General features: G+C 46.0%; 1 pseudogene; it reads right to left on the reverse strand.

The window, feature by feature from the left end:
* Positions 1–15,817: 15,817 nt before the first annotated feature.
* LOC147701872 (uncharacterized) lies at positions 15,818–73,906 on the reverse strand (annotated as a pseudogene).
* Positions 73,907–144,179: the final 70,273 nt, after the last annotated feature.

Genomic DNA, 144,179 nt, shown 5'->3' on the forward strand with positions numbered 1-144,179 from the left:
CCGCTAAATATACCATTGCCGCCAAGGGGACTATCCATATGGGGTTCATGGATCTCTCAGCGGCCTTTGATCATGTCAACAGACAGAAGTTATGGGCCCTGATGACCTCCTTGGGAGTGGATCAAGGGTTAGTGGACACATTGAAGGCATTACACTGGGAGACCACAGCTTCAGTTTGCTATAACAAAGAAGTGGAGTTCTGGACTTTTTGGTTCCGTCCAGAGGTGTCAGGGTACAACACCCAAAGACCCCGGAGTTCCACCTGCCTTGGTGCACAAATGAACAGAAACACGGGCTTCTCGATGGTGGCGTCAAAGACCAAAGGTTTATTACTGCAGGGACACAGAAGTCACAGAATCTACACACGGGCAGAGACTAGGAGCCTGTTCGATTTGTACAAAGTGGGTTGCTCCTTATATACGGTTTTTTATGCTAGGGGCAAATTCTTTACATGTAATACATTCCCAAAACCTTTGTGTCTAAAACAATAAATATTTGTGTCTAAAACAATAAATATTTGGTGTTACACAGGAACCGTCGATAATATCTGAGGCCAAACATTGCGAAGAGAGGGGTTCCCACTAGTTTGTCACAATTCCCTGTCAATATTGCATTCAGGACCCGGACCGCCTCATCGTAAAGTTCGTTACCTCCCCCTAATAAAGATTCAGAAAGAAAGAAACAGAGCCAGGTGTGGAAGATAGAAAAGTGGGATAAGGGATGTTTGTGGGTTGTAAATGGGCAAGGCTACCGGCTTCGGCCGCCTAATCATGATCAGGTACAATGGACACGAAGACCAGTTTGGCAGGGCTGGCCTCGGGCAGAGGAGGCAGCCTTTGTCGAGTCATGCAGCTACAGCGTGATCTGGTTTAAGGTGCACGTGTCATGTAAGAGGTGAATCTCCGGCTAAGGCTACGTGTCCTTAATCAAAGTGGAGTGAATGAAGTGATCCGAGGCTATTGCATATGTGAGGGCAAGGAAACACAAAATGGCGGCCATGATCTAAGATGGATGCCATGGGTAGATCAGAAATATGTCAATGGAAGGAGTGCTCTTGCTCGTAGCGTAGCGAAAACACTAGGATATACTAAATGGATCATTTGCGGTTCACTGATACCAATATTAGGTATTTCCGACAAACTTGAAAACACGGGTTCAAGTCGTCACAGAACCGTCACGGAACCTCAGACCCTCCTTTTGCCCTTACATAGGCAATTACTCAGTCTATGTCAGAATCTAGCTCTATGCTCATCAGGTCAGTGACATGTTGTTGTATCATCATCCTTTCTCGTGTCTTTTCTCCAAACGCAGGTGGTTTTCTGAGACAAGTCGCAGCACAAAGACTACACAGAGCAGGACCACACTGGATAATCAGACAACATGAGAATAGGAATACTAGGATGACACCAATGACCATTAGAACCTTCCATCCCCACGCTGAGATCAGAGTCCAAAACCACTCCATGAAGGACCAGTTTCCCTTGTCTACATGTATGGAGTCTGAAATCTTGTGCAACTTAGAGATCGCCTCATAGACTGTTGGAGCATTATTAGGAATAAAGACACAGCAGCTCGATTGGATCATTCTGCATACCCCACCTCGATCTGCAAGTATAACGTCTAGAACCATACGGTTCTGCAACGTCATGAGCCTATCCGCCTGAAGCTCAGCTGTCAGATTGCTAAGGGCACCAGCAGTTTCAGTAATAGTAGATTCAACTACCCGTGTTAGCTGACGTATGTTTCTACTATTGGCCATAGGTCCCCAGAACGGAAGGAAGCCTTTGAAGAAGTCTCCGGCTTCCTGACCAGCGGTATCTTCCTTGCTGAAGACACCTCTCGCTACTCTTGTTCTGTGGTAATCGGATGAAGCAGTGTATGTCGGAGGCAATAATCGAGCAATATAACATGATCCTGAGAAGTCGGCAGGCAACCATGTATAAGCTCTGTCTCGACAAATGAAATAGGTACCCCTAGCAGTAAGAAAGGCAGGGGAAGAGTTAGCCGGAAACACATAAGTCTCTACGCACTCACTCCTCCCTAGCTGAGCTCTCGGATTTCTCCCATTACCTTGCAAACAGACCTGACCTCGGTGGGGTACGACCCAGATTGGAGTTGAGCTTTTACTCTTGCTTTCTCCTAAACTAAGGCGATACTCTGAAGTATTCCAACTTAAATATACTCGCAATTCGTCTCTAGGGTATGATGGAGTATTATTGACGTCTTTGACCATGTCAATAATTCCCTGGACTAAAGCTTTGTTAGCAGAGTTATATTTAGTTGAACGTGGTGGACGTGGAGGATAGGTTTCAAGGGCATAAGCAAAGATGGTTTGGAAGGCCTGAAATGATCCATTATAGCTATAAGGCAAAACCAGATATGGAATACCTTTATCCATAGTGTGAGGTATCAAGCCACATACCCAGCAGTCTGTAGTGTTAACTACCAGTTGGTGTTGGTGCAAGAGCTGTACAAAAGTGTTGTTGGTGAATTCTGAGCGTCTGGCTTGCTCATGTTCCGGAAACGGGTGAAAAGAGTGTATAGAGGAAACAGTAGAAATAGCAGGATCAAGAGGAGGTACTGTAGAAACTGGCACAAAAATCAAATTTATGCTAAAGACGATTCCACCCACCAATGTTGCTAAAACAATCAAAAATGTAACGGCACATTGCATCAAGAAACATTTGCTGTGAAGAATTCTATTAAGTCTGTTTCTGCGAACGTAAATCACATTCTTTCGTTGCAGCGCAGGAAGCTCCATCTTCTACAATCCGCTCGCGACCACTGATGATGTGTACGTAGATGAAAATGCCTCTATCAGCCCTGGGAGTTCCCAGAACCAACAGAAAGATCGACCTTGTGTCAGACCCCTGCAAATTCAAACTAGGCACACAGCCACGACCCTACGGCTACCCAGACGGCAAGGCAATTTTTAAAAACAATAAACAATAGCAAACTTCCTGGCTGAAGGCAAAAGTTCAATATATCAAAAATCACAATATGCAGTTGCCTGCTTTATTTGTCCTTTTTATGGCTTCTAAGGTTGTATCTCTTCTTCGCTGGTACTGTCTGATCGGAGAATAGTGTATTACTAGCAGCTGTTGCAGAGTTTAAGTTCGCAGATAGCAAAGTTTCTTCTGATGCCGGAGTCAAATGTTCAGTGTTCAAAGGAGTCTTTTCAGGAGGAGAGTCAGGTTTCAAAGTGTCAGTAATCAAATCGGCATCGCTGAAAGGGATAAATTTCGGAGTGATTTCAGATTCGGAGGCACCAATTCCCTTCTTCACCCAGTCGTCGTAGGGCAGCGGCAAAGGAACACGCTTTACGTGAGAGGCGTGAATCCAATGCTTACGGCCAGCGACACGTACGGCTGTCCTCGTTGCCAGTAGGACCTGGAAGGGGCCGATGTAGCGAGGTTGAAGATTCTTTGTCCTCGCAAAATTTCTGACCACCACGTGGTCGCCGGGTTTCAGCTGATGCCCTGGACTCTCCGGAGGTTTTGGCAAAGCATCGAAGACCTGTTGATGAATAAGACTTAATTTAGCAGTCAAGTCGTAAAGGTAGTCTATCAACATAGGATATTCAATGGAGCACAATTGTTTAGGTCTTGGCACACCCCAAATATTTGCCGGGCGGCCAAACACAATCTCATATGGAGAAAGCCCTATTCTAGAATGCACTGTTGCTCTCGTTGATAACAAGGCCAAAGGAAGTGCGTCTGGCCAGGCTAAACCTGTGGATGCTTGTATTTTGGCTATCTTAAGCTTCAGAGTGCCATTATAACCCTCGACTAAACCAGCAGACTGGGGATGGTTTGCACTGTGGAATTTTTGTTTCACTCCTAGACCGGCACACACACTCCGCATAACTTTCCCTATAAACTCACTTCCGTTATCTGACCATACAATCCGTGGCATTCCAAACCTAGGGAAAAATTCCTTGAGAAGAATTTTGGCAGTTGATAGGGCAGTGTTGTCTTTTAGTGGGTATGCTTCTATCCACCTGGAAAAAGCACAAACTACCACCAGGACGTACTTTAAATTGTTACAGCGTTCCATGTGAATGAAGTCTAACTGAATCACTTCAAAGGGACAGGAAGGAGGAGCGAAATGACCAGCTGGAGTTGGAGTTCCCTTGCCAGGATTATGCATCAAGCACACCATGCAATTTTTCACCACTCTCTCTGCACACTTACTGATTCCCTCATTCTTCCAGACCGGAGCTAACATCTTACAGATCCCTTTAGAACTTATATGCGCAACTCCATGTGCCATCGTCACTACTGCAAGCACATATGCATCAGGCAACATCCAACGCTGCTGTTCTGTCAAATCAATCCAACATCCATTCGAGTCCAATTTGCCCGTACTTTCTCTCCATACACGTTTCTCTTCCTCAGTCGCTTCTTTCTGAATCTCTTTCACACTTTCCATAGTGTCCTCACACATTCCAGACTCAGCAATCCATCTTGGAGACGTAGCAACATACATTCTACTCATCGTGTCTCTAGCTGTCTGCTTAGCAGTTTCATCAGCAAAGGCATTCCCACGACCAACATCATCCGTGATTGCTTTATGAGCACTGCACTTCACAATCGCAACTTCAGTCGGCAAGGTTAGAGATTCCAACAAGTCGTTAACTAGCTGACCATGTTGGATCTTAGTCCCATGGGACGTAATGAAACCTCTTTCTCTCCACAACCGGCCAAAACTATGGGCCACGCCAAATGCGTACTGACTATCTGTAAACACATTCACTCTCTTTCCCTTAGCTAAAACACACGCTCTCGTAAGAGCGATTAATTCTGCAGCTTGGGCAGAATTCTGACTCACTCTTGCAGTCTCCACAATCGTCTTCAAAGTCGTTACCGCATAAGCAGCAGTCACATCACCATTCTCCAATTTAAAACATGACCCGTCCACATACAGCGTACCATCTGGGTTGGATAGAGGAGTATCTTTTAAATCGATACGTCCTTTTGTCTCTTCCTCCGTTTTGAAATAACAGTCATGTGGCTCAGAATCACTCGACTCCTGATCAGTCGGCAACAATGTTGCTGGATTCAATACATTGCATCTTTTGATCTGAATATGACTCGCTAATAATGTCAGCTCGTAACCAGATAATCTCGCACTAGTAAGATGTTGTGTCTTCGTTCGGTTCATGAGTGTATCCACTGCATGAGGAACCATGACCACTAGCATATTGTTCATCACCAAACCAGCAGATTGTCGAATGGAAGCTGCAGCTGCCGCTGTAGCCCTCAAACAACTAGGTAACGCTCTGGCTACCGGATCTAATGTTGATGAAAAATACGCACAAGGGCGTTGTTTATCACCAAATTTCTGTGTCAGAACACTCAACGCGCAACCTTCTCTTTCGTGAACGTAGAGCGTGAATGGCTTGCTGTAATCAGGTGTACCCAATACAGGAGCTGAACACAATGCTTTTCGCAATTCAGTAAAACTCTCTTGACATTCATCAGACCATGGCACCGGACTCGGAACATTTTTCCCAGTCAAAGCTACCAACGGTTTTGCTAAAAGAGAAAAATTTGGGATCCACTGCCTACAGTAAGAGGTAATACCTAGGAAGGCACGTACCTCTCTCTGTGTGCGTGGAACACTCATCTGCGTAATTGCTTTTATTCTTTCTGGGGTCAACTTCCTTCCCTCCTTTGACAAGAGATGACCTAGGTAGGTCACTTCTTGGCAGCAGTATTGCATTTTTGAAGGTGATACCTTATGATTCAAATTGGACAAATGATGCAATAACGAAATCGTAGCTGCTTTGCAAATTTCCTTGTCATCGGCAGCCACTAGAAGATCGTCTACATACTGCACTAGAGCCGAACATGGAGGAAGGACAAAAGAATCTAGCTGACTTTTTAAAGCTTGACTATAAATGGATGGACTTTCACAATAGCCTTGTGGAGCGCGTTTAAATCTGAAACTGCGACCTCCTAGACAGAAGCCGAAAATATCCCTACTTTCTTCGGCTATCGGAATGCTAAAGAAAGCATTCTTTAGGTCTATAACTGAGAACCATGTAGCTGTAGCAGGTATCAATGTTAACAAGGCAGTAATATCTGGTACTACAGGAAACTGCGGAATTACAATCTTATTAACTTCTCTAAGGTCTATGACAAACCTATAAACTGGAGGTTTTGTAGGGTCAGTTCGCTTCAGAATCGGTAATACAGGACTGTTACAGACATTTCCTCTAGTTTCTTCAACTACATCTTTCTTAATCAAGTCTTGCACAATCAATAAAAGTGCACGCTCACCTTCGGTCGATATTTTATACTGGGGAATTCTTGGAAATTTCACATTTGCTTTCAAAGTTACTACATACGGTGGGATTTCTAGGAGACCTACATCATTAGGACCAGTCGCCCAAAGAGAATCAGGGAGTGAACGTAGCTCCGGCGGGAGTGCGTCCATTGACAAGTACATTGGAGAAGTGATATTTTTACCCAGTGTAAGCTGTACCCCTTCCGGAGAACAGTACAATGTCGCATATAGTCGTTTTAACAAATCTAAACCAAGCAGATTTTCATTACAACCTGTCGTTAAAATCAGGGGTGCTTTCAATTGGCACGGTCCAACAGAAATAGACAAAGGACCAGATATCGGGTTGTACACAGGGGCGCCTGAAAAACCTACGGAAACATTTGTTGAGCCAGACAAAGGTGCGCCAGGGAGTTTCGCATGCATGATAGAACTTTTTGCGGCACCAGTATCCAACAGAAACGGTTCGACTACACCTGATGTTGCTACTGCGACATAAGGCCCACTCTGATCCACTGGAACTGATACTACTCCCTCTCTCTGTCCATGGCTGTCCTAGTACCCATTTTGTTGAAAACCCTCATCTACTTCACAATAATCTTCAACAAGATATTGCTGAGATCTATTTTGTTGAACAGATTGTCCATTTCGTTGATCAAAGTGATTGGAGGGACGATCATTCGTTTGTGGAGGCATAGCACCTCGTCCTCGTCCTCTAGAATTCTGCACAAAACCACCACGACCTCTTTGAGCTGCTGCTGCATTATTTTGCGCTAAGATCGGACATTCATTTTTATAGTGACCCTCTTTCTTGCAGTACGCGCATTGATTCCATTGATATTGAGGTCTTGATGTACTATAATCTGCCCTTTGGTATGAGTTTTGCTGCGTATTAGTTTGGTTCGTGCGAGGCGGATACGCCTGCTGCAAAAGAACTTTAGTTTTTAAATCTTTCGTTTTCTTTTCTGATTTTTCCTTCTCCTCTTTATCTCTATTTTCGTAGTACTGCGCAGTCGCAAGTATTTGCGCTGTCGTAGATACAGCCCACGCACTTTCTGAGTCTTTTAATTTATTGCATAATTCAGGTAACAAATTATGCACAAATTTATCGACAAACAATCTTTGTCCTCCTTCTGTACTCATGTCCTGACCACTATGATCCACAAAAGTTTCTTCGAACCTCGTGAAGAAGTCCGAGACACTTTCGTCTTTCTTTTGCTTACATGCTGACAACTTGTCCCAATTAACACGCAATGCTGGCATCAGAGTCTTCATTAGATCAATTATTCTACCTGGCAGATTAGCGATCAAAGGTTCAGGTTTCGCACCACCTATTTGTTGATTATCTGCTGCAGTGATAGCTGCCCAATCACCACCTAAAGCAACTTGATGATCTTCTCTACGAATTTTAGCCCACACTGGTTGCGGAACTACATTACCAAACAACATATCAATGTCGGCTAAGTTCATTATACAAGCCTCAACTGTCTGTGTTAATTCCTTGTAATATCCGGCTGGATTCTTACGCGGATCTGGCAAGGCCTGTTTTACTGCTAATACTTCTGCTCGCTTCCATGGAATGTGTATCCACACTCGTTGGAACTGCGCTGGAGCACCTGCAATACCAGCATTATCATCACGTGCCACTGCTTCGCGCCAGATTGGAGGAACTTCCCTCATAGGATATTGGCGACTTAGCTTCATTTTACCTTTCTCTAAATCTCTTGGTGAACGAAGAGATGGATCATTCCTAAAACTTAAAATGAGTTCCATCGCTTGTTTTATTTTCTCACCCACTATCATTCCAGCAGCAAACTCCTTTTGAACCCTAATTAAATCTTCCAAATCTGATTCGACATCGTCTTCTTCTATCTCTTCACGTAACAACGAGCACATCTCATCAAAGACGTATCGCTGCGTTGGTTCTCCCCACTGCATAAATGTGTCTAGCACATCTCTCGTACTATATCTTCTACCCTTCGAAATCCATCTGAGAGCCGTGGAGTCTAAAACTCCCCGTTCCTCAGTACTCGGAAGCTGACTCCGTCTCTGTACAGAGTCAGGAGTAGGAGTCTTAATCAAAGTTTTATATATAGGAGACAACATATTAGTAACCGAATCAGTGATTCTTCGACGAACAGAAAGTGGAGTTAGTACACTCGCAGACATAGAGAATGCAGTGGAGGTAGGAATAGATGAGGAAGCAGTAGGAGTATCGAGGAAAATAGTTTCTGGAGCAGTAGGTACAGAGGCAGGTATAGTGGCTGGCAGTGTAGGAAGAGGAGGAGCTGTAGGAACATTCACATTCATCACAGGAAGTACAGGAACTTGATTCTGAGGGATAGGAGCAGGAGCACCAGGTTGTCCAGCAACCGGCAATTGAACATTCGGGACGAGTGGAGTCGTAGCACCTTGTGCATACGGTGGAGGTGATCGTAACAGATAAGATAGCAGAGGATCGTTTTCGGAGTCCTCCAGTATCTTAGCCATTTTCGATGGCAAGGCAGGATAGCACTTGTCAATCGCTAAGTTATGCTCTCTAATGGCTACATCTATGACCTTCTCACACTCGTTAGCTTGCAACTGTTTAGTCGCTTGCTCTAGAGTTAACTCTTCTTGTTCTTTCTGCTCTTTCTTCAACCTTCTCATTTCTCTCTGTTTGGATTCTTTCCGCCAATAACGGAAGGAATCAAACATTGCCGGCCGGGCTTTCTTCTTGAACAATTTCGCTTCCAAATTGTCGAGAATCTCTTGCTCAAAACTACCATGCAGTGGCCAACTAAGGACACCATCCTTCTTACAATAGCGAACCCATATCTCATTATAAGTTATAGGACCCACGCCATACTTACAATATAAATCATATAGGGGAGTCCCAATCGGAGGAACCAGACAAGAGTCCTCCAATCGTGAGTCACTGTTGCAACTAAAACAAGACAACATTTTCCGACTTACCATTTTCAGTCCGGAACACAAAAACAAACAAAACACGGAACAAATATGTGCACTCGAACCAAGAACTTAGGCCTACCAAAACGAACTGATGTATCGATACCCAAAACTGAACCAAATAGATTATCGTAACTAGAACAACCAGTGATAATCTGACAAAACCAAACCAAACCAAGAACCGATCAAGGATTTTTAACAATCCTCACAAAAAGTAACCAGCTAGCTATCACTAAATACTTAACTGAGTCACTGAAGACGTCACCAAGGAGAAACCCGTCACGTTTCGCCGTACTAAGGACTGCACCACTTCGGGTCCAAGACAGGGCGACGGTCAAGGCAACGGCCCACTGCAGCCGTCCTGAACGGGAAACCCTCGTGGAAGAGAACTTCGGGCCACTTTTGCGATATGCCGGGATCGATGAAGTGGGGCGCCTCCCTCAGGAATCTTCACACGAAGCTTCTCGAACTCTTCAGGCTTTTGGACCGGTACCGAATGACGTCGTCCCACGTTGGGCGCCAATTGGAGTTCTGGACTTTTTGGTTCCGTCCAGAGGTGTCAGGGTACAACACCCAAAGACCCCGGAGTTCCACCTGCCTTGGTGCACAAATGAACAGAAACACGGGCTTCTCGATGGTGGCGTCAAAGACCAAAGGTTTATTACTGCAGGGACACAGAAGTCACAGAATCTACACACGGGCAGAGACTAGGAGCCTGTTCGATTTGTACAAAGTGGGTTGCTCCTTATATACGGTTTTTTATGCTAGGGGCAAATTCTTTACATGTAATACATTCCCAAAACCTTTGTGTCTAAAACAATAAATATTTGTGTCTAAAACAATAAATATTTGGTGTTACACAGGAACCGTCGATAATATCTGAGGCCAAACATTGCGAAGAGAGGGGTTCCCACTAGTTTGTCACAATTCCCTGTCAATATTGCATTCAGGACCCGGACCGCCTCATCGTAAAGTTCGTTACCTCCCCCTAATAAAGATTCAGAAAGAAAGAAACAGAGCCAGGTGTGGAAGATAGAAAAGTGGGATAAGGGATGTTTGTGGGTTGTAAATGGGCAAGGCTACCGGCTTCGGCCGCCTAATCATGATCAGGTACAATGGACACGAAGACCAGTTTGGCAGGGCTGGCCTCGGGCAGAGGAGGCAGCCTTTGTCGAGTCATGCAGCTACAGCGTGATCTGGTTTAAGGTGCACGTGTCATGTAAGAGGTGAATCTCCGGCTAAGGCTACGTGTCCTTAATCAAAGTGGAGTGAATGAAGTGATCCGAGGCTATTGCATATGTGAGGGCAAGGAAACACAAAATGGCGGCCATGATCTAAGATGGATGCCATGGGTAGATCAGAAATATGTCAATGGAAGGAGTGCTCTTGCTCGTAGCGTAGCGAAAACACTAGGATATACTAAATGGATCATTTGCGGTTCACTGATACCAATATTAGGTATTTCCGACAAACTTGAAAACACGGGTTCAAGTCGTCACAGAACCGTCACGGAACCTCAGAAGGAATGAAGACAGAGCGATTTCCTTGTACAAGCGGTGTCCGGCAGGGCTGTATATTAGCTCCTTTTTTATTTTCATTGTATATTAATAATTTGGACCGAGAACTTATGAAGTTGGGAGTGGACTCCCCCCAAATTGGCCAGCGTCCGGTACCCGTCCGCTTGTATGCGGACGACGCAGTGTTGCTAGCCCGCACCCCACTGGGTTTACAAAAGTTAATTGATGGTTTCGTCAACTTTATGAATTCATTGGACCTCTCAGCAAACCTGGATAAGTCCTTTGTTATGTCTACAGGTACAAACCCCAAAAAGGACTTTTTACACAGTATAGGTCCACATAGACTAGGAAGAGTTAAGTCCTTCTCTTATCTAGGCGTACTTTTCGATGAGAAACTGGAATTCAGAAACTTGGCTGAAAAACATGCAATCAAACTGGTGGCCTCAACGGGTGCCATAATGGCATATGGGAGGAGGCTAGGCAGATGGTCACCGGAACAGATACTGAATCTATATAGAGCGGTTTCTTGCTCCAAGGTGTCATACGGGGCAGAAGTTTGGGGCTGCAAAATTAATCAGGTGCACCAGATACAAGCTGAGGAAAACACATTTTTTAAAAGACTATTAAAGGTTCCTCAGAGCACCCCCTCATATATAACACACATGGAATTGGGCGAGCCATATATAGAGGATAGAATTATGGTTCGACCCATCTTGGCCTGGATTAAGATTTGGACTAACCCAGAGGCTGGCCTCAGCAGACAGATCATTAAATATTGCTTGAGCCAGGACAGAGGGGGACAGATCCCGTGGCTCAAATATGTAAAAGACACTATGGAAGGAATTGGTTGCAATAATTTGTTCTTTGAGCCGGAGTCCATGACCAACCTGAATAAAACCCTGGCCAAAAAACTTTTTACTGCCTGGGCAACCGCCAGAAGGGCCCATGCTGAAACCGGGAAAATATCCGTTGTGGCACATGGTTCACTAAAAACAACGCCTGGAATGGAACCATACCTAGCGGTGATGCACAACGCGCAGGAAAGATTTTATATGACTAGGTTCCGACTTAATCTCCTTCACCATTTACTGGCTGTTCCCGCAGGATTCACACGCTCTGTAGAGTTGAAGGGTACCTGCGGCTGCGACACTAGGTCTCCGCAGGATACCCTTCACTTTGTTTTATTATGTCCTTTTTATTCAGAGCCTAGAAGGAAGTTTTTAGTAAGGATCTTGAAAAACAAAAGACTGAGACATGCTAAAGCAGCCTTCCTTTTTTTGCAAAAAGCCTCAGACCCATCTGTTATGTATAATAAGTTTTATTAAGGTGGCCATGAGATTAAGGAACTCCAGGGAAACATCGGCCCACATCATTTTATAGACTGAATCAATGTCTGCATAAGATGCCCAATGATCTATTTCTCGTTTTGCCCCTTTTTAGACCTATTTTTATTGCTCTTAATATGCCATTTTTAAAATGCTTTTTAAACATTGTATGTATGTATTTTCATGGTCTTTAATGGTATCTTTTTAAGTACCGAATAAAGATATTTGAATTTGAATTTGAATTTGTATCAGTATCTTGATATCTATCAGGTTTTCTCAAATTATCCCTATTCCAGAGGTTATACCTCTTTTCAGAGGGCTCATTTTGAGGAGACCTACCTCTGGAATGAGAACACTTCTCTTTAGAAGTTTGTTTAGTGTTTTCCCATTTCATTTTGGAGGTAGTATGAGTGTTTTTAGAAAATACCTTTGCAGGACTTTCAGACAGTTGGGGTTTCACTGTATAATTCTATTACATTGTGTAAATTACTAAGTAATTCATCGTCTGACATTGTTTCAATGTCAGGGTCAGGTATATAGCCAGCATTGGCCAACCATGTTGCTCCTGGTCTACCTAGTGGACCGAGCCTGGTAATGTGATTTAAATGTTTTAGGGCACCTTTAAACCAGAGCACATGCTCCTGGTATGTTAAAGAAATTTCAATATCCTCGAAAGAAATATATTCCTCTGGTGGTTCATCTTCTTTGTAGAAGTGAAACGTCTGTGTTACTGGTTTTGCTTCAGAGAAGATTATGCATGAGTAGAATACCTCTGTCTGGTGATATTCATGTGCCTCTATCACAAAAACTATCCTACCACCTCTCGATGTTAGGCCATTTCCTATAAGTTTTATAGTGATGGCTTTTCTTAGATTTAGGGGAATGGATGTAACATCCTCATCGGTTTCTTGGAAACCTGGATAGTTTAAAGCTTGTATGGCGTCATAGCCTGTAGCTCCACCGGCCTCGGGGTTGTTGCCGTTATTCGACATTGTTTAATGAAAGTTTGCAGAGCAAGTTTCAAGGAAACAAAGATAAGGTACACAATATTTTGGAACACTGTATCCTTCAAAGTTGAACAAACCAAAAAAGCTGATACATAGGATTTTTCGTCCTACTCGGCTATGGCGGATATTATCCCTTTACCCACTCCAGACATCTATTGGAGTATTTACGGAAAAAGGGGTCTCTGAGAAAAGCACGACTGAGTTACTTTAGTATCTAGCATTAAATATGTGCCTAACCAAACTTTGGGCGCCATGTAGTGTAGTTCCTATAGTCCCAATAGGCTCTGCGCATTGGAATAATATAGCCTATAGATATGACATAGGACTGAGGTCAGTTTGTCTCTATCGAATATACTAAACTTAATTGTGAGTGCCAGGTAGCTCAGAGGTCACTAGAAACTTTCTCGAATACACAAGAAGGGATTCATTTCTGACAACCGCATAAACATGACAACTTTGTTTCCCTAGGACTGGAACAAATACCTTCAGAGTCTTGGAAACAATAGATAACTATTTTAATCAGTCAATCGTGCATGCTTCGTTTCAACAGAGTTGCAGAGAAATAGTGAGACGGGCGTTTTCAATAATAGGTTTATTGAACAGTCTTCTTTCTCATGCAAGAGAGGTGAACTGCTACAATCGTTAGACAGAATGCAAAGTATAATGCGTACAGTGAGAATAGTATTATAAAATAATACTGTAATAGCATTGTTTAGTGTTAAGACATATAAAATACATACATAAATAACACAGGCTAAAATACTCAACTTGTGCTTCTAAAATACGCCTACCCCAATGTACCTAACCTATGTCTAGTACGAGGGAAGAAGTAAGTGCTGTTTAGCATAGGTTTTAGTTCTGCCAAGAATTTCCAAAGGTTTCTCTAGGTTCTAATCAGCTCTATACCTTAGAACGAACGAAGTTGGTATCTCTGTCTCTGACTCGATTCCCAACACCCCGCAAGGGGAGTCAGAAACACTGGAACTGGATTCTCAGCAGAGCAGGACAGCTTCTTGTCAGCGCGTCAGCTGGAGAGTTGGCTTCCTTCGGCAATTGCTGTAGCGAGCTGCGTCGGGCAAGTAGGTAGTCAAACTGCACTGAACCACACCGTGCTTTGGCATAGCAAGTGAAGGTATATTTATACCTTAAAGGTGTTTAGGAATGCCAGCTTTGACGTAAAGTCAGGCACATGAACGTCATGGATGAACCCCTAAGGAATAGTTGTTCATGCATAATAATGAATTTCTTGGAGAAATCAATATCCAGGCTAGGGGAAGTCCCTTCTGCTTAAGAGTCTGGTTTTCCAAGAAATCGTTGTGATGTTTGATGAACGGATGGAAGTAGCCATGCCTGTATTTGGGCAGCATGTTCTATGCCTAAATAAGGGCTTGATTTCTATGCCTCTATAAGGGCAATGTGAATTGTACCTATATAAGGGCATGAATCGGGAAAATTCATTCGGAATCTAAAACGCCATCCAACAGGTAAGTTGGTGGTGGTTACCTCTACCCTGTACCATCGAGAATTTCTTGTCCCCAAAGGTGTGGAGGCTCCAAATTCTATGAGAGCAATTTAGGCTTGCTGGTTGGAAGTTTCTAACCCATCTTTGTACAAAAGTTGCAGACAGTCGTTTATATTCCAATACCTAAGACCAGTTCTGGGTAGTTTCTGCACTTAAGCTAATACCACTCATGCAGACTGGTCTGGCCATAGTCTATGTTGTAAAGTGCTAGCAGAAATGTGCGGTGGAACTGGGATTCTCCTGTCTGCAGAAACAAGGGCACAAGATGTAGGCTGCCCCACTTAACTACCTGTTAACCCGTGGGGTAACACTTATACTGGGAAAGGCAGCAGGGAACTCCATAAGCTTCAAATGTGCCCTCTCTATTCTCTCCTCCACATCTGAAATACTGATTCACTAAAAAAGGATCCCTTTAATGTCCCTGAGGAGTCCTGTAATTGAATTCGCTGTCTGGGGCTTCCCCCAAACCTAACTCCAAACCTCCTTCATAGGTACCACCGAGATGTTAGAAACACAAAATGTATTCCATTGTCGCTACAGCCATGTGTTCCATATGCACTCCACACATATAATGTATGCCCAGCAATAATAAATATACATATGCATCATATACATACCAAATGAAAGGGAGAAGGATCTAGCTGCATGGAACTGGTAGTCCAATTAAAAAAAATATTGGAATGCCTCTTCCTGAGGTGACCTGACGATAGTCAGACTCGGGTGTGGGGTGTACATTGTGCACCTTTCCACACCACAGAACCCTGCTGTGAGTCACAATCTATTTCACAGAAAAATCTATCAGAGATCATGCATGAATTCCATGTGTGCGAAGGCAGTGGTAAAAAAAAACGACAGCATTTGTGGGGATAAAATTTAGGCTGGGCCTAAATTCACTTCCCACATGGATGGGTGAAGGGTCTGGTTGCAGGGAACTTACAGACCAATTTACAAATGCAAGGGAAGTTGGTAAGCATCTCTTTCTGGCAGGGACAGATGAAAAAAGCCAGTAATTCCACTTCCTATTGCTGCTGCTACTGTCTGTGCTCTACAGCCCAGTAGGCTCAAGTAATTATGCTTCATAAGGAGAGTACACATTATGGACTCATCCAGACTACAGAATTCTGCTCTGAGGTGCAATCTATCAATCAGACAGTCCCCATCAGATCTGAATGCCCGGAGGCTTGCTACAGCATTGGAGCAGTCCTGCGATCAATTAGGGAAACCCGTCAGGAAACTGCATCTGATTTCAATGCTGTAACCAGCCTTGTGCTCCACAGTGAAGATCTGTGATCTGTCAAACGCAGGATGTGATATAGGTGTGGCAAGTTCCCTTTTAGATTTCCCAAGGAAATGGTGACTCTTCCCAGTAGAAATGGTAGCACCCTAAAAAGAATAATATATGTGAAAGGTATCAGAGATCTCCTTTAGTGAGGCACAGCTAGGTGAAAAAAAATAAAGAAAAACTCCCTTTGGCAATCTGTGTAGACCGTGAGTGATTATGAGATTGCATGAGCGTAAATCGACAAGGCACCAAACTTCCCTATATCAAAAGGTAGAAAAGTAAAAAGCAACATAAGTCCAGAGTCAGATGATCAACAAGAAATATCATCAAACAAATGCTTAAAATAAAATTGGAAAAAGCTACACTAGGCAATATAAAAGGGAACATTTACATGGAAGGATACATACCTGCTGAGAGAATTCAGGAACAAAAATGTAAAGCAAGAGGGTGTTGGGTATGATGGAAAATCAAGGAACAGTAGGCGTTGATATGCTTCCAGCCATTCCAAGTGCTACTCTTTGTATGGGGCAAACAGGACCTGGCCCCAGAGGAAGAGGCTCTGCCACATTTAGATTGGGAAATTCATATGACTCCATATGGAGAGTCCACCATCTTAGGTTGGACTTTTTATATATTCATGCTTTGCCTTCCAACAGAAACTCAAAGTGTCCATGATCCCACAAAGAAGCTGCTCAAGCTAGACATTCCACATGCCAGGCAATAAACTGGAGGTATGGCACAGTTGCATGTGCTCTGAGCCACTTGCTGCTGGTGAGTAACCCCTCCGAGGTCGTGTGGGAGTGGAGGTGCCAGAGCAACTCCTACAAACATAAGCAGGTCTTAAGAAATAATACAGATATTACTAGACCTGCAGGTCTAGTAACTTGAATAATCTATTCGACCCAGCTGTAATGTACTTGACTCATAAACTGATCTCATGATATCATTCTAGGCAAATACTTTACTTTGGAGAGACACCCTTTTCTTCATTATTACATATGAGCGCACCCTCCAATATGTGAGTTCAACATTATTGCGGTACAAAAAAACTATTTGGATTGGATTAATAGACTAAACGTTTGCTCCATGCATAGTAAGAATGTAGCATATATATATATATATATATATATATATATATATATATATATATATATGAAGAAAGCAGACTCCCAACTGCTGTGATCGCAGTATTGGCGAGCGCGGACCTCAGGAAATCTCCTCAATCCTCGGTCAAGCAAATAGATGAGCCAGACACCAACGCCGTAAGTTGAAGCAGTGCATTTAATAAGCAGTGAAATGTGCAGAGCAAGTGCCCTCCATGACGCGTTTCGCCCCGCGAACGGGGCTTGGTCACATGACGCGCCAGGAGTGGGCGGTGGATTAAATACAATTTAAAAGCCCAAACACCTAAAGAAACAGGTTGTAAGGGTAAAATAACGACATTAATTGGCAATGTAATATGCGAGATGTTCTATACATACACGAACAACTTCCACAAATCAATGGAACGTTCGCAACAAAATCAGAGCATAGTGCTCATAGGCGACTGCAAATCATATAACATGATTACTTTAAGGAGAAGTTGCAAATTATCCACAAAGGAAATCAAATCATTAAATCACTGTACAAATACAAAAGAAGTGAGATAATTTTCCTTAAAGATATATAAATTCATCATATTCTTCGCCATCATCAACAGTTCATCTCACGTTGCCAATATATACAAGTCAAAATGAATTTAGACCAAAAGAAATTCTTCAAGATGTTATATACAAGGGGACACATAGGGCGGCAAAGACTTCCATTCATGGAAGTTTGACACAAAACACACTTCAGAATTCTTGACTATACTAAGCCCAGCTGTTATTTCATTTTAAGAATATCTGAAAAAACTAAAAAGAACTGCAAATAACACTCCCTCTTCCAAGATAACCAAAATTACACATTTCATAAAATGAATCAAAGAAAACATACTGAAAATTATAGGTAATGGTGCAATTCATCAAAAGCATTCAGACCATTGGGGGACCTGGTATCAAGCAGGGCAATGAAATAGGCCTCTCTTTGTCGGAGAAGTCTCTCTCGATCACCCCCCCTAACTGGATTAGCCACAGAACACAACAAGGTGTAAGTCAGATCTTTCAATTTCTTGTCATGAACAGATTTAAAATGGCGAGCCACCGGGTAATTCATGTCCGAATTCACTATTGCCCGGATGTGTTGTAAGATGCGTTGATTTGCTTGCAACTTTGTGCTCCCTATGTATGATAATGCACATGTGCAGGTTAGTTTGTATACAACGAAATCACTGCGACATGTCAAGTGTTCCCTGATTGGTATAGGTCGATTACTGAATGCAGATGTATATTCAGTGCTGTTGACTGCAAATGTGCAGGCACGACATGAAGTGCATCTGAAGAAACCAGGTTTATGAAACCTATATATATATATATAGAGTACACGGAACCCCTGACTTGGCTCTTAGCTCACCAATAGCTTTGCCATCAGGGCAGGAGCAGGAAAGTTTCTTAGTTCATCTTTAAAAACTCCCTTTACTAAGTATGTTACTAAAGCATGAGGTGGTAGTGCACTGTCATTAACACACAGCAGATTTTCCATTGAATTGGGAAAACATTTTCCTGCTAACATGTAGTTTTACTTATGTATTGCTTTGCCCACTTTTGCTAATCTGAACTTACGCACACCACTTACTCACACAGAAACTCCAGCACTCCTCTGGAGGTAAAAAATGTGCTTTATTAATATCGTAGGCAAAGGCAAAAAGTCCCTGAAGCTAGTAAATTCTTAAGCACCGAGCGAAAGGCAATAAAAAGTGAATACACCACACTATATATATATATATCTGAAACTGTGAATACAGGTATATAAACAGTTAATGTACAAAGCACCTCACCAGATGCAACTTCAACATTCCTGGCCAAGCACTGAAAACACCAAGTCGGGAACCCTGCAGAGACCGGGGCACAGGAAGTAATCTCTCCGGGCACCAAAGTGGTCCCATGAGTGCGTCCACTCCAAGACTCAGTTCCTGAGCTCCACCCCACAGACACCGCTTTTTATAGTTTAAATCAACATTTCGTGAAGCCTCTAGCAGGCGCTCTTGCCCATCTATTCACTGGTGCTGGCCCCATCTCTACATCAGATTCACCCACACAGACCTGGCCAGATTCTGTTTGGGTGTGCCGAGGCAAAAGACATTCCTTTCCCTGTCTCTGGCCTTGGAGAGCTTTGCATGGTGCATCCTCCCTCTGTCCTAGAGATAAACATAGAATGCACGAAACAAGCTGAAGGCACAACATCACCTCACGAGATGCCTCGCACCAGCTTGTACTGGTTTACATGAAAAACATGTTTATGTTACTGCTGGACGCCCACTTCCTCCCGCAGCGCGCCCGGAGGCGCTACAAAAACTGGGCACTTCCTCGGCGGAGCGGGGACCAAACTCTGCAGCACGCAGCCAAACCAACCAAGCCTAACTCACCGGCGGGACGCCACCTCACTCCTGGGGCCCTGACGTTGTGGTCTCGCCGCCCTCCCACACCGCGGCGGCTGGAGACTACAGCTCCCAGAGGGCTGAGCGAAAAGGGACGCCCACTTCCTCTCGCAGCGCGCCCGGAGGCGCTACAAAAACTGGGCACTTCCTCGGCGGAGCGGGGACCAAACTCTGCAGCACGCAGCCAAACCAACCAAGCCTAACTCACCGGCGGGACGCCACCTCGCTCCTGGGGCCCTGACGCTGTGGTCTTGCCGCCCTCCCACACCGCGGCGGCTGGAGACTACAGCTCCCAGAGGGCTGAGCGAAAAGGGATGCCCACTTCCTCCCGCAGCGCGCCCGGAGGCGCTACAAAAACTGGGCACTTCCTCGGCGGAGCGGGGACCAAACTCTGCAGCACGCAGCCAAACCAACCAAGCCTAACTCACCGGCGGGACACCACCTCGCTCCTGGGGCCCTGACGCTGTGGTCTCGCCGCCCTCCCACACCGCGGCGGCTGGAGACTACAGCTCCCAGAGGGCTGAGCGAAAAGGGACGCCCACTTCCTCCCGCAGCGCGCCCGGAGGCGCTAAAAAAACTGGGCACTTCCTCGGCGGAGCGGGGACCAAACTCTGCAGCACGCAGCCAAACCAACCAAGCCTAACTCACCGGCGGGACGCCACCTCGCTCCTGGGGCCCTGACGCTGTGGTCTCGCCGCCCTCCCACACCGCGGCAGCTGGAGACTACAGCTCCCAGAGGGCTGAGGGAAAAGGGACGCCCACTTCCTCCCGCAGCGCGCCCGGAGGCGCTACAAAAACTGGGCACTTCCTCGGCGGAGCGGGGACCAAACTCTGCAGCACGCAGCCAAACCAACCAAGCCTAACTCACCGGCGGGACGCCACCTCGCTCCTGGGGCCCTGACGCTGTGGTCTCGCCGCCCTCCCACACCGCGGCGGCTGGAGACTACAGCTCCCAGAGGGCTGAGCGAAAAGGGACGCCCACTTCCTCCTGCAGCGCGCCCGTAGGCGCTACAAAAACTGGGCACTTCCTCGGCGGAGCGGGGACCAAACTCTGCAGCACGCAGCCAAACCAACCAAGCCTAACTCACCGGCGGGTCGCCACCTCGCTCCTGGGGCCCTGACGCTGTGGTCTCGCCGCCCTCCCACACCGCGGCGGCTGGAGACTACAGCTCCCAGAGGGCTGAGCGAAAAGGGACGCCCACTTCCTCCCGCAGCGCGCCCGGAGGCGCTACAAAAACTGGGCACTTCCTCTGCATCGCGGACGCGCGCGGACGGCGCCGGGCGGAGCCCGGGCAGAGGGCGGGCCGTCTGTGGCCGTCCGGGGACGACGAGGGACGGGACGGGCCATCCCCCTTGGCCCTTACGCTTCTGATACTACATCCAGGTACTGCACTGTGGGAATAGGGAATCTGCATAGGGTAGTGAAGCCCTTGAAAGCCACTCGCTAAATCCCTACGGCAGCACGCTAGAGGATTGGCAGAAACCTACGCCGCATATTGTTGTGGCGAAAAGGAAGGAGACCTCAAGGGAACGATGTCCACCCACCCCAACACACGCTCGACTGGGATCAAGCCAAATAAGAGAACAACCTCTAAGCTAACACGGGGGGAAATAAAGGAGGCTGCCCATGCAAAGGGGAACAAACCCACAGCAATTGACCTAATGCTAAAGAAAGTCACAGGGGAAATTGAACGAATGGAACGGAGTTTATCCTCCTCGCCCAATCTCAATGCCATCACTCAAACACCCTCTAGAGACGTACTACTCATCGATAGCTTAAACACCCAGGGCAGTGTATCACAAACAAACAATGATACAGTGGATGTCCCTTGTGCACAAACCTCAGGGCCAGAATCCCCTGAACTTAATGACACGCCCCATCGGAAATCAAGGAAGCGAGTGGGGAGGAATAAGGGTCAGCAGAGGCAGAGGAAAGCACCCCCAAGAGCTAACTCCCCAATAAGCCTTCAAGAATATAATTCACTAGAAAATAACTCCCGAGTAGACACCATTACCCCAGGGTGGATCGAGACAGTGGTTATAGATAATAAAAAACAGATAGAATTCTTCATTGCGGCACAACTAAAACCCATAATAAGCAAGGTGGATAAAATAATGTGTGAGCTCTCCAAACAATCCAAGACTCTAGATCACGCACTTGTAAAAACTTCCGCTGACCCACCCCAACTGATGGAGGAAGCCATAAATGATAAGGCAAACACAAAGAGGGCCCAAAATAACAACTGTGTTAGCCATGCCCAACAGGCTATAGTTCAGATTCATGAGGCCCCCAACTCTGTCCAAAACCCTAAAGGGGGTTCAAACGATAACTCTAGAGGGAGTCAACAACAAGGTGCGAATAACACTCAGAGGGAGAAACCTCACATACAACCACTAATGCAATGGAGACAAGACGATCGTCCGCAGAGAGAAGGGAATTATAATCATTGTTATACAGAGCCTGATCCCTTTCTTAACACCAATACTCAGGCACCACACATAGATTTACCCCCCGAGGCGAGTCCCTTTGTAATAATCTTTGCAGGGGTCCCAGAAAATAGGCCCAATGAGAGAGAAACACACCTACAACTGCTCTCTAAAATTTCCAAATGGTTGAACATCCACAGACCCTTAAATACTGGGGAAAGAGGAGAGATAGTAAGCGTAAGAAGGGTAAACTGGGTTGGGGGGAGAAAGAAAGATATCAGAGGAGACTGTATAGTCGCAAACTTCACGGACACTAGTCTGGTAGAGTACATCCTGAAGAATCCCAACAGGAACCAAACCAGCACGATTTGTGCTCTCCCACTTGGGTATTTCTACCCAAGGACACGCAACAACAATCGTGTGGAGGATGAGGGAGGATGGATGCTGGGTAGACCACAGCGCCCATATAGATCCAGACTAGCAAGCCACCTCGAACAGCCCTACTCCCAGCGTGATTTCCCTCAATGGAGAAACAGATATGCCCCATTTCAATCACTAGAGGACATAGATTGACTTATATCCACTCAAAAGAACATTATAGGAAGTCCGGCCACTAGTAGTTATCTTGGCCCACAAATAGGGAATACATGGGGGAGCGAGGAGAGTATACTAACTAGGGGACTAGACTCACCCCGGCCCCAGAGGGATAAGGAAAAAACAACCACATTAGATTTACCACTAGATGGGGAGGAGAGAGCAATTGAAACCCACACGGTAAGCGGCAAAGAAAAGCGGGAGGGCCTGACCATCCTATCTTGGAATGTCGCAGGGCTGGAAGCCAAATTAAAAAACAAGGAATGGCTAGAATTTATAAAATGTTTTCATTTGATAGCGCTCCAGGAAACATGGGCAGGGGACTCGGGCCCATGCCAACTGGAGGGGTACAAATGTTTCTTTAAACCCGCACAGGGCACAAACTCGGGAAGAGCAAAGGGAGGCTTAGCACTATATGCAGACTTAGACCTGAAAGGATCCTGGTCATATACTGACTGCCCATCAGATAACATACACGCAGCTAGACTTTCACATCAGTGGGAGAGCCTACTGTTTGTGAATTTCTACAATTCCGGGCCGGTGGAGGGAAATTTCCCAATTTTAGCGCAGCTGGAGAGCTGTCTAAATGAGGAATTAGATCAAAGGACGTCGGGGTCAGAACCAACTGTCCTGTTGATGGGGGATTTTAATTGCCATCTATGCCCCAAATTACTTCCCTTAACTCCCGACTGGTCAGCTTGTCCTTTACAAAAGGGCCCCCACTTTTCACATACCAAAGAGGGTACAATACTGATGAAGTTATTAGACAACTTTGCCCTCACTAAGGTCATGGACCTATCCGCTCACAAGGCAGGCGAATCCCCAATACCAACATTTAAGGGTAAAGGCGGGGGTTCTATAATAGATTACGTCATGATATCCGCCTGGGCTAGGGAAAGGATCCTAAACACCAGGACAGAGTGGAGTCCCTTTAGTGACCATAATCCCATTATAATAGAAATTAAAGGGAACGATTTCATTAAAAAAGTACCAGGGGTGATCCAACAAGCAGAAATTCAACCAACAGACCAGGGGAGACGCCTAAGGTGGTCAGTGATTAAACCCCAAGAATTTTACGTTAAATTAGTTGATGAAGGGAAAGATCACATAGAGACCTGTCTAGATCATACATTAGAGGGCAGAGGAGTAGTAGAGGCGTTTGAATCCTTAACTAAAATTGTAGAGAAACTCCTGACAACCAAGAAGCCCGCAAACCTGCAACCCACGCCCAGATGGTTTGATGCTAACTGCTCTAAAGCGCTAAGAGACTTAAAACAGAGCTTGAAAAAGACACCAAGGGATAAAAATGAAATCATTCGCTGTAGACAGAACTATAAAACCCAGGTTAAGATCAGAAAAAGCACCCTCCAAAAAGAAGTCTGGGCAGACTTAAGGGAGGCCGGCGAAAACAAGGACTACACCCAGTTTTGGAAAATTATAAACAAACCACGTTTTCACGACTCAAGCTCCCCAGTCATCAGCTCAAATATTCTGCCGGAACAATGGATTGCCCATTTTAAATCCCTGTACAACCAGCAGGATGTAGACATTGGTGATGGAATATGGAGGGGGCCAAGGGCGGAAAAATTCGAATTATCCTTGGATGAAGTTCTCAAGGCAATCCTAGGGTTAACACGAAACAAAGCCCCGGGCCCGGATGGAACCCCCCCGGATCTATTTCTTAGCAATACGGATCTTTGGGCCCCAATGTTAACAAGAGTATTGAATGCAGCCATCAAAACGGGCCTGCCGAGATCATGGTCCACTGCGGTGATTGTCCCGATCTACAAGAAAGGCTGTAGGGACAGCCCGCAGTGTTATAGACCAATCTCGCTCATCGACGTCTCTGCCAAGGTACTGGGGAGGGCACTCCTCAACCGCCTACTGGATTGGACTGACACCCATAACATCTTGGTGGACACCCAGTATGGGTTCAGAACAGGTAGATCAACCACCGACCAGTGCCTCAACCTGTACCTTCTCACTGCTAAGTACACCAAGGCGTCTGAAGGTACCATGTATATGGGGTTCATGGACTTAGCAGCGGCGTTTGACAATGTTAACAGAGCCAAGCTATGGTCGATCATGTTCAATCTGGGAATTGATCCGGATCTTATCAACATCCTGAGGGAACTTTACTGGAACACCACTGCCAAGCTCCGCTATAGTGCGGGGGGGGTGAGTACAGATCCCTTCCTGTGCTCGGGCGGGGTGAGGCAGGGGTGTATCCTGGCACCTTTTCTGTTTTCCCTCTATATAAACGGCCTGGAGAGCGACCTGACAGCATTGGGAACTGATCGTCCAAAGGTGGGTTCGCGTCACCTGCCAGTACTTTTGTACGCCGACGACGCGGTCCTCCTAGCCTGGACGGCGGTTGGCCTGCAGCTCCTAATTAAGGGTATCGCAGATTTTATGAGGAAACTGGACCTCTCTGTAAACATGACAAAATCATTCATCATGATAGTGGGGAAGAAACCACAGAAGAAATTCGTATTTAAACTGGGGGATCATGTCTTGGACAGTGTCAAAACATTTCCATATTTGGGTCTTTTATTCGATGAGAAGCTAAAGTTCGCCCCGCTGATAGAGGAGAGGGCAAGGAGACTTGTCTCAGCCAATGGAGCTATATTAAACTTTGCTCGTCGAATGGGACGGTGGTCCCCAGAGCAGGTGTTGACTTTGTATAGATCAGTCAGCATCTCAAAGACCACTTACGGATCAGAAGTCTGGGGTTTCAGAGATGCACAACTAATCCAAAGGGAGGAAGAGAAATTTCTAAAAAAAATGTTAAAACTTCCGCCGAGTTCCTCCGCTGCAGTAACACACAAAGAGCTGGGAATAACATATATAGCGGACTTGATTAGACTGAGACCTATACTGGCCTGGATTAAAATTTGGTTAAACCCCAACGCGGAATTATCCAGACAGATTATCCAGGATTGTCTGACGAAAGAAAAATGCCTCCAAATCCCCTGGCTGAAATATATTAAAGATACCCTGGGGGAAATAGATGCACAAAGATTATTCCTGGACCCATCCTTGGTGGACATATACTCCAGTCACTCGGTACAAGGGCAATTGTTGGATAAATTCAGTGGCAGGAGGAGGGAGCTTGACTCTACTAAATCTTCGGTTGTTGCTCATTCGCTAGTATCGAATCAAGCTGGCATGGAACCTTATTTATTTTTATTGCATAGCCAGCATGAGAGGTTTTTAATGACTCGTTTTAGGCTCAATTTGTTGCACCATATTTTAGCCTATCCATCAGGGTTCCCTCAAACAATTGAGCAGAAGGGTGCCTGCGGCTGCGACAATAGGTCTCCGCAGGACACCCTTCATTTTGTATTACTGTGTTCTTTTTATAAAACACCGCGTCAAAGATTTTTAGTAGGGGTTTTAAAAGATTCAAATATCATTCACGCCAAATCTGCCTTACTGTTTTTGCAAAGAGCCACTGAAATGCGAACTTTATGTGCCATTATAAGTTTTCTCAAAATATCTTTTAAACTGAGAAATACTAGGGGCTGTTGAAATTGGTGGGTTAGGGAGGTATCTATCCATTATGTTATTTAGGGCTTTTTGTACCCCATCTGCACTTTGGTCCCATTACTTACAAAAAACTCTTTTTTTAAATGTGATGTCCTTTTTCTTTTCTTTTTAAATAATCATATGTTGTTCAGAATGTTTGTAATCGAGATTATGTATTATTATTATTATGTATTTTCATGATGGTTTTTAACCTTCGAAATAAATAAACAAACTGAAACTGAAAACTACTGCTGAAGTGTAACTACAGGATAAGGCAGCACAAAATGGAAGTGCAATGCAACAAAATGGAAGATCATAGCATTGCATGGAATCGAGGTCAACATGTAATTTAGCACATGTAAAATGGCAAATGCAGTACAACTTATAAAACTATATAGCGTATAAACAATCTGTGGGAATTGGGTTTCAGCAAACATTGCACACCACCAAGTAGTGTTCTGATTAGTTTTCATCCTATTAAAATATTTTTTCATCACACAGAATAACGAAACAAGGGCTTTCATAACCACTGAAATTTAATTTGAAATGTTTGAACAGTTCACTCTTTAGCTATTTAAATATGTTAGAATAAAACATGACTTCCTGCAGCCGTTCTTTTCACACTTTTTGTGAAGTATGTACAAAACGCTTGAACTTTACAATGAGAGAAAGAAAAGTAATTGTAGATGTAAACTGACTTTTGTCCTCGGTCTCTGAACAAAGAATAAATGTGATAGATAAAGATAAAAACAAGATTTTAAGGCGTCTTTAATGCTTCTTCACTTTGTGAGTGAAAATAACACCTGCTGTTTGTCAGATCTCCAGAAGGGGTGAATAGGTCCTAAATATAGCTCGCCCTAATAAAATCTGACTCGCCATACAACTGGGCAAGTAGTCTTCTTGCTGCCACCCATGCTTTGTGCTTTTGTATTGCAACAGTCCTTTACTCTGGCTATGTAACTGGACTTCTGAAGTTTCAGGGTCTTCGTCTGAACATTTGCTGTCCTGAAACACTACTTTGTCCTTCTGCTTGAGTTTTACAACTTTCTGTTTGTTCTTCATCAGTTACAGAATAAAAGTCATCTCTTTCTGGATACACACTGCGAATCTGACTTTGATTTTGATCTCATTTATCAGACTGCAGAACCTGGTCATCGGCCTCATCCACCATTTCAGAAACTCTTACTCGTGAATCCACTGAGGCACTCCGACACACTTGATAGTACTGTTGATGGTCAGGATTACATGATATGAACCACACCAGTGTTTGTCCAGGCAGTTTTTTTGGACATGTTTGCAAATGCACATCAAATCATCCACTTTGAAATCATGGCAGAATGTATCTTTGTAATGGAAAGGGGCGACCACTCGGTCCCCCCGAACGTATGGTGGGGTGCCCTGACCCCCCCGGGAAACCATTTTGGGCGGGAGGCGTGTCTCGGCTGGTATGCCCGAAGCGGCGTAGCCGGGGCGCGCCTTTTCCCGCCCAAGAGGGGTTGTCCTAGACACTTACACCGTTGGCCACGCCCGGAGGCGGATCGGAGGAGGGTACACGCCCTCCCGAGGAAGAATAAAAGAGCAACAATCTAAGGAAGCATCCTCTTGTTCCTGTGCTTGGAAGCTGCACCTCCTCGTTGCACGTGAGCCCGAGACGGAACAAGGAGCCAATTTTGACCCACCCACCAGCCCCTTATGGCAACGATTAGTACTGCAATAAAGTCGATTAATGGTGATATTATCTCTTTTACAGGTTGTTTAATAAAGTCTGGATTGTCTTTTTTGAGGATAATAAAATGGTTGCTATTTAGCATGTTCCTAGGCGAAGTATCACAGCCTAGTTGAATGATGTGGTACTTGTGTAAATAAAGGTTATTGTGTAATATCCAGTCTAACCGTTTATTCCGTCCTCATTAGGTTCAAAATGTCGTATTTATTTTGGTCGGGCGGTAAGGTCATGATCGGTGAGCAGTAATTGGAAGATCCCTAGAGGTGGGGCGCCACCCATTATGGATGGGAGCGCCCGGGGAGAGGCGGCCTCACACGGGGAGGCGGTACCCCTCTAAGGATGGGGCCGCCGAAAGGGAAGGCGGTCATAGGCCCCTCCCAGGGGAGGAGGGGCTACGGGCCCCTCCTGGGAATTTCCTGGGGCCAGGACATCCGCGACGGCGGATGTGGTAAGCAGTGTGGGGTGGGAGGGGGGTCTACGCTACCTTCTAGACACCTCACACGAGCCCTCGGACGACCACTAAGATGGCGTCGAGTAAATATGGGGCCCCCGTTAAGACAAGGGAAATTGGAAGTTGGCACAGAGGTACAGTCCTCTGTGCGCCCGCCCCTCTCAAAATTAAGGGGGGGAGTTCTGGTATTAGGGATCTGACACCGGTTACGACCTTGCCGTTGGCCCGTAATGTTAGGATGTACAATTTAATTTTGAGTATATGCATTTGCAGGATGTTTAGAATCGGCTAGGAGAACCTTTGTATTAGAGCTGTGTTAAGGTTAGCCAATAAACATCGTAATGTGAAAATGAAATTGTACATGATATGAAACTGTTATTTTAATGTTTTAATTTTGTTTCATATTTTAATAAATACGGCCGGGAGGGTAACTCCCTCCCGCCTTCCAAAAGTCAAGAACTGTGTCCGTCTTCCCATCCTTGGGGATTGTGTTGGGAGGGGGTGACGGGTATCCCGGCCATATCATCTTTAGCTGCATTCCCCTGCTAAGAGACAGATTTCACCACATCAGTCAGGCCCTTGCAATACTCCAGTGCAATGTTAGACATTATAGAAACCAGTACATCTGAGGGTACAGGTGCAAGTCTCATTGCTCTGCCCATAAGCACTTTATGGGGCGAAAGTCCTGTATTTCTGTTTGAACTATTTCTCATATTCAGTAACACAGGAGGAAGTACTTCTGGACATTTCAATCCTGTTGAAGCGCAAACTTTTATCATACGAGTGCTAATTGTTCGCTCCAAAACACCTGGGAATTGAGATTGATAACAACAATTTCTCTTTCTTTGATCGTAAAACTGTACAAATTAGCTGTAGCACATCTTTCTTAAAGTGCGTGCCGCAATCAGTCTCAATAGAAGTCGGGAGTCCAAAACGGGGTATTAGTTCCCTCAACAACAATTTGACAACTATAAGGCTATCTGCTCTCCTTGTGGGAATTTCTTCAATCCATTTTGAACACAGGCAGATTGCTACCAAGATATACTTCAAGTCAGTGTAATGTGGCATCTCAATCAAATCTGACTGTAGTCTCATAAATGGACCATCTGATGTGCCAGTGTGATTCATGATGGAACAAACCTTTTACCTTGCTTAGTCAGGTGACCAACTAAACATCTGTTACATATACATCTTCAGCAACATGGTGAAATCCTGTGTTTCCCCAATTTTTTTTTAACAATCTAACTAAACTATTGCTTCCCGCATGGGTTTGATTATGCAAATATTTACACATAGGCTGCAACATTGCATCCTGTAGGACATATTTTTGCTCTCAATTTACATAAAAGTCCTAATAATTCTTTCAATAGCTTAAGTTTTGCGATATCATTTTTTCATTTTCTGGAGAATCGTCCTGCAGATCTCCCAACCCACTCAAAGGAGTTTACATTGAATCCGAAAAGAAAGAAATTACAATATTAGAGCCTAGTACAATTTTTCCTGCAAGGTACACTACCTTGCCCTTTGGTCAGCATATTTATTTGCTAATATGACTGGAGGAATTTGGGTGACTAGTTGAGGGGGTTGAAACCATTCTCAGGCAGCAACCACATTTTTTCTCAGTGTGAAGTCACAAGCAAATCCTAAATTAACCTTTGCTCCGCCCTCGGACTGCTTGCCACAGAGCAGTCGGACTTAACTCAGAGGCAATGTGTAAAGTATTTGTGCAACACTTCAGACAGTAACCCAGTAAAAACACACCCCAAAAAGATCTTACACTACTTTAGATGAATAGAGTAATTTCAATGAATAAACAAGACCAAAACAACAAAAATCCAGCTAGCAGAACCAGAGACATGCAGATTTAAAGAATTTGGTAAAAATAGAGCTGATAGACACAAAGCGCCAACTGTAAATATCTGACCACACTTTACCAAGTCACAAGTATAGGCCGGCCGCGATGGAGCACAGGCTGGCTACAGAGACCCAGTTCGGCCCCCTGAACAAAGTACCTTAAAACCCGATTTGCAGAGTATTGTGAAGGTCCATGTTGAATATGTATCACGCAGTTGAAGTGATGTGTCAGTTCTGAGTTGAGAAATGGTTAAGCGACGAGATCCCCTATTGTCGACGAGCATCCCGTCGACGAGGGTTTGCAATTTTAAATCAGGTTTTGAGGATGTTTGCGCAGTCAGGGCCATGCAAGGCTGAAATGTGGAAGCCCGCATCGACATTGTGGCTGCCATTGATGAAGAATGCAAGGGCCTACACTGAGGATGCGTCACGTAGTGGCAGTTCCCATGAGGCGACAGGCTGTGATGTGGGTCTTTATGACGGTACCATTTAACACAGCAGCACCGATGCATCATTTCTGCTTGGGGTTGCTCTGGACAGCAGAGGTGATGAGTCAGTTCTGCTGGTTCCACAGGCAGAGCACCATAGGCCCCCTTCCAAGGGTCCAGGACTGGGGTGGACCTACTTTGCTGGGTAGACTCACAGATTGCAGAGTCCAGGAGCTGGGTTTTGAGGTTGGTGGAGCCCTCTGTCCCAGAGGCCCAAGTCAGGAGGCCAGCCAACTTACCCTTGAAGTCCCTTAAGGGTCCTGGGTTCAACAGACACAGGTCCAATCCTTCTCACCCAAGCAAGAGGGCAGCAGGTCACCACAGCAGGGCAGCAGTACTTCGGAGCAGCTGTCCAGCAGAGTGGCAGTCCTTTCAGCAGCACAGCAATCCTTCTCCTGGCAGAGTATCTGCGGGTCCAGAAGCGTGCTGAAGAGGTGGTGTCTGAGGTCCAATATTTATACCTGGTGCCCTTCCTCTGGAAGGTGGGAGAAGCTTCTAGAGGTCTCCATTTGAAGTCTTAAGGCATCCTACTTTCTCTGTCCTGGCTCTAGACTAACATCAGGGTGTATGCAGCCCTTTGTGTGGAGGCAGGACACAGCCTATACAAATGTAAGTAGGGCTGGGTCCAGCTCCACCTCCCCATCCTGCAATTGATGGCCCATCCAGGCACATCTAAGCTCTCTATTGTGTGTGGTTTTCTAGGAGGAATATGCAAAGCCCAACTGTCAGCTACACCCTGTCATGTGACTCAGAGACAGGCTATGCGCACTAAATGGCTAAGACAGGAACATGCTGACTTTCTAAAAGTGCAATTTTCAAAACTGCAATTTAAAATCCGACTTTAAAACAAGTTAGGATTTTTCTTTACAATTCCAAAGACAACACACATTAACAACTTACCTGTTCACATTTGGAAATTACAGCTTAGTAAATGTAATAAGGTGACTCCAATGTTATCCTATAGGAGATATAGACCTTGCAGGAGTGAAAAACTAATTTGAGATTTTCTCTACCAGGACCTATAAAACTTAAAAGCGCATGTCCAACTTCTTAACTAGACTGCATCCTTGTCTGTCCAGGCCCTACCCTAGGGGTGAGTGATATGATTTAAAGAGGGAGGGTTGGGTCTGGCAAGAGGTTTAATTTGCCAGGTCAAAATGCCAGTTGAAAAATTACGCACACAGGCTATAATTGCAGGTCTGAGACATGTTTAGCCGGCCTACTGAAGTGGGAAGAACAATCAATGCTGCTGGCTCACCGGTAGTATTTGATTTGCAGGCCACGGGTACATGTAGTATCACTTTACTTGGGACTTATAAGTTATGTTATGTTATGTTATGTTATTTATTTTTTGTATAGCGCACGGATGCCGCAGCCAAGAGGCATCCCGGCGCTTGGAGAATTGGATAACACAACACATCAGAGAAGGCAAGAAAAACAAATCTAAACTGTAGAGAAGAGGAAGGTCTTCAAAGCCTTCCTAAAGAGAAGCAAGTCAGGGATTGAACGGAGAGGGGCCGGCAGAGAGTTCCAGAGGGCAGCCGCCAACACTGAGAACGAGCGTCCACCCATTCTAGCTCGTTTAAAACGCGGCACAATGGCAAGATTCAATCCAGCAGAGCGAAGGGTTCTAGCAGAGACATAGTGCAGGATGGTCTGTGAAAGAATAGGAGGGGAGGCTAATTTAAGAATTTTAAAAGTTAAACAGAGGGCTTTAAACTTAACTCTTTGCTCAATCGGTAGCCATTGGAGATTCTGGATAGTTCGACGAGCTGAGACAAATTTCGGGAGGCCGACAAGCATCCTGGCCGCCGCATTTTGGACCCTCTGAAGGTGGGATAGTTCGGCCTGATTTAGACCCAAAAACAGAGAGTTGGCGTAGTCCAATCTGGTAAGAACCAGAGCTTGGACTATAATCTGTCTTGTCTCAGCATCAAAAAACTTAAAAATAGGTCTCAGACACTGCAGAGTACCTAGACATACGCCAGCCACACGCTTAGTATGGGAGGTGAAAGAGAGCTTATCATCAAACCACACCCCGAGATTTCTGACTTCACTCATGGGGGTGGGAACAGGGCCAAGATCAGAAGGCCACCATTGATCTCCCCATAGCCCACTTTCCCTACCAAAAATAATGACCTCGGTCTTAGAGGCATTAAGTTGAAGTCGATTGTTCGCCATCCAGCCAGAAACAGCTTTTAACGCTGACTGGAAGGTGGGGCGTCCATGTTGGAGTCACCATTAAGTGCCACCGCCAGCTGCGTGTCATCGGCGTATGATACTAAGGAGAGACCAAAACTATGGGCTACCTCCGCCAAAGGCTGAACATATAAATTAAATAAAGTGGGGCTAAGAGCCGAACCTTGGGGAACGCCCTGAAGTATAGGGCGCGAAGCAGAGACAAAAGGAGGTGTAGACACTTTGAAACCTCGATCCTTAAGAAAGGAACGGAACCACTCAAGTGCCACCTCTCCAACTCCTGCCTCCATCAGACGATGTAAGAGAATCTGATGGGACACCGTATCAAAGGCGGCACTAAGATCCAAAAGGATCAGTGCCGCCGTCTGACCCTGATCCAGCATCTTCCTGATGTACTCCACCACAGCCAAAAGAGCAGTTTCGGTGCTATGACCTGCACGGAATCCGTTCTGGGAATTATCCAGTAGATTCGCTTCTTGCAGGTGAGATGATAGAATACGATTAGCATGCGCTTCCGCTAGTTTGGCTGGCCAAGGAAGAAGGGAAATGGGTCAATAGTGTTCTGGCTTAGTCGGATCAAGGGCGGGTTTTTTAAGGATCGGAATGACCGTCGCCTGTTTCCAAGCCTTGGGAACACTGCCCATACTAAAGGACAGATTGATAAGATCATGCAAGGCAGGATAACAGCATTCAACAAATTCCCGAAATTGAGCGGGTCGCATGGAGTCGTCCGGAGAACCGGATTTGACTTTTGTCGTCAAAGCTAAAAACTCATCCCGAGTCGGACTAGGAATAGTTAACAGTGGTTTGAGAGCCGAAGATGTAGACATATTCTCCCTGATGGGAAGCTGAGAAAATGATCTGTAAATGGCCTCCACCTTTTCTACAAAAAACGAGGCTAGATCCTCGCAGTGTGCCATGGAGGGTTCAATAGTAGCAATGTCCGTCCTTTTGCTTGTAAGGTCCTTACACACCCTGAAGATGACCTTGGTGGGGTTTGTACTATTCTTAATCTCCTGAGCATAAAAAGCAGCCCTAGCTGCACATATGGCCCGATGATACACTCTAGTGCAGGCCCTGTAGGCCGCCTTGAGGTCAGTATCATAAGTTTTACGCCATGCGCGTTCTGCTTTTTTGCAGGAGGCTTAAGTATTTTGAGAGATTCATCATACCAAGGGCTAGAAGGACTAGATCTAGTCTTACTCCACTTGGCCGGAATGAGCATGTCTAGCGACTGATTGAGCCATTCGCAGAAACTATCATAGCCACGGGAGACTTCAGTAGGAGGTAGAGGATGGTATTTCATCAATAGCTGGTGGAAATGCTCTAAATTCAAGTTTCTCCAGGGGCGTCTGAAACTGGCTGGGGTGTTATTTCTCGGGGAAAGTATAGTAGTGACGATACGAATTTCAATCAAATGGTGATCAGTCCAGGCCATAGGTCTGGGAAGCAGCACTGAAATATTAGTCGCAAGATTCGTCAGAACGGGATCTAGTAAGTGGCCACCTGTATGGGTCGGTAGTTGTACCATTTGAGTCAATTGAAGCGCTTCGAGATCTGCTAACAAGCTATGGACCGAGTTGGAGAGAGGAGCATCCATATGCAGGTTGAGGTTGCCTATAATCGTAAAATTCGCTGTTTTTAAAACTAGGGGGGAGATCACCTCCGGGAGGCTTTGGCGAAAAGCGCCATCAGGACCAGGGGGCCTGTAAATTAATAGTCCTGTGAAAGTGAAGTGGGGGTTCACTGAGATGTTAAAAAGGGCACTCTCACATCCTGCTATGGTGATAGGTTTCCAAATGCAGGGGTAGCATGATTTTACCGCAACTGCTATACCTCCACCTCTAGCATTGCGGGGAAGGGAGTGCATGGTGTATCCCGCGGGGAGGGCTAGATTCATGACCGCCATAGACTGATCATGCAGCCAGGTTTCCGTGAAAAAAAAGATATCCAGATCATCATCAGTTATCAAGGAGAAAACTTCTTGAGAGTGGCAGGACAATGATCTGACATTCAGATGTAAGACTTTAAGAGTAGATTGAGTGGGAGGGTCTACAACAGTATCTTGTTTGCTGTCGACTAGAGGCCTAGACTGAAGACCCTTAATAGGCAAAGGCGAAGGTAGTTTAAAAGGACAGGTGGGGCACTGAAACGGCCCACTAAGAGGATCCAGGGCGCCATGACGACAATCTCGTACCTGGTGTCGCAGTAAGCGCAGATTCTCTGCAGATATCATCCTGAGTAAGCCAGAGTCCCCTGCCCTAGCCCTGCCTTAGCGCTGACGGGCACAGACGGGCAGGACTCTGGCGAGACTCAGGCGTAGTGAAGGCGCTCCCGCTGCGCATCACCGCTGCGCGACCAATGATAGGCTCAAGTAGGCTCAGCAGGCCGAAATCTCGCGACAGTACGCGAGAGAGCCCCTGCCCTATCCAAAATGGCGCTCAAAATTCTCCCCGGTACCCCGTGATCCCGGACCCGCCAAAGGCAGTGGTGATGGTCCCCAGGGGGGTTTTACAGTGCAGGAAATGAGGCCAGGAGGTCGCTAGTTTAAAAGCAAGGTCAAATAACCAAAACTGAAAAAAATACGAAAACGGGCTTTTTAAAATACAAACTGCAGGCAAATAGCGCGCCTAGCGCTAGCGAGGTTGATATGCAATGGTCACCTTCTCCAGCAAGTAAAGCAAATATTCCAATTGGGGATGAGACAATGTTACTATGTTTTAAGGAGAGAGAAAAAACACTTTAGCACTGGTTAACAAGATAAAGGCAGCAATTTGGGGGTGAGCCTGTAGAGAGGGCCAGGTCCAAGAGTGACCAAATCCTTGCCCACATTATGGGCCTTACACTTTACAACTGCCTCTTCTTTCAGTTTTTGAATCACAGTTATCAAATCCACTATGTACACTTTTTAACAGGAACACATGAAGACATCATGAATCCTCTCTGTGACCACAGTTGCCCATAATTATTCACAACTCCAAATCCGTACTGACTATCCGTATCTGTCGACACATCTACATTTTCGGAAAAGCAGCACGCTCTAGTCAAAGAAATTAATTCTGCTACTTGTGCCACGGTTACATCTGGTAAGGAGGATGCTTCTAATGTCACTGTAATAGAACTCACTACATAAGCAGCTCTGAAACTGAAACCGGTCCAAGGATGCTTGCTTACGGTCCAGGGAAGACCTGGCTTGGCAGTTCGGGCTGGACTGTTAAAAAGTATGGGCGAAATTTGCGAATTCGCGATCCGCGAATTGGTGCGAAAGCGAACTCGTATTTCGCAAAATTTGCAAATTCGTGCGAATATGCTGTTTTTGCCAGTTCGCGAGGGTTTTGTACAAGTTCAGGAACGCAAACTTACTTGTGTGGTTGCAACGGTCACGACCATGTTGTTTCTACGTGTCCAGCCTGTTTGCGACCCTGTGGTTCATCGAGGCCACCCTCCGGTTCATCACTGCCACCCTCTGGTTCACCAATGCCACCCTCTGGTTTGCCACTGCCACCCTCTGGATCATCACTGCCACCCTCTGGTTTGCCACTGCCACCCTTTGGATCATCACTGCCACCCTCTGGTTGATCACTGCCATCCTCTGGGTCATCCCTGCCACCCTCTGGTTCATCATTGCCACCCTCCGGTTTGCCACTGCTGCCCTCTGGATCATCACTGTCCCCCTCTGGTTTATCACAGCACCCTCTGGTTCATCACTGCCACCCTCTGGTTCATCACTGCCACCCTCTGGTTCATCCCTGCCACCCTCTGGTTCATCCCTGCCACCCTCTGGTTCATCACTGCCACCCTCTGGTTTGCCACTGCCACCCTCTGGTTTGCCACTGCCACCCTCTGGATCATCACTGCCACCCTCTGCTTCACCAGTGCCACCCTCTGGTTCATCACTGCCACCCTCTGGTTGATCACTGCCACCCTCTGGTTCAAGGCTGTGGATTGGGGCAGGGAGGGCTAAATGAAACTAGATACTGCCTGGGGCACACAAGGTGTCCCATGAAAAGTCCAGTTCAAACCGGTGCTCCGGCCAGCTCTGGCGCGAAACTGGAAAAAGGGAAAGGGGTGTAACCACCACGTTCCTGGGTCCCACCCATAGGAGGGACTAGCAGGAGATCCAGCCCCTAAATTTGGAATAAAGGTAGGAGCTGTGCCAATGTAAACCAGATCATCCTGACTGAAACTTTGAAATAAAACTCTGGACCCTTTGACATCCGACTCAACATGGAAGACTGAAGAATCTCCTTTGTGGTCAAGGAGTGGCCACCCTGTGCAAGCAGGCACCATCAGCGCATCAAGACTTTCTTTGCCGTTGCTCCCGCCGGAGCTCGAACAACAGAGATCAACAAGACCCAGACTCCCAGATATCCAACAGTCCGATCCACAGTCCTGGCAAAGCTGAAACCGTGGAGGCGACGAGAGACGTGAGACCGGCCATCTTGAAGAGTCAATGAAGCGCTTCCTGTGCAGCTCCCGAGCCACCCTCGATGCTGTGCTTTAGGGTTTGAGAAGCCCCAACCCCGAGCAGCCTGTGCTCCAAAGATCACCCCTCCACACTCACTGAGTGCTGCGTGGGGCCCTTTTGCACTTTTCCTGCTTGCCGCGTTGTCTGGTCGCTTGCCCGTTGGCTAGTGGCCTCTGTGACAACGATCCATCAAAACTACACTGCTGGTCTGGTTGCTCCAGACTGGCCCTAGCTCCCCTGAAAAGGAGCCATCAATCTGACCTTCCCGGCCCGATCCAGAAGACATCTTCGAGTCCTGCTTGGGTTGCATTTGCCAAGGTTTGGTGACTCCAATTTGAGAACCGACACTGCCAACAGCAAGAGCCTTTGTGGGACAGCTTGTGTCCACCAGCTGGCCATCTTCGATCCCTCCTGGTCCACGTGGCAGCGGAGACAAACTACTCAACAGCACCTGATCGCAACCTGACACTGCCTGGTTCCGTCCTGGTTCCATCCTGGTCACTGGCTAGTGACCTAGACTCTGTCCCCTCTGCTTTCAGGTATTCTACATCTACGGTCCACCCTTGAATCCAACCGGACTCTTCTCTCCTGGCCGCCTGCAGCATCTTTACCTACAGGCTCCATAGAACTCCACGAAGAAACCCGACGCACTTTGGCACCTATGCACCCGCTTCCTGTGGGTGAGGTAACGAGATTACACCGGTGCTCCTATAGTGGTTTACACCTCTAGTGTCCTACTTTTTAGTGGCTAAATTCTAGCCCAGTCGGAAGACTCCTAAACCTATAACTTTCTGATTTTTACGCACCATTGACTTGTATGGTAAACGCGGTTGCCTATAGACACTGCACCCGCATCCTGTGGGCCTCCTATGTCCTAACCTTTGTTAGTCCAGTGTAGGCCCAGTGATTCCCTAGGCCTGTTCATTGTTCGTGATGTGGTACTTATACCACTTTCTTAATATATGGTTTGAGTGGCCACCCGGCCTATCCATAATTATGTATCTTATTGTATGTTATACTGTGTTCTTTGTTTAACGCTTGTGCTCCTGTGCTCATTAAGAGTCAAGGGGATTATTCTAGAAATAAATACATATATTTTATAATATATAATTTGTGTGGTGTGGTATTTAAAGGATTGCATATGGTAAAACAGCTGGCTTCACATGCCCTCTTGAGTTTAGCCTAAGACTGCTTTTGTCCATGCTACCACTAGGATAGCTGGTCTATAAGGTTGACTTACAACCAATCACCATAAGGGTCGTTTAGACTGGTGCAAGGTGCTCACTAGAATAGTGATCATCATATACCAGGCCAACTTCTCACACACAGCACCCTCTGGTTCGCCACTGCCACCCTCGGGATCATCACTGCCACCCTCTGTTTCATCACTGCCACCCTCTGGTTCACCAGTGCCACCCTCTGGATCATCACTGTCTCCCTCTGGTTCGCCACTGTCACCCTCTGGTTCATCACTGCCACCCTCTGGTTCATCACTGCCACCCTCTGGTTCATCACTGCCACCCTCTGGTTCATCACTGTCCCCCTCTGGTTCACCACTGTCACCCTCTGGTTCATCACTGCCACCCTCTGGTTCATCACTGCCACCCTCTGGTTTGCCACTGCCACCCTCTGGATCATCACTGTCTCCCTCTGGTTCATCACTGCCTCCCTCTAGTTCACCACTGCCACCCTCTGGTTCATCACTGCCACCCTCTGGTTCATCACATTACCCTCTGGTTCACCCCTGCTACCCTCAGGTTCAGCACTCACCACTGCCACCCTCTGGTTCACCACTACCACCCTCTTGTTCACCACTGTAGATTATGGGGGGAAAGCACACCTGCCCAGCCTCAACTGAGATGAATTAATTTGGGGCTGGTTAATGTGTCACTGAATTTGTGCTTCAAGTCTGGCACCTGCTTCCTTAGCTGTAAGACCTTCCTGTTGCAGTTATTTTTTTACAGGAGCATTGTGCTATACTTGTAACTATTCTTTGACCCTGCTTTGAGGGTCAGAGAATAGTTGCTAGTAGGCAACTGAACTCTGGAGGGGCCCCTCAGGAAGCACTACAGGGAATGGTTACAAATTAGCTTGAACTTTTGCACCTGCTAAATGCTTTCAGTTTTCCAAAATTCGTTTTTCTGCCATTTCGCGAGGTTCGCGGGGCGTGAATTTGTGCGAAATCGAACTTGCAATCCGCAAATTCATGCGAATTTGCTGATTTCTTTTTTTTACGTGTTCGTGCGTTTTTTTGCTTATTCGGGGACCGCTTGCAGCGCACCGACCCTGATGTTGCCCATGCGGTCGTGTATGGGCGTGGCCATCTTGTTTGCGTGACGTGTTTCCGTTTCCGGGCACTAGTTGTATGCTCGCGTCGTATGCGGCGCGTGATTACGTGTTCGTGGGCATTTTTGCGTGCTCGCGGGGGAAATATCGCGCAAACTTACCCACGCGGTCCTCTATGGGCGCGCCCATCTTGTTTTTCATTCACTGCTATGGTTTTGGGCATGCTATCTTTCTATCCATCTTACATCTTTGTAATCCTATGTTTTTCTGAACTTTTTTTGTTTTTTTTTGCTTATTATCTCTCTCTTCAATTTCCTACATCTATATATATTTTTTTTTTTACTTTTTGTTACTTTATTACCTACTTTATTTCTTTCGCTCTCTCTCTTATTTTCTTTCACACCTATTCTTCTTTCCTTCTTCTTGTGCCCAGGACCATGGCTAAGGGAGGCGACAAGGACAAGGGGATGGGCCCAGCACCCCGTACCCGGCTCCCTTGCGGGCGTTTGAGGGGGGAGGAAGTCCAGGCCAGGGAGATCTTCTCTGCGGTGGAGGTGGCCGCCTTGATGGTTTTTGTACAAGTCCACCTCCCTAAGACTGTGGCAGCAGGTGGGCAGATTGCTTCCGGTTACGGCCTCCGGGAGCATCGCCAGCTGTGGGAGAAGGTGTGCCGGAGCATGTATAAGGAGTCTGGGGTCCGGCCCACCTACCAGCAAGTGACGCACCGGTGGAGTGACATCTTGGACCGGGAGCATGACATGCTCGACCTGCTAGGTGTGGAGATCACTGGCCTTGGTAAGTAGCTATTTAATAACTATTTTTTTTCCTTTTGCTCTGTTATATTGCTAATCTATTTTTTTCCTGAAGAGTACGAATGCTGCTGATTCGATTACATTGCAGGTAAATTAATGTTTAAATAGCTTCTGTCATTGCAGGTGCTCGCCTGGTTATTGGCGTTGCTACTATGCTTACTTGTTTGCAACTTTTTAGTCATTTGAGAGCATTACTGCATAAGCTAGAGACAGTACACTCAAGTCTAGTCCTTCTTTGTACTCCTGCTGCTGCCACTTTGAAGAGATAGTGGTGGATTGATAAGTTGAGTATATTATTTATTACTTGTTGTAGGACATTTGTTAGTGGTCTGCAATCATGATGACGAACAGTGTCTGTCACGAACGTCTCGTGCTGCTGAGTGATGGCAGTCGTAGTAGAACCTTTTTTGTTGTTGATGTAGTTAGTGAATTACATAACTTTCCTATTAGACGGTCTGAGAATCCTGCAATACTGTACTATTATTATCCTCCTAGTTGACCAGATCAGATGCAATTGATGTTAATTTGTTTCCCCGACATAATTTTAGATTGAGTGCAAAGAAATCAATTATTTCCAAAAAAACAATCATCCATGTTGTGTTTCTTTATTTCATGATCACCAGGACCTCCCAGGGGCAAGACGCCGGCGGCGACAGAGACTCCGGTGGCAGAACGTGGACAGGAGTAAGCATGGGCGGAAAATCCGTTCCGCTCGATGATTTTGCGGATTTTCGGTAAATTCGCAATCCGCAAACTCTAGCGAATTTACCGAAAATCCGCAAATTCGCACGCAGCGGATTTTTTTTCTTGGTGATACAATATTGCGGCGTGCGGCGTTCACTTACCGTCATTCAGCGTTTGCCGAGTTGTTTTTCTCGATATTTTGCGAGTGCTGCGCCATTTTGGATCTTGCTGCGGGATCCCACGGGAGCTTGGCGACCGCGATTACGTCATCGCGGCTTGCCACCTTGCACAGCGAGAGTTTGTCAACGCGAGTACGCCGTGATCACGTATCGCGGGAGTTCGCAATTGCGAACAAGTAGATGCGGCGGGCAGCAACAATCTCGCACTGGCGAAATTACAAAATTAGCAATTCTGCTCCTCAGGTTGACATATGCCTGCACTTTTTTTTTGCAAGGAGTCCATTTTGGGGGGGGTGGGAGGAAGGAAGTGCCCCACAGTCTCCAACTTCCTGTTCCTGTCCAGCAGGCTCCTCCCTGTGCTTTCTTCATGTGCTGGTCACTTTCATTCGGATCTTGACCTGGAAGGATTACTTTTTGTGGATGCTGCTGGATATTTGGATTTGAGGCCTTTTTGACTTTCTTTGAATCACTTTTGGATTAGATTTTTCACAAGTAAGTTTGTTTGGGGCATTACAGTTGCTGCAACTACAATTTTGGGTAGTGAGTGGTGCATGGGCCTAGTCTTTCTGTAGGGTGTCTTGAATTTGAACATCATGGAGGGCATGGATGGCATGGGATTGTGCTTATTTTTCTGTGTTTTTCGATTTTTGGGCTGTTGTTGTGGCCTTTTGACCAGGGGTAGTGAGTGGTGCATGGGCCTAGTCTTTCGGTGGGGTGTCTTGAATTTAAACATCATGGAGGGCATGGATGGCATGGGAGTGTGCTGATTTTTCTGTGGTTTTTCGATTTTTTGGGGTGTTCATGGGGACAGGCCATGTGGGTGGGGGCCATTTTGAGTGCTGGTACAGGCAGGCCCTGGCCATGTGCTGGGAGGCAAGTGGCCATTTTGAATGCAGGCAGTGTTTTTAGGCCTGCAACTATTTTGCCTAGTTTTCAACCATTATGCCCAGGGGTAGTGAGTGGTGCATGGGCCTAGTCTTTCTGTGGGGTGTCTTGAATTTAAACATCATGGAGGGCATGGATGGCATGATATTGTGCTGATTCTTCTGTGTTTTTCGTTTTTTTGGGCTGTTGTTGTGGCCTTTTGACCAGGGGTAGTGAGTGGTGCATGGGCCTAGTCTTTCTGTGGGGTGTCTTGAATTTAAACATCATGGAGGGCATGGATGGCATGGGATTGTGCTGATTATTCTGTGGTTTTTCATTTTTTTGGGCTGTTGTTGTGGCCTTTTGACCAGGGGTAGTGAGTGGTGCATGGGCCTAGTCTTTCTGTGGGGTGTCTTGAATTTAAACATCATGGAGGGCATGGATGGCATGGGATTGTGCTGATTTTTCTGTGGTTTTTCGATTTTTTGGGGTGTTCATAGGAACAGCCCATGTGGGTGGGGGCCATTTTGAGTGCTGGTACAGGCAGGCCCTGGCCATGTGCTGGGAGGCAAGTGGCCATTTTGAATGCAGGCAGTGTTTTTAGGCCTGCAACCATTTTGCCTAGTTTTCAACCATTATGCCCAGGGGTAGTGAGAGGTGAATGGGCCTAGTCTTTCTGTGGGGTGTCTTGAATTTAAACATCATGGATGGCATGGGATTGTGCTGATTTTTCTGTGTTTTTCGATATTTGGGCTGTTGTTGTGGCCTTTTGGCCAGGGGTAGTGAGTGGTGCATGGGCCTAGTATTTCTGTGGGGTTTCTTGAATTTAAACATCATGGAGGGCATGGATGGCATGGGATTGTGCTGATTTTTCAGTTTTTTTATTTTTTGGGGTGTTCATTGGGACAGGCCATGTGGGTGGGGGCCATTTTGAGTGCCGGTACAGGCAGGCCCTGGCCATGTGCTGGGAGGCAAGTGGCCATTTTGAATGCAGGCAGTGTTCTTAGGCCTGCAACCATTTTGCCTAGCTTTCAACCATTATGCCCAGGGGTAGTGAGTGGTGCATGGGCCTAGTCTTTCTGTGGGGTGTCTTGAATTTAAACATCATGGAGGGCATGGATGGCATGGGATTGTGCTGATTTTTCTGTGTTTTTTTATTTTTGGGCTGTTGTTGTGGCCTTTTGACCAGGGGTACTGAGTGGTGCATGGGCCTAGTCTTTCTGTGGGGTGTCTTGAATTTAAACATCTTTGAGGGCATGGATGGCATGGGATTTGCTGATTTTTGTGTGGTTTTCGAGTTTTTGGGGTGTATAACTGAACTTATGTTCCTCTGTCTTCCATTGCTTTTAGGTGCACAAGACTCAAGAGAACCACCAGTGCCAGGAAGAAGTCCTGCAGCAGTGTGTGTGTGTGCAGCATAATGTCACGCGACGTCACGTCTGGCCACAGACAACTCTGCAACTCGTGCAACTGCGGCCTGCTATTCTGACCTCTGAAGAAGATGGCCCCAAAACAATTTCCCCGTAGCTCCTCTAGCAAGAAAGTTGCCAGTAAGGAGCAGAAGAAGCAAGTTACCAAGAAGACTGGTGTGCCGCCCGCCACATTTTTTGGGAGTAAAAAAAAAGTGCGCCTGCAGCAGCAGCGGGATCTGCTGGAGACCAAGCTGGGAGCAGCACCCCCGCTCCATTGGGCTCAGTGCCACCACCACCACGCCAACTTAAGTCCAAGCCCTTGAGTGCTGCAGAGGCACTTAGTCTAGTTGTTCAATCACCATCGACCAGTGATGTTGGCTCATCGCAAGAAAGCAGCAGCAATGTCCCTCAATCAATACAGGTTGTTGTAACTCATCTGACGAGTGTTGAACAACCACAGCCGCAACAACAACCACATGTGCAAGTACAAGCCCAAGTACAAGTGGAAGGAGAGGCAGCGCAAGGAGATGCGCAAGCAGAGGTGCATGGAGGGTCACAAGTGCCCACAATAGTTGTTCCTCCCGAAGTAGGGGCACATCAGGAAATCGACAATCAAGCCGAGGTATCATTTGAGGAAGCCACTCCTCCTGATGATCATTCATTGTCTTCCACATCCCTAGCAAGGAAGAGATCAAGGGTGGTGTCTACATCTTCTTCAAGCACACCTCCTTCTGATGATACGGATCAAAATTGGGAACCAGCACCACTGCCGTCTGAGAGTGAGGCACACCATGATCTGACAAAGGTAGTTAAGCGTAAAAGGAAGCTCGTCCAAAGTCTAATAGTTATGGAGTGTGATGAGGCTCAACAAGAAGTGGCGGATACTGCTGCTGATGAAGACTCTCACGACGACGGCCCAGTCATCATAAAGGTCACTGCAGCCCCAGCGGGCATGCAGCAAACAGACATTTTGACCCTAGCCCGAGAAGCTGCTGAGCGTGATGATGTTGTCGACGAGGAGGCAATGGAAATACCACAATCATTGGAGTTAACTAGTACACCAACACCTACCGCTTCCATATTTCTTCTTCACCAGAAGGGACCTCCATCCACCTCGACCTCAATTTGTGGTGGTGAAAGGGCACAACGTAGTAAAGTTCGGCAATCCACATCCTCCACTGCATCTGGCATTAGAAGCATGACCGCCGCCTCCTCCGGCCCCCACAGACATTTCAAGTCCGCAGTTTGGGACTTCTTTAGTGTTTGCCCAAAAAAGGAAAACTTCGCCATTTGTAGCATTTGTAAGCTTGCAGTTAGTCGTGGTAAGTTTGGTACCAACTATGGTACCGGAGGCCAGAGAGGTCATCTTAAGAGACAGCACGCTGTCCAATGGTTTGCGCACCTAAAGGAGATCAAGGAAGCCCAAATTGCAAGTCAAGAAAACGTTGATGTTTCATCTGATGATGACGAGGAGGAAGAAGACGTGTCAAACACTTTACTTACACCCAGTACCCCTGTCAGCAGCACACCCCATGTGAGCCACACTGTGTGTGGGAGAGAGTGAGATGCCAATGCGAAAAAGTTCATCAGCGAGCGTAACTGGGTCGAAGAAGTCATCATCATCATCATCCCGTAAATGCATGGTCCAGGGCAACATTAGAACCATGTTGTTTTCAGACGCGCCATATGATCGCAGCCACCCACTGACGCGTCTGTATAACACTAAGCTGGCTAAAATGCTAGCTCTGGACCTTCTCCCTTTTTCTTTTGTAGAAGGGGTTGGTTTTCTAGAATTAGTGGCAGCGCTCTGCCCTAAATGGAAGGTTCCTAGCCGTTTCTATTTTGCCAGAGTTGCAGTTCCAGCACTATATGAAGATGTGCTGGAGGTGATTGGGGCAGCTTTGCAGAAGAGTGCTGTTCACACTGTACATCTGACAACGGACATGTGGACCAGTGGCGCAGGTGCTGATTACATGTGCATCACTGCACACTGGGTCTCTTTTTCAGGGGTTAAAGCAAAGCTAAACGCAGGTGTTGACCCGGACCAAGTTTTTAAAGCTGCTCGGAAACATGCAACACTAGCCATGTTTGGCTTGGAGAAACGTCATACAGCAGAAAACATTTTGAATGAGTTTAACACAAAGGTCTTTCACTGGCTGTCCCCAAAAAAACTCCAGATTAGTTATGTTTCCACGGATAATGGTGCCAATGTAGTTAAGGCCATGGAGCTGAGGAACTATTTCAGAGTGCTGTGTTTGACGCACTGTATAAACCTGGTTGTTAAAAAATTCTTGAGTGAAGACAGTCCAGCGTGCGAGTTAGTGGCCACCTGCCGAAGAATGTGCAACCATTCCAGCCATTCTTTTAAGGCCCGGAAGCATCAGAGGAGCCTGCTACATGAACGTCGAATGCCAGTGAAAGCACTCATCCAGGAGGTGCCAACACGTTGGAACTCAACCTTCTACATGCTTGAGCGTCGTATGAGCAGTATACGGTACTCGGTCACTATTTCTTAACACTGGGTACAGCTCAGAAGGACCTGAGGCTGGATGCGGCACAATGGAAGCTAGTTAAAAGCCTGACAGACATGCTTCGTCCTTTTGAGGTCTTCACGCGTGCAGTCAGCAGGGAGGACTATAATTTGGCAAAAAGCTATCCCATTGTTGCGCATGCTGGAGCACCAACTGAAGGCGATGTCTTCTATGTTTCAAAAAGATGAAGAAAAGAAAGACGCTTTTGTTTTGGCGGAGAAATTATTAGAGCGCCTACTTGGCGATGAACGTCTTAAAATGATTCACTCAGAACAGCATTACATTTGTGCTACTATTCTGGATCCACGCTACAAAAAGGCGCTGGCAGGCCGAGCATTCTTTCCTTTTGATGATGAAGATGTTACAAAGTACAAACGTTGGCTAGCCTTGTCAGCCATGAGGTTTGAAAGGGAACGGCAGCAAATTGAAGAAAAAGGCAGTACATCAGCATCAGCAGGCCATCCCCAGTCAAAAGAATCCACTTCTGCACCTGTGGCTGTGGCACAAGTGACCTCTCAGCCGTTAAAGACACCGGCAACCGGATCATCTGCACCAGACACAACAGTAACATTGGGTGAAGAAGAGGATTGGCTAACTTTCCTTGGGTTTGGTTCTCAAAAGGTCCCAGCAAAAAGTAAGCAAAGTGGAGGAACCTTGGAGAACCTTGAGTCGATGGTGCAGGACTATCTGAATGACTCAACAGAGGTCTATGTTAATGCTGACCCATTGGCGTATTGGCATGGGAAAAAAGAATTGTGGGCACAGCTCTCCAACCTGGCTATAAACTACTTGTCTTGCCCACTTGCAAGTGTGTCTTCTGAACGTGTTTTCAGTGCTGCTGGTGGCATTGTAACTTCCAAACGGAGCCACCTCTCGCCCAAAAATGTGGAAAGGTTAACAGTGATCAAGATGAATCAGCACCTCATACCACCAGATTACAAAGTACGAGAACACACGCCAGATGAAGACGAGGAGGACAGCACCGTAGATGAGGGAATTTCTTCTCTGTTAGGTGACACTGACCTACTCCTGCCTGAATTCGCAGAGTATGAGGACGAACTCTTATTCTTATTCCCTGACACCGAGCCCTGAAAATGAGACAATGAATGAATAAATTTCTTTTTCGTCCTTATTCACTTTTATTCCTGTGTGTCTGTCTTTCTTTGTTTCGCACAGTTAATATAATTAAAACTTTAATCGCCTAATCACAAAAACAAGCCCATCAGCAGAACTGTCTTCACTTGTTTGCTTATTGATTTGAAGGTGCTGCAGTCTGCATCCCTCAGGTTCACAAGTTCACAAGAACATGCTCCTCTATCCTCCTCGTTCAGACTCCTATTTCCCTCAAAGCAGAGGGTTGGATTACGCCCAATGAAGAAAGACTCTGCACTTGTGGGGGTGTTCTACTTCTTCGCGGGTGAGTTGACGGCTCTGGGGCCATTGCTGGGAAGCTCTAATACCGGATAAAAGTGGTTTGGACCAAATCAGAGGCGAAATATTTTTTGCGTTTTTGCTGACTTGCTTGCCTTTGAGGTGCTCTTTGGGGGGTTCCGGGTGTTTGTGGGTGGGTTTTGGGGTCTGGGAGCACTGCTGGGACAGTCTAATTTTGATTGCATTTGCTTTTCAGGAAATTCGTGGTGGAAAACAGGAGTTATGACCTAGCTGCACAGCGCGTTTGGACCAAAGGCCGATAAATATTTTAAGTATGAGATTTTCCTTTTTGGCTGTTTGGGGGTGTTGTGCTTTTTTGCGGGTGGGTTGGCGGGTCTTGGGGCATTGCTGGGAAGGTCTAATACCAGATAGAAGTGGTTTGGACAAAATCCATGATGAATTTTTTTTGCTATTTCTGACATTTCGCTCAATGTACCGTTTTCGGGGGCCTGTTTGGGGGGTTTCCTGGTGTTTGTGGGTGGGTTTTGGGGTCTGGGAGCAGTGCTGTCTATTGATACTATTGAGTGCAAGAGGTTTGAAGCAAATCCATGGTGGCAGAGGGGAGTTAGGGCCTAGCTGCAGAGCGCGCGCGGAGTGATTTTGGAAATTGCCATGAAAATGACTAAGTCCCAAATCAGAGGCAACATTTTTTACATTTCTGCTGACTTGCTTGCCTTTAAGATGCTCTTTGGGGGGGTTCCCGGTGTTTGTGGGTGCGTTTTGGGGTCTGGGAGCACTGCTGGGACAGTCTAATTTTGATTGCATTTGCTTTTCAGGAAATCTGTGGTGGAAAACGGGAGTTATGACCTAGCTGCACAGCGCGTTTGGACCGAAGGCCGATAAATATTGTAAGTATGAGATTTTCCTTTTTGGCTGTTTGGGGGTGTTGTGCTTTTTTGCGGGTGGGTTGGTGGGTCTTGGGGCATTGCTGGGAAGGTCTAATACCGGATAGAAGTGGTTTGGACAAAATCCATGATGACAATTTTTTTGCTATTTCCGACATTTCGCTCAATGTAGCGTTTTCGGGGGCCTGTTTGGGGGGCTTCCTGGTGTTTGTGGGTGGGTTGCGGGGTCTGGGAGCACTGCTGGCTATTTATACTATTGATTGCAAGAGGTTTGAAGCAAATACACAGTGGCAGAGGGGAGTTAGGGCCTAGCTGCAGAGCGCGCACGGAGTGATTTTGGAAATTGCCATGAAAATGACTAAGTCCCCATTTTTGTACTTTTGCTTTTTGGCTGTTTGGGGGTGTTGTGCTTTTTTGCGGGTGGGTTGGTGGGTCTTGGGGCATTGCTGGGAAGTTCTAATACCCGATAAAACTGGTTTGGAGAAAATCCATGCGGAAAAGCCTTTTGGCACTTTTTGTAACTTAGGGTTTGTTAGGGCTAGCCCTAGCAGCAGGATTGCAAGTGTTTCGGGGTGTTCTAGATTTTTGCAACTGAGTTCTGGGGTCTTAGAGCACTCGTGGGAATGTGTAATTTTGGTTGCAAGTTATTTGAGAAAAATCCATGGTGGGAAAGGGGAGATTTGGCATAGTTAAAGAAAGCGTTTGCCACTATTCTTAACTTAGGGCTTGTTAGGGTTAGCAGTATTTGTATTGTATGTGTTTGGGTGGGGGGCTGTTTGTGGGGGGTTTGCGAGTCTTGGAGCGATGCTGGGTATGGATACTTTTGCTTGCTTGCAAGTGGTTTGAATACAATCCACGGTGGGTAAGGGGGGATTTGGGCCTACTTTTACTTTCAAAGTACGTTTTGTCACCAGTTTTCTACTAGGCCTCGTTTTTTGAGATCTGATTGGGGGTCTTCTACATTTTTGCGACTAGCTTTAGTAAGGGTCTGGGTGGGAGCACTGCTGGGAAGGTCTAATTTTGTTCTAAAACACAGTTTACAGTACACCTAGCTTGAGGGGAAAGACCTGCTAAATTAATTTGCCCATACTTATTTATCCTTCAAAAGGAGACTCAGACAGAGTACGCACTTTCAAAAATATTGTACTGTCTATTAGGAAACTCAAAGTGTGACTTTTTGCACTACACAGCGTACATACCTTATATTTATTTGTCAGTGGTGTTCTAATATCACTTCCTGTTTTTCCATCAATAAATACAGGCCGGGTTTCAGTCTGTGCAATGGGGAAAAAAAGGATGAAGTCAGGCTTCACATTAGCGAGCCGCAATTCAGCATCTGCCAGGCAGGAAGTGGACAGGGTGTCTTCTGGTCACCAACATTGATGGACGGAGCGTCAGCTGGAATGGAGGAGTGCCGCTAATAAGAGGAATGGTTTGATGCGTGCAACTTACTTACCAAATTCAACAAGACAACTACAACAACATACAGGTACAGTATCCATTCTTTTCTAATGTTTTTTTAAGTAATGTTATTGCTGTGAACTTCTATGAGTGTGACTCTGCATTTCTTGGATCTCTCTCTGCTTCTAAATTGATCCCTACAGCCATTCTATAGGTTTTACTTCGGCTTTTTTTTAAACCTAATTTAATATAAGAAGTTTTTCTTTGATTGCAGACATAGGCAAGTGAAAACACTGCAGCCCTGTACTGTCTCATTCTGTCATTCACGGTTGTCGAAAGTACTACTTACTTTTCAGTAACAATGCATGCAGTAGTGCATGCACTTGCTTTATGTCACTTAAAAGATTTATGGTTAGCTTTGTACCCAAAGATTTCTTTATCTTCAATTATTGTTTGTCCATGCTGTGCTTTTTTTTCTTCTCTTAACAGAACTTACCCAAAAAGAAACCCGCATTCCCATCCATTTTCCAAACCCTAACCCTCTTCCCCCGGGCTGTGTGGTTTTGATTGATGTGTGACTAAATGACAGCAATAATTCCACACACTTGCTGGGGAGGATAAGGTCATAGCAACAGGCTGGTGAAGGAATCCGAGGATATATTCTAGACTTACTCAGCTTCATTACTATTTCTAGTAGTAGTAGCCAATTTCAAAGAAATTCAACGCAAGTACTAGTTATACTTTCAATACTTTACCATTTGTTAGGCTACATTGTGGCACTGTTCTAGTGTACTGTCACCTACTATATTCTCTATCGTACCGTTGTAATGCTCCAGTAAGGACAAAGCAGGTTTCATTTTCTTTTTTTCCATAGGCATGCAACTGCCACTGTGTCACACCACTAGTACCACCGCAATGAGGACATTTCATCCGCCCAGGATTGCAAACCTCAATCGCCATTTCCCGTGGAGCCAGCCCTGGGCCTAGCCCTACTTTCAAACACAAATTACAGGTAAGATAAGCGTTTGGTGGGAGGTAGTATAATGGAGTATTAGGAGAGACGAGAGATTGACGGTAGTACTACTAAAGTCCTAGGACTCTTGAATTCACTTACTCTGTGAGAGGCACTTAGTGTTGAAAACATTTAGCCATTTACACTTAAAGGAAGAAAATGACACAGACTTAAGTTTCAGGAAAACAAACTTACTGTTAAACCCCCACCCACCAGACACAAAAGCAGTAAAAAACAGGTATGCTCAGATAAAGTTTCAAAAAGTATATTTGTGTAGCCCTAACAAAATAATCTCCCGCAAGACCCTCCCTAACCCCAACGATTGTCCTACAAATGTCTCAAAAACGACCCAACTCCCAATTTCCACCCCCCAAAAGTCTCTAAAAATTGGGCAAGAGACACTACGGCAGGATGCTGTTCACTTTAGCGGCCAGGGCATCATACTCCTTGCGGAGGGTGGCATGGTCGGAACGGAGGCCCTCCACCAAGGTCTTATATGTTAGGACCTCCTGCTCCAGGTAGGACACTCTGAGGCATAAGTGGTGCTGGCGTGCCTTGCAACTCCTGTGGGGGGCAGCTGCTGTCTTTGTTGCTCGGCAGTGGCGGTTGGCTTTGGTAGCCCGGCTCTGTACCGCTGGAGCACTGCGCTGGCTGGCAGGCCGTGGGGGCACGGAGGAGGATGCAGCTGTCCCAGTGGATGTACCAGTAGACTGCGTGTCCTCCTCCTCCAGGGCCACGAGCCGCCGATATTCGGCGACAGTGGCATCCAGCCTCCGTTGCCGGGCCATCTGAGCCAGCTCCTTCCTTGTTGGTTTTGTTGATTTGGAAGGAGCAACTATATGAAGAAAGAAAGACATAGTCTGTAACCAATGCTCCTTAAGATTAACACAAAATGATTGAGCAGAAAGTTGTGTCACAGTACAACTAGCAACTTGAAAGCACAGTACATAACTATTGAGGCCAGTATCTATCTAACCTCCCACTTCTTCATCCTTGTTCTAACATTAGTGGGAGTTTAAGGAACAAATTCTACGAGCACTATAGACTTCCATTACAGTCGACTATGACAGTACACCAGTCTTATTCTTCTTCTTCTCTCTTGTTTAGGAAAATTGGTACGTTATCTTATGCAAGCCGGCATAATGCCAGCGCAGTGAACTTGCACCCGAGAAAAACAGACGCACACCATGATGAGTGAGACAGACTTGCGTTACTGTACCGGTCCAGTACATGCAGGTGGTGAAGCTCTTACTTTTCTATTACGGGTGGCACTGAGAATACTCTGTTAAAAGGGCTACTGCTTAATTAATTTAACTTTCACCCTACAGTGCAAATGAGTACTAGAAAAGGAAAATGAAGAAGCTAAATAATCTGATTATCTATCACTTCACATGGGATGTGTCGGGCGTAGATCAGTATCCAGGCAGAAACCCAAACTCCTCAGAAGTGCAGACAGTATCAATCTCCTCCCCTAGAACAGACCCTCCGCTGTGGTATAAAACACACAATGGGATGGTACTATTCCAGGAAAAGAGAGAGGCCAAAACCAAGGTCAAAGGAAAAGGGAGGCTGGGCGAAGACCCAAACAGCAATAAGTCACAGATCCCTGCAGAGGAGAGAAAAGACAACAAGAACGGATTCAATAACATGTGAAGTTAAATAACTAATAACTAGCTATATGTACCCCTAGGAGAAATATGCTGTCACACTCTTACCTGACCTGTGGGGCAAACAAACGTAATATGTAGTTCCCTGAGCACCCAAGAAGCACTCATGTAACCAAAAAAAAAGGATATAGAACAAGTAACTGTCTTTAGCTCTCTCCCAAAGTATAACTGGTAAGGTTTCAGAGTTCCCAAAGATGTTCGTCTCTCTGTTTCTCCGTATTTTTCCCAGGAAATAATGTTCCAAAGCAAAAAAGAAGGTTAATGGACGAAAACGATTCCACGCGTTTGTTCGTGCACATAAAGTTCAATCACGAAGTTTAGGAAAAAAAAAAGGAAACGCTACTTGCGTCTTGGTTACCAAAAAGAAAAGGACCAAAGTTTGTTGCAGAGAAATGCATCTTCGAGTATTTTGCATGAAATAATATCCGGCAGTAATAAGCAGCAGCTGTTCCGAAGCTGCCAATTCCAGAAAGCAGCTAGTTTCAAGAAAGCGCCTGCAAGCGCTCTACTCAACTCTGGTTGCCGAGTCACGGAGGTGACGTGGGGGGGGAAGCGGGAAAGCGGGGAGGAGTTGCGCGGTCCGAGACTCTTACCCTAGCGGGCATCTAGTTACGAAGTCTCCAGGCGCCAACAAGGGTTGCTGGCAGGATACAGGGAATCAATTCTCCAGGTACACGCAGATGGGAACAGGATAGGATCACGGTCCAAACACCAAACACGGCTCCGGATCGTAGCAAGGAAAACTAAGCGCCGCCATCTTGGAGAGGGAGGTTTAAGAACCTCCCTCCTTTGTCTGTGATTGGCCTGCAACTTTCACATTACGTGCATCCCACTATAGCACTCTGGGAATTGTAGTGTCAGCAGCGCGTAACAGCACATTTCTACTCTAAAACTACTCTCAGACCTGCCGAAAGGGAAACTACGATCTTAGGCTCCTAACAGGATGTATTTGATTACATATGGGATGACTTTAGTTGCTTTGCTTTTTATTGACTGAACAGTGATACACCCACACATGAATGATGTACTACTACTACTAAACTAAACTTATTAACAGAGGTAGGGAGTGTCCACCGTAATAACCGGATATATGCTGTGCTTGCAGTTGCAATACAAACTACTGCTACTATTCATGGTAGTATTTGGACAAAATTACAACTTCTTTTCCCTGCCTTTCCTACACTGGAACGGATGTGCGGGTGCGGTGTTACATGCTCTTCAAAGTAACACTTAGTTCATCCAGTGACCGTCTACTCTCTCTAGATACACATATGCTATCTAAGAGTCAGATAGTACCATGATCCAGGCATCCATCCATTCAAAGTATATGCACACATACAGTTTCTGTTTCACCCACCCAGGCTGTTCTCCTTCCACCCATCCTTGCTTCATCATTCACCCAGCCATGCACCATACCATATTCTTTCCTTCCCAGCCACCTCAGGGACCAAGCAAACACATATCATTCTTCTTTGCCAGTCATCATTAAATTTCTCGTCCTTCCACACTTACTTACACCCTTCTTTCGCTTTTCCTTCATCCCATCCATCAAGTTCATCTCAGATCTGATTGGGATTCTTCTCGCCAAAAACTTCACAGCTAAGTCGAAGTACATTTAGAGGAGGCTACTACCTGGTTGATTTATAATACAGCCATGCAGAAAGCACACTCTGCAGTCTTCAATCTCAATAAGTAAGGAATATATAGCTTACCTCTGCCCGCCACCACCGTGTGAACCCTCACAGGCACATTGGTGTCGTCCAGCAATTGCTCCGCCTCCTCCCCAGAAGTGTTCTCCTCATCCAGCACCACTACCTCCGCGTAGGCCCCGCCACCAGATGTTCCACCTACAAAGTACATTTAAGAATGTTAGAATACACCACTCACTACTATATAATATTTGGTCTAGGAATAAAGAAATGTGAAAAAAACAGAAAACAATGTAATAATTTGTGACTGTCTACTCTAAAGTAAAAATGTCCCTTTTTCCAGGGAAGGCTGTTGTCTTGCTGCACTTTTTGGCACAACTGATGAATGCTTGCTTTTATTTTTAACACGCACCACTTTTTCTCCTAACAGACAGAAGCTTGACTTCTAAGAACACGAGCAGGATCAAGTTCAAACCAGGTGAGAGCTCGGCTCGACCACAAGAAATGTGTCCAATTAATCGTCAGCACTAAGCACTTTTCCATTTTCAGTTCAACGTTTAGATTTATGACAAACTTGATTTTAATAAATGTGTTTACCTTTAATAAAGCTTTTAAACTTAAATGGACTCTGTGGTTTTTGGTCCTATAGACTAGAGTGGCTGAGCTAAAGGTTTTGCAATTTTTGCAAGCATGAGTCCGTGCCTCTGACACTTCTTGACTCTGACTCCGTACTCTTGTCCTGCGTTGGATAATCATCATTGGGGATCAATCATCGGTGACTTTGGGAGCTAAATGACTCTGCCACACTATCTAGTCAGTAAGGAGATTGGGGGTTCAACTACAAAGTCTGTTATCACTGAGGTATGTGGAAAGTCTAACAACACCTATTATAATTGATAAGCTAAGCAATGCATTATTTAGTGTCCATAGTTCTGTTTGTGCAGATTTGTCCCTGCAACAGTAGTAGAATGGATCGTCCTCCTATCCAAACCAAAAGTAAAGTAGTATCTTATTCTTTCTTGGTGGTCATTCACCTTTTTATTGTTGGCAATTGTCAAAGCATAAACATTTAGAAGACTTGAAAAGACATTATGGAGAATCCCAGAGGACTGCACTCAGTGCATAGAGCTATTGCTGACTAGAATGGGAGTCCAATGGAATTAGGAAATGTGCAATCTTAGTTAGCTACACAGACAGACTAATAAGAATAATCTAGTAATACCACAGGGAGTCATAGTCGAGGCAGGATAAGAATTTAGATACAGTCTACAAGAAGATCAAAGATGATTTAGAAAAAATCGAATGAGGAACGCTAGGAAAAAATAGGTACTCTATATTAAAATTAAAACTTACCGGGGCCAGCAAGGGAGCCCTCGCCTGCCCGATCCTGGCCTGCATCCTGTTGAACAGCAGCCTCCTCCTCCTGTGTCCTCTTGCCCCTGGGGGGAGCTGATATACAACATGAAAGAAAGAAAGACCAGAAAACATGGATGATATTTGTCAACCAAATCAAACATTTCAAAAGAACAATAACAAAATATTTTGGCGAAATAGCAAATAGACAACTATTCCACGGGATATATTGACCGATCTCATGTGGTCTACTACGTTATTAGTATTGCTTGATTTGCGGACCGTCGACTTGGAAAGTTCTTATGTAACTCACTAAACAAACTACTAAAAAGGTTCGCCTAGGACTGGCAGGCAGCAGTCCGCAGCACGCGAAGTGACAGACAAAGTCCATTGTGATTGCAGATCAGCGACAACACTAAAAAGTTTCCTACTACATTAACCAGTCATTAAAATACTCAAACTATCAATCCACCACCACTATTTCTTCTTATCGCCATGTGTACAAAGGAAGGACTGGACTTGAGTCTGTAGGGGCAGATTTAGAAGCCCCTTGCGGCTCTTTTGCTCCATTGTTGCATGACTTTTGTGACGCAGCGGCAGAACAAAAGAGGCGCCATGGTGCGGCGTATATTAACAACGTGACGCATATGGGAGATGCATCACATTGTAAAGCCCTGCGCCATCAAGGGGCGTTCAGGCGCAAGGGAGGGCGTTCCTGCGCAGGAACGCATCCTAAAAGTGGCAGAGGGAAATCTACAAGATTTCAATCAGTCACTTTGAGGACAATGATGCGTGACTCAAACCCTGCGCCTGCTTGAAGCAGACGTACGGCTTGACGCAGCATTGGGGAGATAGGGCACCCCAGAGCATTGCTGGAGCTGCGCCATCGTTGCGACGCAACTCCAGCAATGCGCCGCCTTTACGGCACAGATGCGTAACGCTTTGGTGACGTTTTGGGCCCATGGTGCGCCGCATTGTAAATACGGAGCACCATGGGTGGTGGTGGCGTGGCGCACAATTACTGGCGCATCCCTGCTACTTTGCAGGGAAGCGCCGGTAATTAAAAATCTGACCTTTAGTGTCTAGCATTACGCAGTTCTTTAAACTACACTCATACATAATTTCTCAGGCCAATGAAAAATCGAAAACAAATAAGCATAGTAGCAACGCTACTGAGAAGGAGAGCAGTGCACCTGAACTGCACAGAACATTTTGAAATATAATTTACCTACAATGTAATCAGCAGCATTAATGCTCTTGGTAAAAAACAACAATTTGCAATATAATAACACACAGAGCAGGAGAAAACAGAGTAGTAAAGAAATAGCCACTACTACTCACCAAGCCCAGGGATCTCAAGGCCGAGCAGGTCGAGCAGATCGCGTTCCCGGTCCAGGACATCCGTCCAACGGTGGGTGGCCTGGTTGTAGGTGCGCCGGACCCGAGAGTGTTGGTACATGGCCTGGCACACCTTCTCCCACCGCTTCCGGCACTCCTGGATCCCGTAGCCGCCTGCCATGATGGTCCTGGGGAGGCGGCGCTGAACATAAAAAATTAGTGCGGCCACCTCCTCCGGGCTGAAGATCTCCCGGGGTGCGACCTGCTCCCCCCTCAAACGCCCTCACGGGAGCCGGGCACGGGGTGCGGGACCCTTCCCCTTCTCGGGATGCTTCCCGGCTCCCTTTACCATGGTCTGGGCAGAAAGGAGGCTAAATAATAAAGAAGAAATAGAATAGGGAAGAAGAAAAGAAAAAAGTTTTAAAAAGTAGTTTAAAATTAACCAAAAGTAGCAGAAAACACAAAAATATAGAGGGATAGATAATAAGTAAAATAGATTAAAAAAAACTTCAAACAAGCAAAGGATGGCAGAGATTCAGAGAGGATACAAAAAGCATGCCCAGAACCATAGCAATGAATGACAAACAAGATGGCCGCGCCCGTTCACGACCGCGTGGGTAAGTTCGCGCGAGATTTTCCTCGCGAACACACGTGAAATTGTACTAGCGAGCCGCACACTTTGCGAGATTACACATCGCGCCCGGAAACGGAAATACGTTATGCAAACAAGATGGCCGCGCCCGTGAACGACCGTCAGGGTAACTTCGCGCTGTTGCGCTACAAGCGGCTCGCTAAAACGCACATAACCTTGCGAACTAACACGCAGCAAAAAAACAAATCCCGCGAAATTGCAGAAAAACGAGTTTTTGCAAAACTGAAAGCACTCAGCAGGTGCAAAAGTTCAAACTCATCATTAGTAACCATTCCCTGTAGTGCTTCCTGACTGGGGCCCCTCCAGAGTTCAGTTGCTAGTTGCAACAATTGTATGACCCTGCTCTGTTCCTCTCAGCAGGCTCATAGAATAGCTACAAGTAGGCCACAAAGGTCCTGGAAAAAAAAATTGCACTGCAACAGAAAGCAAATTACAGATAAGGAAGCAGGTGACACATTAATAAATCAACCCCAAATTAATTCATGTCAGTTGAAGCAGGGCAGGTGTTCTTGCTTTTCCCCCTCATAATCTACAGTGATGAACCAGAGGGTGGCATTGATGTACCAGAGGGTGGCATGGGTGAAACAGGGTGGCAGTGTTGAAACAGAGGGTGCTGTGAACCTGTGATGATGAACCAGACGTAGAAACAACATAGTCGCGACCGTTGCGAGCCGACAAGTAAGTTCGCAATTGCGAACTGGTACAAAACCTTTGCGAACTGGCAGAAACCCTTGCGAACACAAAAAATCCGCAAATTCGCAAGAATTCACGGATTGCGAGTTCGCAAATACGCAAATTCGCGAACGCCAGATTCGCAAAATTCACCCATGCTTAGACAGGAGCAGTCCCTTGCAGGCTCTTCTGCTGGCCCCAGTAAGTTGTTCTATTGTTATATTAATACTTATACTTCCCTACCTTTTACAGCTCCTATTCATTACAAACTGGTTCCTAATATTTCTATGTTTTACAAAATAGTCTTTGATCTTCTTCTAACGTAAACTACTTTCTACATTCTTATCCTGCCTCTACCATCACTCTCTGTGCTACTACTATTTACAATTATGAGTCAGTCTGTGTAGGTAGCTAAGCTTGCCCATTCGGCAAACGTGTGAAACAAAACTCTGATACAGAAATAGCTCTAGGCACTGAGTGCAATCCTCTGGGTTGCCCTTGCTGTCTATTCCAGTCTTCTTAATGTAAGTGCTTTGACAATTTCCAACAACAAAATGTCACTGTTTACACCAAGTAAAGGTAGTAGTTGACTTTTTGATTTGAGAATCAGCGAGAACCTCCACAGTACCTGGTAGCCGGGTCGGAATTAGAAGCGACTGAGAGCACCTAGCCATTGTGGCAATAGCTTTGGAACCGCTGCCCGCGGGAGCCCTGATGAAGTCGTGTGCTACTAGCCCTGACGGAACACGTGTTGGTTGGGCGTGGTGAATAAAATCTGAATTGAAGAAAAACTTCCATCAAGATTACTTCCACATTGTTTGTCTATTGGTTGTGTTGTTTGATTACCTACAGCATTTACTCTGTAAAAGGCGACGTGTGCACAGATACCTGTTGTATCACTTATGTTTGGATCTTGGTCCTAATTGGAGGTTTAGGTTCTTCCTCCTATCTGGGGCACCCTCAAAATAGTAGTTAGAAATTATACATAACATCACACACGGGAGGCGCCAGTTGTGGATCGACAATCAAAAAAAACCTGGTCCGTTATCTTCAAAATGTTATACTGTGTTTGCTACTTGCTGGTGTTACTGAGTGTCAACTTTCTGTTGAATTATTTTGACTTCATGTTAATGACTATTGACTACAGTATTTTTCTTTCTTTCTTCATAGATGCTACTCCAAAAAAGCTCACCCGTAAGGAGATGGCTGTCCGGGCCAGGGCCCGTAAGCTGGAGGCTATTTGTGTAGATTTTCTCCGGTTGTGGGCTCGGGAGCATGAGAACACTACAACAACCACCAGTACATCCTCCTCCACTGCCCCCGGGTCCACCAGCCACAAGCCTCTAGCCAAACGGAGCCGTGGCCCGACAGCCTCCCGCCGCCGCCGCACAGCAGCAAATACAAAAGCTGCCCCCGTCCAGAGCCTGGATGGCACGTGTGCGCCGCCTCCGAAAGTGAGTGGACTACCTGGAGCGGTTGTGCGAAAAACACCAGCGCCAACTCCGGGACTTCCGCAAAGAGCAGCGGGACATGCAGCAACAGCTTGCCAAACTACGCCACCGGAGGAAGTGACTGTCCCTTGCCCCTTTTTTAAAGACTGTTGGGGGGGTGGGAATTGGGTGTTTGGGAAAGGGGACTTTTTGACTTTTTGACATTGGTTGGGTTAGGGGGAGGTGAGTTCGGGTAATTTATTTTATTGTTGTGCTGAAAACAACACGAAGATATATTTCTTAATAATTATTTTACTAGTAGTACTGTCAGTCTCTGCTCTCCTCCCAACTTAGTCCTCCTAGCCCATTATTCTACTACCTCTCCAATATGCTTACCTTACCTGTGATTTGTGTTTGAGAATTGGGGTAGCCCCAGGGCTGGCTGCATTGCAAATGTTGATTAAGGTTGGTTGTTGACTTGAATCCTCGACGGATGCAATATCATTGTTGTGCTGGTAGCAGTAGTGGTACACACTGGCAGTATCACCATATGAAAAAAAGAGGAAATTAAACATTGAGTGGCCTGAGCGTAGCATTAGAAACAGTACAATAGATAGTACGGTACAGAACAGTGCCCTAAATTGTAGCCTAAGCAGTGCCAACGTAAGGTAAGCATTAAGCATTTGATTGTTCACGTCGTGTAGGAGGAGTATGTTCTTATCAATGCACGATGGTGCACATGAACTTCTGGTTGCTTTGACCTTATCCTCCCCAGCAAGTGTGTGGAATTTATTGTTGTTGTCAGTCACACCTCAATGAAATACCACACAGCCCGGGGGAAGAGGGTTAGGGTTTGAAAATTGGATGGGAATGGGGTTTTTTGGGAAAGTTTGGTAGAGAGGAAAAAAAACACAGCATGGACAGTCAAACAACAAATGAAGAGAAACAAATCTTTGGATTAGAAGCTATTTATAAATCTTTAAAGGGACATAAAGGAAGTGCACTACTGCATGCCAGAAGTTGTTTACTAAATGGATGGTTAGGTTACTGAAAAATAGTACTACTACTTACTGCAACTTACCAGTAACTACGAAGAAACAAGTTGACAGTACAGGGCTGCAGTCATTACACAATTTCACTTGCCTCTCTGCCCTCAGAGAGAATAAACACTTAGAACATTAAATTAGTGTTAAACATAGCAAAGACGCTTCAAATAGCTGGAGGGATGAATTTGAAGCAGAGATCAAACAAATGCACAGAGTCACACTCGTAGAAGTAAGTTCAAGTTCACAAGAATATAATTTCAAAGATAAGGAGAATTGTGGATACTGTTACTGTTTTTTGTAGTTGTCCCATTGAATTTGTGAAGTTGATGCATCCAGCCATTCCTCTTATTCGCGGTACTCCTTCATTCCATCGGATGCTCAGTCGATCAATCTTGGTGACCAGACACACTGTCCACTGCCTGCCTGATGCGGATTTGCGGATCGCTAATTGTAAGCCTGAGTAGTACATCGATGGCACAGGGTAAAAGCCTGCCTGTAATTGATGATGGAAAAACACAACAGTAAGTGTTAAAGACACCTCGGAGACAAAAATATATAAGGCACGCTGTGTAGTGCAAAAATTATACTTTCACTTTCAGAGATGACAATCCCCAAAATCTAGAACACCCCACATTACCCTCCAAAAAATGTGCAGAATACTGCTGCTACCCAGCAGAGGCCTAATTTCAAATCGTGCCAAAACGCACTCAGAAAGTATGCCCAAAACCCCCCTTTCCCACCATGGATTTTCTTCAAACCACTTGCAATCAAAATTAGACATTCCACCAAGTGTTCCAAGACCCCACCCAGTCGTAAAAATCTAGAACCCCTGCCCAAACACATGCAATACAATACTGCTAACCCTAACGAGCCCTAAGTTAAGAATAGTGGCAAACGCTGTCTTTCACTAGGCCAAATCCCCCCTTTCCCAACACGGATTTTCTTCAAACTACTTGCAACCAAAATTACACATTCCCACGAGTGCTCTAAGACCAAAGAACCAAGTTGCAACACCCCCAAACACATGCAATACTGCTGCTAACCCTAACAAGCCCTAAGTTAAAAAATGTGCCAAAACGCTTTTCAGCATGGATTTTCTCCAAACCACTTTTATCCGTTATTAGACCTTCCCAGCAATGCCCCAAGACCCGCCAACCCACCCGCAAAAAGCAGAACACCCCCAAACAGGCACAAAGCAAAAATGGAAAATCTCATACTTAGAATATTTTCGGCCTTCTTTCAATTCTGTCCAAACGCGCTGTGCAGCTAGGTCATAACTCCACTTTTCCACCATGGATTTCCTGAAAAAAAAATACAATCAAAATTAGACTGTGCCAGCAGTGCTCCAAGACCCCAAAACCCACCCCCAAACACCAGGAACCCCCCAAACAGCACCCCAAAGACAAGCAAGTGAGCAAAAACGCAAACACTTTTTCACCTCCGATTTTCTCCAAACCACTTTTATCCGGTATTAGACCTTCCCAGCAATGCCCCCAGACCCGTCAACCCAGGCGAAAACAAGTAGAAGACCCCCAAACAGCCAAAAAGCAAAAATACAAAAATGGGCACTTAGAATTATTTTGCCCTCATTCCAAAATCACTCCATGCGAGCTCTGCAGCTAGGCCCTAACTCCCCTTTGCCACCATGGATTTGCTTCAAACCTCTTGCAATCAAAAGTATCCATACCCAGCGTTGCTCCAAGACCCCAAAACCCACCCACAAAAACCAGGAACCCCCCCAAACAGCACCCCGAAAACGCTAAAGTGAGCGAAATTACTGAAAATGGAAAAAGTTTTTCACCTCCGATTTTCTCCAAACCACTTTTATCCGGTATTAGACCTTCCCAGCAATGCCCCCAGACCCGTCAACCCAGGCGGAAACAAGTTTAACACCCCAAAACAGCCAAAAAGCAAAAACTGAAAAATGGTCACTGACAAAGTTTTGCAAATTTCCCACATCACTCCGTGCGCGCTCCAACTCCCCTTTGCCACCATGGATTTTCTCCAAACCACTTGCAATCAAAAGTATCCATACCCAGCGTTGCTCCAAGACACCCCAACCCCACCTCAAGCACCAGGAACCCCTCCAAGCAGGCCCCCGAAAACGCTAAAGTGAGCGAAATTCCTGAAAATGGAAAAACCTTTTCATCTCCGATTTGGTACAAAACACTTTATTCCGATATTAGACCTTCCGAGCTATGCCCCCAGACCCCTGCAGCCACCCACCCAAAAGCAGAACACCCTCAAATAGGCAAAAAGCAAAAATGGGCCTACCTTCAATTCAGTCCAAATACGCTGTGCAGCTAGGCCCTAACTCCCCTTTCTCACCATAGATTGCATGAAAAACAAATGCAATCAACATTAGACTGTGCCAGCAGTGCTCCCAGACCCCAAAACCCACCCACAGAAACCTTGAAGCCCCCCAAACAGCCCCCCAAAAACATGCAATACTGGTATATTCAAAACATGGCAAATTGCGCTGTTTACACAACATTGCTGTTTTCAGCACTTCCACTACTTCGATCCTCTTGAAACTCACATGGACAGTCACTTGTTCCAGCGATTCACAAGAATATCAGCAAGGCAGAACAAAATCGAACCACTGCGCTCTTTGAAGAAGAAGAAGAAGAAGAAGAAGAAGAAGGAAGGTCTACGACTAATTTTCACCCAAACACACGCGCCCGCAAAATACCCAAAAAGGCCAAAATTCTGCCAATTCTGGACCAAAGGACACCAAACCCCCCTAAAACATTGCCAACATCATTATGAACGAGACAATGTTAGAAATAGGATCCATGGCCGGTCAGGGCTTGCGCCAAAGTCAGTCAGAGACCACCACTTCCACGTCAGGGGCAGGGCAAGGGAGTTACGTGCCAAGATAACCCCTGCTCACCCCCATGGTAAAGTAGCACGAGCAGTAAGGCTAAACTCGGAGGCAATGTGAGTTAATTGTTTGCGCATGTACTCCCAGCAACAACACCCAAGGCCCACCACAAAGGAAACTCCACACAAGGTTATGTATAAAAATAGCCATTGTATTACACCAAAACACATTAGATAAAAAAACACACTTCACAATGTGCCAACAGGCACGGGCAGAATTTACAGGGGATATGTACAAGACAGGGCCACCTGTACCACTGTCAGGAATTAGAACTTTTATAACTAGAAATACTGTTAGAATTAGCACTTAGAACATAGAGTATAAATCACTTTAGTACACAACCAGTAACTACTAGTAACCGGTAAGTACCACCCACGCAACCCTAACCATCCTTAGGAGAATATTACGCAGGGAACCAGGACCTCACGGGAACACCAGAAGTAGGAGAAAACAACCAACTAAATATGACCGTACATTTAGGGGTATAGGCCTGGGAACGAAAACACAGGATGCATAAACATGCATTCACCGGTGTAAGAACAAGGCACATGATGATACATAAAACACATTCAGAGGTGCAGCACAGGAGAACACATGATGCATGGAGAACACATGATGCATAAACAACACATTCAGAGGTGTACTAACAACACACATGTTGCATCAACACATTCAGAGGTGCAGCACAGGAGAATTTGCAGAAATGACCTTAGCACAGAACTTACATCAAAGTCCAGGTTGCGCCACTGCACCAAAACCTAAACGTAGCAGCTGGCCACTACTTGCTGGGCAGCTGAGGACAGGGACAGAACAGGGCTTAAACGCTGAGGGAAATGGATAGGGGGAGTCTGGAGGAGGAGTATAAATGAGCATGATTGAGTTGTGAACTTGTGAACCTCAGGAATGCAGACTGAGGCACCTTCAAACCAATAAGGAATATAAGATGAAGACAGTGCTGCTGATGGACTTGTTGTGGTTAGGTGATTATAGTTTTGTTGTGGTAAAAGTTGTAAAACAAAGATAGACACACAGGAATAAAAGTGAATAAGGACGAAAAAAAGGAAGTCATTTTCAGGACTCGGTGTCAGGGAAGTAGAGCTCGTCCTCCAACTCCATGATTTGAGACGGGAGTAGGTCAGGTAACAGAGAAGAACTTCCGTCACCTAAGTCGGTGTCCTCTTCTTCCTGCGTGCATTCACGTACTTTGTAATCTGGTGGTATCAAGTGCTGATTCATCTTGATCAGTGTTAACCTCTCCACATTTTTGGCCGAGAGCCAGGACCTTTTTGAAGTTGCAAGGGCAGCAGCACTGAAAACACGTTCAGAAGACAGGCTTGCGAGTGGGCAAGACAAATAATTTAGAGCCAGGTTGGCGATCAGTGGCCATAGAGCCATTTTCCTGTACCAATACAGTAATGGGTTCGTATGAACAAAGACCTTTGTTGGCTCATCCAGATAGGCCTGCACCATCAACTCAAGGTTCTCCACGGTTGCTCCACTTTGCGTAGCATCTGTGGCCTTCTCAGCACTGGAACGAACAAACCCTTGATGAGTTAGCCAATCCGCTTCCGACAATATTATGGCTGGGCCTGGTGCAGGTGAGGATGATGATAGGGTTGCTGCTGGTGTCGTTAACGGCTCTGAGGGAAAGTGACTTCCTTCGGCCACAGATTCAGAAGTGGAATTTGATGCTGGATCGCCTGCTGATTCAGTTGGACTTCTGACGGCTCCTTGAATTCTCTGCTGATCTTTTTCGAACCGTCTGGCTGACACAGCTATCCAATGTTTGTACTTTGAAACATCTGCCTCATCAAAAGGAATGAATGCTTTGCTGGCCACTGCCTTTTTGTACCGTGGATCCAGAATAGTGGCACAAATGTAAAGTTGTTCTGTATGTATCTTTTGAAGCCTTTCATTGGCAACTAGGCGGCTTAATAAGTTCTCCGCCAACAGATATGCAGCTTGCTTTCCACCATCATCTCTCAACGTTGAAGACACCGAATTCAGTTGGTGCTCTAGCATGCGCAACAATGGGATAGCTTTGCTCAAACAACAGTCCTCCCTGCTGACTTCACGCGTGAAGACCTCAAAAGGACGAAGCATGTCTGTCAGGCTTTTAACTAGCTGCCATTCCTCCAACTCTAGCCTCAGGTCAATAGAACCTACTGTAAAGATATAGTCATTGATTACCATGCACTGCTCATGCAGACGCTCAAGCATGTAAAAGGTTGAGTTCCAACGTGTTGCCAACTCCTGGATGAGTCCTTTGACTGGCACTTTACGTGCATGTTGAAAGCTCCTCAGCTGCTTCCGGGCCTTAAAAGAATGGCTGAAATGTGTGCAGATTCTTCGGCACATAGACAGTAACTTCTTGACTTGGGGTTCAGTTTTCAAGAAATCTTGAACAACCAGGTTTATACAGTGCGCCAAACACGGCCCTCTGAAATAGTCACCGTCCTGCATGGCCCTAACTATATTGCTGCCATTATCCGTGGAAACATAACCAACTATGCGATTTCTTGGTTCCAGCCATTCAGAGACCTTACTTTTAAAGTCATCCAAAATGTTTTTTTGCAGTATGACTTTTCGCCATGGCAAACATGGCTAATGTTGCATGTTTCCGAGAACCTTGAAAAACTGTGTCCAGGTCAGCAACTGCACTTGACTTGTCTTTAACCCCTGCAAAAGACCCTGCAAAAGAGACCCAGTGTGCAGTGATGCACATGTAATCAAGGGCTTGGCAATTGGTCCACATGTCTGTTGTCAAGTGGATAGTGTGAACAGCACTCTTCTGCAAAGTTGCCCCAATCACCTCCAGCATATCTTGATGTAGTGCTGGAACCGCAACTCTGGCAAAATAGGACCGGCTAGGAACCTTCCATTTAGGGCAGACTGTTGCCACTAATTCTAGAAGCCCCACCCCTTCCACGAAAGAAAAAGGGAGAAGGTCCAGCGCTAGCATTTTAGCCAGCTTCGCGTTATACAGATGTACCGTTGGTTGGTTGAGTTCAAATGGCGCCTCCGACCAGAACATTGCGCTAATGGTGGGCTGGATCATTTTACGTGATGATGATGATGATGGCCTCTTCAAACCAGTTAGGCCCATTGATGTAGTTTTTCGCATTGGTGTCTCTCCAACACTCTTAGTGTGCCTCATAGATGTTGCAGGGATAGAGGGTGTGGGCGATACCACTGCAGTGCTGCTGCCAGGGGTACTGGGTGTACCAGAAAAAATGTCTGTCGCTTCTTCACTTCCTCCCTGCACAATCAGATTCTCGTCATCATCAGATTCAATATTAAGGGATACATTTGGATTTTTTTTTTTTTTTTGGTTTCCTCGATCTTCCTCATGTGTGCTTCTCACTGGATTGGGTGGTGTAACTTGAGATGACCTCTCTGGCCTCCGGTACCATAGTTGGTACCAAGCTTACCCCGACTAACTGATGTTTTACAAATCGAACAAATGACCACGTTTTCCGCCTTTGCGCTAACAGTAAAGAAGTCCCAAACTGCGGACTGGTGATGTCTGCTGGTGGTGGAGGTGCTACTTTGACTTTCAATGCCAGATGAAGTGGAGGTTGGGCGTGGCTGAATTTGTTTCTATTGTTCACTTACAGCACCACTACTTGAGGTTGAGCTGGATGGAGGTCCATGCCGGCCCTTCTGACTAAAAAAGATGGAAGCTGTAGGTCGTGTTGGTGTTGTAGTTAACGCTGGTGGTACCAGTGCCACGCCGCCCATATCCCGCTCAGCAGCCATCCGGGCTAGGGTTAAAATGTCTGTCTGCTGCATGCCTGCTGGGGCTGGAGTGACGACTGATGACTGGGTCATCGTCAGACTGTTCATCAGCAGCAGAACATACCACTTCTTGTTCGTCGTCATCACCCATAAGTGGAAGCTTTGCGGGAGCCTTCCTTTTAGGCTTAGCTACCTTTGTCGGCTCATCATGGGGTGACTCACTCTCAGACTCCATTGGTGGGTTCCAATCAACATCAGCATCATCAGAAGGAAGGGGGCTTGAAGAAGAACTTCTAGTATCCCTCCTTGACCTTTTTCTTGCTGGGGATCTGGAAGACAAAGGATAATCATCATCAGGAGGAGTGGCTTCGTCGGATACCTCCTCTTGGATAGCAATTTCCTGATGTGCCCCTACTTCTGGAGTAACAAGTGTTGTAGGCAGTTGTGCCGCTCCATGAACCTCTAGTCGCACCTCTCTATGCACCTGTCCATGCACCTCTCCTTGCGGCTCTCCTTGCGGCTGTACTTGCGCCTCTACTTGCGGCTGTACTTGCGCCTCTCCTTGCCCATGTACTTGCGCTTGTTCTACTTGCACCTGTGTTTGTGGCTGTGGTTGTTGAACACTCGTCAGCTGAGTTACACCCGGTGTTGGTTGGATGGTACTTTCTTGTGATGAGCCAAGATCACTGGTCGATGGTGATTCAACAACCAAAGTGGCTGCCGCGGCAGCACTCATGGTGGTCTTGGACATAACTTGGCGTAGTGGCACTGAGCACAATGAAGTGGAGGTGCTGCTTCCAGCTTGGTCCCTGGCGGACACCGCTGCTGCTGCAGGCGTATTTTTTTTTCCCAAAAAAGGTGTCGGTGGGCACACCAGTCTCCTTGGTAGGTGGTGCCACTTGCTTCTTCTGCTCCTTCTTACTGGCAGTGGCACTGGCGACTTTTTTCGCTGAGGCGCTACGGCCAACTTTCTTTGGGGCCATCTTCTTGAGATGTCAGAACAGCAGGCCGCAGTTGCACGAGTTGCAGAGTTGTCTTATCTGTGGCCACACGTGACGTTGTGCTGCACACACCGCTGCAGGACTTCCTCCTGGCACTGGTGGTTCTCTTGTGCACTTAAAAGCAATGGAAGCCAGAGGAACATCAGTTATACACCCCAAAGAGTCGACAAAAACTCAAAAATCACCACAATCCCATGCCATCCATGCCCTCAATGATGTTTAAATTCAAGACACCCCAGAGAAAGACTAGGCCCATGCACCATTGAGTAGCCCTTGGGCATAATGGTTGAAAGCAAGGCAAAGTGGGTGCAGGCCTGAGCACACTGCCTGCCTTCAAAATGGCCCCTTGACCCACACTGCATGGCCAGGCCCTGCCTGTACCAGGCCTCAAGATGGCCCCCACCCACATGGCCAGGCCCCAACAACACCCCCAAAAATCGAAAAGCACTCAAACATCACCACAATCCCATGCCATCCATGCCCTCAATGATGTTTAAATTCAAGACACCCCAGAGAAAGACTAGGCCCATGCACCACTGAGTAGCCCTTGGGCATAATGGTTGAAAGCAAGGCAAAGTGGGTGCAGGCCTGAGCACACTCCCTGCCTTCAAAATGGCCCCTTGACCCCGACTACATGGCCAGGCCCTGCCTGTACCGGGCCTCAAGATGGACCCCACCCACATGGCAAGGCCCCACACCACCCCCAAAAATCGAAAAACACTCAGAAATCACCACAATCCCATGCCATCCAATTATGTTTAAATTCAAGACACCCCAGAGAAAGACTAGGCCCATGCACCACTGAGTACCCCTGGGCCTACTGGCTAGTGAGGCTTTACAGGCACCCCAAAATTCAAACAAAAAACAACATATAACAGTGAGGTAAAATTCCATGACATAAATAAGAATTAAGTTTAAAAAAAAGTTGTATCATGCACCCGTGACTAACCCTGGGCCTACTGGATACTGTGGCTAGCTACCCACCACAATATATATTTTCTTAAAGTTGTGAAAAAAGTTTTAGAACTGGAGTTTCCTCAACTGCAAAGCCCCAAACAAACAACAGCAACCTACTTGTAAAATCTAAAGTCCAAAAGTGATCTAAACTCCAAAAGTCCAAAAAGTCCTCAAATACAAATAACCAGCAGCAGCCACAAAGAGTAACCCTTCCAGCTCCAGATCCAAATGAAAAGTGACCAGGACATGGACAAAGCACTGGGAGGAGCCTGCTGGACAGGACCAGGAAGTTGGAGACTCTGGGGCACTTCCTTCCTCCCCCCCCCCCAAAAATGGACTCCTGCACCAAAAAGTGCAGCCAAATGTCAATCTCAGGAGTTATTCTGATCAAAATCATCATTTTCACAAGGTTTATGCTTCCTGCGATGGATTTCTTGTGCAGAATTGCAATTTTTGCAATTTCGGGAACGCGATCTGTTCAAACCTCCCGCCGGAAGTCAGCTGCGCGCCGTCGCGGGTCTTTATGATGTACTCGCGTTGTCAAACTCTCGCCGTGCAAGATGGCAAGCCGCGATGACGTAATTGCGTTCGAAAAACTCTCGCGCACTCACGCAGCAAGATCAAAAATGGCGCAGCACACGCAAAACCGGGAGAAAAACAACATGGCAGGCTCAGAGTCAACGCCGCGCGCGCGATATTGTATTTTTCAAGCGCGACCAAGCAAAATAATTCGCAGCTTGCGAATTTGCGGATTATTGGGTAAACTTGCGCGATTCGCGAATCGAGAAATCATCAATAAACTGCAAATTCGCCCGCAAAAGGGATTTCACGCCCACGCTTAACAAGGTCAGGACTGATTTGCATATGGCTAGGTCTGAACCGGGGTGCTGAAGTGAGATCAAGAACAATGATTCCACCCAGATCTAATTGTGATTGGGGGTGAGTGTCTGAAAAGTTTCAACGCTCTGTCCATCATCTCCTTGTGTTTGCTTTGTTTCTTAGTTAAGACCAGTAGCGGCTGGCCGACTCAAGTTTGCTTTATTAATATCGTAGGAAAAGGCAATAAGTCCCTGAAGCTAGTAAATTCTTAGGCACCAAGTGAAAGGCAATAAACAGTGAATACACCACACTATGTATATATATATATATATATATATATATATATATATATATATATATATATATATATATATATATACAACAACTAAGAGGAGTAGCCATGGGGGCCTGTTTCTTAGTTAAGACCAGTAGCGGCTGGCCGACTCACGGGTGGCGGGCGGTGGTGAGGTGGAGCACACTGTTGCGCTATGTAAAACAAAGCAATACAAATAAAAACTATACACTTACCTTGCCAGCGGGTCCCTCGTCTCTTTGCTCCTGCTCTCCTCGTGTGACAGGAAGCCAGGAGGAACAGCCAGGCTCCCGTGACCAATCACAATGCTGCAATGCAGCATTGTGATTGGTTTTGAGCATCCTGGTTCGACACTCAACCAGGGAATGGGGGCCTGGGCTTGTTCTCCACTAAGGCTCCACTAAGGCTGTATTGCAGCCTTCATGGAGAATGGGGAAAGTGTGCATGACTGATTTTTCCACCCGAGAGGGACGACCAAACAGTCATTGCCTACTTAGGAGTGGGCAAACCACTGCTGCCATGCCCACTCGCAAAGGAAACATAAAATGATAATTTTTCAAAGTTATTATCGTTTTATATTTCCTTTCCTTTACACTGCTCAAAAGCAGTGGGGTGACGCTTCTCGCCATAGCGGAGGAGCCGCCACTGGTTAAGACAACTTATAGAGAAAGATCTCCGTAATTTCTAAATTCACATGATGAGAAGAAGAGAACCACGATAATCTAGTAAAACACTTGCTAGGCAGTTTCTGGCCTGCAGAAACCCACCTCTGGGTAATCGTACCCTACCCCATGCACTCAATGTAGGCACAACAACTTAATGTAGTCTATCAAATCTAGAAAGGGAAAATTCATTAGTTTAGAATCCTTACTGATGTGTAAGCAGTGCCTCATTCTGTAAACCACAATACAGACGAAACAATCAATATTGCAAGATCTAACATTTTTGAGGTTATTGAACATGGAATATTGTATTGCTTTGCCCACTTGCATAATCTGAACTTACGCACACCACTTACTCACACAGAAACTCCAACACTCCTGGGGAGGTAAAAAATTAGCTTTATTAATATCCTAGGCAAAGGCAATAAGTTCCTGAAGCTAGTAAATTCTTAGGCACTGAGTGAAAGGCAATAAACAGTGAATACACCACAATATATATACATATATAAATATATCTGAAACTGTGAATACAGGTATATAAACAGTTAATGTACAAAGCACCTCAGCAGATCCGTCTGCACCGGAGACGTCAACATCCCTAGCCAAGCACTAAAAACACCAAGTCGGGAACCCTGCACAGACCGGGGCATAGGAAGTAATCTCTCCGGGCACCAAATTTGTCCCGCAAGTGCGTCCACTCCAAGAATGAGTTCCTGAGCTCCACCCCACAGACACCACTTTTTATAGTTTAAATCAACATGTTCGAGAAACCTCTAGCAGGCGCTCTTGCCCATCTATTCACAGGTGCTGGCCCCATCTCTGCATCAGATTCACCCGCACAGACCTGGCCAGATTCTGTTTGGGTGTGCAGAGGCAAAAGACATTCCTTTCCCTGTCTCCGGCCTTGGAGAGCTTTGCACGGCGCATCCTCCCTCTGTCCTAGAGATAAGCATAGAATGCACGAGAACAAGCTGAAGGCACAACATCACCTCACGAGATGCCTTGCACCAGCTTGTTCTGGTTTACGTGAAAAACATGTTTATGTTACTGCTGAAGTGTAACTACAGGGCAAGGCAGCACAAAATGGAAGTGCGATGCAACAAAATGGAAGATCAGAGCATTGCATGGAATTGAGGTCAATATGTTATTTAGCACGTTTAAAATGGCAAATGCAGTACATTCCACCCCTTGACCTTCGATTCACCCATCATACCCCATTGGCCTAAATACCATGGATCTGGGACGAAGAAGGGAGAGAAGATTAGGAATGCATTGAATGCAACAACATAATGAGATAAAAACGCAAATAATCACTAAAATAATACCCAAGATATAACGAAGCTGTCCAAAATTAGGTAGCCATCCAAACAACCAATCTCACCATCCTCGATCAACGTCTTGGGTAACCCCTTTTACTAAATTTTTTAAGGCATTAATATGTGCATGGATAGATGTAGAATGATCAGATACATTAAAACAACAGAGTCCCTCAAAATCCTCGCAACTGTGGTTGTGTTTTAACAACAAATAGTCCACAGCTGCCCTATTCTGCAAAACAGCTTTTCTTGTTCCTTGAACATCTAATACGAATTCAGCTAAAGAGGCAGAAGTATGATTGAGATTCTTCACAATTAAACAGGCAAGCTTAGCAATAGTTCTTAAACAGACAGTCCTGGCACTCTTTCAATGGAAATAGCCAAACTAGTGTACTCTGTTCTAGAAAGCAAGTCAATATTGGAGTCACAATCCTGAGGTAATTGAACAGCAGATATAGAAGAGCGAATATGTGTGACACGATCCATGGAAAAAAGCATAAGACTTAATCGTGATAAGGCACAAGCCCCTAGATGCATCAACGTTGTCATTTGCGATTCCTTATTTGCGAAAAATAAGGAATCGCAAATAAGGAATCGCAAATGGCAATGCATCATTAATTTCGCTATTTTATTGAGATTCGGTAAAAATCGCAATTTTTACCGAATTCCAATAAAATTGCGAGTTCCAAATAGCGAATCCGCAATTCCCATTCATTCCTATGGGCTGAAATGCCCATAGGAATGAATGGGAATTGCGGATTCGCAATTTGAAATCGGAATGCATCAAAGCCTTTCAAGGGTGAAGAGGGGGGTCCAAAGGACCCCCCCCTGCACCCATGAAATGCACTTTTACATGTGAGTTACATACACACATGTCCTAAGGACATGTGTGTCTGTAACGTACACGTTTAAAAAATGCATTTTTATGCGTTTTTAAACATTTTTGCAAATTACCACGAAGTTCAACTTCGTGGTAATTTGCATTTGCAATTTCTAAAATCGCAAATATTTTGAGGATGATGCATTGCATTTAAGGAATCGCAAATTTGCGATTCCTTAAAAGCAATCGCATTTTTGGAACTCGCAAAAAATAGCGATTTTCCAAAAATGCTTGATGCATCCCAGTAACCAATTTAGGAAGTGCAAAAGGCCGATTTTTGCGAATCGCACCGTTTGCACTTCCTAAAAAGGTTGATGCATCTGGGCAAAGGTCCCCCAGTTATGTTAGCTGGTATGTAAGTGTATGAAATATTACCACACGAGAACAACCATCCCTTAGGTAATTTCAGATGGTTAACATAGCTAGCGGCTAATACTGTGTGATTACAAACCATATAGTAGGTAACATTACTACAAAAACTGTCATATCGTGACTGACACAATGTTTGTTGATCAGGGGTCAATTGTTTGCTTTTCTCTAGTTTCAATTGGCCACACTTGCCAATGTTGGCAGGGTCGCAAGTTAGTTGATAGCAAACGTCTCCAGTAGAGATATTGTAGGTAACAATACTCATCATGTTCCTCCAGAGGCTAGCTGTAACCTCCGGGCAAAAGCGACAGTACACATATGTGTTCGAACATCAATTTCCTTCACTACCCCATCAAAGTTAGTTTGGTTGAAAATGTGCAGAAGCACATGTGCAGGGGTAGGTACGGCAACAAGGCAAGTGGATATTATATCAGCTGTACTCTGAAGATTTCTCATACAGAAGTGGGAAGTGTTCAGCACATTCCCGGCCAAGTAGGTCCAGATGTTATCCGGTTGCTGCAACAATGCTGTCATCCAACTTGGGTGGTTGATCCCCTTCGGCATCCCTGGGCCCACCCGGACCCCTCCGGACACGCCCAAACACCGACCACACAGCGCAAGCATGGCAGCGGCAAGCCATACTGTGATCTAGAAACAGAAAACAAACTGGTATAATCACTCTCGCAAATAACATTTTTCAGCAGGTACATTTTCCCACTTTTCCTGTCTGGGTTTCATGATGACTAGGATATTATCCTTGCCCTTAGCGATCAATTCTGCAGGTTCAGGAGGTTTGTTTGGGGACTCCAACCACAATTTTGCCCCTGGGTTCTTATCAGTAGATCCGAACCCGCCCTTTCCTCGCACAGTTAGAAGGGGTAGGGCCGTCCCCTTCATGACCATTTGGGCAACACGGTCACCGGATTTGCACAATCAGATCATTGTTTCCGCTGTTCAATAGGATAACCTTGATCTCCCCCTGGTAATCGGCATCGACCACCCCTCCTAAAACCTGGATGCCTTTAAGGGCAAGCCTAGATTGAGGAGCGATCAGCCTGAAATGCTCTGGGGGAATTTGAACTCCAATTCCTGTCTCAATCAAGGTAATGTCTTGTGGTTGCAATCGATAGAGTTTCAAGGCATGTAAATCAAGACCGGCAGTCTCTGGTGTGGCACGATATGGAGCTGTCTCCCAATACAGAATCGTGTTTGTGGCCACATAGGGCTTAATCTGCAAAGCTGGGGTCAACATGCTCATCAATGAGTCTCTTCATCAGCAAGGGATTGGTTGTTCAAAATCTGCAATGCATCAGACAAGTGATCCCTACACCCCTTCAATGACCCCTTCAATGACCCATCAGACAATTTTTTCAACTGCTCTTTCAGCAAACCATTCATTCTCTCAATCAAATCCGCTGCCTGTGGGTAATAGGGTATGTGATAGATCCACTCAATGTCATGCTGCACACAAAAATCTTGCACCATCTTTCCTTTAAAGTGTGACCCATTGTCACTTTGGACCTGCAATGGAATTCCGTTATACAACATCAACACATTCAACGTTTTCAGAGTGTTAGACTGGATTGCTCTCTTGCATGGAAAGGCGATGAGATAGCCAGAATAGGTATCCACCACCGTGCATGCATACTGACATCCTCGACTCATTGGCATCGGCCCGATGAAATCAATTTGCCATATTTGCCCTTGCAACTTCTCTCTGTCTAACTGGCCTCTTACTACCTAGGGAACTGGTCTGTGCTGAGTATGCTGACAAACAAGACAGTGAATGATTGCAGTCTTAATCAAATCTAGGGGAATATACATCCCTCTACTTTCAGCCCACCTGCTAGTGGCTCGCTTACTCAAATGTCCACTTTTCTGATGCGCCCATTTAGCCATGCCCACCAAGTTAGAATCCTGCATCTCCACCTTAGCTTCACGAATCTTCGCTTCTTGGTCTGCAAAGGAATTGCACCAACGCTCTAGTGAGACAGTCGGGCAATGAGCATTGACATGATAAACTGTGACTGTACTCTGGGACAATTCCCAAATCTCCTGCCACAACTACTTCTCCCAAACCTCCCTATGTGAATCATCCTATTGTGAGCATGCCATGTGAGAAGCCAAGTGGCTAACCCATTGGCCGTAGACCATGAATCAGTATAAATGTGACATGTACCAGGGAGCTCTTGCTTTAACCCCTGGTAAACAGCGTACAAATCTGCAAACTGACTACTTCTTCCCTCTCCAGTAGTTGACAACAACTTTTTGGTCACCGGATTATATGACACTGCCTTCCAATGTCTCTTGGTCCCCACATATCTGGCTGAGCCATCTGTAAACCACACGTGCTTTTTGTCCTCCGCTGACAACTCTGAAAAAAGGCCCACCCCATTTCACCGGGGACTCTCGCACTTTGGGTACATCTTGCAACTTTCCTGCATCTGCTACGGGAGTCTGCGCCACTTGCTCATGCAGCACTGTGGTACCTTTAGGACTGACTTGTGCTCTGTCTTGTATGTACCACTTCCACTTTATGACGCTAGCCTCCTGTGCATGCCCAATCCTGTGTGTCTTGGGTGAGCTCATCACCCATTGCATGATAGGTATATCAGGTCTCAAAAACACATTGTGCCCTAGGGTCAACTGCTCGGTATCCACCAGAGCCCAATAACATGCCAACAACTTCTTCTCAAAAGGAGTGTACCGCTCTCCAGCATCAGGTAATTTCTTTGTCCAAAACCCTAGGGGCACCTTCTGTCTGCCCTGCTTTTGCCACATCCTCCAGGTTGCATATTGATCCTGGACAATTACATTTAAATCAATACTTCCCTCTCATATGGGCCATAAATCCAAGGCACGGTGTATAGCCTCCTTTGCTGACTCAAACGCCTGTTGCTGGGCCTCCCCCCACTCAAACTCATGCTTCTTCCGCGTAACCTTGTATGAGGGGCCAAAATCTGACTCAAATGGGGAATGTGCTGCCTCTAAAAACCAAACAATCCAATGAAACGCTGTGCTTCCTTCCTGTTTTTTGGCACTGCAAACTTTTTGATCTTTTGCCTCACTTGTGGCAGCACTTCCCTGTGTCCCTGATGCCACTGAATGCCTAAATATTTCACACTCTGGGAGGGTCCCTGCACCTTCTCGGGGTTAATCACCCACCCTTTGCTTTGCAAGTGCTCTACAACTCTGTCTAGTTGATCCTGCACCTGTTCTTGGGTCCAGCCGGTGACAGATCGTGGGACTATGTAAATACCCCATAGGCAGGGATGTAAACATGAACTGTCTACCACTCCATTAGAATGAGAATTGCTCCTGGGACTCGGGGGCAATTTGAATCGTGAAAAAAGCATTGGAAATATCAAGTGCCGCATACCATGTCCCATTGTGTTTCTGAATTTTCTCAATCAAAGTGATGGTGTCTTGCCCGCAGCTGTCAACGGGGGCATATGCTTATTAAGCTTGCGGTAATCAACTGTCAAGCAGCAGCTTCCGTCGGTTTGCGCAAGGGCCACACAGGGTTATTCCACGCATGGTAATTGGTCTCACCACCCCCGCCTCCATCAAATCCCGTATGGTTGCTGTAATCTCATCATGTCCCCCTGGAATCCTGTACTGCTTTATGTGAACTACTTTTGTTGCTTGGGGCACCTTCACTGGGGGAATCTTCAAGCGCCCCACCCTCACAGCAGCCACCGAGCAGTACTGCTTTGACCCAAACTGATAGCATCCTTCATCTAAATATAGGGTCATACCTTTCAGAATGTCAATGCCAATGATGTACTCAGGAATAGGCACAATCAAAACAGTGTATGCTCTCTTGGGAAGTCTGCCTATTTTAATTTGAATTACCGTTTGCACTGCTGGTATTTCCTGTCCTCCCAAACCTGTGATAGTAAAATACTGTCCTTTAAATTTTCGTGGCCTCCGCTCCGATGTCTACCAAAGCCTGCACCTCCTGAACATTTTTATTTTTCCAATAGATGTCAACCCTCACATGTGGTCTATTATCTTTGCGAGCCCATCCCTGCAACGGAGCTTGGCCCATTTCCTAATCTAATTTTCGCCTGCGCAGCTCTGCATCTGCCCAGCGCACATCTGAATACAATGTTGGGTAACCCTCAGGGAACAAATCCTCCTCTTCCCGGTCCCCATCTGAATCTGTGCAATCTCGGTCCCAACTTTTCTCTTTTGTCACTCTCACATGAGATTCCCTCTCTCTCTCTCTCTCTCTCTCCTGACCTGCTTTTCGGACTTCTCCTCTGGCTCCGTTTCCCGGCGACTCACTTTCCTATTATCTTTTCTATTCACATGCCTACTTCCTTCCTTTCTATCCAGTCCTCGCTTGCTGTACATTTCCCACATGCTTTCGGTCTCAATACCATCAATCTCACTCCTACACACCCCATCCTTTAGCAGTGCCAAAAGCCCTGTCTGGCTTGGCCCATTCCCCAAGCTCTCCCAGCTCAATCACCGCCTCGACTACTTCTCCTGTGGTATTACCAGTTTGATTAATTAACAAAGTCATTATCACTGCTTTGTATGCAGGGGGCGCCAAACGAACAATTTTGTTCTGCATTGACACAGTCATTAGTTGACCCATCAAATTATGCGCCTCACCTACAAGAACAGCCAGCTTCATCCCCTCCTCCTTAATTCTCTGTGATGCATCTCTTAGGGTGAACCATGGTTTTTCATTCCCAGGCCAGTCTGAATCTGTGGGGTACTTGTCACCACACCCCCACGCAGCTAGCTGCAACAGGGTAGTTTGGTCATCACCGTGGAAAGTTTGGAAGTATCCCTGCACAGTGGGATCAGTACTGAGAGTACAAAATTTGGCAGCATCTCCCTCGTCTAACATGACCCCAGAAGCGCCGTGATCATAGAGGTGCACCATCCAAGCTAATAGCGTCTCACCAGGCTTCTGTCTAAACCTCACTAACAGATCACTGATTTACTGCTGAGTAAAATCCTCCAGGCTATTTAGCATTACTCCATCTGGGTTCATTTGAAAGATTTGAAGTTTCCGTCTTAGAATGAGCTGCGCTTCCACTCTCTTACCATTTTTTCCCTCCTCGTCCTGTCTCTCCCCCTGTAAGGGCTGCTCTCCTTCTGAGGAGAACTCTGACGATTCCCAGATGTTGGAGTCCCAAGTCGATGGATCAAAATCTAAGCCTGCTTTGGCAATCACTAAATGTACTTTCCTCTTGCTCACTCGCCCCCTCCTTTTCTTGTATCTATATTCAGCGACACGGACTGCAGCCTTTTCTGCTATTGTTTGATATGTTTCTAACTTATCTTGTAATAACTTTTTCTGACAGGAAAGCATCGTAGAAATATTCTTAGCTTCAATAAGTTGTTTTTCTGAGCTCAACTGTTCCTGCTGCAGAGATAAACATTTGTCAAAAACTTGACGGTAGGCATGCAAGAGAGCCCAACTTCTGCAACCCACTGTACATAATTCTTTGCCTTTCTCCACAGGAACCTTCCATAAACAATTTATAACATCTTCTGGTGTTGCTTCGCCCAGACAGTCAAACCAGCTCTCACTTAATCCTGAGCTTTTAGAATACTCACGCGCCAGTGCGGAGTACACCGTCGTCTCTCATCTAATTTGCATGGGGGCTGAAGGGATTTCACTCAGTGCCAAAGAACCAAAACCACTTTTTGTCTTTTTAAACATGTTCCTCCCCGCGTATTTTTTTTATACTGCCACCGACTACGCCAAAATGTATTGCTTTGCCCACTTGCGTAATCGGAACTTACGCACACCACTTACTCACACAGAAACTCTAACACTCCGCTGGAGGTAAAAAGTTTGCTTTATTAATATCGTAGGAAAAGGCAATAAGTCCCTGAAGCTAGTAAATTCTTAGGCACCAAGTGAAAGGCAATAAACAGTGAATACACCACAATATATATATATATATATATATATATATATATATATATATATATATATATATATATATATATATATATATATATATATATATATATATATATATATATATATATATATATATATATATATATATATATATATATATATATATATATATATATATATATACATATACATATATATATATATATATATACAACAACTAGGAGGAGTAGCCATGGGGGCCTGTTTCTCCCCCTGCTATGCATGCTTGCATGTTGGCTGGTGGGAGGAACAGGTCCTTAGGCGCACGCACAAGGCAGCCTTCGACACACATGTGACTACATACTATCGGTACATCGATGACTTGTTCCTGTTATGGCGAGGGACACAATTGGAGGCAGAAATATTCATTTCTGAGATTAACAACAATTGTCTAAACTAGAACTTCACCTCCAATATTGACAAATCACAGATTGATTTCCTTGATGTGAGGCTTCAAGTCAAGGACGGCGTGCTGTGCACTACGCTGATTAGGAAGCCAACGGCTGGGAACATTACGCTACATGTCAAAAGTTCCCATCCTAAACATCTAATAGCTAGTATACCGTATGCCGAAGTACTCAGATTGAAACGGATTTGTAGCAATAATGAGGGTGTTAGGATTTGCCAAGATGAAATGCGTGCGCGTTTAAAGGCGAGAGGCTGCAGTGATAAAATCATAAACAAGGCTATCATAAAAGCGAGTGACCGACCCAGGGATACCTTGTTTCAGAAGGGCAACACTGGGGCGGCAGTTGAAAATGATACACAAGATAGCCCTAGGTTTATCACTACCTTCTCCAAACAAGAGAGAAAAATAAGATCCATAGTGTCAAAACACTGGCCTATTGTGCTCACAGACAGCATTCTACAAGAAAAATTGCCCAGATTACCATCCATTACTTTTAGAAAGGGCAAATCCATAGGTACAGAGTTAGATAAAAACTCCCCTGAAACTAGAAAACCAATAATGTGGTTACAAAATGTAAATGGATTCAGAAGATGCACATCTTGTCGTGCTTGTAAATTTGGTTGCAACAAAACTACTTATTGCACCCCTTTTCAAACCTCTCCTGTCCCCATTAAGGGCAGTTACAACTGTAAGACTGAATATGCAGTTTACGTTCTGTCGTGCACCTGCGGTCTTAACTACATTGGTAGTACCAAGCTGCAGGTACACGTCAGAATATTGCAGCATATTAGGGCAATTTTGCATAATGATCCCACATACCCTGTGGCCCGGCATTTTTCCAGCTGTCATGATAAAGATATTAATTGTCTGACGTACTATGTCATCAGTGCTGTGCCCATGTCCAAGATGGGTGGAAACAGGGAACGTCAATTAAGACAACTGGAAACAAAGTTCATATTAGATTTTGATAGCAAATGGCCGCATGGATTAAACAATACGGAGGATATGCACACTTTCTTGTAGTATTGGTTGAGCATATATCGCTGCAGTATGTTTATCAGGATTGTAAATAGTATATATTTTTCTATCATTCCCATTTTTTACGTTTCACGCAGAATCTTTCCATGACCAGTTGTTAATATTTTTGTAGTTTTTTTAGCAAACTTTTTTACCAATTTTAGAATTGTTTTAATAATTGCTCCGGCTGGAGTTTTTTATTATCAATGAATTGGAATGCACGTTTGCTATGAATTATTATTATATTAACTATGGTCTTAATATATATCTTTTTACTGCACTGCACTGCACTTTCCCCTTTTGATATAGGGGATGGGTTTGTTATTTGGACAATATTTGAAACACTTTATAAATATTGCACTATAGTATAGTTAGCACTTATGCACTTTATAGGTTTTCAAGCATTCTGGATTCATCCAGTTATTGTCACGAGATTAATTCTCATAGGCATTTAACATCATTCATGTATGCATTATGGATTTACCCAGCCAGAATAGTAAATGCTATTATGTATTTATTTAACTTGGAGATTACTTTGTATTTATACAGTGATTTATTTATGTTTGGTTCTTTTTTTGTTAAAAATGCACATTTTAATATTTTAGTAACGAACATGCATTTCTCTGGAGGGTGAATAACCCCAGCGTTCATTATCATGATCGCAGTCTGCAGTCAATGTCTATGATCAAGTGACTTTTTGGGTGTGCATCATCACAAAATGTATAAAAACAAAAAATGGAGCAGTAAACGCTGTATGTGATCAAGGGCTGGACAGCCCGAAACGTGTTGTCGCAGGTTGTGAATAATAAATATTTCTCGCCTGAATTAATGCTGCAGAGGTCTGAGTCTCCTTCTTCGCAAGGGGTTAACTGGAAGTGGTTGGAGTGCTTCCTTTGGATATATATATATATATATATATAGTTTCAGCGATATATATATATATATATATATATATATATATATATATATATATATACCTCTGAAACTGTGAATACAGATATATAAACAGTTAATGTACAAAGCACCTCACCAGATGCGTCTGCTATGGAGACTTCAACATCTCTGGCCAGGCACTGAAAACACCAAGTCGGGAACCCTGCAGAGACCGGGGCACAGGAAGTAATCTCTCAGGGTTCTAAAGTTGTCCCGCGAGTGTGTCCACTCCAAGGCTGAGTTTCTGAGTTCCACCCCACAGACACCACTTTTTATAGTTGAAATAAACATGTTCGAGAACCCTCTAGCAGGTGCTCTCGCCTATCTATTCACAGGTGCTGGCCCCATCTCTGCATCAGATTCACCCACACAGACCTGGCCAGATTCTGTTTGGGTGTGCCGAGGCAAAAGACATTCCTTTCCCTGTCTCCGGCCTTGGAGAGCTTTGCACAGCGCATCCTCCCTCTGAGATAAGCATAGAATGCACGAAAGCAAGCTAATGGCACAACATCACCTCACGAGATGCCTCGCACCAGCTTGTACTGGTTAACGTGAAAAACATGTTTATGTTACTGCTGAAGTGTAACTACAGGGCAAGGCAGCACAAAATGGAAGTGCGATGCAAGAAAATGGAAGATCAGAGCATTGCATGGAATCGAGGTCAACATGTAAATTAGCACGTGTAAAATGGCAAATGCAGTATAAATATATGGATTTTCATCTTGTAGGAGGGTCCAGTGCCAAAAATTGGCAATTTTCCAAAAACTTCTTTTACTTCAATCTGGCAAATATTGATTCAAAAAGTATAAATCTAAATAGTAGGGGCCTGTTAAAGAGGAGGTGCTCTAATGCCACCCATCCTCTGCTATCAAATTTGTGAGAGCCAAACACCAATAATCACCCGAAACCCAGTTTTTGGATCACCTTGATTTTTACATAATTAGTCTGGCTCAAATTTCTCCGATGAACCTAGCAGTTAGACCCTACACTCCTCACAAAAAAAGATACATTCAGCAGAATAAAATAAGTAAGATAAATCTAATAACTGAATTGTAGATCAAAAAGAGAGCAAAAATAGATTTATCACAAACAGTTAGTAAATGCGGCACAAAGGTAAACACATGGAAATGCCATTAAGACTCAAATATAGAAATATATAATCATACAACCTAATAAAAAACTAGGTAAATCCCTAAACTCAAGCTCATAAGGAGCACCACCAGTATTATCAGAAAGGAAACCCTAGGCAAGTGGACAAAGTCTGAAAGGTAAATCCAGCAGCAGAATAAGAGAGCAAGTTCAAAACAGACTGCATGAGCCCTCAGAGTAGCAGAATGTACCCGCAAAAGAACAGAATGAGCCCACGAAAAATAAGGCTTAAGAATGTTCATTCACATTTCTAATAATAGATTCTGCAAATTCAGCATGGTAAAATCATGGTTAGGGTCGCATTTGGCAAATCAGAAACAGCAGCGTAACAATCAAAACTAGGTACTAACTCATTTCTAAAGGATAGAGAAATCTTCCACCTACTCTCACAGCAGCTGCTCTCCAGAAATGATCAGCACAAAATGAAACATTTCTTTATCAATGGCTCATAGAATTTAGCACCAACATAAATAACTTCAGCTGAACTTCCAGCGGAAGTTCTTGAATATGATACTTTGGGTACACGATGGAAGCTTCATTCACAATATATATTTCAATACAATGGTTCATTTTAAACCCTTGACTTCATTCACTCAGTGTTCCGCAGACAGAAGAAACGTTCTGTAGTGGGCCACTGTTCAGGAGGGGGAACATGAACAGGAGCAAGTTTGGTTTTGTTTGTTTGGATTGAGCAGGAGCAAGTTTGGTTTGGTTTGTTTGGATTGAGTAGAAGCAAGTTGTACCGAACGAGCAGAGCACCGAAAACGACACCCATATTAAAGGAAATAGTATCTCATATAAAACTATTTCATCATTTTGATTACACTTCTAAATGACTCAATAAATGTGTTTTTAAGTGCGACATTATTATTTAACAAGCTATGACTCTATGGACCATCAAAACCCCAGGATTTAAAAAAAACAAAAAAAAGTTTCCCCGACATTGCACATTTGCACAGTTGTACATTTTAGAAAAAAACGCTACTACAGTCTTATCAGAGAATCCTTCGTGTAGACATATGTCAGATTGTTAATCTCAAGCATTCTTCAAAAGGGAGGCGACTCAATCACATCACTGCTTTGGACTTTGCTCCTTGCATGTCATCTCAAACCTGTGGAACCAGGCTGTAATGGCAGTACCTAGAACACACACCTCTTCATTCTTTTGGTACTTTATTTTTTCCCCAAAATAGTTTTCATTGGGTTTTGTCATAACAGGTAAATACAGCAGTAGTAGCCCCTGGTGTGGGGTATCAAGGTGATTAATGTCATTTCAGTACAGTGCGAAGAAAAGTGATCCCTGATGTACATAAATATATTCTGCGAGCCGGAAATGATGCATCGGTTCATAAACTGTTGTAAATAGAAGCACAAGGATTAGTGGAACTGTCCACCCAATTAACGTGGAATCCTTGAATGAGGAGAATAAGGGAAGTGATTTGGCGGCAGTGTGATGGGGAGTATAGTGGAAGATCGTGCAGTTAATGAGATGGAGGAGGGGAGGATAGTGGGATGAATGTGGGGGCGGGGGAGTGTACAGGGCGTCATGTATTGGTGTGCGGGGCCCCAGTGAGGGAGTGATCGGGTCCCGTATAGCTCACAAGGGAAGGTCTTCATTTGGCAAAAGCTGTAGGAATTGGGTGAGAAGAGTGACCCATTCTCGAGAGATTAGGTGTTTTCAAAGGTGAAGAACCTCTTCATAGTGTAAGGCCTCACCCCAGGCCTTCCCCCATTTGCACTGTAGTGTAGTTCCTATTTTCCCTATAGGCCCTGCGCATTGGAATGACATAAACAGCATTGTAGACGTAGGACTGTGGTCTTCTAGGTCTCTACTGACTATGTTAGACATAATTTAGGTTTGCGCCAGCTAGCTGAGAGGTCACTGGAAACTTTCTTGACTGAATAGGAAGTGATCAGCTTCCCTGGCTCAGACAAGAAGGGATTCAGCTTCCGACAACCGCATAAACATGACAACTTTGCTCCCCAGAATAAGAGTAAATCTCTAGAGTCGTGTGAAAACAACAGACAATTATTTCACTCAGTCAGACATGCGTTCTTAGTTTCACCAGAGTGCAGAGAAGAGAGAGACGGGCATTTTCAATAAAGGGTATGATTTATTGAACAGTCTTCCTTCTCATGCAAGAGAAATGGATTGCCACAATTGAAATACTTAATATAAAGTAAATTACGTACAGTAAAAAGAGTATTATGAAATAATACTGTAAAAGCATTGATATGGTTTCTTAGCCATAAGATAGTTAAAATGAATAAAATATATACAATATATACATTTATATATACATTGGCTAACTACCTCAACTGGTGCTTCTAACTACGCCTACCCCGGTGTACCTGACCTAAGCCTAATACGTGGGAGGGAGTAAGTAAGTAGCAGTTTAATTTAAGTTGGTTTTGCCAAGAGTCTGATCCAAGAATTCTCTCTAAGGGTTTAGTCAGCACCGTACCGTTGGAATAGAATGTAGGAGGTCTGGTATTTCCCTCTCAGGACCCGATATCCCAGTCACCCGCAAGGGTAGGCTGGAATCGCCGGAGCTGGATTTTCTCGGCAGGAGAAAAGACAGCGTCTTTCTCAGCGCGTCAAAGAGGAGGGGCAGCGTCCGTGGGCTTCCCGCATCTGCTGGGCTCTCTGCAAGGGGACAGCTGTTCTGCTCCAGAATTCACCACCGTGTGGTTGCTTAAGGCAGCGTTGGCATATTTATACCTGAAAGGTGCCGGGTTTGACGTAAGGTTGGACATAAGACGTCAATAAAGATGTCACTGGTTAGAGGCGGCAGACGCGAGAGCAGAGGACGGCCCGGGACCAGGGTTCGATTCCTGGCGCGGCAGGTTTCTGGACCAGGGTCAGCGGACTCGATAATTCTCTCGCCTCGGTGCCCACTCTGATCAGCGATCACACTCGGCAACTATGGGCATTAGCTTGCCTCATCTTCACTAACGGCCCCACCAGACCGCCGGGGATGCCTGGTCTCACCCTGAAGATACCCATTAAGGGACCATCTCTCAGGGAAGCCAGGAAGGGTTTCGCAGCGGTCGAAGCGCCTTGGGACCCTCCGGGTAAGTAGTGCGCTATATAAATGCCTATATATTACATTACATACATTACAGTGCTCGCAGGAGTTCTATTACAAATCAAAACAAAGCAAGCGGGGCTTTCCCAGGTTGCTGGGGGTTTGGTGTGTCGAAAGAACTCGGTGTGCTCTCTAGGAATCTAAGGAAGTAGCTTCTGCTGTGTCATGGACTGCAGAGGCGAGTTACTGAAATATGGCTTTGATTATTATGCCATTATAGGGATATTTATTGATTATAGCCGTATAGGGGCATAAGGTCACAATATTGATCGGGTTCCTAGATAAAACACATCAGCACCTCGTCCCATACCATGGCCGCGCCGTAGGGGGCCTCCACTGGAGGGTATGCATATTCTTAGCTAGCAAGAATGACATGCCTGCGAATCGTGTCCTAAATTTTAAAAATGCCTAATGCGCAGGTCTCCCAAGTGGGAATGTCGATGAGTGCCGTGACCTCTTGCAGGGCATCATGTATGGCCTGATAAATACACTGTAAGGGCCTGGAAGGACCATATCATATGGTGAAGATCTGCATCTGCTGGGCAGCAAAGGGGGCCACAGAGATCCGCTGCGGGGTAGTAGCAACTGAGTTGTGCAAAAGTCAGATAGGCTTGATGAAGGGTGGAGAATTGTATACTTTTAAAACAGCATTCCTAGGGACCTGTTAGGGGAACGCCAGGGCTCCTCCCATTCACTGTCGTTCACACCCTCACAATATTGTGTTCCAATTTGCACCATAAGGCAGTCAGGGATACACTGGTGAGCTCCTGTATTGCCTTATAATCCATGAGATCAGGTGACTGCCCTCCCCATGTTAAGCAATGTTTGTTTATCAGCTTGGGTCTGGGGTTCTTTGTCTTGAGTGGACCAGAGGGCCTGACATGTACCGCATAGTTGTCTGAAAGTGAGGATTTGTCCCAGCGAGATATCGTGGTCGACAGACGTTGGTCAGATGCAAGGAGGTGCCCTTCAGAAAAGGGGTCACCAGTCGTGACCAGTGATCCTTTTTTATGTCAACTCTGGGGCAGAGTAAGCTCCAGGGAAGGCTGAGAGGCCTAGCAGTGGAAACGCTGGAGCATATGGGGAGGTTGGGCATGTGAAGAGGAGTACTCAGGAGATACATCTGCGAGCCACAAGCACCTGCAAGGACCAAGGGGATGTGGGCATGATTTTGGGAAGCAGAAAACCGCTCAATGTACTTGAAGGTAAGGGGCCCGGCCCATGACACGTCTCTCCCAGACTGTGTCCTCCAGTACATGGTTTAAGATGGCTTCCCCTGGTCTCTTGCACTAGCACTAATGGGGCTGGCCAGCTGAGGGGCATATCTGATTATGCAGATATGTCCTCACATATAACATTAAGCACCCTTCCTTGAACCTCTCAGGCCTGCTGTAGGACTGACTTACAAATGGTAGTCGTGCATGTGCTAAAGGTTTTGTCAATTGGGGGAACAATTGGACATTTTTGGGAAAGAGCTCTGTCACAGGGGACCTAGTTAGCATGAAACCCAGTGCCCTTTCAGTCAAAATCACATCACGTACCAGGCACAAAGTGGGGATAACCATGTCAAAAAGGGGCACTTTCCTACATGAGGCCCCCCTTCCCCACCAAAATGAAAGAGGATGAAACTAACCTTTGCCTTGAGAGTCTTTATCTTTTAAGTGGAAGAACCTGGAAAGGCCATCTTCATTGGCCTGGTCAGTCCCAGGTCTGTATTCCACTCTAAAGTCCCTTCCCTGTAGAGATATGGACCACCTTAACAGTTGGGGTCTTCACCTTTCATTTGCATTAGCCATCTGAGAGGCCTGTGGTGAGTTTTGAACAGGGAAGGGAGAGCTAAACAAGTATGGCCTCAACTTCTTCAGGGACCAAGCCACAGCAAAGGCTTTCCTCTCAATGGCACTCCAATGCTGCTTTCTGAGGAGTAACCTCCTGCTAATCAACACAACAGGTTGATCATGACCAACATCATTGATTTGGGATATAACCACTCCTGTCTCATGTTCAGTGGCATCTGTCTGCACTATGAAACGCTTGGCATAATCTGGAACTTTTAGAAGGGATGCTGAGCACAGTGCTTCATTCAGGGTGTCAAAAGTCTTATGTCAGCGCTCTGTCCATTTTAAATTTTTGGGCATCCTCTTGGAGGTCAGTTCTGTGAGGCGGTCACAATGGACCCATATCCCTTTAAAAGCCTCCTGTAGTACCCAGTCAAGCCATGGAAAGCCTTGGCTTGAGTCTGGGTGGTTGAAGCTACCATGTCCAGAATTGTCTGGATCTTGGCTTGTAAGGGTTGCACTTGGTCTCCACCTACAAGATGGCTAAAGTACACAACCTCACCCTGCACTATCTGGCACTTGCTTGCCTTGACAGTGAGGCCTGCACTTCCCAGAGCCTCAGAATCAGTTGATCCTGCCAGGTGGACCTAAACACAGCCATATCATCAAGCTAAGCTGCACTGAAGGATTCTAATGCTGCAAGGATTTTTTTCACCAATCTTTGGATGGTGGCAGGGGTTATTCTTTAGTCCAAAGAGCATAACAGTAAACTGATAATGCCTATCTGGGGTAGAGAATGCGGATTTCTCTTTTGCTCCAGTGATGAGACCTATCTGCCAGTATCCTGATTTCCGAACCAAAGTAATAAGGTATCTGGATGCCAGTAACTTGTAAATTAATTCATCAGCCCTAAGAATTGAGTGTGCATCAGTCTTGGTTACAGCATTGAGGCCCTATAGTCCTCACAAAACCTCAGCTCTTTCTTTCCACCCTGGGTGTGAGATTTGGGGACTAAAACAACGGGGCGGCCTAAGGGCTCTCAGAGGGTTCAAAGACTTCCAATTCCAGCAATACTGCTTACTTCAGCTGTGATGCTCTCCTTGATATAAACTGTACATTTTGTTTTTGACAAGTAGGCTGTCCCCAGTGTCCACATCATGTTTACACCAGTTGGTCTGACCAGGGGTCAAAGAAAAGACTCAGCATACTGATGTAGGACTTGCCTGCAATCAGTCTGCTGTTGGCCAGTGAGGGTGTCTGATAAGACCACTGCCGTGCAGTTTATACAAAACAGTAGGAACTGCACGTTTGCAGATGGCAAACTTGGGATGATACCATACTGATTCCATACACAATGCAGGATATGTTGTCCCTTGGACCAGCTAACTCACAGTACCACCATTAGCCCCTCTAAACCTAGACAGGGAGTGATCAGTTCTAGCGACTACTGTACATGACAACTCTGTTCCCTCAGGAACCGTGGTAACAAACCTCAAACTTTTCGCTCAGTCGCTTGTGCTCCCTTTCGCACAGAGAAATATACAAAGAATACATGAAGGGACGTTTTTCAATATTTATTGAACTGTAGTGATTCTTGTATAGAAAATGTGTGCTGCAATGATTAATAGACAGAAGCAGACAAAAGTTAAAAATGAGTGTCAAAACAGTCAATAAAACGAAGAGTTCCACCATTTTGTTGAGAAAGCTTATATACATATACAGTATTATAACAATCTAGTGTACTCCTATGATGCAAACCCTAACCTATGTGTCTAGGGTGTTAATGTATGGTCTACCAAGAAACTCCCTTATGGAGGATCTAACCCCTTTACCTGGTGGGTAAAAATGTAAGACCCTGTCTTGGTCATGAACTGGACACCCTCAGGGCGATATCAGTCAGCTGCTAAGTGAAAGCTTCACCATGCAGGAACCTCTCCGTGATTGTGACCAGGCTGCATTTGTTTGTATTCCACTGATAACTGCATTGTCCTGTGGACGTAATAAAAAACACATTTGTATCACAAATGTGATGGCCTTGCACATAATGCCAAGGTAGTGTGCTAGTATTCTCACAGAGTTATTTGTGTCAGCAAAGTTGTTGTTTCTTAGAAACTAACGTAAGTGTCACAAATGCAAATGTGTGTCAAAATTTGATGTGACAAAGGGAAGGCAATTTTAGAAAAGAACTGTGTACATGTAAATTGGCACTATTTCCTAGCAGGCCTAACTTGGGCACATGATGTAGGAAGCTAGATTTCTGTTGCCGTAACCCCCCCACTTTTTGCCAGACTATTGATGCACTTTGACTTGATGTGCCCTGGGTCCCTGCCAATCAGGTTCCCAGGGCCTCTGTTCTTTCACCAAAACTATACTTTGTACACCCAATTGGCACTCTCTGCCCCCCTTTCAGCCCCTGGTAAATGGTGCTGCCCGTACCCATGGCACTTTGACCAGGGAAGGCCTCTAAGGGCTGCAGCACTTATTGTGCTACCTTTAGAGGTCCTGTACCTTTATGTTATGTTATGTTACAAGATTTTATTAGGCACGCATATCACCCAAGGGTCTCACAGCACTAGCTCAAACAATGGATGGAAGGTAGAAACAACAGCAGAAGAGGAGAAGGTGATCAGAATACCCAGGTTGTTAGCCTTTTCCAGAATAGGCGATGATCAGTGACAATGAGTAACTGCATGGGAAGTGTGTTCCATAAGGTGGGAGCAACATATGTGAACGATCTCCCACCATTCCTGCATTGCACATCCTCAGAGGGGTAAAAAGGAACTTGGTTCCTGATCTGAGGGTTCTGCTGGGCCGGTACCAGTTGAGTTGTTTTACCAAACAGCTAGGCCCCTTCCCAAGTATGGTTTTATGTACCAGACTAATGATCTTAAAATGGATTTGTTTCATGATGGGAAGCCAGTGGAGGGCTCTTAGGCTTGGAGCCGGCAGAGACCAAGATGGTAGATTTAGTAATCGTCTGGCGGCAGTGTTTTGTATCACCTGTAATTTAGTGAGAAGCTCTCCATTAATAGAGGTCATGAGAACATTCTCGTAATCGAGCTGACTGATTATCCGGCCCTGCACAAGCGGTTTCCTTGACTCAACTGGTATCCATTGAAAAACCTTGCGTAAGCTCCCCATTAATCCATAGCACATTCCTGCTACATGGTTAACATGGCCTTTCATGTTATGTTATGTTATGCTACTGGGTGTTTTGTAGAGCGCTCAGCTGCTCCAAGAGCGTCCCGGCGCTATAGATCCTCTTCACAAAATACCAGCAACCAACAGGACAGCCAAACGGTACTATAAAACCAAGGAACAACTTACAGAACAAAGAGATAAGTTTTAAGTCCTTTTCTAAAGGCAGACAAATTAGGGCACGTTCGCAGCATCAGGGGCAGAGTGTTCCAAAGACGGGGGGCAAGGTAGCTAAAGGAGCGACCTCCACAGCGAACACGTCTCACTACCGGCACCATGGCATAGGCCTGGGCAGCAGACCTCAAGGGTCTAGATGGAAGATAGAAATTGACCCTTCTCTGCAAATAGCCAGCGCCGAGATTGTGAAGCGCCTTAAAAGCTGTAGTTAAGGCCTTAAATGAGATGCGCTTGCGAATCGGCAGCCAGTGCAGAGTGGCAAGGAGATTGCTCGCCCTGGCTCTTCTGGTAAGGCCAAAGATTGCCTTGGCTGCCGAATTTTGTACTATCTGCAGACGGGTCAGCAGATATTCAGGAAGACCCAAGTAAAGGATGTTGGCATAGTCTAGGCGAGAGCCTATTAGGGCCTGCACCGTTATCTTCTTGTGTTCCAAAGATAGGTACGGCAGAAACTTTCTGTCAGGTCCCGGTGTCCTCAGGATCGTGCGATGCTATAAGGGGTCTACCTCTCGACAGCCCCTGGGTCTGAATGAAACAGACTCACAGAAGTGGTCAAGCGAGGGATATCAGGAAGGGTAGCAAGGGAGCAGCAGGGAGAGGAAGCTGAAATGAGAACAAGGCACTATGAGCAAAGGACACACCTCAACTGATAATAAGTACAAGCAAATAACACAGTGTACAACCTATCATTTACATGTCTCTGAAGGCTCATTACCTGGAAAAGGAAAAAGAGTTGGCTTTGCCTGGCAATCGGAAAAGTAGAACTTGTAGTTCTGATCTACAACACAAGAACCTTAACGTTAACAGGTGACTCAGAATCAAATTGGCTTCTTAAACATATGCAAGACATACACGTACCAATTGTAAATACTGTTAAGGCTTCAACAGAGGGCAAATGGTGAGTAGCCTGCCAGGCGAAGCTCATAAACCCCTGTTGATTGCAAAGAAAATAGGAGAACAAATATTTAATCTTCAAATATCCACAAGAATGTCTCTGGTTAAAAGTCACCCGAGAATCCTTTCTGTATATTGTACCTTAGCCCACAGTACATTGCCTGCTGAATGCTTCTTCAGCCCTTACTGTAGTGGAACCATAGTCCTGGATGAGATCAACTCTTATTGACAGAATTGTTCTGATAATGAAAGAACAGAAAATATCCCGACACAGCCTTTAACCTGTCAAGGCTCCCTCTGACCGTGGAATAAACAAAATACATTCACCAAGGTGCATGCAGAAACACACACGCTGTTATGAGTCTTCAAGACACTCCAGGAAGTAACACACACCCACAGCGGGAGTGCACTGAAGCTGCCGGTAAATAGAAACAGTCTCTGATATGCACCCACCGCGGTAGTGCACGGCCGCTGCCAGTAACCAGGACCAGTCCCGGAAATACAGCCTCGAGGAGACTTGTAAACGGAGCCTCAGCCGAGGGCTCCTAGAGCAGATGACACGCTCCGTATCCAAGATCGGGATAACAAAACCCCGAACACTCTCAGGGAAACAACGGAATATAAGAACACACAAAGGATACGCTGGAATCCAAGGGGAGACTTAATCCTACCGTGCCTTCATACGATGACCAGAATCAACGGCAAGGACTCTCCTCCTCCTCGCCGTCTTGAGGTTTCCGCGTGTGACGTCATCACCCGGAGGCGTCACGCGCGAACCTGGAATCATGGGTAATGTAGTTTGTGGTAGTTAGGAATGGCTCAAGGCAGTGTTCGAGACTGCCCTACTCCGTGGGACACGACACTTTCTCAACATCCTTAAGATGGCGAAGCACTTCCCTGTCAGGCCAGCTACCTGGGCTTTGAAGGAGAGGGTGTTATCGACCAGCATGCCCAGATTCTTTGCTGTAACAGAATCGCTGGCCGGGGGGAACATGGCCGAAGGCCACCAAAGCTTCCATCTCGGGTCGGCAGGACAGCCAAAAAACAATATCTCGGATTTGTCCGAGTTGCATTTGAGGCCGCTTTTCCCGAACCAATCAAACACAAACTCCAGGCACTTCCGGATGGCCACCCCGTCGAAGTCACAGCCCTTGTCACACATGAACAGGAGCTGTGTGTCATCCGCATAGGATACAATCTGGGCCCCTAGCTCCTCCACACGAGCCGCCAATGGTGTCATGAAGATGTTAAAAAGGGAGGGGCTGAGTATGGAGCCCTGCGGAACCCCCACCTCAAGCTGCGGCATATGGGCGGAGAAAGGGGGGCCCAGATCGTTTGTCTGCGGTCGGCCAAGAAAGATTGAAACCATTCAAACACCGTTCCCCTTAGGCCAATCTCCCAGAGTCTTGTAAGGAGAAGGTCGTGGGGGACGGTGTCGAAGGCCGCCGACAGATCTAGCATGATGAGCAAGGCCTTTCCACCCCTGTCCAGAGTTTCCTTCACAGCCTCGGTCACCTCGAGTAGAGCAGTTTCAGTACTCAGGTTAGATCTGAACCCCGACTGTGACTGATGTAATGAGGAATTAACCTCTAGATAGTTGGTTAGGGTGGTGTGTACATGCTTTTCCGCTAATTTGGCCAAAGCGGGCAGCAACGAGATTGGCCTATAGTTGGAATGCAATTTGGCATCTGCATTTGGTTTTTTTAATCAGGGGAAGGACTAGGGCCTGTTTCCAAGATGAGGGGACTTTACCCGCGCTCAGGGATAATTTGATAATAGAGTTGATGATAGGGTTGAGAGCAGGTGCTAAAGTCGCAAGATACTTGGCAGGGCAAGGGTCAGATGGAGAGTTTGGTCATGGACAATTTGTTATTGTAATGCTGTACAGATCTGTCTGTATAGATTATACAAGAGTACTGTTGGAGAGGCAGAATTTCGATTGGCGGAGGATATTCTTTTTCATATTTTAAATCATTCAGTTTTTTCATGTTTGGGACAAAATAGTATGTCACGTCTTCTGCAGCAAGAGAATTTTCCCACTGTATCCATTTCGGATCTAGTGCTACTGTTTTTAGATTTACTGGGCTGAATAGCGCCTCGAAGGCTGATTCTGCTGTGAAAACAGTTGTTCTTTTGCTTTGGGCTAGGGCTCGTTCTCTTGCTACAGCAGTTTGAACTGCCTTTACAGTATTTTCTGTGAGACTGAATGTTTTTTCTGCTTTTGTGTACAAATGTGATTTGTAAGCTATTGGTACCGTTTCTCCCTCATTAGAGGTCAGGTATGTGAATCTGCATCTTCCTGGGATGACCCGGAGTACAAGGTTGCGTGTATTGTCACGTGTTTCTAATTTTGTTTTAGCTAACATGTCTGTTTGCAGTGATCTCAAAATTTCTGTGTGCTTTTGAGTCCAGTTGATTGGTTTAAAATCAGGTTTTATTAATTCGTAGAGAGGTTTAATCCTCTCTGCATAGTTTAGAATGTAAGTTCTTCCGAAATTCAGAAAGCCTAGAATCGATTGTAAGTTCTTCAGCGTTTTCGGTGCTTGGAGTACAGCGCACTTCTCTAAGAAGTTGTCTGCTAGGCTTTTGCCTTCACTTGATAATTCGTATCCTAAAAATAAGACAGTTAGATGGGCAATTTGTGACTTTTTAAAGTTGAATTTGTAACCCTCTGCTGCGAACCCAAGTATTATGGTGTTAACTCTTTTCAAGTGAGTATCCAAGTCGTCGTCTGTGAGATAAATGTCATCGACATAAGATAATGCCTCATCATCAAACATTTGTAGTAACTCTGTTACTCTGGCTGAGAATAGTCCTGGGCTGTTCTTGAATCCCTGTGGGAGCCTACAGAAATTTTTCTGTGAACCCATTAGAAATGTCTAGTGTTGTTTTGTATTTTTTGCGAACTATGTTATTCATTAGTGCCGCACTGTGCGAATTTTGTACAGCAAATGTTTTGCAACATGAGTTAAGGTGTCTGTAGTCCAATACTAGACGATATGAATCGTCTGGTTTGGAGACAGGAAACAAAGGATTGTTCATTTGAGAGGTGCATGTTTCAATCACCCCTTGGTATTCAAGTTGATCTAAAATCTCCCTGACCTGTTTTTTAACTTCTTGCTTAATTGGGTACTGCCTTTGTGCAGTTGGTTGACATTTTAACTGGATTTTGTGAGGAGGAGAGTCCTCATCCCATCCTACATGATTTTTATATAATGCAGGTGCTTGAGCTACTGCCCATTTCCTTGCATATATATATTTAGTGTGAATTGGAATATGATTTGAGATGGCAGGCATAATCATTTCTTCGCCATGAGGGCACTCCCTGACAAACTCTGGTGGCCAGTCTTTTTCAGCTAATAAGATGTCATAGCCTTTTGAGAGGTTATCCCAAAACAGACCCCTTATTTTCCTAGTCTTATCTCCCTCTATACGCAGTGTTATTTCGTTTATCTTATGAGGTTCGCTAACTCTGGTATCTGCAGTTTCCACTTGAATGTATTCATTCGTGTCCACTGTCTCCAGATGATTCATCAGGATATTGCGAGCTATGCTGATTTCTGCTGCGCTGTCTAGCATTGTCTGTGCCCACTCTCCGTTTTCAGCTGTGTCCTCAGTATTCTCGGCATGTTCGATTACTCTAATACTGGCTACCTTCTTTCTTGGAAATTGTAATTTTTTACTTTGAGCAGGTTCCTTGTCTCTGGACTTGGTGTGCTCTTCCCTTGGTTCTGACCGTCCTCTTCTTTCCGTTTTCTGCGAAAAAGATCGAGAGGGACGTGTATCATTACTTTGATATCTATCAGGCTTTTTCAAGTTATCCCTATTTCTAAGGGTAGATCTTTTCTCAGAGGGCTCCCTCTGGGGGGACTGGTGTTCTCGGTTCGGAGTTCTTTCCCTCCGCCGAGACCTTCCTCTGGACTGGAATCTTTTTTCTTTTGGACTGGATTGTTTATTTCCATCCCAGCTCTTTTTAGGAGTGTTTAGATTATTTTTAATAAATAATATTTCAGGATTTTCAAGTAGTTGGGGTTTTACTGGTTTCCCACCCAAACTATCGCTACCTAGTTCTTCATAGGATTTTTCTATGATTCTGGCAAGTTCAATTGGTTGATCTGTTATATCTGTTTCTTTCAATTTCTGGCGGATCGCCACAGATGCTGCTTCTCCATTGCCAATTGAACTAACTCTATATATGCCTTTGTTAATTCTTTTATTTTAACTAAGAGTTCTTCACTTGACATTTTATCAATGTCTGGATGTGGTGTGTAGCTGGCTAGAACCGGCCACGTTGCTCCTGGTCTACCTAGTGGACCGAGCCTGGTGATGTGATCATTATGTTTTAGGGCACCTTTAAACCGGAGCAGGTGCTCTTGGTATTTTAATGGAATTTCAATCTCCTCGAAAGGAGCGTATTCTTCCGGAGGTTCCTCTATTTTGTAATAGTGGAATTCGTGTGTTGTAGCGTTTGCCGCTGGAAAGTTTATCCATGAATAGGATACCTCTGTCTGCCGATATTCGGGTGCCTCTATCACGAAAATGAATGTACCACCTCGTGCTGTCAGTCCATTTTCTATAAGTTTTAAAGTTCTAGTTTTTATTATGTTGACCGGAATGAGGATAGCATCCCTGTCATTCTTTAGGAGACTCGTGTCATCCTCTAGGAGTTGATTTGCTAATATAGCAGCATCCCTTTCATCATCACTGTCTGGCATTTTACTGTCAGAAAAGTTTTTTGTTGCAGATCAGGTTTCAAGGAAACAAAGATTAGGTGCACAATATTTTGGAACACTGTATCCTTCAACGTTGACTTAAACCAAAAACTCTACATAGGAATCTCTTCCTACTAAGTTCCGGCGGATTTTAACCTTTCACCCACTCCAGACGTCTATTAGAGTATTTACGGGAAAAAGGGTCTGTGTGAAAAAGCACGACTGAGTTACTCTAACGTCTTGCGTTAGTTTTATCGCCTTACCAAACGTTGGGCGCCATGTAGTGTAGTTCCTATTTTCCCTATAGGCCCTGCGCATTGGAATAACATAAACAGCAGTGTAGACGTAGGACTGTGGTCTTCTAGGTCTCTACTGACTATGTTAGACTTAATTTAGGTTTGCGCCAGCTAGCTCAGAGGTCACTGGAAACTTTCTTGACTGAATAGGAAGTGATCAGCTTCCCTGGCTCAGACAATAAGGGATTCAGCTTCCGACAACCGCATAAACATGACAACTTTGCTCCCCAGAATAAGAGTAAATCTCTAGAGTCGTGTGAAAACAATAGACAATTATTTCACTCAGTCAGACGTGCGTTCTTAGTTTCACCAGAGTGCAGAGAAGAGAGAGACGGGCGTTTTCAATAAAGGGTATGATTTATTGAACAGTCTTCCTTCTCATGCAAGAGAAATGGATTGCCACAATTGAAATACTTAATATAAAGTAAATTACGTACAGTAAAAAGAATATTATGAAATAATACTGTAAAAGTATTGATATGGTTTCTTAACCATAAGATAGTTAAAATGAATAAAATATATACAATATATACATTCATATATACATTGGCTACCTACCTCAACTGGTGCTCCTAACTACGCCTACCCTGGTGTACCTGACCTAAGCCTAATACGTGGGAGGGAGTAAGTAAGTAGCAGTTTAATTTAAGTTGGTTTTGCCAAGAGTCTGATCCAAGAATTCTCTCTAAGGGTTTAGTCAGCACCGTACCGTTGGAATAGAATGTAGGAGGTCTGGTATTTCCCTCTCAGGACCCGATATCCCAGTCACCCGCAAGGGTAGGCTGGAAACGCCGGAGCTGGATTTTCTCGGCAGGAGAAAAGACAGCGTCTATCTCAGCGCGTCAAAGAGGAGGGGCAGTGTCCGTGGGCTTCTCGCGTCTGCTGGGCTCTCTGCAAGGGGACAGCTGTTCTGCTCCAGAATTCACCATTGTGTGTTTGCTTAAGGCAGCGTTGGCATATTTATACCTGAAAGGTGCGGGGTTTGACGTAAGGTTGGACATAAGACGTCAATAAAGATGTCACTAAGAACTGGTCGTTCTTACAGTGCTCGCAGGAGTTCTATTACAAATCAAAACAAAGCAAGCGGGGCTTTCCCAGGTTGCTGGGGGTTTGGTGTGTCGAAAGAACTCGGTGTGCTCTCTAGGAATCTAAGGAAGTAGCTTCTGCTGTGTCATGGACTGCAGAGGCGAGTTACTGAAATATGGCTTTGATTATTATGCCATTATAGGGATATTTATTGATTATAGCTGTATAGGGGCATAAGGTCACAATATTGATCGGGTTCCTAGATAAAACACATCAGCACCTCGTCCCATACCATGGCCGCACTGTAGGGGGCCTCCACTGGAGGGTATGCATATTCTTAGCTAGCAAGAATGACATGCCTGCGAATCGTGTCCTAAATTTTAAAAATGCCTAATGCGCAGGTCTCCCAAGTGGGAATGTCGATGAGTGCCGTGACCTCTTGCAGCGCATCATGTATGGCCTGATAAATACACTGTAAGGGCCTGGAAGGACCACAGCATATGGTGAAGATCTGCATCTGCTGGGCAGCAAAGGGGGCCACAGAGATCCGCTGCGGGGTAGTAGCAACTGAGTTGTGCAAGAGTCAGATAGGCTTGATGAAGGGTGGAGAATTGTATACTTTTAAAACAGCATTCCTAGGGACCTGTTAGGGAAACGCCAGGGCTCCTCCCATTCACTGTCGTTCAGCACCCTCACAATATTGTGTTCCAATTTGCCCCATAAGTCAGTCAGGGATACACTGGTGAGCTCCTGTATTGCCTTATAATCCATGAGATCAGGTGACTGCCCTCCCCATGTTAAGCAATGTTTGTTTATCAGCTTGGGTCTGGGGTTCTTTGTCTTGAGTGGACCAGAGGGCCTGACATGTACCGCGTAGTTGTCTGAAAGTGAGGATTTGTCCCAGCGAGATATCGTGGTCGACAGACGTTGGACAGATGCAAGGAGGTGCCCTTCAGAAAAGGGGTCACCAGTCGTGACCAGTGATCCTTTTTTATGTCAACTCTGGGGCAGAGTAAGCTCCAGGGAAGGCTGATAGGCCTAGCAGTGGAAATGCTGGAGCATATGGGGAGGTTGGGCATGTGAAGAGGTGTACTCAGGAGATACATCTGCGAGCCACAAGCACCTGCAAGGACCAAGGGGATGTGGGCATGATTTTGGGAAGCAGAAAACCGCTCAATGTACTTGAAGGTAAGGGGCCCGGCCCATGACACGTCTCTCCCAGACTGTGTCCTCCAGTACATGGTTTAAGATGGCTTCCCCTGGTCTCTTGCACTGGCACTAATGGGGCTGGCCAGCTGAGGGGCATATCTGATTATGCAGATATGTCCTCACATATAACATTAAGCACCCTTCCTTGAACCTCTCAGGCCTGCTGTAGGACTGACTTACAAATGGTAGTCGTGCATGTGCTAAAGGTTTTGCCAATTGGGGGAACAATTGGACATTTTTGGGAAAGAGCCTGTCACAGGGGACCTAGTTAGCATGAAACCCAGTGCCCTTTCAGTCAAAATCACATCACGTACCAGGCACAAAGTGGGGATAACCATGTCAAAAAGGGGCACTTTCCTACATGACGCCCCCCTTCCCCACCAAAATAAAAGAGGATGAAACTAACCTTTCCCTTAAGAGTCTTTATCTTTTAAGTGGAAGAACCTGGAAAGGCCATCTTCATTGGCCTGGTCAGTCCCAGGTCTGTACTCCACTCTAAAGTCCCTTCCCTGTAGAGATATGGACCACCTTAACAGTTGGGGTCTTCACCTTTCATTTGCATTAGCCATCTGAGAGGCCTGTGGTGAGTTTTGAACAGGGAAGTGAGAGCTAAACAAGTATGGCCTCAACGTCTTCAGGGACCAAGCCACAGCAAAGGCTTTCCTCTCAATGGCACTCCAATGCTGCTCTCTGAGGAGTAACCTCCTGCTAATCAACGCAACAGGTTGATCATGACCAACATCATTGATTAGGGATATAACCACTCCTGTCTCATGTTCAGTGGCATCTGTCTGCACTATGAAACGCTTGGCATAATCTGGAGCTTTTAGAAGGGATGCTGAGCACAGTGCTTCCTTCAGGGTGTCAAAAGTCTTATGTCAGCGCTCTGTCCATTTTAAATTTTTGGGCATCCTCTTGGAGGTCAGTTCTGTGAGGCAGTCACAATGGACCCATATCCCTTTAAAAGCCTCCTGTAGTACCCAGTCAAGCCATGGAAAGCCTTGGCTTGAGTCTGGGTCTTGGCTTGTAAGGGTTGAACTTGGCCTCCACCTACAAGATGGCTAAAGTACACAACCTCACCCTGCACTATCTGGCACTTGCTTGCCTTGACAGTGAGGCCTGCACTTCCCAGAGCCTCAGAATAAGTTGATCCTGCCAGGTGGACCTAAAAACAGCCATATCATCAAGCTAAGCTGCACTGAAGGATTCCAACGCTGCAAGGATTTTTTTCACCAATCTTTGGATGGTGGCAGGGGTTATTCTTTAGTCCAAAGAGCATAACAGTAAACTGATAATGCCTATCTGGGGTAGAGAATGCGGATTTCTCTTTTGCGCCAGTGGTGAGACCTATCTGCCAGTATCCTGATTTCAGAACCAAAGTAATAAGGTATCTGGATGCCAGTAACTTGTAAATTAATTCATCAGCCCTAAGAATTGAGTGTGCATCAGTCTTGGTTACAGCATTGAGGCCCTATAGTCCTCACAAAACCTCAGCTCTTTCTTTCCACCCTGGGTGTGAGATTTGGGGACTTAAACAACGGGGCGGCCTAAGGGCTCTCAGAAGGTTCAAAGACTTCCAATTCCAGCAATACTGCTTACTTCAGCTGTGATGCTCTCCTTGATATAATCTGTACATTTTGTTTTTGACAAGTAGGCTGTCCCCAGTGTCCACATCATGTTTACACCAGTTGGTCTGACCAGGGGTCAAAGAAAAGACTCAGCATACTGATGTAGGACTTGCCTGCAATCAGTCTGCTGTTGGCCAGTGAGGGTGTCTGATAAGACCACTGCCGTGCAGTTTATACAAAACAGTAGGAACTGCACGTTTGCAGATGGCAAACTTGGGATGATACCATACTGATTCCATACACAATGCAGGATATGTTGTCCCTTGGACCAGCTAACTCACAGTACCACCATTAGCCCCTCTAAACCTAGACAGGGAGTGATCAGTTCTAGCGACTACTGTACATGACAACTCTGTTCCCTCAGGAACCGTGGTAACAAACCTAGAACTTTTCGCTCAGTCGCTTGTGCTCCCTTTCGCACAGAGAAATATACAAAGAATACATGAAGGGACGTTTTTCAATATTTATTGAACTGTAGTGATTCTTGTATAGAAAATGTGTGCTGCAATGATTAATAGACAGAAGCAGACAAAAGTTAAAAATGAGTGTCAAAACAGTCAATAAAACGAAGAGTTCCACCATTTTGTTGAGAAAGCTTATATATGCATACATATACAGTATTATAACAATCTAGTGTACTCCTATGATGCAAACCCTAACCTATGTGTCTAGGGTGTTAATGTATGGTCTACCAAGAAACTCCCTTATGGAGGATCTAACCCCTTTACCTGGTGGGTAAAAATGTAAGACCCTGTCTTGGTCATGAACTGGACACCCTCAGGGCGATATCAGTCAGCTGCTAAGTGAAAGCTTCACCATGCAGGAACCTCTCCAAGTCAGTATCTCCTGATTGCATTTGGAAACAGAAGGATATATATAGAAAAGGCCATCCTTACCTCAGGCAATGATTGTGACCAGGCTGCATTTGTTTGTATTCCACTGATAACTGCATTGTCCTGTGGACGTAATAAAAAACACATTTGTATCACAAATGTGATGGCCTTGCACATAATGCCAAGGTAGTCTGCTAGTGTTCTCACAGAGTTATTTGTGTCAGCAAAGTTGGTGTTTCTTAGAAACTAACGTAAGTGTCACAAATGCAAATGTGTGTCAAAATTTGATGTGACAAAGGGAAGGCAATTTTAGGAAAGAACTGTGTACATGTAAATTGGCACTATTTCCTAGCAGGCCTAACTTGGGCACATGATGTAGGAAGCTAGATTTCTGTTGCTGTAACCCCCCCACTTTTTGCCAGACTATTGTTGCACTTTGACTTGATGTGCCCTGGGTCCCTGCCAATCAGGTTCCCAGGGCCTCTGTTCTTTCACCAAAGCTATACCTTGTACACCCAATTGGCACTCTCTGCCCCCCTTTCAGCCCCTGGTAAATGGTGCTGCCCGTACCCATGGCACTTTGACCAGGGAAGGCCTCTAAGGGCTGCAGCACTTATTGTGCTACCCTTAGAGGTCCTGTACCTTTACGTTATGTTATGTTACAAGATTTTATTAGGCACGCATATCACCCAAGAGTCTCACAGCACTAGCTAAAACAATGGATGGAAGGTAGAAACAACAGCAGAAGAGGAGAAGGTGATCAGAATACCCAGGTTTTTAGCCTTTTCCAGAATAGGCGATGATCAGTTACAATGAGTAACTGCATGGGAAGTGTGTTCCATAAGGTGGGAGCAACATATGTGAACGATCACCCACCATTCCTAGCATTGCACATCCTCAGAGGGGTAAAAAGGAACTTGGTTCCTGATCTGAGGGTTCTGCTGGGCCGGTACCAGTTGAGTTGTTTTACCAAACAGCTAGGCCCCTTCCCAAATATGGTTTTATGTACCAGACTAATGATCTTAAAATGGATTTGTTTCATGATGGGAAGCCAGTGGAGGGCTCTTAGGCTTGGAGACGGCAGAGACCAAGATGGTAGATTTAGTAATCGTCTGGCGGCAGTGTTTTGTATCACCTGTAATTTAGTGAGAAGCTCTTCATTAAAAGAGGTAATGAGAACATTCTCGTAATCGAGCCGACTGATTATCCGGCCCTGCACAAGCGGTTTCCTTGACTCAACTGGTATCCATTGAAAAACCTTGCGTAGGCTCCCCATTAATCCATAGCACATTCCTGCTACATGGTTAACATGGTCTTTCATGGACAATTTGTTATTGATCATCACTCTTAGGTTACAAACTACTAATTTAGGGGCCGCCCAGGGGCCAAGATTCTGAAGCCACCAGTCTGTAGACCAGTGTTCACTGGCCTTACCTAAGTGAATTATCTCAGGTTTACTCATGTTTAGCTGGAGGTGGTTAGTTTAAGTGAATCCAAGTTCGGTGTCAGATGGATCACCGTCCAGGGTGACCAGAATTTGCTTGTCATCCGCATACGACACTGTATCAAACCTGTGGGATCTGATCACCCTAGCCATGGGTGCCACATAAAGATTAAAAAGAGTGAGGTTAAGGATAGATCCCTGGTGGACCCCTTTATCTACTATCCTACTTGATACTGTGTGTAGGGAGAAACTTTGGCTGTTAATGGAGGCCATGGGGTTTGAGCAACCTTTAGTCACCCTGCTGCACAGATTACACGCTCCCACATCTGTGGCCATTAGATATGGCCCAGGGGGTGAAAATACAAGGCCCATTCCATCAACCGAAGGTGTCCGCCAGGGCTGTATTCTGGCTCCTTTCCGGTTTTAAGTTTATACAAATGGTTTAGAAAAAAATGTATTGGAGAAATGTTCAGACTTCCTTAAAATTAATGGTAAACAAATATCTCTATTGTCCTATGCCGACGATACTGTGTTAATGACTTTAACTGCTAACAGTATGCAAACATGTCTGAATGCTTTTAATGAATTTATGCAGGATTTAGACCTTAAGGTCAATTTCACAAAGTCTTTCGCAATGGTCTGTGGTCCAAGAGGGACAAAAACTCGTAGGTTTGTTGTAGATAATTTGATTATTGAAAAAGTCACAAACTTCAATTATTTGGGAAACCGCTTTAATAAAAATCTGAGCTGGGACCCGTTAATAATGACACGAGTACAAAAGACCACGAGATCAATAGAGGCCCTCTTTTGTTTCGTGAGTAAATTAGGCCAAAAACCAATCGCTGAACTGAAGACTTTATATAAATCCAAATGCCTGCCTGTCGCCATCGATGGGGCAGGGGTATGGGGGTCCCATAAATGTGCCCAAATACAAGTTATGGAGAATAAGGTTTTAAAACCAGTCCGATTAGTTGACCAAATATTTTTTGTCATACTGAGCTGGGCATAGAATTTGTGAGTGACATCATACATGTGTCCCCATTACTCCTATGGGGGGAAATTTGGTCCTCCGAGGACTTGCAGCTTTCGAAAGAAATCTTAAAAGATTGTGTAAAGTCGGATCATGCTATGTAGATCCCATGGTTGTCTTATGTTAAGGAAACTTTTTTATAAGATTGGTCTTGGAAACATCTATGATAACCCAGATTCTATTAATTTGGACACAAAGATGGTAATTAAGAATGCTTACCATAGTATCTTGGGATCGTCAAGAAATGATGAACAAACATTACACCAGGCAGGTAAATTACAGCACCAATTTTATTTATCGTTCACTGTACATACACAATGGCGTTTTTATCTGACGAGATTCCGATTAAATGCACTGCACTTTTTAGTTGCCTTCCCGAAGCAAGGAGGTTGGTGTGAGAGGCTACCCCCATGCCCATGCGATAATGAAGCCGAACAATGCACTCTGCACTTTGTTCTTTTTTGTACTCTTTATAAAATTCAGAGACATTGTTTTATTAAACCCATTTTAAGGGAATTCCGACCTTGTAATTATAAAGAAGGTTATGAGTACTTAAGATCATTGCACACTGCTGCTATATGTAGTGCTATGCTTAGCTTCATTAGACTGGCACTTTCAATTAGGAATTGTTATTGAAAATATGATTTTGTTTTGATACCTTGTATTTTAAACTGAAAAAGACTCAATCGCTTTAGCGGATAGAATAAGTAAATATGTAATTAAAGAGTCAAATTAAAGTTAGTTGGATAGTGTGAGAGGCTAACCAACTTATACATGTGACATTATAATATTAAAATTCACAGTGCACTTTATACTTCTCATTTTGTGTTTTTATACAGTCTGTGCTTTTTAGATGTTATGAATGAATTACGGTTTTTTATATGGAATACAATCCCTGTTGATAATGTGTTTAAGATTCAATGTATGATATGAGTCTGAACCTTTAGATTTGGAAAAAACCATTAAGCGCTCAATAGCGGCCTTGCAGACCTTCTCACGGAAACTGGGAAGGAGGCGCCCAGCAGAACTGCTGAGAATCTACAATGCCAAGTGCCAGGCGATTGCTCTTTACGGAGCAGGGGTCTGGGGTCACACAGACGTTGGAGCCCTACAAAAAATTGAAAATTTATTTATAAGATTTCTTCTTGCCACTCCGAAAGGTTCACCAACCTACGCCTCCCACATGGAACTGGGAATTCCTTATCTCCAGGACCATCTCAAAATCCAGCCATTGCTCTTGTGGAGGCGCATCTGGATATCGGACACAAACAGGTTATCTCAGTCGATAGTGGCTGACACAATGTCACTCGACCACTCCTCCAGACTGAAGTGGCTCCGATATATTAGAAACTTTTTCACCGACCTTGGGCTTGAAAAATACTATCTTCAACCAGAGTCGATTGTCACCCTCCCAAAGAAGGAGCTTAAGGAACTTGCACTACGACATCTGGAAACACTAAGATTGTCAACCGATGCTGTAAAACCTTCAGTGATTCACGCGAATATAGTTCAGCAAACCTTTGGCATTCAACCGTATCTTACCTTGCACACTAAAATATATGAGAGGATGCTGCTAACCAGGCTCAGACTGAACCTTTTTTTCAGACTGGTCGCTTTTCCCTTAAATAAGGCCTGGGAACCAAGCATGCCCCCGTGTCCCTGCGACGGGAAATCAATACAATCTAACATCCATGTTATCATGTTTTGCAAATTTTACCATCCTCACAGAAAACGTTGGATTCTCCCGCTATGTAGGCGATGGGGCTTCAGACAATGTCGACCGGCCTTTCTTAGACTCCAAATTTTAGAGTCTGAAGAAGTCTGTTACCGGGTCCTAAACTTTTTAAAATGTATCATGAACCATAGAAAAAACCTTTAGCAACATGCACTAGAAAAAACAATGACTTTCAAAAGCAAAAATCCTCTCTTTCTTTTTAATTATATGACTGTTTTTTCTTTATTGTGTAAACGTTCTCATGAAATGTCTTTTTAATCACTCGTATTTGTATGGACTTTTTTCTGCTGACTGTTTCTTTTATGGTTTTCTTCGTGATTAACCGAATAAAGAATTATTATTAAAAAAAAAATTATTAAAAAAAAACCATTTGTAAATTTGTATGTTAAAAATGTATACTTTTATGATTCTTTCTTGAATCGAAATAAAGTTATTTATGATGATGAGTACTATCCTACCCTCTGAAACAAAGGTACTTGTTTGTACCAACAAAGTTCGGTTGGTTAGATACCACCTGCACCAGTTTAGGGCATTTCCCCTGATTCCTTTCTCCCAAAGTCGGCGTATTAGGGTATTGTAGGAGATGGTATTGAATGCTGCCAACAAATCAAGAAGGACGAGCATAGTTGATTGACCGTTGTCCTGGATCAGTCTTAAATTGCCCACTACCTCTATCAACAAGGTTTCGGTACTGTAGGCAACCCTAACCCCTAATTAAGAGGGATCCAGCAATGTATTATTATCCAGATAAGTTGTAAGTTGTTTGTTGACCACGGACTCTAGAACCTTTCCAAAATAGGGAAGGAGAGAGATTGGTCGATAAGTGCTAGGTTGTCTGGGATCAATAGAGGCCTTTTTCGGGATAGGTTTGACCCTAGCTGCCTTCCAGATTATGGGAAAGGTAGCACTGTTTAGAGACAGGTTGAAAAGGTTGGGTAGACTTTTAAGGAAAACGGAGGCAATGCTAGGCATGATATGGGGTGAGACAGTGTTGCTCGGAGAGCCTGATTTCATTTTAAGGAGGGCTAGACTCACGTCATCCTCGGTAATTTCTGAAAATTCATTTAGGTAATAAGGGACAAGTTCTGGTTCGCTAACAGGCACAGTCTCATGGTGTTCAGTGGTTAGATTAGGAAAATGGCTATAAATAGTGTTAATTTTTTCCGCAAGGAATGCGAAAGTTCGCTGGCCCATTCAGTTGAGGCAGGGCTTTCATACTGACAGGAGGTGGGACTGATAAATTCCTTAAATGGTTTATATAGTTCTTTGTTAGAATGTGCAGCTTTGTCAATTTGATTGCTGATATATCTTTTTTTGCTGATTTTGTATTATCAAGATAATGTCTGTGAATAAGGTTATACGCCTGCCTATCCTCTATATTTTTTGTCCTCCTCCATTTCCGCTCTGCTTTCCTACTGGCAAATTTATCAGATTTAAAATCTTCATTAAACCAAGGAGATGCTTTGTGCTTGAGTTTGACTTTAATTGAGAGTGCAAACGTGTTGAGTGCCTGACTGACTGCCTTCTCAAATGCCACTGCTGCACGATACAGATTATCAGTGTCTTTATAGGATGGAAGACTGAGGTGGGGTAAAAGGGTGGTTATAGTGACTTTTTTCCAAGATCTACTCAGCTTCTGTTCACTAATACAGTTACTATATGTTGGAGTAGTATGTAGACAAAATTTTAGTAAATAGTGGTCTGATCAGGACACTGGAATCAGTGATTCAACTTGAATGTTCACTGAGTTCATAAACAGGTCTAAAGTTTGACCTGCTGCTTGCGTGGGCCCTGTCACCAATTGCCGTAGACCCAATGTTTCAAAATGAGAGATCAGTTGAATGGTATCCGTTTCATCTAACAGTTCCGCATGAAAGTTGAAGTCACCTATAAAAAGGAAATTGTCGTCTGCTAGCACATGTAAAACTATGATCTCTATCAGATGATTCATAAAATTTGCATTTGTGCCGGGTGGCCTATAGACTAAGGCGCCGCTCCATGCTCGCTTACAATAGTCTCATATTTTAAAAATGCATGGTTAGGTGACACACCAAGCGAGCTTCCCTTCTGATCATTCCCCCGTAACGTGCTTTTAGCAAGGGGGGCCCGACACGGTGCCTGCGAACTTGGAGGTTGCCAGCAGAGATCCTTGAGGATTAGGTAGGGAAACATCACCTAGAAACTGTCATAACTGATTATGTGGACTTAAACTGGGGCGAGTTGGGCTTATCACTGGTCACAAAGTGGGAAGCCCTGAAAGCGGTGGTGAGGTGGGGGCATGTATAAGCCTCACCTCTGGGGTTCGAAAACAGCTCCAACGTGAGCTGCTAGAGGAGAAACGCCACCTCTTGCAGTTGCAGACAGCTGAGGTACCTAACGCAACAGAGAGGGAGCGGGAACATGGATCCGTGAATGCATTCATGACATTTGGGACAGACTTGACAAATACACCCTCATACAGTACAGACTACGCCTTCATATGGAAGTAGATAAATCAGACCGTCTTTTGGCCTGGATTTTCCTCCGGGAACACACCCCTGCCATGATTGTGGCTTTTCGGGAGCCCGCAGGAAACTTGGTGCACTTAGAGGTGGGGCTATTACGGTTCCTCAAGTCTCATCTTGAGTTGGTATATACAGCGGACCCAGCAATTAGCGGGGCCTCCTATCTCCCTTACCTCTGTGACCTGACTTTACGATTCATATCTGAGAAGGAACTCGACGAGCTCCTAACACTGGGCAAGATACAATCTCCCTACAACACCTACCACAAGCTATATCCCCAGGGAGCAATGGGTTCCCTCCTGAATGTTATCAGGTGTTCGTGGGTACACTTCCCCGACTCTTGTTGCAGGTCTATCTTTAGGCATTTGAACGAGGGGATCTCCCTCCTAGCATGACACAGAGGGAAGTATGTATGATTCTAAAACCAGGGGGGACGCCCATGAGCCCTCATCATACTGTCCGATCACGATGATAAACACAGACGTCAAGATCCTTTGCAAACTTTGGGCCTCTAGATTAGCGCCATATATGACTCACTTGGTCCATGAGGACCAGTTTGGCTTTATACCAGGACGAAACATGGCCATGAATTTGCGACGGCTGAACGACATTCTACATGAGATGCGGGACCGGGAGGAGCAGTTGGGATTAATATCTATTGACCTCACCAAGGCATTCGATACGGTGGACTGGGTATATCTTCTTCTTGTCCTACGGGCAGTGGGGCTGGGTCCCAAATTTTGCCGATGGATTTGCATCCTATATAAGGCTCCCCGCGCTAGAGTAAAACTAGGGGGTGCGCGATCAGAAGAGTGGCGATTGGGAAAGGGTACATGCCAGGTGTGTCCTTTCTCATCCTAATTGTTCGCTTTGGCTATAGAGCCCTTCATAATCCAGGTCCCGACTATTATGGAGGAATGGGGAATCAGAGTGGGGAACACGAGTCATATTATTTCCCTATATGCGGACAACGCCTTGTTTTATTTGGCCTCTCCTCGGGTACTGCTGCACCAGCTAGAGCGGTTTGGAGAGATCTCTGGATTACGACTTAACTGCAGTAAGTCCCTGATCTTCCCGTTGGCTGGATTGGCCTCAGGGACCATGGAAGACCTCCCCGACCTCGGGCTGCATTGGGAATGAACAGAATTCGGGTACCTTGGTACAAGTGTGGCCCAGACGGACGCACAGGCGATAGCCCAGAATGTGGACTGTACAATCAGTTTGTTGCAGCAGTCCGTGTCCTTTTGGAATACCCTCCCACTTTCCTTGATGGGTAGGTTAGCCACCTCTAAGATGGTGGTGCTCCCTAGGCCTCTGTACTTACTCCAGAACTCCCTATGTCCACTGTCGCCATGAGTTTTCCAAAACTCTCAATAGTTTACTTCCCTCCCTGATTTGGGCGGGCCGACACAATAGGGTAACTCTCAGTACTATTGTTCGTAGTTATGAAGAAGGCAGTCTGGAGGCTCCACGTTTCGACTTGTACTATAACGCGGCACAGCTACAACCTGCGGCATGTTGGTTTTCTGATGCGGACAACTGGGAGAGTGCCTCCTTTCCAGTAGGGTGGATAGTCAGACGCTGCAGGAAACATTGATGCAGAGCAGCGGGTCGGACACTTCTCTTCCTTATATTGTACGGCTGGTATATGGCAGTGCTTTGTTGAGAAGGTCTGAACTAGGGCGCCCTTTCACAGGGAGCTCCCGATCTGGATTCTGGGCCCCTTCATAGATATGGGGAAACACATGTCTTTTCAATCTTGGAGGGAGGGGGGTTTAAATTCTTGCCGATCTCTTTCCCAACAAGACCTTCATTACCTACGAGCAGGCCGGGGAAAATTTGGGCCTTGGACAAGGCCAATTCCTACACCTCAGGGCAATTCAAGATGTGGTGAAAGTCACTTGGCCTCAGTACCCGGACATCCCGCCACTGATGCACACATTAGATATCATACTTTCCTGCGGTGCTGGACGCAAATTGATTTCACTCCTGTACAAAGCGATGAAGAAGGACTCAGCCCCTCCGGTACCGCCGTCTCGGGTGGCCTGGGAAAGGGACCTTGCAATCCAGCTAGACAATACACAATGGGCACACATAGGCTCCCTCACACGCTCAGTGTCATGCAACGCCAAGTTTAAGTTAATGCATTTCAACTTCCTACACCGAACCTATTTAACCCTGGTGTTCCTAAAACACATCTCTAGAGACTGGGGAGATAGCTGCCCTAGATGTGCAGCCGATAAGGCGGGGTTCCTACACTTGGCATGAGATTGTCCAATGGTCCGGCAGATCTGGTTGGAGGTGGTGGGAAGGATTGTAGCAGCCACTGGCCTTCAAATGACACCAGAACCCTTGTATTGTTTGCTGGCACTGGTCTGGAAGCCTAAGAAAAAGAAAGTCCCATGTAAGCTTTTGCAATTAATGCTGGTGCTTGCTAGGTGCAGGGTAGCTTTATCTTGGATGGGGCAGAGGGCCCCAGAGGTGCCCATCTGGCTCAAAGACGTTCGTGAATGGGCCCTAGCTGATTAGGTCCACATGAAACTTACCAGAGGGATGAGAAGCTCCAAGAAGATCTATTAATTTGGCGTGAAGTGTAACTTTGGGTTGGCAGAGGGGGGGATTCCCTCCGCAAGATGTAACTGATAGCGAGGGGAGTGAGTTGGATAGAGCCGGTGGGTACAATCATGATGGGTAACGGGAGAGTTGACCCTAGTAAGGTAAGCTGGTAACACTTGCTCCTTTCACTGCCCGAAAATCCTTAGGCACTCACGGGGTGCCGCAGGGCTCTGCGATCAGCCCTATTTTATTTAATATTTATATGCAGCCCCTGCTCCCCATTATAAAGTCCGCCGGAGTCTGCACAGTTAATTATGCGGATGATACACAATTGGCGTTTTCTCTGGAAGGTGACAATGCAGTATCTCTTGACCTGTTTCAGGAATGCATGTGGAAGACTGCCAACTGGCTTAGTAGGAATTCACTGCAGTTCAACGCAGGAAAGACCGAGGTGGTCTATTACTTCTCGGGTGGGCCTCCTAGACAATTTCCTTTGGAATTTAGGCTTACCCCAGAGGAGGAAATGCTGACCCCGGCAAACAGAGTACACAACCTAGGGCTGCTGATTGACAAGGATCTCCAGGTGGAATCACAGGCTAATAAGACCACCAATGTCTGCTTTGCTCTACTATGCATGTTGCGTAAAATACTGCTACCTAAAGAGGCGTGCCCACAGGTAGTTAGTAGTATAGTGGGTAGCAGGCTGGATTATTGTAACTCGCTGTATTTGGGGGCCCCATTATACATTCTGCAGGGGCTCCAAAGAATCCAGTCGGCAGCAGCTAAACTTGTCCTCGGTTGGCAACGGTGCTCCTCAACAACACTGGCCTTGAGAGAGCTGCACTGGCTACCGGTGACGGAGCGTATCTGCTTTAAATCCCTGTGCCTGGTTTTTAAAGGGGTACATGAGTTAGGGCCAGTTCCTATGCAGGAAAGTTTCTCCTGGTAATAACCCACCAGGCAGCTCCGTTCGTCCAGTGCCGCGCTACACATGAAGCCTAGGTTTAAACGGCCCAGGCTAGGAGGCAGAGCTTTTAGCGTGGCCGGCGCGCAGCTGTGGAATGGACTTCCCCAGAGCCTTAGACAGATCAGCACCCTGCTAGAGTTTTGCAGGAGCCTAAAAACCTGGCTTTTTCCCAAGGCCTAGCTTGAGTCTCTTTAGGCTCGGGCAGGTGTGACCTATTCAATCGTGGCTCAGTTGACAGTCTGAAGTGCCAAGATACCCGTGGGGTGACAGTAAGACTACAAGTTTTTAAATCAATGAATCAATCAAGCATTGGACCTCAGTGCTGTGCCCGGATTCCTCCCTCACTGTGATATGACTGTATGTGATTCTCTCTTTTTCTCCACTGTACATTTTTTCCCCGGAAGCCACCGTTTGCTCTATAAACCATTAATAATGTCAATGATATGCCTACGCCTACGTGTACAGATTTGATGCCTAATGCTTTCTTTTTTGTATTTGCAATTGTAAATTGAAAAAGAAAGTTAAAAAAAAATGCATGGTTCAACCCATTCGGAGAGAAAGGTATCAAGTATATTGATCTTGATATTGGCTCTAGCAGCGATTGCTAGGCCGCCTCTTCTCTTGTTATTCCTATTGAAGGACTTGGCTTTTTTTGGCTAAAGTCCCTAAAGCTTTTGCTTTTCCCCTAGACCTTTTTTCTGACATGGTGTTGCCAACTTAGATGCTTTTGTCAATTTGCCACTGCTAAACAGTGTCAAAGGGCAAATGTTCCCTGTATAAAGAGTGATGGTATGTGATACCTAAAAAGTAATAAGAAATGACGGCGGGTTTAGAGCCCACCCATTGCTTTGCTATTTCCTTTCTTGCCACTCTAACATAACATGTGTATTCATAAAGCGTACGTTCACCCGTAGGCATCTTGGCACTGAATAACAGATGTTTATTGTTACCCAACTCAATGGTACTCATTTTATCGACCTCAGATGGATAAAAGGCTGAATGGACCTGCCAGGATTTGAACCTGTGACTATGAGGTCGAACACAGGCCCCTACAGTGGACGCATTAGTCCACAGAGCCACCAGAACCGGCTGATGGCACATGCACTGTCTCTCTGAAACATTTTGTTTACAGTCAGTGGTCCAACATCCCCTCCCCTTTAGCTTACCAGTTGTTAGCTTCAGCCCTCATTTCCTTCGTCCCCATTTGTCAAGGCATCGGGGATTCATGTCCTCTTCTTGTGTTAGGCCCTTCCTTGGAGCATGGATGAAGAACTTGTGTCCATTCAGTGCTCCGGTTTTTGGAGCTGCTTTTTCTTTGTGTTCAAGAACTCCATATGAGTGCTTGTGTTTTCAGGCCGTCTCCCATATCCTGTCCATGTCGCCTTTTTCCCTCTCAGTGCTGCTGTGTGATTCTGTGAAATACCCACCTGCACTCATACTGCTATCTCTTACCCCCTCCTTCTCCATATTCCTCCTTCTCTACTGTCTACCTTGTGTTCATCTCCCCCCCGGTAGTGCTTACTGTCTGTGTGCTTATCCCCTGTTTTTTTTGCCTTAGAGCTTCTCCCCCCCCTCATGTTGTGCACTCTTTTGTTGGTTTCTTCTCCCATCGTTATTTTCTCTCTCCGGTAGGCCTCCTTTTTTCTGTACCCACTCATCCCGTTACTTCCTCCCCTCGGTGTTGCCCCCTGATCCTTGCTTCTTCTTCCCCCTGTATTGCTTTACCTACCAGCACCACTGGTTACTTACCCCTCTCCCTCACAGTGTTTCTTTACCCAACCAGCTCATCCCATAAGGTAGCTGCCAAAGATCAGTCAGTCAGTCAGTTACATAATAAGGTCAGGTCTTCATAGGGAAGCATAGTTTTCTCTCACACTCCCTCTGCCACCAGATACTAACTGCTAAACAGTGTTTGATTAAGATGCAAAAAGCATATTTGCAAATATATTGCCACTCAATCAGTGAAATAAATAAAATATACATGTTGACACAGAAGCAGCCAAGGAGTTCACTACTCGCGCCTTCAAAATCTGTTCCACCAGCAGGCCACTGATTTGAATCCTGGGAGGGCCGCCCAGTTCATCATGCTTGTGATGTCGATAAATATGTACATTTGAGTGGGGGTGTTTTTTTTGTAGTTGTCTGCATCTGTTGCAGTCTGTTAATATTGATAAATATATGTATGTATAATATCAAAACGTGCAATGTCTGATATTTATATGTTTCCCTCAGCTTCGTTCCTTGATTTTGCTCGCCAGAAAGTGTTACTCATTGCCATAGAAATGTCACTCATAATTACACTGAAAAAAATTATTAAAATGTCATTCATTAGAATCTGAAACCTTGGCAGTTACGCATGATGAGCCACTCAGCCGCCCACCCCTCTGAAAACGCTTAGGTAGCTGAGCTACTGTTGCTCCCCTCTTACCTCACTCGCTCCAGGGTCTCTACTCGATGGCAGGCAGGGGTGGTTGGTTCGAACTTGAACTGCAGCAGCCAAACTCCAGAGTCAACAATCGTCCAGCCACTTACTGCCCCAGGCCACAATTTAATCCTCACAACTCGAGCGCGTAGTGGTGATGCGCGTGATGGGTCACTGCTACGTTCTCGCATCGCGAGGGCTGGCCAAAATCGCCCAGGGCCGTCATTAGTAGTGCGCGCGCTACAAGATTGATGGCCCTGGAGGCTGGGATGAACCACCACCATCAGTCAAGGAAGCAGGAATGGAAAGCAAACACTTATGCGGTTATGCGGGATGTCATCGCGGCCGCGGCGGCAATTTTGGCAGCAGCACTAACATAACTGGGCTGCGCGCGCAAATAAATTATAAATGCGGACGCGGAAAGACTGGAGCTACTGAAGGTCAAGAGACTGAAGGATAGGCCTGACCCTTGATGTGTTCTGGGGCTGTCTTGCTGTTTGCTGTTTTTACCAAGGAAAGGCTACTTGAAGGACTTTGCTGTGTGTTCTGTCCTTAAGTAACTTATCGCAAGAGCCTGAGGTGATCGGGCTCCCTGTTTGGAAACACAGGAACACAAACGTTTCCAGGAGAGTCTCAGCGGAGCTGTATGAGCGTGCCTGTTGCAGTCGGAAACCCTCGTGAGAACCGCCCTGTGATCGTGGGCGCCTGGAGTCCAATTGAGTCTCAGCGACGCTGTGTGCGTGCACTTTGTGCAGCCTGAGACCTTCAGGAGGATAGGCCTGTGATCATGGGCACCTGGAATCCAAGCAAGGATCAGCAATGCTGTGTGCGTGTGCTTTGTGCAGCCTGAACCCCTTTGTGAGGATTGTCCAGTGATCATGCGCACCGGAATCCAAGTGAGTCTCATCGCTGCTGTGTGCGTGTGCGTTGAGCACAGGGAGACCTTCGTGAGGATTTGCCTTGTTATTGTTGGTAAGTGGGCAGTGGCAGTACCCTTGAGCTGCTGCGTACGGCGTTTTTATTTTAATGACGCTTATGATTTTAAAATACCTGTTTGTCGCGTGTTGCTGCAATTCTGTGGGTCAGCCATATTTTAAGAATGTAATTTTTTTAAAAATAACATCCGAAGCTCACCTGATTGGGGGGCTGCTCACTCTGAATTGAAGGCTGCTCTCGATTTCCTCCTTCCCCGCCCCGGTCCGACGCGGTGATTAGCACTGTTGCGCGGAGGGTGAGGAAGGGTAGAGACAGACACTTCCGGTGGGCTGGAGGGCCGGTTAGCGGTCTAGTGCTCTCGACCTGTAGAGGCTTTGAGGGATAAAAGGTGGATGCTTAAACGACCGCGCAGCGGAGGTGCGCAGCGGAGGTGCGCAGCGGGCGCGCCAAAGGCAAGCCCGTCTTCGCCCGTCCGCGGCCTGACGGGGCAGGGGCCAGTACCCCTGGTCGGTTACCAGTAGAAAGAATGAAATATAATGCAGCAGAACTGCGTGGACTATGCCCTCACGTAGCCAGGGACTGCAGGCACAGTATGATGGTTATCAATCAATCAATCAATTAGTGACACTTATAGAGTGCGCTACATACCCGTAGGGTCTCAAGGCGTTGGGGGGGGGGGGGGGGTGCCGCTACTGCTCGAACAGCCAGGTCTTCAGCTTCTTCCTGAAGGAGAGGTGGTCTTGGGTCAGGCGCAGGTCGGTCGGGAGGGAGTTCCAGGTCTTGGCGGCCAGGTAGGAGAAGGACCTTCCTCCTGTAGTCGCTCTTCGGATGCGGGGGACGGCGGCGCAGGCGTGGTTGGCTGATCGGAGGTGGCGTTTGGGAGCGTAGAAGTTGATCCGGCTGTTGAGGTAGCTCGGGCCTTGGTCGTGTAGGGCTTTGTGTGCGTGGGTGAGGAGGCGGAAGGTGATTCTTTTGTTGACGGGGAGCCAGTGAAGGTCTCTCAGATGTCCGGTGATGTGGCTGGTTCGTGGGATGTCGAGGATGAGTCTGGCTGAGGTGTTCTGGATCCGCTGGAGTCTCTTCTGGAGCTTGGCGGTGGTACCGGCGTAGAGGGCGTTGCCGTAGTCCAGTCGGCTGGTGACGAGGGCCTGGGTGACGGTCTTCCTGGTCTCGGTGGGGATCCACCGGAAGATCTTCCGTAGCATGCGTAGGATGTTGAAGCACGCCGAGGAGACGTTGTTGACTTGCCTGGTCATGGAGAGGGAGGAGTCCAGGATGAAGCCCAGGTTGCGTGCATGGTCTGTCGGTTTGGGTGCGGTGCCCAGGGCGGGAGGCCACCAGGAGTCGTCCCAGGCGGAGGGGGAAGAGCCCAGGATGAGGACCTCCGTCTTGTCAGAGTTCAGTTTCAGGCGGCTAGTCGTCATCCACTCGGCTACCTCTTTCATCCCTTCGTGCAGGTTGGCTCTGGCGGAGGCGGGGTCGTTGGTCAGGGAGAGGATCAGCTGGGTGTCGTCGGCGTAAGAGATTATGCTGAGGTTGTGTTTGCGTACGATGGCCGCGAGGGGGCTCATGTAGACGTTGAAGAGGGTGGGGCTCAGAGATGATCCTTGAGGGACGCCGCAGATGACTTCGGAGGCCTCTGACTTGTACGGTGGTAGGCGGACTCTCTGTGTTCTTCCGTCGAGGAAGGAGATGATCCATTCCAGCGCCTTGTCCTGGATTCCGATGTTGCTGAGGCACTGTACTAGGGTGCGGTGGCAGACCGTGTCGAATGCCGCGGAGAGGTCTAGGAGGATGAGGGCCGCTGTCTCTCCCTTGTCCATCAGGGCTCGGATGTCATCGGTGGCGGCGATGAGGGCGGTCTCGGTGCTGTGATTGGCTTGGAAGCCGGACTGTGAGGGGTTGAGCGATCCGTTCGTCTCGAGGAAGGCGGCCATCTGCTTGTTGACGGTCTTCTCGATGACTTTGGCTGGAAACGGGAGGAGCGAGATGGGGCGGTAGTTCTTGAGTTCTTGAGTTCGGTGGGGTCCGCTGTTGGTTTCTTGTGGATGGTGTCTTCGGTGCTGATCGGGGTCCAGGCGTGGAGGGTGGTGGTGGGGGGTGATTGTTCGGTCATGGTGTGCGTTGGTTGGTTGTTGAAGCTGTTGTGTATGTCCGCGATCTTGTTGTGGAAGTATGAAGCGAGGGAGTTGCAGAGGTCTTGCGATGGGGTGATGTCGTTGTTTCCTGCGCTGGGGTTGGAAAGCTCTTTCACGATGTTGAAGAGTTCCTTGCAGTTGTGTGCGTTGTTGTCCAACCGTTCCTTGAATGCTGTTTTCTTGGCGGCGCGGATCAGCTGGTGGTGCTTCCGGGTGGCAAGCTTGAAGGAGGTCCTGTTGTCCGGTGTAGGTTCCCTTCTCCAGACTTTCTCGAGGGCTCGGCAGTTCTTCTTGGAGCTTTTGAGTTCGTCGGTGAACCACGGGGCTTTCTTGCTGCCGGGTCTGCTGGGCGGGGTCCTCAGCGGGGCGAGCTCGTCCGCGCAGATGCTGATCCACTTCGTGAGGTTGTCGGCGGCCTGGCTAGGGTCCGCTGAGCTGGCAGGAGGGTGCTGGCTCAGGGAGGTGGCGAGCTGGTCCGCTGTGATCTTGTTCCAGCTTCTGCGGGCGGCCTGTTGCTGGTGGTGGTGGGTCGTCGTTCTCTTGAAGGTGAAGTGGACGCAGCTGTGGTCCGTCCATTGAAGCTCTGTGGCGTGGCTGAAGTCGATGTCTGTGCTGGAAGAGAAGACTGCGTCGAGTGTGTGTCCGGCGAGGTGGGTGGGGGTGGACACCAGTTGCTTGAGTCCCAGGTTGGCGAGGTTGTCCAGCAGGGTGGTGGTGTTGCGGTCGTTGTTGTTCTCCAGGTGGAAGTTGAGGTCCCCCAGGAGGATGTAGTCAGAGGAGGGTAGGGCCAGCGGGCTGACGAAGTCGGCGATGTCCTCGCTGAATTGTGTGCGTGGTCCAGGGGGTCGGTAGATCAGGGTGCCTCTGAGGGTGGTGTTCGGGTTGGTGTGGATCTGGAAATGCAGGTGTTCGGCGGTGGTCAGGGTGTTGTCGGTGCTGGTCGTGAGACGGATGGTGTTCTTGTGGATGATGGCGATGCCTCCTCCCATCTGGTTGGCATTGCGGTCCCTCCGGACGATCTTGTAGCCCTCTGGGATAGCGATGGCGATGTCGGGAGCTGAAGAGGCGTTCATCCAGGTCTCCGTGAGGAAGGCAACGTCAGGGGCTGTGGCGTCTAGGAGGTTCCAGAGTTCGATGGCGTGTCTGTGGACGGAGCGGGTGTTGAGCAGGATGCATTTGAGGTGGGTGCTGCTGGTGTTCGACTTGGCGGGTGCTGGTGCGAGGCAGGTCCGGATGCAGGAGAATTTGCAGGCGTGGCAGCTGAAAGGTCCGTGGGTACGTCGTGGAGTGGCTTGATGGCATTCTGGGAGTCGGCCGGTGTTGAGTGCGATGAGGGAGGCGGCGGAGTACGTCAGGCGGGTCGGTCGGGGTCTTCGGGGGCCAGGGGTCCTTGTGCTGGTCGCGATCCGGTCGCGGACGGGCGCAGACGGGCTTACCTTTGGCGCGCCTTCGGCGCACAATCGGCACGCCCGCTGCGCGTGACCGCTGCGCGTCGTTCGCACGGTCGCCATTTAAGGCGAAGTGCGCGGGTGGGCGGAGCAGCTGGGAGGCGGGAGCGGGGAGGGAACAGAAGAGAAAAGGGGCGGGGCAAATGGCGGTGGCGGGAAGCGGGAAGCGGGGAGGGAGAGCGGAGGGCGGCGAGGTAGGCGGGCTAACAGGAAGGAGACAAACACGGCACAGATGTAACAATCAATTAAGCAGGCACAAATGGAGGGCAAAACAGGAAGAAAAACGGCACAAAATATACAGGCACAAATGGCGGGCAAAACAGAGGAAAAACAGCTAAACAAACGATCATACGGCACAAAAAGAAAACAAGCACAAATTTAGGGCAAAAACCGGCGAAAACCAAAGGGGAGCGACCAAGGCGGCAGCGAGGCCGGCGCTGAGGCAGAGGCAGCCAATGGGGCACACGCAGCAGCTGGTGGCCGTGCGGCGCGGGGGTTATCAAAGATGGAGCCTGCAGACACTGTGCGTTTAGGTGGAACTCGGACCACATAAGGCAGTCAGAGAGTAGGGAACTCTGTGGTGGGTTACTAAACTGTAGATCCCTTAGTAAACACAGAAGTGAAATCTTTGACATGCTCCTGGATAGAAAGCTGGATCTACTGTTTCTTACGGAGACCTGGCTTGGCGCTGACTCTGAGCCCGACATCCTTGAAGCACTCCCCCAGGCTATATGATAGCCAGAATAGATAGGGCGACAGGGAGAGGAGGGGGATAGCGGTTATTTTTAAAACCCCCCTTGAATGTTCTCTTGAACTTATTACGATATGTAAAGTGAGGCGGGCCTCTTTTTGATTAAAATTAACCCTAAATTCACTGTAAAAGGGTTCCTGGTGTATAGACCCCCTGGGCCCCCTACATGTTTCTTATCTAGTCTGGTTGAGGGTTTTGCCCCTCTAGCTTTAAGACATGACAAGCTTTTAGTATTAGGTGACCTTAATCTTCATTTGGAGGATCCCATGGAAATAAAGGCCTCGGAGCTATGCCAGGATCTTAGGGCTTTTCAACTGAGCCTTAAATTAAATACCCCTACTCACCAGCATGGGCACTTACGCGATCCTGTGTTTGCCAGCAGGGAGAATATAGAAGTAACCACTTCCATCCCTATCCCTAGTTCTGATCATTACCTGGTCCCTTTTGTAGTGAGAGTACCAGAAACGGAAATGCAAGGAAAAGTTACCTGCATACCTCAAGGCAGAAAATGGAAACAGTTTGTGCGAGAGGACTTTAACAAGGCTTTGACTCAGGGATGGCCCCCAGGGGGCTCAGATAGCGAAACCGCCTGCCTTTATCTAGAAAGGCGGATAGCTAATGCTCTCAATAAGGTGGCCCGCTACTCCCGAGTAAATCGATGGGGAGGGCTCATAAATCTGCACCCTGGTTTACCTCAGCTCTACATGATGCAAGAGCTTGGAAGGCAATGAAGAAAGGTACTCCTATGTCAAAATATATCAAAGTATAAGGTGGCACAGAAAAAATACTATGGTCTTATTAGGCGGGCTAAAGTCACCTATTATCAGGCGAGAATTGGGACAGCAGAGAACTCTTGGAAGGCAATGAAGAAAGGTACTCCTATGTCAAGATAGATCAAAGTATAAGGTGGCACAGAAAAAATACTATGGTCTTATTAGGTGGGCTAAAGTCACCTATTATCAGGCAAGAATTGGGACAGCAGAGAACTCTACTAAAGAGCTCTTTCAAGTCTATAAGGATATTTCCTCCATTTCAACCTGGACCCCCCCAATAGAAGGCTCGGTGGAGTCTTGCAACCGGGTTGCGAGCTATTTCTCGGGAAAAGTGTAGAAAATCTACTCATCCTTTTCTGGGACAGTAAAGAGGGGTTTGGAATTTGAGGAGATAGCGGATGAAGCTGTGACAGGTCAGATACTGAGCAATTTTACCATACCTCCTTCGGAGATGCTCAGTAAAATCTGTCTCAGCATTAAGTCTGGCTCTCCGAGAGATCCAGCCTCACCTAAATTGCTGGGCGAGAGTATGGAGATACTTGACCCTTACATTAGGCATGTTCTGGAAGTCTCACTTACATCGCATAAGGTGCCAATGAGCTGGAAAAGATCTGTTGTTCTACCACTCCAGAAAAAGCCTAACATCAGCCAGGACATACTGGAGAATCTCAGGCCTATCTCGCTTTGCCTTATCTAGCTAAGGTAGCTGAGAAGGTGATAAACCAACAGCTCATGACTTATATTGAGGGCTCTAGTCTCCTACATCTGTCTCAATCGGGCTTTCGCGCTGGTTACTTCACAGAGACTGCACTACTGCTTGCAACGGAGTCCATCAGGAAGGGGGCCAATGCAGGACATACTATGGCCCTGATTATGCTAGATCTGAGTGCCACCTTCGACACTGTAGCCCATTACACCTTGCTACAGTGCCTGAACAAGGGCGGTGTCTCGGGCCCGGTCCTGAATTGGCTGAAGTCCTTCCTGACTGAACGCAGCTTTCAGGTTAGACAGGGAGCACACTACTCCAAGGATTTTAAACTTGAGAAGGGTGTGCCTCAGGGCTCTGCACTGAGCCCTACCCTGTTTAACCTGTATGTAACACCGCTGGAGGAAATAGCGCAGGGTTTTGGTGTGCAGGTTGTCTCTTACACTGACAACACCCAACTGGTGATCTCTCTGTCTCGGGCACCTGATGTGGCAGCCTCTAATTTCAGGGCATGCATGCAGGAGCTTGCCTCCTGGATGGCTAAGAACTGCCTGAAACTAAATGGTAATAAGACTGAGGTTCTTGTGGTAGGGGGTGATCCGGCGGGTTGGACGTCGGTGTGGTGGCCTCCTCGTCTGGGCCGACACCTATACCATGTACCCAGGCGAAAAACCTTGGGGCATGGCTAGACCCCACTCTTTCCTATGAAGTGCACACCAGGTGCGTAGTGGGGAAATGTTTTGGAGTCCTAAAAAGCCTACACAAAACAATGGATCTCCTGCCGATAGAGGCACGAAAGACGTTGGTACATACCCTTATCACATCTCGTATGGATTATGGCAACATACTCTATCTGGGTGCCACTGCTAAATGTCTCAGTATTCTGCAGGTTATGCAGAATGCTGCTGCACAACTTGTTCTAATGCGGCCAAGGAGGGCTGCTTCTAAAAGAGCCCTCGACACCTTGCTCTGGCTCCCAGTAAGGAAAAGAGTAATGTTTAAAGCACTTTGCACTTGCCATCCTGAGGGATCTTGTTACCAGCTATGTACCAGGGAGGTCCTTGAGATCAAGTGGGACCGGTCTGCTAACAGTACCGAGGGTAAAGAAAGCCAGAAGGGGGGGCAGATCCTTCCGGGTCCTGGCAGCCCAGAACTGGAATAAACTCCCGCTGAAACTCCGAATAGAGACCTCTGAAGCTAAGTTCAGAAAGGGGCTTAAAACCCATTTATTCACTAGTTAATCCCGCAGCCGCCGTTGTAACGCAAGACAGGCTGCCTCCATCCTCTCTCAATACAGCGCAGGGACACGCCGATATGGCGTAACCATGCGCTTTACAAAAGTCATTATTATTATTATTATTATTGTGTGCATCGGAATCCAAGTGAATGTCATTGACGCTGTGAGTGTGTGTGTTGTGCACTGTGAGACCTTCGCGAGAATTTGCCTTGCTATTGTGTGCACCCGAATCCAAGTGAGACTCATCATCGCTGTGTGCGGGTGTATTGTGAACCGGGAGACTTTTATCAAGGTTTGCCGTGTTATCGTGTGCACCGGAGTAATGTGGGACTCAGCGACGCTGTGCTTGTGATCTTTGTGCAGCCTGAGACCTGTGTGTGGAGTGCCCAGTGATCGCGCACCCGGAGTGAAGGAAGACTCAGTAACGCTGTGTGTGTGTGCTTTGGGGCAGCCTGAGGTCTTCGTAAGTGAAGCGGCCCGGACCGGCAGTCCCGTAGGAGCTGAGTCGCCGGCCCGAGCCGCTGTTGCCATTTCACAAAGCTGCATTGGAGGCCCAGCCACTGGACGAGGAGAGGAGAGTGGGTTCGTGCCCCCCAGGTAATGTGTGTCGACTCCTGGGGCGGGGCTCGGGCTCGGAGGGAGATGCTCCCGGCCTCCCTCTGCTTCAGCTCGTATCGCTGCCCATATTGCCAAGGTAGTGGTGGTGCAGGGGCGGAGTGCGAAGCTGCACTTTGGGATTACATCATACTGTGTTGGGGGAAACTGCGAGAGGCTGACTGAAGCTCAGAAGGCGAGGCAGAGAGAGCGCCAAAGGACCGGTGACCGGGGCCTGAATGTACAATGGAGTATTCCATTCCGGCAGAACGGAGTACCGGACTGATGTATTACACATTGCATCATTTCTGTAAAAGGAACTACCTCATTGTCGTATGACGCATTGCCTTGTTCCTGCATAACAAACTACCTGATTAGCATATTGCGCATTGCATTATTCCTGCATAACGAATTACCTGATTAGGGTATAGGCATTGCCTGATTTTTGCAGAACGACACATCTGGAAATTGTATTATGTATTGCATTATTTTACTTTGCAAAGTGGCTGATTGTTGCTTTATGCATTGCATTCTTTTCGTTGCAGAGTATCTGATTGCTACATTATGCATTACAGTATTTTTACATTGCAAAAGTGCCTGATTCTAGCAATACAAACTGTATGACATTATATTAAGAGTACAGGAGAATGTTAAAAGTGCTCATTGACATCGCCAGAACTTACAAGCCGAACAGGAGAAATATTACACAACCTCATATGTTGGTTTTATATAGTGTGGTCTTATTGTATATCTTTTTACATAAGGTTTATACTCATTTTATAAAACTTGTGTGGAGTCTATTTGTGGTGTTATCGTTGGGTTATTGTGAGCGTGGTTGCGAATACTTTACACATTTGTCTTGAAGATAAGCCTAGCTGGTCGAGCCAAGCTACCGAGGGGGTGAGCGGCGCTATCTAAGAAGGTGACCTTCCTTTCCCTGATGTTGGAACGCAGGTCCCTACTAGGCCTAAGGTACCTACCTCAGCCAACCAGGGATCCCGGGTCTAACACCTATCTAATCTGTTCATTAGGGGAACATCACTTACAACGCATTTATTACAACGCACTACCATTACAACGCAACCATTACAACGCAAACCATTACAACGCATTGCGCTGGGGGGCGCTCTAGGATAGGGAATATATTTAATTTACTATCCAACACCTTCCCTACTATCCAAGGGGACTGGAGTTGGAATAGTAAATTAAATAAATCACTATCCAGCGCTTAAAAGCACTATGCGTTGTAGTGGTATGCGATGTAAAAACCGCGTTGTAACAGCAGGCGTTGTAATAGCCTGCGTTGTAGTGACACCAATCCGTTCAGTGTATAGTCTCCAAGATAAGCGATTGCAACATCTGGGAGGGCGGCTTCATGAAGCCATGATTTGGTAATAAAACATATGTCCGTTGTTTTGGAATCTAGTATACTCCAAATCTCAAGGGTATGTGTGGGAATTGATTGAGCATTACAATATATTCCAGTTAGTTGCTTTGTATGTTTAAGATATTCAGTTCCTTTGATCCCTACTGTATTTGTCGACCTCAAGTTGGAATGAGGGAGGGGTTCAGTGGTGGCATATTCTATGTCACCAACCGACAGCGCACATGGTTCTGTGTCTAGATTATAAGGGACAGGGGGTTACCATTTGGTTAGCCTAGGGACTACCCAAACCTTGTTTATTTTATGCCTTGAGGTTTGAACTTGTGTAGCGATAGCCTGCCATAAAACTAAAGCAAGTCGGTGACTAGTAGTAAATTAGTTAAAAGGAGGCAGAGAGAAGCAAAAAGGAAAATGAGCAGGAGCTCCGGTGGCACCCAGGCACAGACGGATGCAGATGGGCTTGCCTTTGGCGCGCCGCTGTGCGTCTGCGTCCATTCTGAGTTTATATAGGAGGGAGGCGGGAGGAAATGATTGGCATCTAGAGCCCAGCCCTGCAAGTAAAATTCACTCACTTCCGTTTTGCCTGGTGAGTACAGCCAAGTACGTCCCTGTGCTGACATGGTTTTTGGCTCTATTTCTGAGTGATGGTGACTTTAAGCTTGCTACCATCTTGAATCTCTATTCTTGCTTTGTGTTGGTCCTTTTAAGGCCTTTTTCCAGACCTAGAAGCATAAACTAGAGGATAGCTGCTTTATATGATGATAGATCCCTTATTCTTGACTCTAATCCATCTATTGCCTATTGGCTTTGACATAATTATGTGTCCTTTCATCATCCTACCTATAGTAGAGGGTGAATCCTGTAGTCCTGACTTTATATTACATATTGGTATTGTTTGTGTAGGAATTCTGATAGAGCTAAGTGTTATTTCATCCTTCTCAGGCCTACAAGGCCCAGAACTACAGAGACTCCATTTTGCTTTCTGTCCCTGCAGAACTGAGATGCTTGCAGGGTAAAGGTAATGTTTTAGTTATGAGCTGTTGTTCACTTGGAGAGAACCGGTCTGGGCCAGCCCTTATCGGTAGGCTGTATTATCCTTTGTGTGGAAGACACCACAAAAGGCCGGCCGTCTGGGTGTGTGTCCTTGACGCGGAGTGGTGCAGAGATCTGATGGGCGGCGGGCTGATGGCTGGAACTTTCCATGAGGAGACAGCATTCCATATTAGTGAAGTGCAGAGGCGGAGTCAGGCAGAAAGAGTTTGAGTTGGAAGGAGTTCAGTCGAGGATTGGAGCAGAAAGAGTTGAGTGCAGAAGGAGTGGAGAAGGAGAGGAGTTGGAGCAGAGGAGAGGAGACAGTGGATGCTTGGAACAGAGAGAAGACAGACAGACAGTCAGTGAGCTGGAACCAGAGAGAGAAACCAGAAGCAGTTGTGAGCAGATGGTGTTTTGAACAGAAAGAAGTGAGATAATGTTTGGAACTGAAGGAAGCAGTCAGAAGCAGTTACTTATCAGAAGGAGTTGTGATCAGCTGGAGTCTGAAGTGATGCCTTTTAGAAGAGACTGAAGTTATATCGTGGATTAATCTGTGGGAGCAGCTGGAGTGAATTAGACATTGGAACAGAGATAATCAGACAGAGTGAAGAAGCTAGTGGAGCGAACGGTTATCAGAGCGGCAGAAACAATTAGGCTGAAGTTGGAAGGTGGAGAGAGTTCGTGGGGGAGAGGAATTCAGTGCAGAGTGATCAGCACAGATGTGTGTCCAAGAGTGCAGGAGAGGATCTAAGATGAGCTAAGGCACAGACGAGAGAGGAGCCCAGATGACAGCTAGAGCAAGACCTCATACTCCTTAGGTGATATCCTTCTTTATCTTTAAACATTAACCTTGTCCCTACTGTATTGCTAATCCTTTTTCTTTCAGCGGTGTGCAGTCTATTTACAGTCCCTGTTAGTTACATGTGGATGTGGTCAGTCTATTTACAGTCCCTGTTAGTTACATGTGGATGTGGCCAGTCTATTTACAGTCCCTGTTAGTTACATGTGGATGTGGTCAGTCTATTTACAGTCCCTGTTAGTTACATGTGGATGTGGTATAGTAATAGAGCTTTACAGAGACCCCGCAGATCTGTGTATGTGTCTATTCCCATTTTACTTTTCAGGCTATGTGTTATAGTATGGTGTTATGTTATTGTAATAAAGATACCCCAGTTCTTAGTGAACCAGTGTATGCCTTATTCTTATACAGTAATCTCATCACTCCAAAATAAGAAAGTCACACTCATCCAGGGCCCCCACACGATAATAGCCATCTGAAACGAGAAACACGCATCATCAATCTTGCAAAAACACATTTTCCATTCAAAAAGCACCCCAAGTGCTTTTTATTTCCATAAGAAACCTCCTAATTCATGAAAAGAACCTTTCTAAATCCAAGGAATGATTTAAACATTCTACCTATACCATATTCTTTAAATTTGTTTGGGCAAAATCTAATTTTGTCATACACAGCCAGAAGGGCTGGGGCCTAGCTACTCCTCACTCCTCTGAGAAACAGCCCCTCCCTCCAGAAAGATGTTCGCGCTCAGAGCTTTGAATCAGCTCCAACCATAATAAGCAGGAGCCGGGCTACACTGCGATGTAATATTGAATCACTGCCAAATGCTGATCTCATTCCAGGAGCAAAGCTCCTGCCAATTATTTTGTTCAAGCATCTCATATCTCTTAGTCAGGGAAGCTTTCTGGGCCTACTGTATTTATCTAACTCCAAGGGCCAAGCGTCTGCCAATTATTCTGCATTTGCAAGCATCCCTTATCTGAAATCAATGAAGCTTTCTGTGCCGACTTTAAGGAAGAGCAACTTGACCCCCCCTTATATAAACATTTCTCCGCGGAAAGAAATTGAATCATAGCCAAAAATAACAAACTGTCTCTCTCTGCTCTCATAAGTCACCCACGGGTCCTCCACCCTTCAAAGCTCTGAGCCGAGAACAGCTGCTGGCTCATATCAGCCAAGGTCAAAGCAAATTCTTTCTAACTGAAAACATACGCCGTTCCCAGGCCAGAAACACTGCACCATTACTTCTAACTAATTTAAGCAGATTTAAACGTGGTAAAAAGCATCCTAAAAACAGGAATTAATAAAGACATATTTTTTGTAACTTAGTCACAAAAGTCACTGCTGCCCCTGATCAGGTAAGTGACCTCTGAATCATTAGGGAGAGAGGAGCCCTTGAGCTAAGAGAATAAGTTATACACTAAGTAATTCGGCCATTCCATAATATTATTGTACCCCTAGTGAATAGTGAGAGAAACTTCCCAACATAGAGAGCGAGAGAGCTGAAGGTATTCATAGGAAAGTGATCGTCGTTGGTAAGCGGCGTTATACCCGCAGGATTGCGGCTTGGGATGTAAGTAAGAGAACACCAGGGAGGAAACTGGTGCATATACCCGCAGGATTGCGGCTTGGGATGTAAGTAAGAGAACACCAGGGAGGAAACTGGTGCATATACCCACAGGATTGTGGCTTGGGAGGGCACTGATTGTGGTCAGTGTGTAATGGTAGCTAATCAGAACTGCCCTAGGGTAGATTAGTCTGGGCCCATGTGGTCGCGAGACTATGAGGTATGAGTGTGGTGTAGGGCATGGACGTCCTTAGTAATCAGTGAGTATTCCTAGTAATCCCTATAGATTTAGTGGTGTTTCTGATGATATGAGCTTGTATATTGCGAGTTCCTCATCCTCAGGTAGGTACCCAGGTGCCTGGATAGATGGGTCCTGAGGAGGGAGGTGGTTGCGTTCCGGCTGGGTTGGTGGTGCTCTGGTGAGCTGATTCTATCTGGTCTGAAAATCCGGTCATCACATCTGGCGTCACAAAAATGTTTACGAAGCCTGTGTGCGCTGTATTGTTTTTATCTTGTTGGTTTGCACTCGGCACGAAAATTGACCTATGGGCTTGAACAGTTGCACTGTAAGGAGATTGCAGTACATCATGGCATTTGACTTATGCAGGGTGGAAGAAATGCTTTTCATCTTGGTGTTTGAACTGTCAGGCTTGAAGGGTAACTGTATGTGAGGGAGCCAATTACATCTTGGTGTTGATGCAGTTGTACATATGTGTGTGAAACATGCTATTCAATTGCCCATTAAATGGCTTGCTGCATTTGCTTATGCTGTGCAATGTGAAATGTATTCAATGTAATATGACTTGTGGAGTTCATTGTGAATTGCGCCTTGTCAATATGCCTTGTGAAGAGCATGTCATTATTATGACTTGTTGAGTTTCTTGTAAATATGGCTTGTGAATAGCGCCATGTGAATATGGCTTGTATAGAGCATGCTATTGTTACTTTAGGCAGGAGAGAGCTGGATCTCTTTCAAGTGCTTGGAGAAAATGTTTTGAAGATGTGCGCACGTGTTATATGAAAACGTGGAAAGATAAGTTCTTGAATTTCCCATGTACTGCAGACATTGGGGAATGATTGTGTTTGAGCTGCCAAAGGGTTAATATCTTAGATTGAGACGGCAGTATTTATTTTCACATGCTGTTTAACATGCATTGTTACGTGAGCTGATGCTGAAAGTCAGTGACTGTTTGGATTAATGATGGTTTGATTTGACTTTTTAATTAGTTGCAGGGTTCGCCTATGTATTTTGTCAGCTAGCTGACAGAATGGTTACATCTTGCATGGAGAAAAAAGCAGTGTTTATTTAACATTCTGTTTGAAATGCATCCCCGAGTTTGTGTGGGTTTGCTTTTGAACACATGATTTAATGTGTCTGACTCGGAGGTCGGAAAGTTATAAATCAACCAGTCGGATTGAGATAAGGGTTTTCAGCTGAGCACCGAGGGTGCTTTCACGGTTGAGAAGAAAAAATAAAACAGACCCATCATAGAATGTGCTTTAATTAGTGAAATGCAACCGTGTGCTTTTAAAAAAAATGCTCTGTAGTGTATTTTGCAAATGATTATTTTCCCTATAAAGCAAGCTGCCCTTTTATTTAATGTTCAACTGCACATGTTTCTGTATTTTGCGCTGTCATGCAGCAGAACAGCGTGTGAAAGTAAACCCACTCAGATTGAAGAATAAATGGCTATCTGCAAATATAAATCTGGCCCTTTTAATAGGTAGAATAGAAAAGCTTGCACACCAAATTATGAATTCTTGGTTATGCAGTGCAAATTTACATGTATGCCCCTTGTTTAAATTGATGGTATTTCACATGTTATTTTAAGAAATGTCTCGTGATTTCCTATGTTGTTGCATGAAATGTTGTTCTAATATTTTTCCTTTTCAGCAAGTAGCAGTACATTATGACTGAATTATTTTAAAATGCTAGCATGTGACTAAGTTACAAAAAATATGTCTTTATTAATTCCTGTTTTTAGGATGCTTTTTACCACGTTTAAATCTGCTTAAATTAGTTAGAAGTAATGGTGCAGTGTTTCTGGCCTGGGAACGGCGTATGTGTTCAGTTAGAAAGAATTTGCTTTGACCTTGGCTGATATGAGCCAGCAGCTGTTCTCGGCTCAGAGCTTTGAAGGGTGGAGGACCCGTGGGTGACTTATGAGAGCAGAGAGAGACAGTTTGTTATTTTTGGCTATGATTCAATTTCTTTCCGCGGAGAAATGTTTATATAAGGGGGGGTCAAGTTGCTCTTCCTTAAAGTCGGCACAGAAAGCTTCATTGATTTCAGATAAGGGATGCTTGCAAATGCAGAATAATTGGCAGACGCTTGGCCCTTGGAGTTAGATAAATACAGTAGGCCCAGAAAGCTTCCCTGACTAAGAGATATGAGATGCTTGAACAAAATAATTGGCAGGAGCTTTGCTCCTGCAATGAGATCAGCATTTGGCAGTGATTCAATATTACATCGCAGTGTAGCCCGGCTCCTGCTTATTATGGTTGGAGCTGATTCAAAGCTCTGAGCGCGAACATCTTTCTGGAGGGAGGGGCTGTTTCTCAGAGGAGTGAGGAGTAGCTAGGCCCCAGCCCTTCTGGCTGTGTATGACAAAATTAGATTTTGCCCAAACAAATTTAAAGAATATGGTATAGGTAGAATGTTTAAATCATTCCTTGGATTTAGAAAGGTTCTTTTCATGAATTAGGAGGTTTCTTATGGAAATAAAAAGCACTTGGGGTGCTTTTTGAATGGAAAATGTGTTTTTGCAAGATTGATGATGCGTGTTTCTCGTTTCAGATGGCTATTATCGTGTGGGGGCCCTGGATGAGTGTGACTTTCTTATTTTGGAGTGATGAGCTTTCTTATTTTCGGAGTGAGTGCCCCCCCATAAACCCCCGAGGCTGAATCCAGGATTAGAAGCAGAAGTACCAGGCTGACCAGACTGGAGGGTGTGCTTCCTTGGCACCGGATACAGATGAAGATGGAGAATCATGGCCTACAAGAATGAACTGTTTTCCTAAGGCGAAACCAACTACAGAAGAGAACTTTCTATAGTGACAATTGGCATTACAATCTACAGTTGGCTGCCTCAGCAGTCAGGTTCAAACCCCATATACTATTCTTGAGTTACTAAAAAATTTAATTGACCTGAAATGTAATTCCTTGGCCTGCATTCTTGAGCTTTGCATTTTTTCCCATGTTTCTATTTCAGATGGACATTATGCCACTTTTGCAGTTACCATACACAGACCCCACTTGAAAAAAAGAAAATTCTCAGTCCTGTTCATGGTTTTGATTTTCCAGTTTAAAAGATGCAGTGCCACATTAATGCAATGATGCAAATGATACATGATATGTTTTGATTTTAGTATGCTACGCTATTTCATTATTGATACACTTGTTTATCTTTCACCTATTTCATAGTTTTCCTGTTTTCTGCACAACAGTCTTGTCACTGGAAAGAAAGCAATGTTTTAAATGATGGTGCACACATGTGTTACAGAGGAATTAGGTGCAAACTGTTTCCTGAGTTAGATGACTTGTGACCTTTACCTATTGCCTTTGGCATGGTCTACTATTAAGTCTATGATCTTTTAGAAAAATATATACACCACACTTAGATAACTTTCTTTGATTTTATTTCTTGATATGCATAGTGCTACACCAGCTATTTTTGTAGGAATGGTGTATCCTTGTTTTCCTGTTATTACACTTTCACTTTGATCCATCAACTCTTATTTAGAACAGTGGGATTAGATCCAAGGGTGGTCACCCTAGACTTTAAGTTGTCCTGAGAGGTGTGTCTTTTAGTCAGGTTATGTCCTACATCTATTAGTAATAGTTGCCCAGACCTTGAGGACCCTTTGTCATGTTTATTTGTCAGATTTTACCAAATCCTTTCTTAAGTTGACCGAAGTAGGTAGGCCTCATTTAGGCCCTTTGTGGTTTTCATTTCACAAACATGTCCCTACATCAATAGATTTCATGAATTATCACTAGAAGTTGAGGCACATTTAGTTCTTAAGTTGACCGAAGTAGGTAGGCCCCATTTAGGCCCTTTGTTGTTTTCATTCCACAACCATATCCCTACATCAATAGATTTCATCAGTTATCACTAGAAGTTGAGGCACATTTAGTTCAAGGGTGCTTTGGTTAGTTTTTGTTGTTGTCAGATCAATCTTAGTTACACTTCAACATTCAGGTCAAGGGTGCTTTGATTTGTTTTCAGTTGGTTGTTAGATTTATATTACCTACATCACGTTTTAGGTGGTATTTTCCTTAAGTTGTCATTCATTTTAGGGAGTCTTTTGGTTTTTGGTTTTGTTGATAGATTATGTTGATGTTTGTTTATTTGTTTGTTGTTGTTTACAGATGTTCGCAAGTTAAAGTCAAGGGTGCAATGTGCTGACATGGTTTTTGGCTCTATTTCTGAGTAATGGTGACTTTAAGCTTGCTACTATCTTGAATCTCTATTATTGTTTTGTGTGGGTCCTTTTAAGGCCTTTTTCCAGACCTAGAAGCATAAACTAGAGGATAGCTGCTTTATATGATGATAGATCTCTTATTCTTGACTCTAATCCATCTATTGCCTATTGGCTTTGACATAATTATGTGTCCTTTCATCATCCTACCTATAGTAGAGGGTGGATCCTGTAGTCCTGACTTTATATTACATATTGGTATGGTTTGTGTAGGTATTCTGATAGATCTAAGTGTTATTTCATCCTTCTCAGGCCTACAAGGCCCAGAACTAGAGAGACTCCATTTTGCTTTCTGTCCCTGCAGAACTGAGATGCTTGCAGGGTAAAGGTAATGTTTTAGTTATGAGCTGTTGTTCACTTGGAGAGAACCGGTCTGGGCCAGCCCTTATCGGTAGGCTGTGTTATCCTTTGTGTGGAAGACACCACAAAAGGCCGGCCGGCTGGGTGTGTGTCCTTGACGCGGAGTGGTGCAGAGATCTGATGGGCGGCGGGCTGATGGCTGGAACTTTCCATGAGGAGACAGCATTCCATATTAGTGAAGTGCAGAGGCAGAGTCAGGCAGAAAGAGTTTGAGTTGGAAGGAGTTCAGTCGAGGATTGGAGCAGAACAGTTGAATGCAGAAGGAGTGGAGAAGGAGAGGAGTTGGAGCAGAGGAGAAGAGACAGTGGATGCTTGGAACAGAGAGAAGACAGACAGACAGTCAGTGAGCTGGAACCAGAGAGAGAAACCAGAAGCAGTTGTGAGCAGATGGTGTTTTGAACAGAAAGAAGTGAGATAATGTTTGGAACTGAAGGAAGCAGTCAGAAGCAGTTACTTATCAGAAGGAGTTGTGATCAGCTGGAGTCTGAAGTGATGCCTTTTAGAAGAGACTGAAGTTATATTGTGGATTAATCTGTGGGAGCAGCTAGAGTGAATTAGACATTGGAACAGAGATAATCAGACAGAGTGAAGAAGCTAGTGGAGCGAACGGTTATCAGAGCGGCAGAAACAATTAGGCTGAAGCTGGAAGGTGGAGAGAGTTCGTGGGGGAGAGGAATCCAGTGCAGAGTGATCAGCGCAGATGTGTGTCCAAGAGTGCAGGAGAGGATCTAAGACGAGCTAAGGCACAGACGAGAGAGGAGCCCAGATAACAGCTAGAGCAAGACCTCATACTCCGTAGGTGATATCCTTCTTTATCTTTAAACATTAACCTTGTCCCTACTGTATTGCTAATCCTTTTTCTTTCAGCGGTGTGCAGTCTATTTACAGTCCCTGTTAGTTACATGTGGATGTGGTCAGTCTATTTACAGTCCCTGTTAGTTACATGTGGATGTGGTCAGCCTATTTACAGTCCCTGTTAGTTACATGTGGATGTGGTCAGTCTATTTACAGTCCCTGTTAGTTACATGTGGATGTGGTATAGTAATAGAGCTTTACAGAGACCCCACAGATCTGTGTATGTGTCTATTCCCATTTTACTTTTCAGGCTATGTGTTATAGTATGGTGTTATGTTATTGTAATAAAGATACCCCAGTTCTTAGTGAACCAGTGTATGCCTTATTCTTATACAGTAAAGGTAACCTGTTCTTCTAGTCAGGTGTTACTGCACGAACAGATGCTGCCCCTGATCAGGTAAGTGACCTCTGAATAATTAGGGAGAGAGGAGCCCTTGAGCTAAGAGAATAAGTTATACACTAAGTAATTCGGCCATTCCATAATATTATTTTACCCCTAGTGAATAGTGAGAGAAACTTCCCAACATAGAGAGAGAGAGAGAGCTGAAGGTATTCATAGGAAAGTGATCGTCGTTGGTAAGAAGCGTTATACCCGCAGGATTGCGGCTTGGGATGTAAGTAAGAGAACACCAGGGAGGAAACTGGTGCATATACCCGCAGGATTGCGGCTTGGGATGTAAGTAAGAGAGAACACCAGGGAGGAAACTGGTGCATATACCCGCAGGATTGCGGCTTGGGATGTAAGTAAGAGAACACTAGGGAGGAAACTGGTGCATATACCCACAGGATGGTGGCTTGGGAGGGCACTGATTGTGGTCAGTGTGTAATGGTAGCTAATCAGAACTGCCCTAGGGTAGATTAGTCTGGGCCCATGTGGTCGCGAGACTATGAGGTATGAGTGTGGTGTAGGGCAGGAACGTCCTTAGTAATCAGTGAGTATTCCTCGTAATCCCTATAGATTTAGTGGTGTTTCTGATGATATGAGCTTGTATATTGCGAGTTCCTCATCCTCAGGTAGGTACCCAGGAGCCTGGATAGATGGGTCCTGAGGAGGGAGGTGGTTGCGTTTCGGCTGGGTTGGTGGTGCTCTGGTGAGCTGATTCTATCTGGTCTGAAAATCCGGTCGTCACAGTCCCTCCGTCAGTTAAGCTTTAAAAGTAAAAGTAAAATTAAAATATGGCGCAAGTAAAATGCCTATAAGCAAAGATCAGGGTAAAAACAAGGTGCTTGTATTCTATATGTTGCTGCGTTATACCTTTGCTGCGCCTTTGCAGGTTTCATGTTTTGGTGCAGAACAAAGTGAAGGGTCGACATGGCACACATCCCTGTGTATGCAGTTAAAGGGGGTAGCAGGATGCACACAAGATAATTTTGATTGAGTGGGTTGAGGGAGTCAGGTAGAGGGAAGAATTTAAATAAGTGAGGAAGGGGAGGAGTGGGGTGTTTGAGTATCCGTTAGTCTATGCGGTGAAGAAGAAAAGAATGGTTGATATTGTTCACAATCCACGCAGGAGTAAGAGCAGGCATGCTGTTTTGGAATAAGCTTGGGAGAGTTTATGGAGTCCAACAAAGAGTGAAATTAACAGGGGGTACTAGAAATCTACTTGAATGAGAGCACTAGGGAGTAAGTTTCATTCTTTTACGCACAGTGGGAAGAGAGCACAGTATGTGATTGAGGATATACCTGATAACGCGGTTTAGTAAGCAAGTTTTAGATCGAGGATGGTGTGGGGCAGGTGGCTGCGTTCAGGTAACACTAGACACGGGTGTTTGTATACGTTACATTTATTATTGGAATTGCGGAATTGGGGTATTGATTCACACATTGTAAATGGGGTTGGAATTGTTTTAATCATATGCATATGAACTATCACACGCAAATGACACTGAATGTATGTATTTGTGTAAAACACTATAGTTTGTTGATATGTAAAACTAATAGAAGTTTTGTTTCATTCTACAGCTACCCCTGACGAAGGGCCTTTTCCTTCGTCAGGCACGCCGTGGAACTCTGAGACCTGCTCGACGCGACAGCACCGGACGTCGCTTTCCTCACCGAAACCTGGATGAACGCCTCCTCAGCGCCCGACATCGCCATAGCCATCCAGGATCGCGTCAACCAGACGGGAGGAGGCATCGCCATCGTACACAAGAACACCATTCGCATCTCGACTAACTCCGACGAAACCTTCACCGCCGCTGAACACCTGCACTTCCAGATACACACTGACCCCAAGACCACCCTCCGAGGCACCCTCATCTACAGACCACCGGGACCACGCACACAATTCAGCGAAGACATCGCAGACTTCATCAGCCCACACGCTCTTCCCTCCGCCGACTACATCCTCCTAGGGGACCTCAACTTCCACCTGGAGAACAACAACGACAGAAACACCACCGCCCTGCTGGACATCCTCGCCAACTTCGGACTCAAGCAACTGGTGAACACCCCCACCCACTACGCCGGCCACACGTTCGACCCCGTCTTCTCATCCAGCAAGCACATCTCTTTCAGCCACGCCACCGGACTCCACTGGACCGACCACAGCTGCGTCCACTTCAGCTTCAGAAGAACTACGACCCACCACCACCCGCAACAGGTCCCCCGCCGAAGCTGCAGCAAGATCACCGCCGAGCAGCTCACCGCCTCCCTCAGCCAGAACACTCCCACCAGAACAACGGACCCCAACAAAGCAGCCAGCAACCTCACCAAGTGGCTGACCGCCTGCGCCGATGACCTCGCACCACTAAAGAACCCTCCCAGCAGACCCGGCAGCAAGAAAACCCTCTGGTTCACCGACGAACTCAAGGAATCCAAGAAGAACTGCCGCACCCTCGAGAAAGCCTGGCGGCTCGACCAGACCACAGACAACAGGACCGCCCTCAAGCACGCCACCCGCAAACACCATCAGCTGATCCGCGCCACCAAGAAGACGGCACTCAAAGAACGACTGGACAACAACGCCCACGACAGTAAGGAACTCTTCAGCATCGTCAAAGAGTTCTCCAACCCCAGCGCCGGAAACAACGGCATCACTCCCTCGCAAGACCTCTGCAACTCACTCGCCTCGTTCTTCCACCGCAAGATCGCCGACATACACAACAGCTTCGATGCACAGACCACACACCCTACCACCGACCCAACGCCCGCCACCACCAACCTCTGCAACTGGACCCCGATCAGCACCGAAGACACCACCCGCACGATGAACTCCATCCACTCCGGATCACCACCGACCCGTGCCCACACCACGTCTTCAACAAAGCCTACGCCATCATCGCACCCCATCTCCGAGACACCATCAACTCCTCCTTCCACACCGCCACCTTCCCGGAGAGCTGGAAGCACGCCGAGCTGACCGCCCTCCTGAAGAAACCAACGGCGGACCCCACCGACCTCAAGAACTACCGTCCCATCTTGCTCCTTCCTTTTCCGGCCAAAGTCATCGAGAAGACCGTCAACAAACAGCTTACCGCCTTCCTTGAGACGAACGGATCCCTCGACCCCTCGCAGTCCGGATTTCGGGCCAACCACAGCACCGAGACCGCCCTAATCGCAGCCACCGACGACATCAGAACCCTGATCGACAATGGGGAAACAACGGCCCTCATCCTCCTGGACCTCTCTGCGGCGTTCGACACTGTCTGCCACCGCACCCTAGTGAAGCGCCTCAACAACATCGGAATCCGAGAGAAAGCGCTGGAGTGGATCATCTCGTTCCTCACTGGAAGAACCCAGAGAGTCAGCCGCCCTCCGTTCAGATCCGAGGCCACCGAAGTCATCTGCGGCGTACCACAAGGATCTTCACTCAGTCCAACCCTCTTCAACGTCTACATGAGCCCCCTCGCAGCCATCGCAGCCATCGCACGCCCACACAACCTCAACATCATCTCCTACGCCGACGACACCCAGCTCATCCTCTCCCTCACCAACGACCCCACCACCGCCAGAGCCAACCTACACGAAGGGATGAAAGACGTCGCTGACTGGATGAGGAACAGCCGCCTTAAACTGAACTCAGACAAGACGGAAGTCCTCATCCTGGGATCATCACCCTCCGCCTGGGACGACTCCTGGTGGCCCCCAGCCCTGGGCACCGCTCCCAAACCAACGGAGCACGCACGCAACCTGGGCTTCATCCTGGACTCCTCCCTGTCAATGACCAGACAAGTCAACGCCGTCTCATCCTCGTGCTTCAACACCCTGCGCATGCTCCGCAAGATCTTCAGATGGATCCCCACTGAAACCAGGAAGACCGTCACCCAGGCACTCGTCACCAGCCGACTGGACTACGGGAACACCCTCTACGCCGGAACCACAGCCAAACTTCAAAAAAGACTCCAACACATCCAGAACGCCTCCGCAAGACTCACCCTGTACATCCCCCGACACAGCCACATCACCGGGCACCTGAGAAACCTGCACTGGCTCCCCGTCAGCAAGAGAATCATGTTCAGACTCCTCACCCACGCACACAAGGCTCTCCGCGACCTGGGCCCCAAGTACCTCAACGACCGTATGACCTTCTACACGCCCACCCGCCAGCTACGATCGACCAGCCACGCACTCGCCACCGTACCACGCATCCGCAGAGCCAGCGCCGGAGGAAGATCCTTCTCCTACCTGGCAGCCAAGACTTGGAACTCCCACCCCACCCACCTTCGGTGAACCCAAGACCATCTCTCCTTCAGGAAGCAGCTCAAGACCTGGCTGTTCGAGCAGTAACATACCCCTCTCCCCCAGCGCCTTGAGACCCTCCTGGGTGAGTAGCGCGCTATACAAATGCCGTGATTGATTGATTGATTGATTTTCAAAGCCCGAAATGCATTGGAAAATTATTAAAATAATTTGCTGCCTAAAATGATTTAGGTTATTCCACGTGATGCAGTAAAAGGCCCAGATAGGCATAATTGCTTCATTTGAAAAAATTGTGACAACCATTAGTCTTACCGTGAACAGTGAAATTTGTTGAAATAAGGACATTATTGAATAACACAAAAGATTTGCTGAGTAAGAAGAGCTTGTGAGAATTTAATTTTGCTGTGCGATTGGCATCGGAGCGCCTAGTCGTTTCTAATGTTTTTTTTCACATACCTGTGTGCCATGCCTACAACCCACTGCCCTGGCATGGATCAGTCACCCCTCTAACTAGGTGCACTATACCAGCGGTGAGGGTACAGGTGCATGAGCCCTGTACCCCTACAGTGTCTAAGTCCATTCTTAGACATTGTAAGTGCAGTGCTGCCATCAAGAGTATATGGTGCTGGGAGTTTATCATGACAAACTCCACAGTACCATAATTGCTACACTGAAAACTTCTCATCACATTAAACCCACACTGATGCCAGTGTGGGATTTAATGAAAAATGCACATAGAGGGCATCTTAGAGATGCCCCCTGAAAAATGACCTAGCACTAGTGTCCAGACTGAGTGGCTGCTTTCAGCTGCCACCACCAGACATGTTTCTGGACCCCAGGGTCAAGAACCTGCTTCTCTCAGGGGCCTGAAACATTGTACATCCTGGGACGAGGTGCTAAATTTCCTCCCCCAGGATGGGCAGTGTCCACGAAGGAGAAGCTTCAAAGGCTTGCTGCTTCCCCTTCATGGAAATCATTTGCTGATTGAGTGTGTACAACAAATGCTTAACACTACCCTCTGATACAGCCTTTCTGCTCGACCACACTACCTCAAATAGAGAGTAAACTGCTATATATGTTTACCTCTGCCTACCTTTGGGGTTACACTGGAGTCTGTGCACACTATTCCTCACTTTGGTATAGTATATACAGAGCCAGCTTCCTACACATGAACCTCACTTCTCATACATAGGTTGGTTAAAAAGATATCTAAAGCCACTACTCCCACCTCTAAAATACATCAGCATCTACAAGTGTATATGAAAAAAGGATAAAATCACCATAAAAATCAGGTCATTCATGCTATTTGCATGCCAAAAACATAAAGAAAGCCAATAGCTGTTAAAAATATGAAAGCAATAAAAGGTAAGTCAATTTAAAAGCAATTCATCAGTTAGAAACAGGCCGAATTAAGAGTTCCCACCACATGGTGGGACAGATGTTTAGATGTTCTGAGTGGCATACAAAACATTGCTGTCCCCAGCACCTGCAGACGATGTTCCCAGAGGCACACATCAGATGAAACTGATAAAGCAAATATGCTCAAATCCACCTCCTAAAGCAGCCGCTCAGGGAGCAAATTCAGCCATTCGATGTTCCGCTGAAACAGAACCTAGATCCAAACCACTAGGTGCAAAGGCAACCCACAGAAGCACATAGAACACGGCCAGGTGCAGCGGTATCTGCAGAGGACAGCTGCACAGATAGGCGTTCAGCAGGTCCACCAGTATGTGTATGGCCTCAGAGTCAACCAATTGCAACCCCAAGCACAAGTTCAGGTCACAATCATAAGTGCACAAGAAACAGTGGAACACAGGTTGTACCAATGAAGCCAGACAGGTTGTACCAATGAAGCCATACAGGCCAGAAAGACAGGAACCATTGCTCATTGAGTTCTTGAAGCAACAGTGCGCCAAAGAAATGCACCATGCGTTAACAGCGCATTTCCGGGGTGTGAATGTATGGTGTGCCAATGTATGGTCCGTCTTGGTCATGAACTGGACACCCTTCACAGAGCTGTTAGTCGGCTGCTAGGTGAAAGTTTCAGCATGCAGGGACTTCTCCAATAATAAAAGCAAAATTCCTGCAGTTAGGATCAGGAACAGCGGAAGACCTCCAAATATGCTTCAAAGGACGGAGTGGCTAAATGATGAAATAACTCCAAACACCATCTGGAAGGTGCCGATAAACCAAAAGCAAATGCTCCTGAGAAACCCGGCATTTCGAGTCGTACTAGCCATGTTAAGAATATGATGGATTAGCTCTCCAAAATGTTGTGGGAAGTTAGTTTGGAGAAATGCCTGTATCTCCGAAGATGAATGCGCCACTTGAAGATCAAACGTCTCCTGGGCCGAAGTTAAGGCGAGATATTTTTAAAATAAGGCTTTAAGTTTGCTTAGGGTTTCAAAGTGCACCTTAGTAAGATTAATTGAAGGCCACAGCGTATCCTTCCTAACTACATGGGCAGGCGGAAACAGGACTTGTGTGCAACATGTTACAATTTAAGATAGGTTTACCAAATAGGCGACCCCTGACTTCATCCTTGATTGTTTTTATATACACAGATATAGTTGTTTTATTTTTAAAACCAACAGTTATCAAAATATACTTTTCAAGGTACGAGTACCCTCATGTAAATACTTTGCAGAGGAGCAATAAGTTTGTACACATAATAATTACAGGATAGCTAATCTGCAATACAGTTCTGAAACACACTCTAGCATTGGGCTCAATGGGTTTTTCATAGGAAAGTTCAGTTGATTACTTTATGGATTACTTTGGTAGTTCCCCGACTAGATCTTGGATTCAGTCCTGGGGTCTAAGCTGAAACCAGATTAGCAAAAACGTTTTAATTACTGTGATGAATTTTCCTGAATATAAAGCTGTTTTAAAAGTTCACACTTAGAAACTTTTCAAGGTGATTCTGACAATGTTATCCAATGGGAGGAAATTCAGGTTACAGGTAAAGTACGATCGCGTTACCCAGCACTAGTCTCCTAGGGCCAGCACTGGGGGCTTAGCTCAAAACAGGTAGGCAATTGTATTTCAGTATTTCGTATGATTTTTAAAGAATATTTGCAGTTTTCAAAAGTAGACACTTAGAAGAAATTTCATAGAAAAGCAGACAATGGGTTCCTAAGGAGAAAAAACAGGTTACTAGTAAACCCGCTAGGGATTACTTTGGCGGTTCAGTACTGGGCTGAAAGGTACAGTACTGGCTTCTCTCCTGATCACAGGTGAGTATTTTCGAATTCGGACTTTGGCTGATTTTATAGGAATATTTTCAGTTTTTGAAACTTCACACAAAAAAATTTCGAGTCAAAATGGGTCAATGTTATCCAACAGCAGGTAAGTGAATTACCGGTTTCCAGGTAAGTACTTGGTTGGTGAAATGAGGGTTCTGGCCGTAGACTCAGGGGTCCCCCAGGGTCAGGTGAGTACAGTTAGTTCGATCCCAGCGGCACAGGGGCGGCCGGGTGCAGAGGTAGGTAGGCCCAATGTTATCCGATGAGGGAAAGGGGGCCTTTGGTTGGTGGCTGCTGGCTAGTAGGCTACGCGGCTCTGGGAGCTGGGCTCCTGGTCACTTGCTCTGGGCAAGGGGGGACGTAGGAAAATGCAAAGAGGCCACAGCCAGCGGCACTCGGGCGGCTGGGTGCAGGGTGCTTTTGAGCCATCGGGCACTCAATGTTATCTAATGAGGATCTTGAAAGAGGAACAAAGGCTGCAGACTCGGGGACGGTGACTCTCCAGGGGCGACCAGCACTTCGAGAGGTAAGTTGGGATGATGGAGCACAGGTAGGTACCCCAAAGGGAGGCACAGGGTGCCGTGGGGCGCCGGGTGCAGGGGTGTCTTTGGGGGTCAGAAAAGCTTACCCTCGGATGGTCGCGGTTGGGGTGGCCCCTGGTTCTGAGTGTGCAGGCGTCGGCTGGTTCGTCGAGGAGGGTCTTTGGGCACTGGACTTTGGGTCCCAGTCACCGGGGGGACGTCATCGTGGTCTGGATTCGGGTTGGCCCGGCCTGGGCTCGGCTGGTGCAGAGTGGGCTGGTCCGGAGCTTCCTGATGAGCACCAGGTGGGGTGTTGCAGCAGAGCCTCTGCTGATGGGAGTCCCAATCTTCGAGAGGGTCAAGGTAGGCAGGTCCTCTGGGTGTCCCAAGGTTGCTGTCCGTGGAGGTCACCGGGTTTAGGCAGGAGCAGGTTCCAGGATTAACAGGCCGGTAGGGCTAGGGCCAAGTCAGTTGTTGTTGTCCTGTTGTTAGCAGCTGCGCGGCGGGTCTTCTACTTCTTGATCTTCTTTCTTCTTTTGATATCGGGATCTGAGGAAGGAAGGTTCAGGGAGCCCCTAAATACTAAATTTAGGGGCATTACAGGTAAGGCAAGGGCAGAGACTAATAGGTCTCTGTCCTGTGGTGAGGACACCCCCTAGCCTGCTCCTCTCCTGTGGGAGGGGGGCAGAAGCCTAGCCTGGGATTGGGCAGGGCTCCGCATCTACAAGATAGCTGGAGCCCGGGGTCGTGCTTCACCTTGCCTCCTCCACCTGAGGGGTGGGATTTGCAAAGGTTGGTACACCCTCCTTCCTGAGGTAGTTTTTCCCGCCAGTCTTTCTGCCAGAGTGGGGGTAGAACGGGTGGGGGGCCAGTTGCTGGGTACAGCAAATGGTCTGGAGAAGCTCTCAGAGGCGGTATGCCTTTGAAGCTTCTCTCTGTCCATCCTGGGGGTGGAGACACATCACCTCGCCCAGGATGTGCATTGTTGCAGGCCCAGGAGAGCGGGGGGCTCTCCACCCAGGGGTCCAGCAACATGTCTGCTGTGTGGCAGCATCTGCAGCCACTCAGCCCAGATGTGGATTGTAGGTTCGGGTTTTGGAGGGCATCTCTAAGATGCCTCTCGTGCATTTTACATTAAATCCTACACTGGCATCAGTGCGGATTTAATGTGCTGAGAAGTTTGGTACCAAACTTGTCAGTCTTCAGTGTTGCCATTATGGTGCTGTGGAGTTTGTAATGACAACCTCCCAGCACCATATACTCTTAAATGGCATCACTGCACTTACAGTGCCCAGGAATGGCCCTGGGTACTGTAGGGGCACAGGGTTCATGCCCTTGTGCCCTAACCTCTGGCATAGGGCACCCAGCTGGAGGGGTGACTGAAGTATGCCAGGGCAGTGGGTTCTGTTGGCATGACACACAGGGATGTGTGCCATGTCGACTCTTGTTTTAGTTCTGTACTTAGGCACTCAGCCTGCAAAGGCAGGGTGTGGGTGCCAGGGTACAGGGCCCCGGATGGTGGCACAATAAGTGCTGCAGCCCTCAGGGTCTCCTCTGGTCACCATGCCCTGGGTACCTAGGGTACCATTTTACTAGGGGCTGACAGGTGGCCAGAGGTGCCAATTGGGTATTTTGTTTCAGCACAGCTTTTCTTTTTAGGGAAGGAACACAGGCCCTGGGTACCTGATTGGCAGGGACCCAGGTCACACTCAGTCAAGCACATCAGCGATTCAGAAAAAAAGTGGGGGCAAACGAAGGCAAGAAAGACAGCACTTTCTCACACAGCCCTCCCCACAAACGAAAGGTGATGAGACTAACCTTGCCCTGGGGAGTCTTCATTGTCTAAGAGGAAGAACCTGGAAAGTCCATCTGCATCTTCCACTTCAAAGTTTATAACCTGTAGGGAGATGGACCATCTCAGTAGTTTTGGATTTTCCCCTTTCATCTGCATTAGCCATCTGAGAGGTCTTTGGTCAGTTTGAACCAGGAAGTGAGTCCCAAACAGGTAGGGCCTCAACTTCTTCAGGGACCAAACCACAGCAAAGGCCTCCCTCTCAATGGCACTCCAACGCTGCTCTCTGGGGAGTAGCCTCCTGCTTATAAAAGCAACAGGTTGGTCTTGGCCTTCCTCATTGATCTGTAAGAGGTCTGCTCCTATCCCCAGCTCTGAGGCATCAGTCTGCACTATAAACTGCTTGGAGTAGTCTGGGGCTTTTAGAATGGGCACAGAGCACATTGCTTCTTTCAGGGTGTCAAAAGTCTTTTGGCAGCTAACAGGCCAGTTCACTTTCTTGGGCATTTTATTGGAGGTGAGTTCTGTGAGGGGAGTCACGATAGGGCCATATCCTCTCACAAACTTCCTGTAATATCCAGTCAAGCCAAGGAATGCCCTGACTTGAGTCTGGGTGGTTGGAGCAGCCCAGTCCAGG

Source organism: Lissotriton vulgaris, chromosome 7, assembly GCF_964263255.1.
Source record: "Lissotriton vulgaris chromosome 7, aLisVul1.2, whole genome shotgun sequence".
Lineage (NCBI taxonomy): Eukaryota > Metazoa > Chordata > Amphibia > Caudata > Salamandridae > Lissotriton > Lissotriton vulgaris.